This window comes from Pan paniscus, chromosome 21 (assembly GCF_029289425.2).
Source record: "Pan paniscus chromosome 21, NHGRI_mPanPan1-v2.0_pri, whole genome shotgun sequence".
In the NCBI taxonomy this organism is placed as follows: Eukaryota; Metazoa; Chordata; class Mammalia; order Primates; family Hominidae; genus Pan; species Pan paniscus.
In genome coordinates, this window is record NC_073270.2 from 27,396,434 (window position 1) to 27,540,612 (window position 144,179).

Consider the following 144,179-nt stretch of genomic DNA (forward strand, 5'->3'; position numbering starts at 1 on the left):
TGGTGCGCTCTGAAGCCTTTGGTGAGAAAGGAATTATTTCCCATAAAAACTAGATAGAATCAATCTCAGAAACTTGTTTATGATGTATCTACTCAACTAACAGAGTTGAACCTTTCTTTTGATAGAGCAGTTTTGAAACACTCTTTGTGTAGAATCTGCAAGTGGATATTTGGCTAGGTTTCAGGATTTCGCTGAAAACGGGAATGCATATAAAATGCAGACTGCAGCGTTCTGAGAAACGTCTTTGAGATGTTTGCATTCAAGTCACAGAGTTGAAAATTGCCTTTCATAGAGCAGGTTTGAAACACTCCTTTTGTAGTATCTGGAACTGGACATTTCGAGTGCTATTAGGCCTATGTTGAAAAAGGAAATATCTTCCCATAAAAACTAGACAGAAGCATTCTCAGAAACTTATTTGTGATGTTTGCCCTCAACTAACAGAGCTGAACCTTTCTTTTGATAGAGCAGATTTGAAACACTCTTTTTGTAGAATCCGCAAGTGGATATTTGGATAGCTATGAAAATTTCGTTGGAAACGCGAATGTCTTCATAGAAAATCTAGACAGAAGGATTCACAGAAACTTCTTTGTGATGTTTGCATTCAAGTCACAGAGTTGATCATTCCCTTTCATAGAGCAGGTTTGAAACACACTTTTTGTAGTTTCTGGAAGTGGACATTTGGAGCGCTTTCAGACCTAAGGTGAAAAAGGAAATATCCTAACATAAAAAATAGACAGAAGCATTATCAGAAACTAATTCGTGATGTGTGTCCTCAACTAACAGAGTTGAACCCTTCTTTTGATGGAGCAGTTTTGAAAAACTCTTTTTGTAGAATCTGCAAGTGGATATTTGGATAGCTTTAAGGGTTTCCTTGGAAACGGGAATGTCTTCATAGAAAATCTAGACAGAAGGATTCACAGAAACTTCTTTGTGATGTTTGCATTCAAGTCACAGAGTTGAACATTCCCTTTCATAGAGCAGGTTTCAAACACTCTTTTAGTGGTATCTGGAAGTGGACATTTGAGCGCTTTCAGGCCTATGGTGAAAAAGGAAATATCTTCCAACAAAAACTAGATAGAAGCAATCTCAGAAACTTTTTATGATATATGTACTCATCTAATAGAGCTGAACCTTTGTTTTGAGAGGGCAGTTTTGAAACACTCTTTTTGTGGAATCTGCAAGTGGATATTTCGCTTGCTTCGAGTATTTCGTTGGAAACGGGAATACATATAAAAATCAGACGGCAGCATTCTCAGAAACTTCTTTGTGATGCTTGCATTCAAGTCACAGTGTTGAACATTCCCTTTCATAGAGCAGGTTTGAAACACACTTTTTGTAGTATCTGGAAGTGGACATTTGGAGCGCTTTCAGGCCTTTGGTGAAAACGGAAGTATCTCCCCATAAAAACTAGACAGAATCATTCACAGGAACTTCTTTGTGACGAGTGTACTCAACTAACAGAGTTGAGCCTTTCTTTTGACAGAGCAGTTTTGAAACACTCGTTTTGTAGAATCTGTAAGTGGATATTTGGCTGGATTTGAGGATGTCGTTGGAAACGGGAATACATATAGAAAGTAGACAGCAGCATTGTCAGAAATTTCTTTGTGATGTTTGCACTCCAATCACAAAGTTTAACATTCCCTTTCATAGAACAAGTTTGAAACACTATTTTTGCAGTATCTGGAAGTGGACATTTGGTGCGCTCTGAAGCCTTTGGTGAGAAAGGAATTATTTCCCATAAAAACTAGATAGAATCAATCTCAGAAACTTGTTTATGATGTATCTACTCAACTAACAGAGTTGAACCTTTCTTTTGATAGAGCAGTTTTGAAGCACTCTTTGTGTAGAATCTGCAAGTGGATATTTGGCTAGGTTTCAGGATTTCGCTGAAAACGGGAATGCATATAAAATGCAGACTGCAGCGTTCTGAGAAACGTCTTTGAGATGTTTGCATTCAAGTCACAGAGTTGAAAATTGCCTTTCATAGAGCAGGTTTGAAACACTCCTTTTGTAGTATCTGGAACTGGACATTTCGAGTGCTATTAGGCCTATGTTGAAAAAGGAAATATCTTCCCATAAAAACTAGACAGAAGCATTCTCAGAAACTTATTTGTGATGTTTGCCCTCAACTAACAGAGCTGAACCTTTCTTTTGATAGAGCAGATTTGAAACACTCTTTTTGTAGAATCCGCAAGTGGATATTTGGATAGCTATGAAAATTTCGTTGGAAACGCGAATGTCTTCATAGAAAATCTAGACAGAAGGATTCACAGAAACTTCTTTGTGATGTTTGCATTCAAGTCACAGAGTTGATCATTCCCTTTCATAGAGCAGGTTTGAAACACACTTTTTGTAGTTTCTGGAAGTGGACATTTGGAGCGCTTTCAGACCTAAGGTGAAAAAGGAAATATCCTAACATAAAAAATAGACAGAAGCATTATCAGAAACTAATTCGTGATGTGTGTCCTCAACTAACAGAGTTGAACCTTTCTTTTGATGGAGCAGTTTTGAAAAACTCTTTTTGTAGAATCTGCAAGTGGATATTTGGATAGCTTTAAGGGTTTCCTTGGAAACGGGAATGTCTTCATAGAAAATCTAGACAGAAGGATTCACAGAAACTTCTTTGTGATGTTTGCATTCAAGTCACAGAGTTGAACATTCCCTTTCATAGAGCAGGTTTCAAACACTCTTTGAGTAGTATCTGGAAGTGGACATTTGAGCGCTTTCAGGCCTATGGTGAAAAAGGAAATGTCTTCCAACACAAACTAGATAGAAGCAATCTTAGAATCTTTTTATGATATATGTACTCATCTAACAGAGCTGAGCCTTTGTTTTGAGAGGGCAGTTTTGAAACACTCTTTTTGTGGAATCTGCAAGTGGATATTTCACTTGTTTCGAGGATTTCACTGGTAACGGGAATACATATAAAAATCAGACGGCAGCATTCTCAGAAACTTCTTTGTGATGTTTGCATTCAAGTCACAGTGTTGAACATTCCCTTTCATAGAGCAGGTTTGAAACACACTTTTTGTAGTATCTGAAAGTGGACATTTGGAGCGCTTTCAGGCCTTTGGTGAAAAAGGAAATCTCTTCCCATAAAAACTAGACAGAATCATTCACAGGAACTTCTTTGTGACGAGTGTACTCAACTAACAGAGTTGAACCTTTCTTTTGACAGAGCAGTTTTGAAACACTCGTTTTGTAGAATCTGCAAGTGGATATTTGGCTGGATTTGAGGATGTCGCTGGAAACGGGAATACATATAGAAAGTAGACAGCAGCATTGTTAGCAACTTCTTTGTGATGTTTGCACTCAAATCACAAAGTTTAGCATTCCCTTTCATAGAACAAGTTTGATACACTATTTTTGCAGTATCTGGAAGTGGACATTTGGTGCGCTCTGAAGCCTTTGGTGAGAAAGGAATTATTTCCCATAAAAACTAGATAGAATCAATCTCAGAAACTTGTTTATGATGTATCTACTCAACTAACAGAGTTGAACCTTTCTTTGGATAGAGCAGTTTTGAAACACTCTTTGTGTAGAATCTGCAAGTGGATATTTGGCTAGGTTTCAGGATTTCGCTGAAAACGGGAATGCATATAAAATGCAGACTGCAGCGTTCTGAGAAACGTCTTTGAGATGTTTGCATTCAAGTCACAGAGTTGAAAATTGCCTTTCATAGAGCAGGTTTGAAACACTCCTTTTGTAGTATCTGGAACTGGACATTTCGAGTGCTATTAGGCCTATGTTGAAAAAGGAAATATCTTCCCATAAAAACTAGACAGAAGCATTCTCAGAAACTTATTTGTGATGTTTGCCCTCAACTAACAGAGCTGAACCTTTCTTTTGATAGAGCAGATTTGAAACACTCTTTTTGTAGAATCCGCAAGTGGATATTTGGATAGCTATGAAAATTTCGTTGGAAACGCGAATGTCTTCATAGAAAATCTAGACAGAAGGATTCACAGAAACTTCTTTGTGATGTTTGCATTCAAGTCACAGAGTTGATCATTCCCTTTCATAGAGCAGGTTTGAAACACACTTTTTGTAGTTTCTGGAAGTGGACATTTGGAGCGCTTTCAGACCTAAGGTGAAAAAGGAAATATCCTAACATAAAAAATAGACAGAAGCATTATCAGAAACTAATTCGTGATGTGTGTCCTCAACTAACAGAGTTGAACCTTTCTTTTGATGGAGCAGTTTTGAAAAACTCTTTTTGTAGAATCTGCAAGTGGATATTTGGATAGCTTTAAGGGTTTCCTTGGAAACGGGAATGTCTTCATAGAAAATCTAGACAGAAGGATTCACAGAAACTTCTTTGTGATGTTTGCATTCAAGTCACAGAGTTGAACATTCCCTTTCATAGAGCAGGTTTCAAACACTCTTTGAGTAGTATCTGGAAGTGGACATTTGAGCGCTTTCAGGCCTATGGTGAAAAAGGAAATGTCTTCCAACACAAACTAGATAGAAGCAATCTTAGAATCTTTTTATGATATATGTACTCAGCTAACAGAGCTGAGCCTTTGTTTTGAGAGGGCAGTTTTGAAACACTCTTTTTGTGGAATCTGCAAGTGGATATTTCACTTGTTTCGAGGATTTCACTGGTAACGGGAATACATATAAAAATCAGACGGCAGCATTCTCAGAAACTTCTTTGTGATGTTTGCATTCAAGTCACAGTGTTGAACATTCCCTTTCATAGAGCAGGTTTGAAACACACTTTTTGTAGTATCTGAAAGTGGACATTTGGAGCGCTTTCAGGCCTTTGGTGAAAAAGGAAATCTCTTCCCATAAAAACTAGACAGAATCATTCACAGGAACTTCTTTGTGACGAGTGTACTCAACTAACAGAGTTGAACCTTTCTTTTGACAGAGCAGTTTTGAAACACTCGTTTTGTAGAATCTGCAAGTGGATATTTGGCTGGATTTGAGGATGTCGCTGGAAACGGGAATACATATAGAAAGTAGACAGCAGCATTGTTAGCAACTTCTTTGTGATGTTTGCACTCAAATCACAAAGTTTAGCATTCCCTTTCATAGAACAAGTTTGATACACTATTTTTGCAGTATCTGGAAGTGGACATTTGGTGCGCTCTGAAGCCTTTGGTGAGAAAGGAATTATTTCCCATAAAAACTAGATGTAATCAATCTCAGAAATTGTTTATGATGTATCTACTCAACTAACAGAGTTGAACCTTTCTTTTGATAGAGCAGTTTTGAAACACTCTTTTTGTGGAATCTGCAAGTGGATATTGGGCTAGGTTTCAGGATTTCGTTGGAAACGGGAATACATATAAAATGCAGACTGCAGCGTTCTGAGAAACATCTTTGAGATGTTTGCATTCAAGTCACAGAGTTCAAAACTGCCTTTCATTGAGCAGGTTTGAAACACTCCGTTTGTAGTATCTGGAAGTGGACATTTGGAGAGCTACTGGCCAAAGTTGAAAAAGGAAATATCTTCCCATAAAAACTAGACAGAAGCATTCTCAGAAACTTATTTGTGATGTGTGCCCTCAACTAACAGTGTTGAACCTTTCTTTTGATAGAGCAGATTTGAAACACTCTTTTTGTAGAATCAGCAGGTAGATATTTGGATAGCTTTGAAAATTTCGTTGGAAACGGGAATGTCTTCATAGAAAATCTAGACAGAAGGGTTCACAGAAACTTCTTTGTGATGTTTGCATTCAAGTCACAGAGTTGATCATTCCCTTTCATAGAGCAGGTTTGAAACACACTTTTTGTAGTTTCTGGAAGTGGATATTTGGAACGCTTTCATGCCTAAGGTGAAAAAGGAAATATCCTAACATAAAAACTAGACAGAAGCATTATCAGAAACTACTTCGTGATGTGTGTCCTCAACTAACAGAGTTGAACCCTTCTTTTGATGGAGCAGCTTTGAAACACTGTTTTTGTAGATTGTGCAAGTGGATATTTGGATAGCTTTAAGGGTTTTGTTGGAAACGGGAATGTCTTCGTAGAAAATGTAGACAGAAGGATTCACAGAAACTTCTTTGTGATGTTTGCATTCAAGTCACAGAGTTGAACATTCCCTTTCATAGAGCAGGTTTCAAACACTCTTTTAGTGGTATCTGGAAGTGGACATTTGAGCGCTTTCAGGCCTATGGTGAAAAAGGAAATATCTTCCAACAAAAACTAGATAGAAGCAATCTCAGAAACTTTTTATGATATATGTACTCATCTAACAGAGCTGAACCTTTGTTTTGAGAGGGCAGTTTTGAAACACTCTTTTTGTGGAATCTGCAAGTGGATATTTCGCTTGCTTCGAGTATTTCGTTGGAAACGGGAATACATATAAAAATCAGACGGCAGCATTCTCAGAAACTTCTTTGTGATGCTTGCATTCAAGTCACAGTGTTGAACATTCCCTTTCATAGAGCAGGTTTGAAACACACTTTTTGTAGTATCTGGAAGTGGACATTTGGAGCGCTTTCAGGCCTTTGGTGAAAACGGAAGTATCTCCCCATAAAAACTAGACAGAATCATTCACAGGAACTTCTTTGTGACGAGTGTACTCAACTAACAGAGTTGAACCTTTCTTTTGACAGAGCAGTTTTGAAACACTCGTTTTGTAGAATCTGCAAGTGGATATTTGGCTGGATTTGAGGATGTCGTTGGAAACGGGAATACATATAGAAAGTAGACAGCAGCATTGTTAGCAACTTCTTTGTGATGTTTGCACTCAAATCACAAAGTTTAGCATTCCCTTTCATAGAACAAGTTTGATACACTATTTTTGCAGTATCTGGAAGTGGACATTTGGTGCGCTCTGAAGCCTTTGGTGAGAAAGGAATTATTTCCCATAAAAACTAGATAGAATCAATCTCAGAAACTTGTTTATGATGTATCTACTCAACTAACAGAGTTGAACCTTTCTTTTGATAGAGCAGTTTTGAAACACTCTTTGTGTAGAATCTGCAAGTGGATATTTGGCTAGGTTTCAGGATTTCGCTGAAAACGGGAATGCATATAAAATGCAGACTGCAGCGTTCTGAGAAACGTCTTTGAGATGTTTGCATTCAAGTCACAGAGTTGAAAATTGCCTTTCATAGAGCAGGTTTGAAACACTCCTTTTGTAGTATCTGGAACTGGACATTTCGAGTGCTATTAGGCCTATGTTGAAAAAGGAAATATCTTCCCATAAAAACTAGACAGAAGCATTCTCAGAAACTTATTTGTGATGTTTGCCCTCAACTAACAGAGCTGAACCTTTCTTTTGATAGAGCAGATTTGAAACACTCTTTTTGTAGAATCCGCAAGTGGATATTTGGATAGCTATGAAAATTTCGTTGGAAACGCGAATGTCTTCATAGAAAATCTAGACAGAAGGATTCACAGAAACTTCTTTGTGATGTTTGCATTCAAGTCACAGAGTTGATCATTCCCTTTCATAGAGCAGGTTTGAAACACACTTTTTGTAGTTTCTGGAAGTGGACATTTGGAGCGCTTTCAGACCTAAGGTGAAAAAGGAAATATCCTAACATAAAAAATAGACAGAAGCATTATCAGAAACTAATTCGTGATGTGTGTCCTCAACTAACAGAGTTGAACCCTTCTTTTGATGGAGCAGTTTTGAAAAACTCTTTTTGTAGAATCTGCAAGTGGATATTTGGATAGCTTTAAGGGTTTCCTTGGAAACGGGAATGTCTTCATAGAAAATCTAGACAGAAGGATTCACAGAAACTTCTTTGTGATGTTTGCATTCAAGTCACAGAGTTGAACATTCCCTTTCATAGAGCAGGTTTCAAACACTCTTTTAGTGGTATCTGGAAGTGGACATTTGAGCGCTTTCAGGCCTATGGTGAAAAAGGAAATATCTTCCAACAAAAACTAGATAGAAGCAATCTCAGAAACTTTTTATGATATATGTACTCATCTAACAGAGCTGAACCTTTGTTTTGAGAGGGCAGTTTTGAAACACTCTTTTTGTGGAATCTGCAAGTGGATATTTCGCTTGCTTCGAGTATTTCGTTGGAAACGGGAATACATATAAAAATCAGACGGCAGCATTCTCAGAAACTTCTTTGTGATGCTTGCATTCAAGTCACAGTGTTGAACATTCCCTTTCATAGAGCAGGTTTGAAACACACTTTTTGTAGTATCTGGAAGTGGACATTTGGAGCGCTTTCAGGCCTTTGGTGAAAACGGAAGTATCTCCCCATAAAAACTAGACAGAATCATTCACAGGAACTTCTTTGTGACGAGTGTACTCAACTAACAGAGTTGAGCCTTTCTTTTGACAGAGCAGTTTTGAAACACTCGTTTTGTAGAATCTGTAAGTGGATATTTGGCTGGATTTGAGGATGTCGTTGGAAACGGGAATACATATAGAAAGTAGACAGCAGCATTGTCAGAAATTTCTTTGTGATGTTTGCACTCCAATCACAAAGTTTAACATTCCCTTTCATAGAACAAGTTTGAAACACTATTTTTGCAGTATCTGGAAGTGGACATTTGGTGCGCTCTGAAGCCTTTGTTGAGAAAGGAATTATTTCCCATAAAAACTAGATAGAATCAATCTCAGAAACTTGTTTATGATGTATCTACTCAACTAACAGAGTTGAACCTTTCTTTTGATAGAGCAGTTTTGAAACACTCTTTGTGTAGAATCTGCAAGTGGATATTTGGCTAGGTTTCAGGATTTCGCTGAAAACGGGAATGCATATAAAATGCAGACTGCAGCGTTCTGAGAAACGTCTTTGAGATGTTTGCATTCAAGTCACAGAGTTGAAAATTGCCTTTCATAGAGCAGGTTTGAAACACTCCTTTTGTAGTATCTGGAACTGGACATTTCGAGTGCTATTAGGCCTATGTTGAAAAAGGAAATATCTTCCCATAAAAACTAGACAGAAGCATTCTCAGAAACTTATTTGTGATGTTTGCCCTCAACTAACAGAGCTGAACCTTTCTTTTGATAGAGCAGATTTGAAACACTCTTTTTGTAGAATCCGCAAGTGGATATTTGGATAGCTATGAAAATTTCGTTGGAAACGCGAATGTCTTCATAGAAAATCTAGACAGAAGGATTCACAGAAACTTCTTTGTGATGTTTGCATTCAAGTCACAGAGTTGATCATTCCCTTTCATAGAGCAGGTTTGAAACACACTTTTTGTAGTTTCTGGAAGTGGACATTTGGAGCGCTTTCAGACCTAAGGTGAAAAAGGAAATATCCTAACATAAAAAATAGACAGAAGCATTATCAGAAACTAATTCGTGATGTGTGTCCTCAACTAACAGAGTTGAACCCTTCTTTTGATGGAGCAGTTTTGAAAAACTCTTTTTGTAGAATCTGCAAGTGGATATTTGGATAGCTTTAAGGGTTTCCTTGGAAACGGGAATGTCTTCATAGAAAATCTAGACAGAAGGATTCACAGAAACTTCTTTGTGATGTTTGCATTCAAGTCACAGAGTTGAACATTCCCTTTCATAGAGCAGGTTTCAAACACTCTTTGAGTAGTATCTGGAAGTGGACATTTGAGCGCTTTCAGGCCTATGGTGAAAAAGGAAATGTCTTCCAACACAAACTAGATAGAAGCAATCTTAGAATCTTTTTATGATATATGTACTCAGCTAACAGAGCTGAGCCTTTGTTTTGAGAGGGCAGTTTTGAAACACTCTTTTTGTGGAATCTGCAAGTGGATATTTCACTTGTTTCGAGGATTTCACTGGTAACGGGAATACATATAAAAATCAGACGGCAGCATTCTCAGAAACTTCTTTGTGATGTTTGCATTCAAGTCACAGTGTTGAACATTCCCTTTCATAGAGCAGGTTTGAAACACACTTTTTGTAGTATCTGAAAGTGGACATTTGGAGCGCTTTCAGGCCTTTGGTGAAAAAGGAAATCTCTTCCCATAAAAACTAGACAGAATCATTCACAGGAACTTCTTTGTGACGAGTGTACTCAACTAACAGAGTTGAACCTTTCTTTTGACAGAGCAGTTTTGAAACACTCGTTTTGTAGAATCTGCAAGTGGATATTTGGCTGGATTTGAGGATGTCGCTGGAAACGGGAATACATATAGAAAGTAGACAGCAGCATTGTTAGCAACTTCTTTGTGATGTTTGCACTCAAATCACAAAGTTTAGCATTCCCTTTCATAGAACAAGTTTGATACACTATTTTTGCAGTATCTGGAAGTGGACATTTGGTGCGCTCTGAAGCCTTTGGTGAGAAAGGAATTATTTCCCATAAAAACTAGATAGAATCAATCTCAGAAACTTGTTTATGATGTATCTACTCAACTAACAGAGTTGAACCTTTCTTTTGATAGAGCAGTTTTGAAACACTCTTTGTGTAGAATCTGCAAGTGGATATTTGGCTAGGTTTCAGGATTTCGCTGAAAACGGGAATGCATATAAAATGCAGACTGCAGCGTTCTGAGAAACGTCTTTGAGATGTTTGCATTCAAGTCACAGAGTTGAAAATTGCCTTTCATAGAGCAGGTTTGAAACACTCCTTTTGTAGTATCTGGAACTGGACATTTCGAGTGCTATTAGGCCTATGTTGAAAAAGGAAATATCTTCCCATAAAAACTAGACAGAAGCATTCTCAGAAACTTATTTGTGATGTTTGCCCTCAACTAACAGAGCTGAACCTTTCTTTTGATAGAGCAGATTTGAAACACTCTTTTTGTAGAATCCGCAAGTGGATATTTGGATAGCTATGAAAATTTCGTTGGAAACGCGAATGTCTTCATAGAAAATCTAGACAGAAGGATTCACAGAAACTTCTTTGTGATGTTTGCATTCAAGTCACAGAGTTGATCATTCCCTTTCATAGAGCAGGTTTGAAACACACTTTTTGTAGTTTCTGGAAGTGGACATTTGGAGCGCTTTCAGACCTAAGGTGAAAAAGGAAATATCCTAACATAAAAAATAGACAGAAGCATTATCAGAAACTAATTCGTGATGTGTGTCCTCAACTAACAGAGTTGAACCTTTCTTTTGATGGAGCAGTTTTGAAAAACTCTTTTTGTAGAATCTGCAAGTGGATATTTGGATAGCTTTAAGGGTTTCCTTGGAAACGGGAATGTCTTCATAGAAAATCTAGACAGAAGGATTCACAGAAACTACTTTGTGATGTTTGCATTCAAGTCACAGAGTTGAACATTCCCTTTCATAGAGCAGGTTTCAAACACTCTTTGAGTAGTATCTGGAAGTGGACATTTGAGCGCTTTCAGGCCTATGGTGAAAAAGGAAATGTCTTCCAACACAAACTAGATAGAAGCAATCTTAGAATCTTTTTATGATATATGTACTCAGCTAACAGAGCTGAGCCTTTGTTTTGAGAGGGCAGTTTTGAAACACTCTTTTTGTGGAATCTGCAAGTGGATATTTCACTTGTTTCGAGGATTTCACTGGTAACGGGAATACATATAAAAATCAGACGGCAGCATTCTCAGAAACTTCTTTGTGATGTTTGCATTCAAGTCACAGTGTTGAACATTCCCTTTCATAGAGCAGGTTTGAAACACACTTTTTGTAGTATCTGAAAGTGGACATTTGGAGCACTTTCAGGCCTTTGGCGAAAAAGGAAATCTCTTCCCATAAAAACTAGACAGAATCATTCACAGGAACTTCTTTGTGACGAGTGTACTCAACTAACAGAGTTGAACCTTTCTTTTGACAGAGCAGTTTTGAAACACTCGTTTTGTAGAATCTGCAAGTGGATATTTGGCTGGATTTGAGGATGTCGCTGGAAACGGGAATACATATAGAAAGTAGACAGCAGCATTGTTAGCAACTTCTTTGTGATGTTTGCACTCAAATCACAAAGTTTAGCATTCCCTTTCATAGAACAAGTTTGATACACTATTTTTGCAGTATCTGGAAGTGGACATTTGGTGCGCTCTGAAGCCTTTGGTGAGAAAGGAATTATTTCCCATAAAAACTAGATGTAATCAATCTCAGAAACTTGTTTATGATGTATCTACTCAACTAACAGAGTTGAACCTTTCTTTTGATAGAGCAGTTTTGAAACACTCTTTGTGTAGAATCTGCAAGTGGATATTTGGCTAGGTTTCAGGATTTCGCTGAAAACGGGAATGCATATAAAATGCAGACTGCAGCGTTCTGAGAAACGTCTTTGAGATGTTTGCATTCAAGTCACAGAGTTGAAAATTGCCTTTCATAGAGCAGGTTTGAAACACTCCTTTTGTAGTATCTGGAACTGGACATTTCGAGTGCTATTAGGCCTATGTTGAAAAAGGAAATATCTTCCCATAAAAACTAGACAGAAGCATTCTCAGAAACTTATTTGTGATGTTTGCCCTCAACTAACAGAGCTGAACCTTTCTTTTGATAGAGCAGATTTGAAACACTCTTTTTGTAGAATCCGCAAGTGGATATTTGGATAGCTATGAAAATTTCGTTGGAAACGCGAATGTCTTCATAGAAAATCTAGACAGAAGGATTCACAGAAACTTCTTTGTGATGTTTGCATTCAAGTCACAGAGTTGATCATTCCCTTTCATAGAGCAGGTTTGAAACACACTTTTTGTAGTTTCTGGAAGTGGACATTTGGAGCGCTTTCAGACCTAAGGTGAAAAAGGAAATATCCTAACATAAAAAATAGACAGAAGCATTATCAGAAACTAATTCGTGATGTGTGTCCTCAACTAACAGAGTTGAACCTTTCTTTTGATGGAGCAGTTTTGAAAAACTCTTTTCGTAGAATCTGCAAGTGGATATTTGGATAGCTTTAAGGGTTTCCTTGGAAACGGGAATGCCTTCATAGAAAATCTAGACAGAAGGATTCACAGAAACTTCTTTGTGATGTTTGCATTCAAGTCACAGAGTTGAACATTCCCTTTCATAGAGCAGGTTTCAAACACTCTTTGAGTAGTATCTGGAAGTGGACATTTGAGCGCTTTCAGGCCTATGGTGAAAAAGGAAATGTCTTCCAACACAAACTAGATAGAAGCAATCTTAGAATCTTTTTATGATATATGTACTCATCTAACAGAGCTGAGCCTTTGTTTTGAGAGGGCAGTTTTGAAACACTCTTTTTGTGGAATCTGCAAGTGGATATTTCGCTTGCTTCGAGTATTTCGTTGGAAACGGGAATACATATAAAAATCAGACGGCAGCATTCTCAGAAACTTCTTTGTGATGTTTGCATACAAGTCACAGTGTTGAACATTCCCTTTCATAGAGCAGGTTTGAAACACACTTTTTGTAGTATCTGGAAGTGGACATTTGGAGCGCTTTCAGGCCTTTGGTGAAAACGGAAGTATCTCCCCATAAAAACTAGACAGAATCATTCACAGGAACTTCTTTGTGACGAGTGTACTCAACTAACAGAGTTGAGCCTTTCTTTTGACAGAGCAGTTTTGAAACACTCGTTTTGTAGAATCTGTAAGTGGATATTTGGCTGGATTTGAGGATGTCGTTGGAAACGGGAATACATATAGAAAGTAGACAGCAGCATTGTCAGAAATTTCTTTGTGATGTTTGCACTCCAATCACAAAGTTTAACATTCCCTTTCATAGAACAAGTTTGAAACACTATTTTTGCAGTATCTGGAAGTGGACATTTGGTGCGCTCTGAAGCCTTTGGTGAGAAAGGAATTATTTCCCATAAAAACTAGATAGAATCAATCTCAGAAACTTGTTTATGATGTATCTACTCAACTAACAGAGTTGAACCTTTCTTTGGATAGAGCAGTTTTGAAACACTCTTTGTGTAGAATCTGCAAGTGGATATTTGGCTAGGTTTCAGGATTTCGCTGAAAACGGGAATGCATATAAAATGCAGACTGCAGCGTTCTGAGAAACGTCTTTGAGATGTTTGCATTCAAGTCACAGAGTTGAAAATTGCCTTTCATAGAGCAGGTTTGAAACACTCCTTTTGTAGTATCTGGAACTGGACATTTCGAGTGCTATTAGGCCTATGTTGAAAAAGGAAATATCTTCCCATAAAAACTAGACAGAAGCATTCTCAGAAACTTATTTGTGATGTTTGCCCTCAACTAACAGAGCTGAACCTTTCTTTTGATAGAGCAGATTTGAAACACTCTTTTTGTAGAATCCGCAAGTGGATATTTGGATAGCTATGAAAATTTCGTTGGAAACGCGAATGTCTTCATAGAAAATCTAGACAGAAGGATTCACAGAAACTTCTTTGTGATGTTTGCATTCAAGTCACAGAGTTGATCATTCCCTTTCATAGAGCAGGTTTGAAACACACTTTTTGTAGTTTCTGGAAGTGGACATTTGGAGCGCTTTCAGACCTAAGGTGAAAAAGGAAATATCCTAACATAAAAAATAGACAGAAGCATTATCAGAAACTAATTCGTGATGTGTGTCCTCAACTAACAGAGTTGAACCTTTCTTTTGATGGAGCAGTTTTGAAAAACTCTTTTTGTAGAATCTGCAAGTGGATATTTGGATAGCTTTAAGGGTTTCCTTGGAAACGGGAATGTCTTCATAGAAAATCTAGACAGAAGGATTCACAGAAACTTCTTTGTGATGTTTGCATTCAAGTCACAGAGTTGAACATTCCCTTTCATAGAGCAGGTTTCAAACACTCTTTGAGTAGTATCTGGAAGTGGACATTTGAGCGCTTTCAGGCCTATGGTGAAAAAGGAAATGTCTTCCAACACAAACTAGATAGAAGCAATCTTAGAATCTTTTTATGATATATGTACTCAGCTAACAGAGCTGAGCCTTTGTTTTGAGAGGGCAGTTTTGAAACACTCTTTTTGTGGAATCTGCAAGTGGATATTTCACTTGTTTCGAGGATTTCAGTGGTAACGGGAATACATATAAAAATCAGACGGCAGCATTCTCAGAAACTTCTTTGTGATGTTTGCATTCAAGTCACAGTGTTGAACATTCCCTTTCATAGAGCAGGTTTGAAACACACTTTTTGTAGTATCTGAAAGTGGACATTTGGAGCGCTTTCAGGCCTTTGGTGAAAAAGGAAATCTCTTCCCATAAAAACTAGACAGAATCATTCACAGGAACTTCTTTGTGACGAGTGTACTCAACTAACAGAGTTGAACCTTTCTTTTGACAGAGCAGTTTTGAAACACTCGTTTTGTAGAATCTGCAAGTGGATATTTGGCTGGATTTGAGGATGTCGCTGGAAACGGGAATACATATAGAAAGTAGACAGCAGCATTGTTAGCAACTTCTTTGTGATGTTTGCACTCAAATCACAAAGTTTAGCATTCCCTTTCATAGAACAAGTTTGATACACTATTTTTGCAGTATCTGGAAGTGGACATTTGGTGCGCTCTGAAGCCTTTGGTGAGAAAGGAATTATTTCCCATAAAAACTAGATGTAATCAATCTCAGAAATTGTTTATGATGTATCTACTCAACTAACAGAGTTGAACCTTTCTTTTGATAGAGCAGTTTTGAAACACTCTTTTTGTGGAATCTGCAAGTGGATATTGGGCTAGGTTTCAGGATTTCGTTGGAAACGGGAATACATATAAAATGCAGACTGCAGCGTTCTGAGAAACATCTTTGAGATGTTTGCATTCAAGTCACAGAGTTCAAAACTGCCTTTCATTGATCAGGTTTGAAACACTCCGTTTGTAGTATCTGGAAGTGGACATTTGGAGAGTTACTGGCCAAAGTTGAAAATGGAAATATCTTCCCATAAAAACTAGACAGAAGCATTCTCAGAAACTTATTTGTGATGTGTGCCCTCAACTAACCGTGTTGAACCTTTCTTTTGATAGAGCAGATTTGAAACACTCTTTTTGTAGAATCAGCAGGTAGATATTTGGATAGCTTTGAAAATTTCGTTGGAAACGGGAATGTCTTCATAGAAAATCTAGACAGAAGGGTTCACAGAAACTTCTTTGTGATGTTTGCATTCAAGTCACAGAGTTGATCATTCCCTTTCATAGAGCAGGTTTGAAACACACTTTTTGTAGTTTCTGGAAGTGGATATTTGGAACGCTTTCATGCCTAAGGTGAAAAAGGAAATATCCTAACATAAAAACTAGACAGAAGCATTATCAGAAACTAATTCGTGATGTGTGTCCTCAACTAACAGAGTTGAACCCTTCTTTTGATGGAGCAGCTTTGAAACACTGTTTTTGTAGATTGTGCAAGTGGATATTTGGATAGCTTTAAGGGTTTTGTTGGAAACGGGAATGTCTTCGTAGAAAATGTAGACAGAAGGATTCACAGAAACTTCTTTGTGATGTTTGCATTCAAGTCACAGAGTTGAACATTCCCTTTCATAGAGCAGGTTTCAAACACTCTTTTAGTGGTATCTGGAAGTGGACATTTGAGCGCTTTCAGGCCTATGGTGAAAAAGGAAATATCTTCCAACAAAAACTAGATAGAAGCAATCTCAGAAACTTTTTATGATATATGTACTCATCTAACAGAGCTGAACCTTTGTTTTGAGAGGGCAGTTTTGAAACACTCTTTTTGTGGAATCTGCAAGTGGATATTTCGCTTGCTTCGAGTATTTCGTTGGAAACGGGAATACATATAAAAATCAGACGGCAGCATTCTCAGAAACTTCTTTGTGATGCTTGCATTCAAGTCACAGTGTTGAACATTCCCTTTCATAGAGCAGGTTTGAAACACACTTTTTGTAGTATCTGGAAGTGGACATTTGGAGCGCTTTCAGGCCTTTGGTGAAAACGGAAGTATCTCCCCATAAAAACTAGACAGAATCATTCACAGGAACTTCTTTGTGACGAGTGTACTCAACTAACAGAGTTGAGCCTTTCTTTTGACAGAGCAGTTTTGAAACACTCGTTTTGTAGAATCTGTAAGTGGATATTTGGCTGGATTTGAGGATGTCGTTGGAAACGGGAATACATATAGAAAGTAGACAGCAGCATTGTCAGAAATTTCTTTGTGATGTTTGCACTCCAATCACAAAGTTTAACATTCCCTTTCATAGAACAAGTTTGAAACACTATTTTTGCAGTATCTGGAAGTGGACATTTGGTGCGCTCTGAAGCCTTTGGTGAGAAAGGAATTATTTCCCATAAAAACTAGATAGAATCAATCTCAGAAACTTGTTTATGATGTATCTACTCAACTAACAGAGTTGAACCTTTCTTTTGATAGAGCAGTTTTGAAACACTCTTTGTGTAGAATCTGCAAGTGGATATTTGGCTAGGTTTCAGGATTTCGCTGAAAACGGGAATGCATATAAAATGCAGACTGCAGCGTTCTGAGAAACGTCTTTGAGATGTTTGCATTCAAGTCACAGAGTTGAAAATTGCCTTTCATAGAGCAGGTTTGAAACACTCCTTTTGTAGTATCTGGAACTGGACATTTCGAGTGCTATTAGGCCTATGTTGAAAAAGGAAATATCTTCCCATAAAAACTAGACAGAAGCATTCTCAGAAACTTATTTGTGATGTTTGCCCTCAACTAACAGAGCTGAACCTTTCTTTTGATAGAGCAGATTTGAAACACTCTTTTTGTAGAATCCGCAAGTGGATATTTGGATAGCTATGAAAATTTCGTTGGAAACGCGAATGTCTTCATAGAAAATCTAGACAGAAGGATTCACAGAAACTTCTTTGTGATGTTTGCATTCAAGTCACAGAGTTGATCATTCCCTTTCATAGAGCAGGTTTGAAACACACTTTTTGTAGTTTCTGGAAGTGGACATTTGGAGCGCTTTCAGACCTAAGGTGAAAAAGGAAATATCCTAACATAAAAAATAGACAGAAGCATTATCAGAAACTACTTCGTGATGTGTGTCCTCAACTAACAGAGTTGAACCCTTCTTTTGATGGAGCAGCTTTGAAACACTGTTTTTGTAGATTGTGCAAGTGGATATTTGGATAGCTTTAAGGGTTTTGTTGGAAACGGGAATGTCTTCGTAGAAAATGTAGACAGAAGGATTCACAGAAACTTCTTTGTGATGTTTGCATTCAAGTCACAGAGTTGAACATTCCCTTTCATAGAGCAGGTTTCAAACACTCTTTTAGTGGTATCTGGAAGTGGACATTTGAGCGCTTTCAGGCCTATGGTGAAAAAGGAAATATCTTCCAACAAAAACTAGATAGAAGCAATCTCAGAAACTTTTTATGATATATGTACTCATCTAACAGAGCTGAACCTTTGTTTTGAGAGGGCAGTTTTGAAACACTCTTTTTGTGGAATCTGCAAGTGGATATTTCGCTTGCTTCGAGTATTTCGTTGGAAACGGGAATACATATAAAAATCAGACGGCAGCATTCTCAGAAACTTCTTTGTGATGCTTGCATTCAAGTCACAGTGTTGAACATTCCCTTTCATAGAGCAGGTTTGAAACACACTTTTTGTAGTATCTGGAAGTGGACATTTGGAGCGCTTTCAGGCCTTTGGTGAAAACGGAAGTATCTCCCCATAAAAACTAGACAGAATCATTCACAGGAACTTCTTTGTGACGAGTGTACTCAACTAACAGAGTTGAACCTTTCTTTTGACAGAGCAGTTTTGAAACACTCGTTTTGTAGAATCTGCAAGTGGATATTTGGCTGGATTTGAGGATGTCGTTGGAAACGGGAATACATATAGAAAGTAGACAGCAGCATTGTTAGCAACTTCTTTGTGATGTTTGCACTCAAATCACAAAGTTTAGCATTCCCTTTCATAGAACAAGTTTGATACACTATTTTTGCAGTATCTGGAAGTGGACATTTGGTGCGCTCTGAAGCCTTTGGTGAGAAAGGAATTATTTCCCATAAAAACTAGATAGAATCAATCTCAGAAACTTGTTTATGATGTATCTACTCAACTAACAGAGTTGAACCTTTCTTTTGATAGAGCAGTTTTGAAACACTCTTTGTGTAGAATCTGCAAGTGGATATTTGGCTAGGTTTCAGGATTTCGCTGAAAACGGGAATGCATATAAAATGCAGACTGCAGCGTTCTGAGAAACGTCTTTGAGATGTTTGCATTCAAGTCACAGAGTTGAAAATTGCCTTTCATAGAGCAGGTTTGAAACACTCCTTTTGTAGTATCTGGAACTGGACATTTCGAGTGCTATTAGGCCTATGTTGAAAAAGGAAATATCTTCCCATAAAAACTAGACAGAAGCATTCTCAGAAACTTATTTGTGATGTTTGCCCTCAACTAACAGAGCTGAACTTTTCTTTTGATAGAGCAGATTTGAAACACTCTTTTTGTAGAATCCGCAAGTGGATATTTGGATAGCTATGAAAATTTCGTTGGAAACGCGAATGTCTTCATAGAAAATCTAGACAGAAGGATTCACAGAAACTTCTTTGTGATGTTTGCATTCAAGTCACAGAGTTGATCATTCCCTTTCATAGAGCAGGTTTGAAACACACTTTTTGTAGTTTCTGGAAGTGGACATTTGGAGCGCTTTCAGACCTAAGGTGAAAAAGGAAATATCCTAACATAAAAAATAGACAGAAGCATTATCAGAAACTAATTCGTGATGTGTGTCCTCAACTAACAGAGTTGAACCCTTCTTTTGATGGAGCAGTTTTGAAAAACTCTTTTTGTAGAATCTGCAAGTGGATATTTGGATAGCTTTAAGGGTTTCCTTGGAAACGGGAATGTCTTCATAGAAAATCTAGACAGAAGGATTCACAGAAACTTCTTTGTGATGTTTGCATTCAAGTCACAGAGTTGAACATTCCCTTTCATAGAGCAGGTTTCAAACACTCTTTTAGTGGTATCTGGAAGTGGACATTTGAGCGCTTTCAGGCCTATGGTGAAAAAGGAAATATCTTCCAACAAAAACTAGATAGAAGCAATCTCAGAAACTTTTTATGATATATGTACTCATCTAACAGAGCTGAACCTTTGTTTTGAGAGGGCAGTTTTGAAACACTCTTTTTGTGGAATCTGCAAGTGGATATTTCGCTTGCTTCGAGTATTTCGTTGGAAACGGGAATACATATAAAAATCAGACGGCAGCATTCTCAGAAACTTCTTTGTGATGCTTGCATTCAAGTCACAGTGTTGAACATTCCCTTTCATAGAGCAGGTTTGAAACACACTTTTTGTAGTATCTGGAAGTGGACATTTGGAGCGCTTTCAGGCCTTTGGTGAAAACGGAAGTATCTCCCCATAAAAACTAGACAGAATCATTCACAGGAACTTCTTTGTGACGAGTGTACTCAACTAACAGAGTTGAGCCTTTCTTTTGACAGAGCAGTTTTGAAACACTCGTTTTGTAGAATCTGTAAGTGGATATTTGGCTGGATTTGAGGATGTCGTTGGAAACGGGAATACATATAGAAAGTAGACAGCAGCATTGTCAGAAATTTCTTTGTGATGTTTGCACTCCAATCACAAAGTTTAACATTCCCTTTCATAGAACAAGTTTGAAACACTATTTTTGCAGTATCTGGAAGTGGACATTTGGTGCGCTCTGAAGCCTTTGGTGAGAAAGGAATTATTTCCCATAAAAACTAGATAGAATCAATCTCAGAAACTTGTTTATGATGTGTCTACTCAACTAACAGAGTTGAACCTTTCTTTTGATAGAGCAGTTTTGAAACACTCTTTGTGTAGAATCTGCAAGTGGATATTTGGCTAGGTTTCAGGATTTCGCTGAAAACGGGAATGCATATAAAATGCAGACTGCAGCGTTCTGAGAAACGTCTTTGAGATGTTTGCATTCAAGTCACAGAGTTGAAAATTGCCTTTCATAGAGCAGATTTGAAACACTCCTTTTGTAGTATCTGGAACTGGACATTTCGAGTGCTATTAGGCCTATGTTGAAAAAGGAAATATCTTCCCATAAAAACTAGACAGAAGCATTCTCAGAAACTTATTTGTGATGTTTGCCCTCAACTAACAGAGCTGAACCTTTCTTTTGATAGAGCAGATTTGAAACACTCTTTTTGTAGAATCCGCAAGTGGATATTTGGATAGCTATGAAAATTTCGTTGGAAACGCGAATGTCTTCATAGAAAATCTAGACAGAAGGATTCACAGAAACTTCTTTGTGATGTTTGCATTCAAGTCACAGAGTTGATCATTCCCTTTCATAGAGCAGGTTTGAAACACACTTTTTGTAGTTTCTGGAAGTGGACATTTGGAGCGCTTTCAGACCTAAGGTGAAAAAGGAAATATCCTAACATAAAAAATAGACAGAAGCATTATCAGAAACTAATTCGTGATGTGTGTCCTCAACTAACAGAGTTGAACCCTTCTTTTGATGGAGCAGTTTTGAAAAACTCTTTTTGTAGAATCTGCAAGTGGATATTTGGATAGCTTTAAGGGTTTCCTTGGAAACGGGAATGTCTTCATAGAAAATCTAGACAGAAGGATTCACAGAAACTTCTTTGTGATGTTTGCATTCAAGTCACAGAGTTGAACATTCCCTTTCATAGAGCAGGTTTCAAACACTCTTTGAGTAGTATCTGGAAGTGGACATTTGAGCGCTTTCAGGCCTATGGTGAAAAAGGAAATGTCTTCCAACACAAACTAGATAGAAGCAATCTTAGAATCTTTTTATGATATATGTACTCAGCTAACAGAGCTGAGCCTTTGTTTTGAGAGGGCAGTTTTGAAACACTCTTTTTGTGGAATCTGCAAGTGGATATTTCACTTGTTTCGAGGATTTCACTGGTAACGGGAATACATATAAAAATCAGACGGCAGCATTCTCAGAAACTTCTTTGTGATGTTTGCATTCAAGTCACAGTGTTGAACATTCCCTTTCATAGAGCAGGTTTGAAACACACTTTTTGTAGTATCTGAAAGTGGACATTTGGAGCGCTTTCAGGCCTTTGGTGAAAAAGGAAATCTCTTCCCATAAAAACTAGACAGAATCATTCACAGGAACTTCTTTGTGACGAGTGTACTCAACTAACAGAGTTGAACCTTTCTTTTGACAGAGCAGTTTTGAAACACTCGTTTTGTAGAATCTGCAAGTGGATATTTGGCTGGATTTGAGGATGTCGCTGGAAACGGGAATACATATAGAAAGTAGACAGCAGCATTGTTAGCAACTTCTTTGTGATGTTTGCACTCAAATCACAAAGTTTAGCATTCCCTTTCATAGAACAAGTTTGATACACTATTTTTGCAGTATCTGGAAGTGGACATTTGGTGCGCTCTGAAGCCTTTGGTGAGAAAGGAATTATTTCCCATAAAAACTAGATAGAATCAATCTCAGAAACTTGTTTATGATGTATCTACTCAACTAACAGAGTTGAACCTTTCTTTTGATAGAGCAGTTTTGAAACACTCTTTGTGTAGAATCTGCAAGTGGATATTTGGCTAGGTTTCAGGATTTCGCTGAAAACGGGAATGCATATAAAATGCAGACTGCAGCGTTCTGAGAAACGTCTTTGAGATGTTTGCATTCAAGTCACAGAGTTGAAAATTGCCTTTCATAGAGCAGGTTTGAAACACTCCTTTTGTAGTATCTGGAACTGGACATTTCGAGTGCTATTAGGCCTATGTTGAAAAAGGAAATATCTTCCCATAAAAACTAGACAGAAGCATTCTCAGAAACTTATTTGTGATGTTTGCCCTCAACTAACAGAGCTGAACCTTTCTTTTGATAGAGCAGATTTGAAACACTCTTTTTGTAGAATCCGCAAGTGGATATTTGGATAGCTATGAAAATTTCGTTGGAAACGCGAATGTCTTCATAGAAAATCTAGACAGAAGGATTCACAGAAACTTCTTTGTGATGTTTGCATTCAAGTCACAGAGTTGATCATTCCCTTTCATAGAGCAGGTTTGAAACACACTTTTTGTAGTTTCTGGAAGTGGACATTTGGAGCGCTTTCAGACCTAAGGTGAAAAAGGAAATATCCTAACATAAAAAATAGACAGAAGCATTATCAGAAACTAATTCGTGATGTGTGTCCTCAACTAACAGAGTTGAACCTTTCTTTTGATGGAGCAGTTTTGAAAAACTCTTTTTGTAGAATCTGCAAGTGGATATTTGGATAGCTTTAAGGGTTTCCTTGGAAACGGGAATGTCTTCATAGAAAATCTAGACAGAAGGATTCACAGAAACTACTTTGTGATGTTTGCATTCAAGTCACAGAGTTGAACATTCCCTTTCATAGAGCAGGTTTCAAACACTCTTTGAGTAGTATCTGGAAGTGGACATTTGAGCGCTTTCAGGCCTATGGTGAAAAAGGAAATGTCTTCCAACACAAACTAGATAGAAGCAATCTTAGAATCTTTTTATGATATATGTACTCAGCTAACAGAGCTGAGCCTTTGTTTTGAGAGGGCAGTTTTGAAACACTCTTTTTGTGGAATCTGCAAGTGGATATTTCACTTGTTTCGAGGATTTCACTGGTAACGGGAATACATATAAAAATCAGACGGCAGCATTCTCAGAAACTTCTTTGTGATGTTTGCATTCAAGTCACAGTGTTGAACATTCCCTTTCATAGAGCAGGTTTGAAACACACTTTTTGTAGTATCTGAAAGTGGACATTTGGAGCACTTTCAGGCCTTTGGCGAAAAAGGAAATCTCTTCCCATAAAAACTAGACAGAATCATTCACAGGAACTTCTTTGTGACGAGTGTACTCAACTAACAGAGTTGAACCTTTCTTTTGACAGAGCAGTTTTGAAACACTCGTTTTGTAGAATCTGCAAGTGGATATTTGGCTGGATTTGAGGATGTCGCTGGAAACGGGAATACATATAGAAAGTAGACAGCAGCATTGTTAGCAACTTCTTTGTGATGTTTGCACTCAAATCACAAAGTTTAGCATTCCCTTTCATAGAACAAGTTTGATACACTATTTTTGCAGTATCTGGAAGTGGACATTTGGTGCGCTCTGAAGCCTTTGGTGAGAAAGGAATTATTTCCCATAAAAACTAGATGTAATCAATCTCAGAAACTTGTTTATGATGTATCTACTCAACTAACAGAGTTGAACCTTTCTTTTGATAGAGCAGTTTTGAAACACTCTTTGTGTAGAATCTGCAAGTGGATATTTGGCTAGGTTTCAGGATTTCGCTGAAAACGGGAATGCATATAAAATGCAGACTGCAGCGTTCTGAGAAACGTCTTTGAGATGTTTGCATTCAAGTCACAGAGTTGAAAATTGCCTTTCATAGAGCAGGTTTGAAACACTCCTTTTGTAGTATCTGGAACTGGACATTTCGAGTGCTATTAGGCCTATGTTGAAAAAGGAAATATCTTCCCATAAAAACTAGACAGAAGCATTCTCAGAAACTTATTTGTGATGTTTGCCCTCAACTAACAGAGCTGAACCTTTCTTTTGATAGAGCAGGTTTGAAACACTCTTTTTGTAGAATCCGCAAGTGGATATTTGGATAGCTATGAAAATTTCGTTGGAAACGCGAATGTCTTCATAGAAAATCTAGACAGAAGGATTCACAGAAACTTCTTTGTGATGTTTGCATTCAAGTCACAGAGTTGATCATTCCCTTTCATAGAGCAGGTTTGAAACACACTTTTTGTAGTTTCTGGAAGTGGACATTTGGAGCGCTTTCAGACCTAAGGTGAAAAAGGAAATATCCTAACATAAAAAATAGACAGAAGCATTATCAGAAACTAATTCGTGATGTGTGTCCTCAACTAACAGAGTTGAACCTTTCTTTTGATGGAGCAGTTTTAAAAAACTCTTTTTGTAGAATCTGCAAGTGGATATTTGGATAGCTTTAAGGGTTTCCTTGGAAACGGGAATGTCTTCATAGAAAATCTAGACAGAAGGATTCACAGAAACTTCTTTGTGATGTTTGCATTCAAGTCACAGAGTTGAACATTCCCTTTCATAGAGCAGGTTTCAAACACTCTTTGAGTAGTATCTGGAAGTGGACATTTGAGCGCTTTCAGGCCTATGGTGAAAAAGGAAATGTCTTCCAACACAAACTAGATAGAAGCAATCTTAGAATCTTTTTATGATATATGTACTCAGCTAACAGAGCTGAGCCTTTGTTTTGAGAGGGCAGTTTTGAAACACTCTTTTTGTGGAATCTGCAAGTGGATATTTCACTTGTTTCGAGGATTTCACTGGTAACGGGAATACATATAAAAATCAGACGGCAGCATTCTCAGAAACTTCTTTGTGATGTTTGCATTCAAGTCACAGTGTTGAACATTCCCTTTCATAGAGCAGGTTTGAAACACACTTTTTGTAGTATCTGAAAGTGGACATTTGGAGCGCTTTCAGGCCTTTGGTGAAAAAGGAAATCTCTTCCCATAAAAACTAGACAGAATCATTCACAGGAACTTCTTTGTGACGAGTGTACTCAACTAACAGAGTTGAACCTTTCTTTTGACAGAGCAGTTTTGAAACACTCGTTTTGTAGAATCTGCAAGTGGATATTTGGCTGGATTTGAGGATGTCGCTGGAAACGGGAATACATATAGAAAGTAGACAGCAGCATTGTTAGCAACTTCTTTGTGATGTTTGCACTCAAATCACAAAGTTTAGCATTCCCTTTCATAGAACAAGTTTGATACACTATTTTTGCAGTATCTGGAAGTGGACATTTGGTGCGCTCTGAAGCCTTTGGTGAGAAAGGAATTATTTCCCATAAAAACTAGATGTAATCAATCTCAGAAATTGTTTATGATGTATCTACTCAACTAACAGAGTTGAACCTTTCTTTTGATAGAGCAGTTTTGAAACACTCTTTTTGTGGAATCTGCAAGTGGATATTGGGCTAGGTTTCAGGATTTCGTTGGAAACGGGAATACATATAAAATGCAGACTGCAGCGTTCTGAGAAACATCTTTGAGATGTTTGCATTCAAGTCACAGAGTTCAAAACTGCCTTTCATTGAGCAGGTTTGAAACACTCCGTTTGTAGTATCTGGAAGTGGACATTTGGAGAGTTACTGGCCAAAGTTGAAAAAGGAAATATCTTCCCATAAAAACTAGACAGAAGCATTCTCAGAAACTTATTTGTGATGTGTGCCCTCAACTAACCGTGTTGAACCTTTCTTTTGATAGAGCAGATTTGAAACACTCTTTTTGTAGAATCAGCAGGTAGATATTTGGATAGCTTTGAAAATTTCGTTGGAAACGGGAATGTCTTCATAGAAAATCTAGACAGAAGGGTTCACAGAAACTTCTTTGTGATGTTTGCATTCAAGTCACAGAGTTGATCATTCCCTTTCATAGAGCAGGTTTGAAACACACTTTTTGTAGTTTCTGGAAGTGGATATTTGGAACGCTTTCATGCCTAAGGTGAAAAAGGAAATATCCTAACATAAAAGCTAGACAGAAGCATTATCAGAAACTAATTCGTGATGTGTGTCCTCAACTAACAGAGTTGAACCCTTCTTTTGATGGAGCAGCTTTGAAACACTGTTTTTGTAGATTGTGCAAGTGGATATTTGGATAGCTTTAAGGGTTTTGTTGGAAACGGGAATGTCTTCGTAGAAAATGTAGACAGAAGGATTCACAGAAACTTCTTTGTGATGTTTGCATTCAAGTCACAGAGTTGAACATTCCCTTTCATAGAGCAGGTTTCAAACACTCTTTTAGTGGTATCTGGAAGTGGACATTTGAGCGCTTTCAGGCCTATGGTGAAAAAGGAAATATCTTCCAACAAAAACTAGATAGAAGCAATCTCAGAAACTTTTTATGATATATGTACTCATCTAACAGAGCTGAACCTTTGTTTTGAGAGGGCAGTTTTGAAACACTCTTTTTGTGGAATCTGCAAGTGGATATTTCGCTTGCTTCGAGTATTTCGTTGGAAACGGTAATACATATAAAAATCAGACGGCAGCATTCTCAGAAACTTCTTTGTGATGCTTGCATTCAAGTCACAGTGTTGAACATTCCCTTTCATAGAGCAGGTTTGAAACACACTTTTTGTAGTATCTGGAAGTGGACATTTGGAGCGCTTTCAGGCCTTTGGTGAAAACGGAAGTATCTCCCCATAAAAACTAGACAGAATCATTCACAGGAACTTCTTTGTGACGAGTGTACTCAACTAACAGAGTTGAGCCTTTCTTTTGACAGAGCAGTTTTGAAACACTCGTTTTGTAGAATCTGTAAGTGGATATTTGGCTGGATTTGAGGATGTCGTTGGAAACGGGAATACATATAGAAAGTAGACAGCAGCATTGTCAGAAATTTCTTTGTGATGTTTGCACTCCAATCACAAAGTTTAACATTCCCTTTCATAGAACAAGTTTGAAACACTATTTTTGCAGTATCTGGAAGTGGACATTTGGTGCGCTCTGAAGCCTTTGGTGAGAAAGGAATTATTTCCCATAAAAACTAGATAGAATCAATCTCAGAAACTTGTTTATGATGTGTCTACTCAACTAACAGAGTTGAACCTTTCTTTTGATAGAGCAGTTTTGAAACACTCTTTGTGTAGAATCTGCAAGTGGATATTTGGCTAGGTTTCAGGATTTCGCTGAAAACGGGAATGCATATAAAATGCAGACTGCAGCGTTCTGAGAAACGTCTTTGAGATGTTTGCATTCAAGTCACAGAGTTGAAAATTGCCTTTCATAGAGCAGGTTTGAAACACTCCTTTTGTAGTATCTGGAACTGGACATTTCGAGTGCTATTAGGCCTATGTTGAAAAAGGAAATATCTTCCCATAAAAACTAGACAGAAGCATTCTCAGAAACTTATTTGTGATGTTTGCCCTCAACTAACAGAGCTGAACCTTTCTTTTGATAGAGCAGATTTGAAACACTCTTTTTGTAGAATCCGCAAGTGGATATTTGGATAGCTATGAAAATTTCGTTGGAAACGCGAATGTCTTCATAGAAAATCTAGACAGAAGGATTCACAGAAACTTCTTTGTGATGTTTGCATTCAAGTCACAGAGTTGATCATTCCCTTTCATAGAGCAGGTTTGAAACACACTTTTTGTAGTTTCTGGAAGTGGACATTTGGAGCGCTTTCAGACCTAAGGTGAAAAAGGAAATATCCTAACATAAAAAATAGACAGAAGCATTATCAGAAACTAATTCGTGATGTGTGTCCTCAACTAACAGAGTTGAACCCTTCTTTTGATGGAGCAGTTTTGAAAAACTCTTTTTGTAGAATCTGCAAGTGGATATTTGGATAGCTTTAAGGGTTTCCTTGGAAACGGGAATGTCTTCATAGAAAATCTAGACAGAAGGATTCACAGAAACTTCTTTGTGATGTTTGCATTCAAGTCACAGAGTTGAACATTCCCTTTCATAGAGCAGGTTTCAAACACTCTTTGAGTAGTATCTGGAAGTGGACATTTGAGCGCTTTCAGGCCTATGGTGAAAAAGGAAATGTCTTCCAACACAAACTAGATAGAAGCAATCTTAGAATCTTTTTATGATATATGTACTCAGCAAACAGAGCTGAGCCTTTGTTTTGAGAGGGCAGTTTTGAAACACTCTTTTTGTGGAATCTGCAAGTGGATATTTCACTTGTTTCGAGGATTTCACTGGTAACGGGAATACATATAAAAATCAGACGGCAGCATTCTCAGAAACTTCTTTGTGATGTTTGCATTCAAGTCACAGTGTTGAACATTCCCTTTCATAGAGCAGGTTTGAAACACACTTTTTGTAGTATCTGAAAGTGGACATTTGGAGCGCTTTCAGGCCTTTGGTGAAAAAGGAAATCTCTTCCCATAAAAACTAGACAGAATCATTCACAGGAACTTCTTTGTGACGAGTGTACTCAACTAACAGAGTTGAACCTTTCTTTTGACAGAGCAGTTTTGAAACACTCGTTTTGTAGAATCTGCAAGTGGATATTTGGCTGGATTTGAGGATGTCGCTGGAAACGGGAATACATATAGAAAGTAGACAGCAGCATTGTTAGCAACTTCTTTGTGATGTTTGCACTCAAATCACAAAGTTTAGCATTCCCTTTCATAGAACAAGTTTGATACACTATTTTTGCAGTATCTGGAAGTGGACATTTGGTGCGCTCTGAAGCCTTTGGTGAGAAAGGAATTATTTCCCATAAAAACTAGATAGAATCAATCTCAGAAACTTGTTTATGATGTATCTACTCAACTAACAGAGTTGAACCTTTCTTTGGATAGAGCAGTTTTGAAACACTCTTTGTGTAGAATCTGCAAGTGGATATTTGGCTAGGTTTCAGGATTTCGCTGAAAACGGGAATGCATATAAAATGCAGACTGCAGCGTTCTGAGAAACGTCTTTGAGATGTTTGCATTCAAGTCACAGAGTTGAAAATTGCCTTTCATAGAGCAGGTTTGAAACACTCCTTTTGTAGTATCTGGAACTGGACATTTCGAGTGCTATTAGGCCTATGTTGAAAAAGGAAATATCTTCCCATAAAAACTAGACAGAAGCATTCTCAGAAACTTATTTGTGATGTTTGCCCTCAACTAACAGAGCTGAACCTTTCTTTTGATAGAGCAGATTTGAAACACTCTTTTTGTAGAATCCGCAAGTGGATATTTGGATAGCTATGAAAATTTCGTTGGAAACGCGAATGTCTTCATAGAAAATCTAGACAGAAGGATTCACAGAAACTTCTTTGTGATGTTTGCATTCAAGTCACAGAGTTGATCATTCCCTTTCATAGAGCAGGTTTGAAACACACTTTTTGTAGTTTCTGGAAGTGGACATTTGGAGCGCTTTCAGACCTAAGGTGAAAAAGGAAATATCCTAACATAAAAAATAGACAGAAGCATTATCAGAAACTAATTCGTGATGTGTGTCCTCAACTAACAGAGTTGAACCTTTCTTTTGATGGAGCAGTTTTGAAAAACTCTTTTTGTAGAATCTGCAAGTGGATATTTGGATAGCTTTAAGGGTTTCCTTGGAAACGGGAATGTCTTCATAGAAAATCTAGACAGAAGGATTCACAGAAACTTCTTTGTGATGTTTGCATTCAAGTCACAGAGTTGAACATTCCCTTTCATAGAGCAGGTTTCAAACACTCTTTGAGTAGTATCTGGAAGTGGACATTTGAGCGCTTTCAGGCCTATGGTGAAAAAGGAAATGTCTTCCAACACAAACTAGATAGAAGCAATCTTAGAATCTTTTTATGATATATGTACTCAGCTAACAGAGCTGAGCCTTTGTTTTGAGAGGGCAGTTTTGAAACACTCTTTTTGTGGAATCTGCAAGTGGATATTTCACTTGTTTCGAGGATTTCACTGGTAACGGGAATACATATAAAAATCAGACGGCAGCATTCTCAGAAACTTCTTTGTGATGTTTGCATTCAAGTCACAGTGTTGAACATTCCCTTTCATAGAGCAGGTTTGAAACACACTTTTTGTAGTATCTGAAAGTGGACATTTGGAGCGCTTTCAGGCCTTTGGTGAAAAAGGAAATCTCTTCCCATAAAAACTAGACAGAATCATTCACAGGAACTTCTTTGTGACGAGTGTACTCAACTAACAGAGTTGAACCTTTCTTTTGACAGAGCAGTTTTGAAACACTCGTTTTGTAGAATCTGCAAGTGGATATTTGGCTGGATTTGAGGATGTCGCTGGAAACGGGAATACATATAGAAAGTAGACAGCAGCATTGTTAGCAACTTCTTTGTGATGTTTGCACTCAAATCACAAAGTTTAGCATTCCCTTTCATAGAACAAGTTTGATACACTATTTTTGCAGTATCTGGAAGTGGACATTTGGTGCGCTCTGAAGCCTTTGGTGAGAAAGGAATTATTTCCCATAAAAACTAGATAGAATCAATCTCAGAAACTTGTTTATGATGTATCTACTCAACTAACAGAGTTGAACCTTTCTTTTGATAGAGCAGTTTTGAAACACTCTTTGTGTAGAATCTGCAAGTGGATATTTGGCTAGGTTTCAGGATTTCGCTGAAAACGGGAATGCATATAAAATGCAGACTGCAGCGTTCTGAGAAACGTCTTTGAGATGTTTGCATTCAAGTCACAGAGTTGAAAATTGCCTTTCATAGAGCAGGTTTGAAACACTCCTTTTGTAGTATCTGGAACTGGACATTTCGAGTGCTATTAGGCCTATGTTGAAAAAGGAAATATCTTCCCATAAAAACTAGACAGAAGCATTCTCAGAAACTTATTTGTGATGTTTGCCCTCAACTAACAGAGCTGAACCTTTCTTTTGATAGAGCAGATTTGAAACACTCTTTTTGTAGAATCCGCAAGTGGATATTTGGATAGCTATGAAAATTTCGTTGGAAACGCGAATGTCTTCATAGAAAATCTAGACAGAAGGATTCACAGAAACTTCTTTGTGATGTTTGCATTCAAGTCACAGAGTTGATCATTCCCTTTCATAGAGCAGGTTTGAAACACACTTTTTGTAGTTTCTGGAAGTGGACATTTGGAGCGCTTTCAGACCTAAGGTGAAAAAGGAAATATCCTAACATAAAAAATAGACAGAAGCATTATCAGAAACTAATTCGTGATGTGTGTCCTCAACTAACAGAGTTGAACCTTTCTTTTGATGGAGCAGTTTTGAAAAACTCTTTTTGTAGAATCTGCAAGTGGATATTTGGATAGCTTTAAGGGTTTCCTTGGAAACGGGAATGTCTTCATAGAAAATCTAGACAGAAGGATTCACAGAAACTACTTTGTGATGTTTGCATTCAAGTCACAGAGTTGAACATTCCCTTTCATAGAGCAGGTTTCAAACACTCTTTGAGTAGTATCTGGAAGTGGACATTTGAGCGCTTTCAGGCCTATGGTGAAAAAGGAAATGTCTTCCAACACAAACTAGATAGAAGCAATCTTAGAATCTTTTTATGATATATGTACTCAGCTAACAGAGCTGAGCCTTTGTTTTGAGAGGGCAGTTTTGAAACACTCTTTTTGTGGAATCTGCAAGTGGATATTTCACTTGTTTCGAGGATTTCACTGGTAACGGGAATACATATAAAAATCAGACGGCAGCATTCTCAGAAACTTCTTTGTGATGTTTGCATTCAAGTCACAGTGTTGAACATTCCCTTTCATAGAGCAGGTTTGAAACACACTTTTTGTAGTATCTGAAAGTGGACATTTGGAGCACTTTCAGGCCTTTGGCGAAAAAGGAAATCTCTTCCCATAAAAACTAGACAGAATCATTCACAGGAACTTCTTTGTGACGAGTGTACTCAACTAACAGAGTTGAACCTTTCTTTTGACAGAGCAGTTTTGAAACACTCGTTTTGTAGAATCTGCAAGTGGATATTTGGCTGGATTTGAGGATGTCGCTGGAAACGGGAATACATATAGAAAGTAGACAGCAGCATTGTTAGCAACTTCTTTGTGATGTTTGCACTCAAATCACAAAGTTTAGCATTCCCTTTCATAGAACAAGTTTGATACACTATTTTTGCAGTATCTGGAAGTGGACATTTGGTGCGCTCTGAAGCCTTTGGTGAGAAAGGAATTATTTCCCATAAAAACTAGATGTAATCAATCTCAGAAACTTGTTTATGATGTATCTACTCAACTAACAGAGTTGAACCTTTCTTTTGATAGAGCAGTTTTGAAACACTCTTTGTGTAGAATCTGCAAGTGGATATTTGGCTAGGTTTCAGGATTTCGCTGAAAACGGGAATGCATATAAAATGCAGACTGCAGCATTCTGAGAAACGTCTTTGAGATGTTTGCATTCAAGTCACAGAGTTGAAAATTGCCTTTCATAGAGCAGGTTTGAAACACTCCTTTTGTAGTATCTGGAACTGGACATTTCGAGTGCTATTAGGCCTATGTTGAAAAAGGAAATATCTTCCCATAAAAACTAGACAGAAGCATTCTCAGAAACTTATTTGTGATGTTTGCCCTCAACTAACAGAGCTGAACCTTTCTTTTGATAGAGCAGATTTGAAACACTCTTTTTGTAGAATCCGCAAGTGGATATTTGGATAGCTATGAAAATTTCGTTGGAAACGCGAATGTCTTCATAGAAAATCTAGACAGAAGGATTCACAGAAACTTCTTTGTGATGTTTGCATTCAAGTCACAGAGTTGATCATTCCCTTTCATAGAGCAGGTTTGAAACACACTTTTTGTAGTTTCTGGAAGTGGACATTTGGAGCGCTTTCAGACCTAAGGTGAAAAAGGAAATATCCTAACATAAAAAATAGACAGAAGCATTATCAGAAACTAATTCGTGATGTGTGTCCTCAACTAACAGAGTTGAACCTTTCTTTTGATGGAGCAGTTTTGAAAAACTCTTTTTGTAGAATCTGCAAGTGGATATTTGGATAGCTTTAAGGGTTTCCTTGGAAACGGGAATGTCTTCATAGAAAATCTAGACAGAAGGATTCACAGAAACTTCTTTGTGATGTTTGCATTCAAGTCACAGAGTTGAACATTCCCTTTCATAGAGCAGGTTTCAAACACTCTTTGAGTAGTATCTGGAAGTGGACATTTGAGCGCTTTCAGGCCTATGGTGAAAAAGGAAATGTCTTCCAACACAAACTAGATAGAAGCAATCTTAGAATCTTTTTATGATATATGTACTCAGCTAACAGAGCTGAGCCTTTGTTTTGAGAGGGCAGTTTTGAAACACTCTTTTTGTGGAATCTGCAAGTGGATATTTCACTTGTTTCGAGGATTTCACTGGTAACGGGAATACATATAAAAATCAGACGGCAGCATTCTCAGAAACTTCTTTGTGATGTTTGCATTCAAGTCACAGTGTTGAACATTCCCTTTCATAGAGCAGGTTTGAAACACACTTTTTGTAGTATCTGAAAGTGGACATTTGGAGCGCTTTCAGGCCTTTGGTGAAAAAGGAAATCTCTTCCCATAAAAACTAGACAGAATCATTCACAGGAACTTCTTTGTGACGAGTGTACTCAACTAACAGAGTTGAACCTTTCTTTTGACAGAGCAGTTTTGAAACACTCGTTTTGTAGAATCTGCAAGTGGATATTTGGCTGGATTTGAGGATGTCGCTGGAAACGGGAATACATATAGAAAGTAGACAGCAGCATTGTTAGCAACTTCTTTGTGATGTTTGCACTCAAATCACAAAGTTTAGCATTCCCTTTCATAGAACAAGTTTGATACACTATTTTTGCAGTATCTGGAAGTGGACATTTGGTGCGCTCTGAAGCCTTTGGTGAGAAAGGAATTATTTCCCATAAAAACTAGATGTAATCAATCTCAGAAATTGTTTATGATGTATCTACTCAACTAACAGAGTTGAACCTTTCTTTTGATAGAGCAGTTTTGAAACACTCTTTTTGTGGAATCTGCAAGTGGATATTGGGCTAGGTTTCAGGATTTCGTTGGAAACGGGAATACATATAAAATGCAGACTGCAGCGTTCTGAGAAACATCTTTGAGATGTTTGCATTCAAGTCACAGAGTTCAAAACTGCCTTTCATTGAGCAGGTTTGAAACACTCCGTTTGTAGTATCTGGAAGTGGACATTTGGAGAGTTACTGGCCAAAGTTGAAAAAGGAAATATCTTCCCATAAAAACTAGACAGAAGCATTCTCAGAAACTTATTTGTGATGTGTGCCCTCAACTAACCGTGTTGAACCTTTCTTTTGATAGAGCAGATTTGAAACACTCTTTTTGTAGAATCAGCAGGTAGATATTTGGATAGCTTTGAAAATTTCGTTGGAAACGGGAATGTCTTCATAGAAAATCTAGACAGAAGGGTTCACAGAAACTTCTTTGTGATGTTTGCATTCAAGTCACAGAGTTGATCATTCCCTTTCATAGAGCAGGTTTGAAACACACTTTTTGTAGTTTCTGGAAGTGGATATTTGGAACGCTTTCATGCCTAAGGTGAAAAAGGAAATATCCTAACATAAAAACTAGACAGAAGCATTATCAGAAACTAATTCGTGATGTGTGTCCTCAACTAACAGAGTTGAACCCTTCTTTTGATGGAGCAGCTTTGAAACACTGTTTTTGTAGATTGTGCAAGTGGATATTTGGATAGCTTTAAGGGTTTTGTTGGAAACGGGAATGTCTTCGTAGAAAATGTAGACAGAAGGATTCACAGAAACTTCTTTGTGATGTTTGCATTCAAGTCACAGAGTTGAACATTCCCTTTCATAGAGCAGGTTTCAAACACTCTTTTAGTGGTATCTGGAAGTGGACATTTGAGCGCTTTCAGGCCTATGGTGAAAAAGGAAATATCTTCCAACAAAAACTAGATAGAAGCAATCTCAGAAACTTTTTATGATATATGTACTCATCTAACAGAGCTGAACCTTTGTTTTGAGAGGGCAGTTTTGAAACACTCTTTTTGTGGAATCTGCAAGTGGATATTTCGCTTGCTTCGAGTATTTCGTTGGAAACGGGAATACATATAAAAATCAGACGGCAGCATTCTCAGAAACTTCTTTGTGATGCTTGCATTCAAGTCACAGTGTTGAACATTCCCTTTCATAGAGCACGTTTGAAACACACTTTTTGTAGTATCTGGAAGTGGACATTTGGAGCGCTTTCAGGCCTTTGGTGAAAACGGAAGTATCTCCCCATAAAAACTAGACAGAATCATTCACAGGAACTTCTTTGTGACGAGTGTACTCAACTAACAGAGTTGAGCCTTTCTTTTGACAGAGCAGTTTTGAAACACTCGTTTTGTAGAATCTGTAAGTGGATATTTGGCTGGATTTGAGGATGTCGTTGGAAACGGGAATACATATAGAAAGTAGACAGCAGCATTGTCAGAAATTTCTTTGTGATGTTTGCACTCCAATCACAAAGTTTAACATTCCCTTTCATAGAACAAGTTTGAAACACTATTTTTGCAGTATCTGGAAGTGGACATTTGGTGCGCTCTGAAGCCTTTGGTGAGAAAGGAATTATTTCCCATAAAAACTAGATAGAATCAATCTCAGAAACTTGTTTATGATGTGTCTACTCAACTAACAGAGTTGAACCTTTCTTTTGATAGAGCAGTTTTGAAACACTCTTTGTGTAGAATCTGCAAGTGGATATTTGGCTAGGTTTCAGGATTTCGCTGAAAACGGGAATGCATATAAAATGCAGACTGCAGCGTTCTGAGAAACGTCTTTGAGATGTTTGCATTCAAGTCACAGAGTTGAAAATTGCCTTTCATAGAGCAGGTTTGAAACACTCCTTTTGTAGTATCTGGAACTGGACATTTCGAGTGCTATTAGGCCTATGTTGAAAAAGGAAATATCTTCCCATAAAAACTAGACAGAAGCATTCTCAGAAACTTATTTGTGATGTTTGCCCTCAACTAACAGAGCTGAACCTTTCTTTTGATAGAGCAGATTTGAAACACTCTTTTTGTAGAATCCGCAAGTGGATATTTGGATAGCTATGAAAATTTCGTTGGAAACGCGAATGTCTTCATAGAAAATCTAGACAGAAGGATTCACAGAAACTTCTTTGTGATGTTTGCATTCAAGTCACAGAGTTGATCATTCCCTTTCATAGAGCAGGTTTGAAACACACTTTTTGTAGTTTCTGGAAGTGGACATTTGGAGCGCTTTCAGACCTAAGGTGAAAAAGGAAATATCCTAACATAAAAAATAGACAGAAGCATTATCAGAAACTAATTCGTGATGTGTGTCCTCAACTAACAGAGTTGAACCTTTCTTTTGATGGAGCAGTTTTGAAAAACTCTTTTTGTAGAATCTGCAAGTGGATATTTGGATAGCTTTAAGGGTTTCCTTGGAAACGGGAATGTCTTCATAGAAAATCTAGACAGAAGGATTCACAGAAACTTCTTTGTGATGTTTGCATTCAAGTCACAGAGTTGAACATTCCCTTTCATAGAGCAGGTTTCAAACACTCTTTGAGTAGTATCTGGAAGTGGACATTTGAGCGCTTTCAGGCCTATGGTGAAAAAGGAAATGTCTTCCAACACAAACTAGATAGAAGCAATCTTAGAATCTTTTTATGATATATGTACTCAGCTAACAGAGCTGAGCCTTTGTTTTGAGAGGGCAGTTTTGAAACACTCTTTTTGTGGAATCTGCAAGTGGATATTTCACTTGTTTCGAGGATTTCACTGGTAACGGGAATACATATAAAAATCAGACGGCAGCATTCTCAGAAACTTCTTTGTGATGTTTGCATTCAAGTCACAGTGTTGAACATTCCCTTTCATAGAGCAGGTTTGAAACACACTTTTTGTAGTATCTGAAAGTGGACATTTGGAGCGCTTTCAGGCCTTTGGTGAAAAAGGAAATCTCTTCCCATAAAAACTAGACAGAATCATTCACAGGAACTTCTTTGTGACGAGTGTACTCAACTAACAGAGTTGAACCTTTCTTTTGACAGAGCAGTTTTGAAACACTCGTTTTGTAGAATCTGCAAGTGGATATTTGGCTGGATTTGAGGATGTCGCTGGAAACGGGAATACATATAGAAAGTAGACAGCAGCATTGTTAGCAACTTCTTTGTGATGTTTGCACTCAAATCACAAAGTTTAGCATTCCCTTTCATAGAACAAGTTTGATACACTATTTTTGCAGTATCTGGAAGTGGACATTTGGTGCGCTCTGAAGCCTTTGGTGAGAAAGGAATTATTTCCCATAAAAACTAGATGTAATCAATCTCAGAAATTGTTTATGATGTATCTACTCAACTAACAGAGTTGAACCTTTCTTTTGATAGAGCAGTTTTGAAACACTCTTTTTGTGGAATCTGCAAGTGGATATTGGGCTAGGTTTCAGGATTTCGTTGGAAACGGGAATACATATAAAATGCAGACTGCAGCGTTCTGAGAAACATCTTTGAGATGTTTGCATTCAAGTCACAGAGTTCAAAACTGCCTTTCATTGAGCAGGTTTGAAACACTCCGTTTGTAGTATCTGGAAGTGGACATTTGGAGAGTTACTGGCCAAAGTTGAAAAAGGAAATATCTTCCCATAAAAACTAGACAGAAGCATTCTCAGAAACTTATTTGTGATGTGTGCCCTCAACTAACCGTGTTGAACCTTTCTTTTGATAGAGCAGATTTGAAACACTCTTTTTGTAGAATCAGCAGGTAGATATTTGGATAGCTTTGAAAATTTCGTTGGAAACGGGAATGTCTTCATAGAAAATCTAGACAGAAGGGTTCACAGAAACTTCTTTGTGATGTTTGCATTCAAGTCACAGAGTTGATCATTCCCTTTCATAGAGCAGGTTTGAAACACACTTTTTGTAGTTTCTGGAAGTGGATATTTGGAACGCTTTCATGCCTAAGGTGAAAAAGGAAATATCCTAACATAAAAACTAGACAGAAGCATTATCAGAAACTAATTCGTGATGTGTGTCCTCAACTAACAGAGTTGAACCCTTCTTTTGATGGAGCAGCTTTGAAACACTGTTTTTGTAGATTGTGCAAGTGGATATTTGGATAGCTTTAAGGGTTTTGTTGGAAACGGGAATGTCTTCGTAGAAAATGTAGACAGAAGGATTCACAGAAACTTCTTTGTGATGTTTGCATTCAAGTCACAGAGTTGAACATTCCCTTTCATAGAGCAGGTTTCAAACACTCTTTTAGTGGTATCTGGAAGTGGACATTTGAGCGCTTTCAGGCCTATGGTGAAAAAGGAAATATCTTCCAACAAAAACTAGATAGAAGCAATCTCAGAAACTTTTTATGATATATGTACTCATCTAACAGAGCTGAACCTTTGTTTTGAGAGGGCAGTTTTGAAACACTCTTTTTGTGGAATCTGCAAGTGGATATTTCGCTTGCTTCGAGTATTTCGTTGGAAACGGGAATACATATAAAAATCAGACGGCAGCATTCTCAGAAACTTCTTTGTGATGCTTGCATTCAAGTCACAGTGTTGAACATTCCCTTTCATAGAGCACGTTTGAAACACACTTTTTGTAGTATCTGGAAGTGGACATTTGGAGCGCTTTCAGGCCTTTGGTGAAAACGGAAGTATCTCCCCATAAAAACTAGACAGAATCATTCACAGGAACTTCTTTGTGACGAGTGTACTCAACTAACAGAGTTGAGCCTTTCTTTTGACAGAGCAGTTTCGAAACACTCGTTTTGTAGAATCTGTAAGTGGATATTTGGCTGGATTTGAGGATGTCGTTGGAAACGGGAATACATATAGAAAGTAGACAGCAGCATTGTCAGAAATTTCTTTGTGATGTTTGCACTCCAATCACAAAGTTTAACATTCCCTTTCATAGAACAAGTTTGAAACACTATTTTTGCAGTATCTGGAAGTGGACATTTGGTGCGCTCTGAAGCCTTTGGTGAGAAAGGATTTATTTCCCATAAAAACTAGATAGAATCAATCTCAGAAACTTGTTTATGATGTGTCTACTCAACTAACAGAGTTGAACCTTTCTTTTGATAGAGCAGTTTTGAAACACTCTTTGTGTAGAATCTGCAAGTGGATATTTGGCTAGGTTTCAGGATTTCGCTGAAAACGGGAATGCATATAAAATGCAGACTGCAGCGTTCTGAGAAACGTCTTTGAGATGTTTGCATTCAAGTCACAGAGTTGAAAATTGCCTTTCATAGAGCAGGTTTGAAACACTCCTTTTGTAGTATCTGGAACTGGACATTTCGAGTGCTATTAGGCCTATGTTGAAAAAGGAAATATCTTCCCATAAAAACTAGACAGAAGCATTCTCAGAAACTTATTTGTGATGTTTGCCCTCAACTAACAGAGCTGAACCTTTCTTTTGATAGAGCAGATTTGAAACACTCTTTTTGTAGAATCCGCAAGTGGATATTTGGATAGCTATGAAAATTTCGTTGGAAACGCGAATGTCTTCATAGAAAATCTAGACAGAAGGATTCACAGAAACTTCTTTGTGATGTTTGCATTCAAGTCACAGAGTTGATCATTCCCTTTCATAGAGCAGGTTTGAAACACACTTTTTGTAGTTTCTGGAAGTGGACATTTGGAGCGCTTTCAGACCTAAGGTGAAAAAGGAAATATCCTAACATAAAAAATAGACAGAAGCATTATCAGAAACTAATTCGTGATGTGTGTCCTCAACTAACAGAGTTGAACCTTTCTTTTGATGGAGCAGTTTTAAAAAACTCTTTTTGTAGAATCTGCAAGTGGATATTTGGATAGCTTTAAGGGTTTCCTTGGAAACGGGAATGTCTTCATAGAAAATCTAGACAGAAGGATTCACAGAAACTTCTTTGTGATGTTTGCATTCAAGTCACAGAGTTGAACATTCCCTTTCATAGAGCAGGTTTCAAACACTCTTTGAGTAGTATCTGGAAGTGGACATTTGAGCGCTTTCAGGCCTATGGTGAAAAAGGAAATGTCTTCCAACACAAACTAGATAGAAGCAATCTTAGAATCTTTTTATGATATATGTACTCAGCTAACAGAGCTGAGCCTTTGTTTTGAGAGGGCAGTTTTGAAACACTCTTTTTGTGGAATCTGCAAGTGGATATTTCGCTTGCTTCGAGTATTTCGTTGGAAACGGGAATACATATAAAAATCAGACGGCAGCATTCTCAGAAACTTCTTTGTGATGTTTGCATTCAAGTCACAGTGTTGAACATTCCCTTTCATAGAGCAGGTTTGAAACACACTTTTTGTAGTATCTGGAAGTGGACATTTGGAGCGCTTTCAGGCCTTTGGTGAAAACGGAAGTATCTCCCCATAAAAACTAGACAGAATCATTCACAGGAACTTCTTTGTGACGAGTGTACTCAACTAACAGAGTTGAGCCTTTCTTTTGACAGAGCAGTTTTGAAACACTCGTTTTGTAGAATCTGTAAGTGGATATTTGGCTGGATTTGAGGATGTCGTTGGAAACGGGAATACATATAGAAAGTAGACAGCAGCATTGTCAGAAATTTCTTTGTGATGTTTGCACTCCAATCACAAAGTTTAACATTCCCTTTCATAGAACAAGTTTGAAACACTATTTTTGCAGTATCTGGAAGTGGACATTTGGTGCGCTCTGAAGCCTTTGGTGAGAAAGGAATTATTTCCCATAAAAACTAGATAGAATCAATCTCAGAAACTTGTTTATGATGTATCTACTCAACTAACAGAGTTGAACCTTTCTTTGGATAGAGCAGTTTTGAAACACTCTTTGTGTAGAATCTGCAAGTGGATATTTGGCTAGGTTTCAGGATTTCGCTGAAAACGGGAATGCATATAAAATGCAGACTGCAGCGTTCTGAGAAACGTCTTTGAGATGTTTGCATTCAAGTCACAGAGTTGAAAATTGCCTTTCATAGAGCAGGTTTGAAACACTCCTTTTGTAGTATCTGGAACTGGACATTTCGAGTGCTATTAGGCCTATGTTGAAAAAGGAAATATCTTCCCATAAAAACTAGACAGAAGCATTCTCAGAAACTTATTTGTGATGTTTGCCCTCAACTAACAGAGCTGAACCTTTCTTTTGATAGAGCAGATTTGAAACACTCTTTTTGTAGAATCCGCAAGTGGATATTTGGATAGCTATGAAAATTTCGTTGGAAACGCGAATGTCTTCATAGAAAATCTAGACAGAAGGATTCACAGAAACTTCTTTGTGATGTTTGCATTCAAGTCACAGAGTTGATCATTCCCTTTCATAGAGCAGGTTTGAAACACACTTTTTGTAGTTTCTGGAAGTGGACATTTGGAGCGCTTTCAGACCTAAGGTGAAAAAGGAAATATCCTAACATAAAAAATAGACAGAAGCATTATCAGAAACTAATTCGTGATGTGTGTCCTCAACTAACAGAGTTGAACCTTTCTTTTGATGGAGCAGTTTTGAAAAACTCTTTTTGTAGAATCTGCAAGTAGATATTTGGATAGCTTTAAGGGTTTCCTTGGAAACGGGAATGTCTTCATAGAAAATCTAGACAGAAGGATTCACAGAAACTTCTTTGTGATGTTTGCATTCAAGTCACAGAGTTGAACATTCCCTTTCATAGAGCAGGTTTCAAACACTCTTTGAGTAGTATCTGGAAGTGGACATTTGAGCGCTTTCAGGCCTATGGTGAAAAAGGAAATGTCTTCCAACACAAACTAGATAGAAGCAATCTTAGAATCTTTTTATGATATATGTACTCAGCTAACAGAGCTGAGCCTTTGTTTTGAGAGGGCAGTTTTGAAACACTCTTTTTGTGGAATCTGCAAGTGGATATTTCACTTGTTTCGAGGATTTCAGTGGTAACGGGAATACATATAAAAATCAGACGGCAGCATTCTCAGAAACTTCTTTGTGATGTTTGCATTCAAGTCACAGTGTTGAACATTCCCTTTCATAGAGCAGGTTTGAAACACACTTTTTGTAGTATCTGAAAGTGGACATTTGGAGCGCTTTCAGGCCTTTGGTGAAAAAGGAAATCTCTTCCCATAAAAACTAGACAGAATCATTCACAGGAACTTCTTTGTGACGAGTGTACTCAACTAACAGAGTTGAACCTTTCTTTTGACAGAGCAGTTTTGAAACACTCGTTTTGTAGAATCTGCAAGTGGATATTTGGCTGGATTTGAGGATGTCGCTGGAAACGGGAATACATATAGAAAGTAGACAGCAGCATTGTTAGCAACTTCTTTGTGATGTTTGCACTCAAATCACAAAGTTTAGCATTCCCTTTCATAGAACAAGTTTGATACACTATTTTTGCAGTATCTGGAAGTGGACATTTGGTGCGCTCTGAAGCCTTTGGTGAGAAAGGAATTATTTCCCATAAAAACTAGATGTAATCAATCTCAGAAATTGTTTATGATGTATCTACTCAACTAACAGAGTTGAACCTTTCTTTTGATAGAGCAGTTTTGAAACACTCTTTTTGTGGAATCTGCAAGTGGATATTGGGCTAGGTTTCAGGATTTCGTTGGAAACGGGAATACATATAAAATGCAGACTGCAGCGTTCTGAGAAACATCTTTGAGATGTTTGCATTCAAGTCACAGAGTTCAAAACTGCCTTTCATTGAGCAGGTTTGAAACACTCCGTTTGTAGTATCTGGAAGTGGACATTTGGAGAGTTACTGGCCAAAGTTGAAAAAGGAAATATCTTCCCATAAAAACTAGACAGAAGCATTCTCAGAAACTTATTTGTGATGTGTGCCCTCAACTAACCGTGTTGAACCTTTCTTTTGATAGAGCAGATTTGAAACACTCTTTTTGTAGAATCAGCAGGTAGATATTTGGATAGCTTTGAAAATTTCGTTGGAAACGGGAATGTCTTCATAGAAAATCTAGACAGAAGGGTTCACAGAAACTTCTTTGTGATGTTTGCATTCAAGTCACAGAGTTGATCATTCCCTTTCATAGAGCAGGTTTGAAACACACTTTTTGTAGTTTCTGGAAGTGGATATTTGGAACGCTTTCATGCCTAAGGTGAAAAAGGAAATATCCTAACATAAAAACTAGACAGAAGCATTATCAGAAACTACTTCGTGATGTGTGTCCTCAACTAACAGAGTTGAACCCTTCTTTTGATGGAGCAGCTTTGAAACACTGTTTTTGTAGATTGTGCAAGTGGATATTTGGATAGCTTTAAGGGTTTTGTTGGAAACGGGAATGTCTTCGTAGAAAATGTAGACAGAAGGATTCACAGAAACTTCTTTGTGATGTTTGCATTCAAGTCACAGAGTTGAACATTCCCTTTCATAGAGCAGGTTTCAAACACTCTTTTAGTGGTATCTGGAAGTGGACATTTGAGCGCTTTCAGGCCTATGGTGAAAAAGGAAATATCTTCCAACAAAAACTAGATAGAAGCAATCTCAGAAACTTTTTATGATATATGTACTCATCTAACAGAGCTGAACCTTTGTTTTGAGAGGGCAGTTTTGAAACACTCTTTTTGTGGAATCTGCAAGTGGATATTTCGCTTGCTTCGAGTATTTCGTTGGAAACGGGAATACATATAAAAATCAGACGGCAGCATTCTCAGAAACTTCTTTGTGATGCTTGCATTCAAGTCACAGTGTTGAACATTCCCTTTCATAGAGCACGTTTGAAACACACTTTTTGTAGTATCTGGAAGTGGACATTTGGAGCGCTTTCAGGCCTTTGGTGAAAACGGAAGTATCTCCCCATAAAAACTAGACAGAATCATTCACAGGAACTTCTTTGTGACGAGTGTACTCAACTAACAGAGTTGAGCCTTTCTTTTGACAGAGCAGTTTTGAAACACTCGTTTTGTAGAATCTGTAAGTGGATATTTGGCTGGATTTGAGGATGTCGTTGGAAACGGGAATACATATAGAAAGTAGACAGCAGCATTGTCAGAAATTTCTTTGTGATGTTTGCACTCCAATCACAAAGTTTAACATTCCCTTTCATAGAACAAGTTTGAAACACTATTTTTGCAGTATCTGGAAGTGGACATTTGGTGCGCTCTGAAGCCTTTGGTGAGAAAGGAATTATTTCCCATAAAAACTAGATAGAATCAATCTCAGAAACTTGTTTATGATGTGTCTACTCAACTAACAGAGTTGAACCTTTCTTTTGATAGAGCAGTTTTGAAACACTCTGTGTAGAATCTGCAAGTGGATATTTGGCTAGGTTTCAGGATTTCGCTGAAAACGGGAATGCATATAAAATGCAGACTGCAGCGTTCTGAGAAACGTCTTTGAGATGTTTGCATTCAAGTCACAGAGTTGAAAATTGCCTTTCATAGAGCAGGTTTGAAACACTCCTTTTGTAGTATCTGGAACTGGACATTTCGAGTGCTATTAGGCCTATGTTGAAAAAGGAAATATCTTCCCATAAAAACTAGACAGAAGCATTCTCAGAAACTTATTTGTGATGTTTGCCCTCAACTAACAGAGCTGAACCTTTCTTTTGATAGAGCAGATTTGAAACACTCTTTTTGTAGAATCCGCAAGTGGATATTTGGATAGCTATGAAAATTTCGTTGGAAACGCGAATGTCTTCATAGAAAATCTAGACAGAAGGATTCACAGAAACTTCTTTGTGATGTTTGCATTCAAGTCACAGAGTTGATCATTCCCTTTCATAGAGCAGGTTTGAAACACACTTTTTGTAGTTTCTGGAAGTGGACATTTGGAGCGCTTTCAGACCTAAGGTGAAAAAGGAAATATCCTAACATAAAAAATAGACAGAAGCATTATCAGAAACTAATTCGTGATGTGTGTCCTCAACTAACAGAGTTGAACCCTTCTTTTGATGGAGCAGTTTTGAAAAACTCTTTTTGTAGAATCTGCAAGTGGATATTTGGATAGCTTTAAGGGTTTCCTTGGAAACGGGAATGTCTTCATAGAAAATCTAGACAGAAGGATTCACAGAAACTTCTTTGTGATGTTTGCATTCAAGTCACAGAGTTGAACATTCCCTTTCATAGAGCAGGTTTCAAACACTCTTTGAGTAGTATCTGGAAGTGGACATTTGAGCGCTTTCAGGCCTATGGTGAAAAAGGAAATGTCTTCCAACACAAACTAGATAGAAGCAATCTTAGAATCTTTTTATGATATATGTACTCAGCAAACAGAGCTGAGCCTTTGTTTTGAGAGGGCAGTTTTGAAACACTCTTTTTGTGGAATCTGCAAGTGGATATTTCACTTGTTTCGAGGATTTCACTGGTAACGGGAATACATATAAAAATCAGACGGCAGCATTCTCAGAAACTTCTTTGTGATGTTTGCATTCAAGTCACAGTGTTGAACATTCCCTTTCATAGAGCAGGTTTGAAACACACTTTTTGTAGTATCTGAAAGTGGACATTTGGAGCGCTTTCAGGCCTTTGGTGAAAAAGGAAATCTCTTCCCATAAAAACTAGACAGAATCATTCACAGGAACTTCTTTGTGACGAGTGTACTCAACTAACAGAGTTGAACCTTTCTTTTGACAGAGCAGTTTTGAAACACTCGTTTTGTAGAATCTGCAAGTGGATATTTGGCTGGATTTGAGGATGTCGCTGGAAACGGGAATACATATAGAAAGTAGACAGCAGCATTGTTAGCAACTTCTTTGTGATGTTTGCACTCAAATCACAAAGTTTAGCATTCCCTTTCATAGAACAAGTTTGATACACTATTTTTGCAGTATCTGGAAGTGGACATTTGGTGCGCTCTGAAGCCTTTGGTGAGAAAGGAATTATTTCCCATAAAAACTAGATAGAATCAATCTCAGAAACTTGTTTATGATGTATCTACTCAACTAACAGAGTTGAACCTTTCTTTTGATAGAGCAGTTTTGAAACACTCTTTGTGTAGAATCTGCAAGTGGATATTTGGCTAGGTTTCAGGATTTCGCTGAAAACGGGAATGCATATAAAATGCAGACTGCAGCGTTCTGAGAAACGTCTTTGAGATGTTTGCATTCAAGTCACAGAGTTGAAAATTGCCTTTCATAGAGCAGGTTTGAAACACTCCTTTTGTAGTATCTGGAACTGGACATTTCGAGTGCTATTAGGCCTATGTTGAAAAAGGAAATATCTTCCCATAAAAACTAGACAGAAGCATTCTCAGAAACTTATTTGTGATGTTTGCCCTCAACTAACAGAGCTGAACCTTTCTTTTGATAGAGCAGATTTGAAACACTCTTTTTGTAGAATCCGCAAGTGGATATTTGGATAGCTATGAAAATTTCGTTGGAAACGCGAATGTCTTCATAGAAAATCTAGACAGAAGGATTCACAGAAACTTCTTTGTGATGTTTGCATTCAAGTCACAGAGTTGATCATTCCCTTTCATAGAGCAGGTTTGAAACACACTTTTTGTAGTTTCTGGAAGTGGACATTTGGAGCGCTTTCAGACCTAAGGTGAAAAAGGAAATATCCTAACATAAAAAATAGACAGAAGCATTATCAGAAACTAATTCGTGATGTGTGTCCTCAACTAACAGAGTTGAACCTTTCTTTTGATGGAGCAGTTTTGAAAAACTCTTTTCGTAGAATCTGCAAGTGGATATTTGGATAGCTTTAAGGGTTTCCTTGGAAACGGGAATGTCTTCATAGAAAATCTAGACAGAAGGATTCACAGAAACTTCTTTGTGATGTTTGCATTCAAGTCACAGAGTTGAACATTCCCTTTCATAGAGCAGGTTTCAAACACTCTTTGAGTAGTATCTGGAAGTGGACATTTGAGCGCTTTCAGGCCTATGGTGAAAAAGGAAATGTCTTCCAACACAAACTAGATAGAAGCAATCTTAGAATCTTTTTATGATATATGTACTCAGCTAACAGAGCTGAGCCTTTGTTTTGAGAGGGCAGTTTTGAAACACTCTTTTTGTGGAATCTGCAAGTGGATATTTCACTTGTTTCGAGGATTTCACTGGTAACGGGAATACATATAAAAATCAGACGGCAGCATTCTCAGAAACTTCTTTGTGATGTTTGCATTCAAGTCACAGTGTTGAACATTCCCTTTCATAGAGCAGGTTTGAAACACACTTTTTGTAGTATCTGAAAGTGGACATTTGGAGCGCTTTCAGGCCTTTGGTGAAAAAGGAAATCTCTTCCCATAAAAACTAGACAGAATCATTCACAGGAACTTCTTTGTGACGAGTGTACTCAACTAACAGAGTTGAACCTTTCTTTTGACAGAGCAGTTTTGAAACACTCGTTTTGTAGAATCTGCAAGTGGATATTTGGCTGGATTTGAGGATGTCGCTGGAAACGGGAATACATATAGAAAGTAGACAGCAGCATTGTTAGCAACTTCTTTGTGATGTTTGCACTCAAATCACAAAGTTTAGCATTCCCTTTCATAGAACAAGTTTGATACACTATTTTTGCAGTATCTGGAAGTGGACATTTGGTGCGCTCTGAAGCCTTTGGTGAGAAAGGAATTATTTCCCATAAAAACTAGATGTAATCAATCTCAGAAATTGTTTATGATGTATCTACTCAACTAACAGAGTTGAACCTTTCTTTTGATAGAGCAGTTTTGAAACACTCTTTTTGTGGAATCTGCAAGTGGATATTGGGCTAGGTTTCAGGATTTCGTTGGAAACGGGAATACATATAAAATGCAGACTGCAGCGTTCTGAGAAACATCTTTGAGATGTTTGCATTCAAGTCACAGAGTTCAAAACTGCCTTTCATTGAGCAGGTTTGAAACACTCCGTTTGTAGTATCTGGAAGTGGACATTTGGAGAGCTACTGGCCAAAGTTGAAAAAGGAAATATCTTCCCATAAAAACTAGACAGAAGCATTCTCAGAAACTTATTTGTGATGTGTGCCCTCAACTAACAGTGTTGAACCTTTCTTTTGATAGAGCAGATTTGAAACACTCTTTTTGTAGAATCAGCAGGTAGATATTTGGATAGCTTTGAAAATTTCGTTGGAAACGGGAATGTCTTCATAGAAAATCTAGACAGAAGGGTTCACAGAAACTTCTTTGTGATGTTTGCATTCAAGTCACAGAGTTGATCATTCCCTTTCATAGAGCAGGTTTGAAACACACTTTTTGTAGTTTCTGGAAGTGGATATTTGGAACGCTTTCATGCCTAAGGTGAAAAAGGAAATATCCTAACATAAAAACTAGACAGAAGCATTATCAGAAACTAATTCGTGATGTGTGTCCTCAACTAACAGAGTTGAACCCTTCTTTTGATGGAGCAGCTTTGAAACACTGTTTTTGTAGATTGTGCAAGTGGATATTTGGATAGCTTTAAGGGTTTTGTTGGAAACGGGAATGTCTTCGTAGAAAATGTAGACAGAAGGATTCACAGAAACTTCTTTGTGATGTTTGCATTCAAGTCACAGAGTTGAACATTCCCTTTCATAGAGCAGGTTTCAAACACTCTTTTAGTGGTATCTGGAAGTGGACATTTGAGCGCTTTCAGGCCTATGGTGAAAAAGGAAATATCTTCCAACAAAAACTAGATAGAAGCAATCTCAGAAACTTTTTATGATATATGTACTCATCTAACAGAGCTGAACCTTTGTTTTGAGAGGGCAGTTTTGAAACACTCTTTTTGTGGAATCTGCAAGTGGATATTTCGCTTGCTTCGAGTATTTCGTTGGAAACGGGAATACATATAAAAATCAGACGGCAGCATTCTCAGAAACTTCTTTGTGATGCTTGCATTCAAGTCACAGTGTTGAACATTCCCTTTCATAGAGCAGGTTTGAAACACACTTTTTGTAGTATCTGGAAGTGGACATTTGGAGCGCTTTCAGGCCTTTGGTGAAAACGGAAGTATCTCCCCATAAAAACTAGACAGAATCATTCACAGGAACTTCTTTGTGACGAGTGTACTCAACTAACAGAGTTGAACCTTTCTTTTGACAGAGCAGTTTTGAAACACTCGTTTTGTAGAATCTGCAAGTGGATATTTGGCTGGATTTGAGGATGTCGCTGGAAACGGGAATACATATAGAAAGTAGACAGCAGCATTGTTAGCAACTTCTTTGTGATGTTTGCACTCAAATCACAAAGTTTAGCATTCCCTTTCATAGAACAAGTTTGATACACTATTTTTGCAGTATCTGGAAGTGGACATTTGGTGCGCTCTGAAGCCTTTGGTGAGAAAGGAATTATTTCCCATAAAAACTAGATAGAATCAATCTCAGAAACTTGTTTATGATGTATCTACTCAACTAACAGAGTTGAACCTTTCTTTTGATAGAGCAGTTTTGAAACACTCTTTGTGTAGAATCTGCAAGTGGATATTTGGCTAGGTTTCAGGATTTCGCTGAAAACGGGAATGCATATAAAATGCAGACTGCAGCGTTCTGAGAAACGTCTTTGAGATGTTTGCATTCAAGTCACAGAGTTGAAAATTGCCTTTCATAGAGCAGGTTTGAAACACTCCTTTTGTAGTATCTGGAACTGGACATTTCGAGTGCTATTAGGCCTATGTTGAAAAAGGAAATATCTTCCCATAAAAACTAGACAGAAGCATTCTCAGAAACTTATTTGTGATGTTTGCCCTCAACTAACAGAGCTGAACCTTTCTTTTGATAGAGCAGATTTGAAACACTCTTTTTGTAGAATCCGCAAGTGGATATTTGGATAGCTATGAAAATTTCGTTGGAAACGCGAATGTCTTCATAGAAAATCTAGACAGAAGGATTCACAGAAACTTCTTTGTGATGTTTGCATTCAAGTCACAGAGTTGATCATTCCCTTTCATAGAGCAGGTTTGAAACACACTTTTTGTAGTTTCTGGAAGTGGACATTTGGAGCGCTTTCAGACCTAAGGTGAAAAAGGAAATATCCTAACATAAAAAATAGACAGAAGCATTATCAGAAACTAATTCGTGATGTGTGTCCTCAACTAACAGAGTTGAACCCTTCTTTTGATGGAGCAGTTTTGAAAAACTCTTTTTGTAGAATCTGCAAGTGGATATTTGGATAGCTTTAAGGGTTTCCTTGGAAACGGGAATGTCTTCATAGAAAATCTAGACAGAAGGATTCACAGAAACTTCTTTGTGATGTTTGCATTCAAGTCACAGAGTTGAACATTCCCTTTCATAGAGCAGGTTTCAAACACTCTTTTAGTGGTATCTGGAAGTGGACATTTGAGCGCTTTCAGGCCTATGGTGAAAAAGGAAATATCTTCCAACAAAAACTAGATAGAAGCAATCTCAGAAACTTTTTATGATATATGTACTCATCTAACAGAGCTGAACCTTTGTTTTGAGAGGGCAGTTTTGAAACACTCTTTTTGTGGAATCTGCAAGTGGATATTTCGCTTGCTTCGAGTATTTCGTTGGAAACGGGAATACATATAAAAATCAGACGGCAGCATTCTCAGAAACTTCTTTGTGATGCTTGCATTCAAGTCACAGTGTTGAACATTCCCTTTCATAGAGCAGGTTTGAAACACACTTTTTGTAGTATCTGGAAGTGGACATTTGGAGCGCTTTCAGGCCTTTGGTGAAAACGGAAGTATCTCCCCATAAAAACTAGACAGAATCATTCACAGGAACTTCTTTGTGACGAGTGTACTCAACTAACAGAGTTGAGCCTTTCTTTTGACAGAGCAGTTTTGAAACACTCGTTTTGTAGAATCTGTAAGTGGATATTTGGCTGGATTTGAGGATGTCGTTGGAAACGGGAATACATATAGAAAGTAGACAGCAGCATTGTCAGAAATTTCTTTGTGATGTTTGCACTCCAATCACAAAGTTTAACATTCCCTTTCATAGAACAAGTTTGAAACACTATTTTTGCAGTATCTGGAAGTGGACATTTGGTGCGCTCTGAAGCCTTTGGTGAGAAAGGAATTATTTCCCATAAAAACTAGATAGAATCAATCTCAGAAACTTGTTTATGATGTATCTACTCAACTAACAGAGTTGAACCTTTCTTTTGATAGAGCAGTTTTGAAACACTCTTTGTGTAGAATCTGCAAGTGGATATTTGGCTAGGTTTCAGGATTTCGCTGAAAACGGGAATGCATATAAAATGCAGACTGCAGCGTTCTGAGAAACGTCTTTGAGATGTTTGCATTCAAGTCACAGAGTTGAAAATTGCCTTTCATAGAGCAGGTTTGAAACACTCCTTTTGTAGTATCTGGAACTGGACATTTCGAGTGCTATTAGGCCTATGTTGAAAAAGGAAATATCTTCCCATAAAAACTAGACAGAAGCATTCTCAGAAACTTATTTGTGATGTTTGCCCTCAACTAACAGAGCTGAACCTTTCTTTTGATAGAGCAGATTTGAAACACTCTTTTTGTAGAATCCGCAAGTGGATATTTGGATAGCTATGAAAATTTCGTTGGAAACGCGAATGTCTTCATAGAAAATCTAGACAGAAGGATTCACAGAAACTTCTTTGTGATGTTTGCATTCAAGTCACAGAGTTGATCATTCCCTTTCATAGAGCAGGTTTGAAACACACTTTTTGTAGTTTCTGGAAGTGGACATTTGGAGCGCTTTCAGACCTAAGGTGAAAAAGGAAATATCCTAACATAAAAAATAGACAGAAGCATTATCAGAAACTAATTCGTGATGTGTGTCCTCAACTAACAGAGTTGAACCCTTCTTTTGATGGAGCAGTTTTGAAAAACTCTTTTTGTAGAATCTGCAAGTGGATATTTGGATAGCTTTAAGGGTTTCCTTGGAAACGGGAATGTCTTCATAGAAAATCTAGACAGAAGGATTCACAGAAACTTCTTTGTGATGTTTGCATTCAAGTCACAGAGTTGAACATTCCCTTTCATAGAGCAGGTTTCAAACACTCTTTGAGTAGTATCTGGAAGTGGACATTTGAGCGCTTTCAGGCCTATGGTGAAAAAGGAAATGTCTTCCAACACAAACTAGATAGAAGCAATCTTAGAATCTTTTTATGATATATGTACTCAGCTAACAGAGCTGAGCCTTTGTTTTGAGAGGGCAGTTTTGAAACACTCTTTTTGTGGAATCTGCAAGTGGATATTTCACTTGTTTCGAGGATTTCACTGGTAACGGGAATACATATAAAAATCAGACGGCAGCATTCTCAGAAACTTCTTTGTGATGTTTGCATTCAAGTCACAGTGTTGAACATTCCCTTTCATAGAGCAGGTTTGAAACACACTTTTTGTAGTATCTGAAAGTGGACATTTGGAGCGCTTTCAGGCCTTTGGTGAAAAAGGAAATCTCTTCCCATAAAAACTAGACAGAATCATTCACAGGAACTTCTTTGTGACGAGTGTACTCAACTAACAGAGTTGAACCTTTCTTTTGACAGAGCAGTTTTGAAACACTCGTTTTGTAGAATCTGCAAGTGGATATTTGGCTGGATTTGAGGATGTCGCTGGAAACGGGAATACATATAGAAAGTAGACAGCAGCATTGTTAGCAACTTCTTTGTGATGTTTGCACTCAAATCACAAAGTTTAGCATTCCCTTTCATAGAACAAGTTTGATACACTATTTTTGCAGTATCTGGAAGTGGACATTTGGTGCGCTCTGAAGCCTTTGGTGAGAAAGGAATTATTTCCCATAAAAACTAGATGTAATCAATCTCAGAAATTGTTTATGATGTATCTACTCAACTAACAGAGTTGAACCTTTCTTTTGATAGAGCAGTTTTGAAACACTCTTTTTGTGGAATCTGCAAGTGGATATTGGGCTAGGTTTCAGGATTTCGTTGGAAACGGGAATACATATAAAATGCAGACTGCAGCGTTCTGAGAAACATCTTTGAGATGTTTGCATTCAAGTCACAGAGTTCAAAACTGCCTTTCATTGAGCAGGTTTGAAACACTCCGTTTGTAGTATCTGGAAGTGGACATTTGGAGAGCTACTGGCCAAAGTTGAAAAAGGAAATATCTTCCCATAAAAACTAGACAGAAGCATTCTCAGAAACTTATTTGTGATGTGTGCCCTCAACTAACAGTGTTGAACCTTTCTTTTGATAGAGCAGATTTGAAACACTCTTTTTGTAGAATCAGCAGGTAGATATTTGGATAGCTTTGAAAACTTCGTTGGAAACGGGAATGTCTTCATAGAAAATCTAGACAGAAGGGTTCACAGAAACTTCTTTGTGATGTTTGCATTCAAGTCACAGAGTTGATCATTCCCTTTCATAGAGCAGGTTTGAAACACACTTTTTGTAGTTTCTGGAAGTGGATATTTGGAACGCTTTCATGCCTAAGGTGAAAAAGGAAATATCCTAACATAAAAACTAGACAGAAGCATTATCAGAAACTACTTCGTGATGTGTGTCCTCAACTAACAGAGTTGAACCCTTCTTTTGATGGAGCAGCTTTGAAACACTGTTTTTGTAGATTGTGCAAGTGGATATTTGGATAGCTTTAAGGGTTTTGTTGGAAACGGGAATGTCTTCGTAGAAAATGTAGACAGAAGGATTCACAGAAACTTCTTTGTGATGTTTGCATTCAAGTCACAGAGTTGAACATTCCCTTTCATAGAGCAGGTTTCAAACACTCTTTTAGTGGTATCTGGAAGTGGACATTTGAGCGCTTTCAGGCCTATGGTGAAAAAGGAAATATCTTCCAACAAAAACTAGATAGAAGCAATCTCAGAAACTTTTTATGATATATGTACTCATCTAACAGAGCTGAACCTTTGTTTTGAGAGGGCAGTTTTGAAACACTCTTTTTGTGGAATCTGCAAGTGGATATTTCGCTTGCTTCGAGTATTTCGTTGGAAACGGGAATACATATAAAAATCAGACGGCAGCATTCTCAGAAACTTCTTTGTGATGCTTGCATTCAAGTCACAGTGTTGAACATTCCCTTTCATAGAGCAGGTTTGAAACACACTTTTTGTAGTATCTGGAAGTGGACATTTGGAGCGCTTTCAGGCCTTTGGTGAAAACGGAAGTATCTCCCCATAAAAACTAGACAGAATCATTCACAGGAACTTCTTTGTGACGAGTGTACTCAACTAACAGAGTTGAACCTTTCTTTTGACAGAGCAGTTTTGAAACACTCGTTTTGTAGAATCTGCAAGTGGATATTTGGCTGGATTTGAGGATGTCGCTGGAAACGGGAATACATATAGAAAGTAGACAGCAGCATTGTTAGCAACTTCTTTGTGATGTTTGCACTCAAATCACAAAGTTTAGCATTCCCTTTCATAGAACAAGTTTGATACACTATTTTTGCAGTATCTGGAAGTGGACATTTGGTGCGCTCTGAAGCCTTTGGTGAGAAAGGAATTATTTCCCATAAAAACTAGATAGAATCAATCTCAGAAACTTGTTTATGATGTATCTACTCAACTAACAGAGTTGAACCTTTCTTTTGATAGAGCAGTTTTGAAACACTCTTTGTGTAGAATCTGCAAGTGGATATTTGGCTAGGTTTCAGGATTTCGCTGAAAACGGGAATGCATATAAAATGCAGACTGCAGCGTTCTGAGAAACGTCTTTGAGATGTTTGCATTCAAGTCACAGAGTTGAAAATTGCCTTTCATAGAGCAGGTTTGAAACACTCCTTTTGTAGTATCTGGAACTGGACATTTCGAGTGCTATTAGGCCTATGTTGAAAAAGGAAATATCTTCCCATAAAAACTAGACAGAAGCATTCTCAGAAACTTATTTGTGATGTTTGCCCTCAACTAACAGAGCTGAACCTTTCTTTTGATAGAGCAGATTTGAAACACTCTTTTTGTAGAATCCGCAAGTGGATATTTGGATAGCTATGAAAATTTCGTTGGAAACGCGAATGTCTTCATAGAAAATCTAGACAGAAGGATTCACAGAAACTTCTTTGTGATGTTTGCATTCAAGTCACAGAGTTGATCATTCCCTTTCATAGAGCAGGTTTGAAACACACTTTTTGTAGTTTCTGGAAGTGGACATTTGGAGCGCTTTCAGACCTAAGGTGAAAAAGGAAATATCCTAACATAAAAAATAGACAGAAGCATTATCAGAAACTAATTCGTGATGTGTGTCCTCAACTAACAGAGTTGAACCCTTCTTTTGATGGAGCAGTTTTGAAAAACTCTTTTTGTAGAATCTGCAAGTGGATATTTGGATAGCTTTAAGGGTTTCCTTGGAAACGGGAATGTCTTCATAGAAAATCTAGACAGAAGGATTCACAGAAACTTCTTTGTGATGTTTGCATTCAAGTCACAGAGTTGAACATTCCCTTTCATAGAGCAGGTTTCAAACACTCTTTTAGTGGTATCTGGAAGTGGACATTTGAGCGCTTTCAGGCCTATGGTGAAAAAGGAAATATCTTCCAACAAAAACTAGATAGAAGCAATCTCAGAAACTTTTTATGATATATGTACTCATCTAACAGAGCTGAACCTTTGTTTTGAGAGGGCAGTTTTGAAACACTCTTTTTGTGGAATCTGCAAGTGGATATTTCGCTTGCTTCGAGTATTTCGTTGGAAACGGGAATACATATAAAAATCAGACGGCAGCATTCTCAGAAACTTCTTTGTGATGCTTGCATTCAAGTCACAGTGTTGAACATTCCCTTTCATAGAGCAGGTTTGAAACACACTTTTTGTAGTATCTGGAAGTGGACATTTGGAGCGCTTTCAGGCCTTTGGTGAAAACGGAAGTATCTCCCCATAAAAACTAGACAGAATCATTCACAGGAACTTCTTTGTGACGAGTGTACTCAACTAACAGAGTTGAGCCTTTCTTTTGACAGAGCAGTTTTGAAACACTCGTTTTGTAGAATCTGTAAGTGGATATTTGGCTGGATTTGAGGATGTCGTTGGAAACGGGAATACATATAGAAAGTAGACAGCAGCATTGTCAGAAATTTCTTTGTGATGTTTGCACTCCAATCACAAAGTTTAACATTCCCTTTCATAGAACAAGTTTGAAACACTATTTTTGCAGTATCTGGAAGTGGACATTTGGTGCGCTCTGAAGCCTTTGGTGAGAAAGGAATTATTTCCCATAAAAACTAGATAGAATCAATCTCAGAAACTTGTTTATGATGTATCTACTCAACTAACAGAGTTGAACCTTTCTTTTGATAGAGCAGTTTTGAAACACTCTTTGTGTAGAATCTGCAAGTGGATATTTGGCTAGGTTTCAGGATTTCGCTGAAAACGGGAATGCATATAAAATGCAGACTGCAGCGTTCTGAGAAACGTCTTTGAGATGTTTGCATTCAAGTCACAGAGTTGAAAATTGCCTTTCATAGAGCAGGTTTGAAACACTCCTTTTGTAGTATCTGGAACTGGACATTTCGAGTGCTATTAGGCCTATGTTGAAAAAGGAAATATCTTCCCATAAAAACTAGACAGAAGCATTCTCAGAAACTTATTTGTGATGTTTGCCCTCAACTAACAGAGCTGAACCTTTCTTTTGATAGAGCAGATTTGAAACACTCTTTTTGTAGAATCCGCAAGTGGATATTTGGATAGCTATGAAAATTTCGTTGGAAACGCGAATGTCTTCATAGAAAATCTAGACAGAAGGATTCACAGAAACTTCTTTGTGATGTTTGCATTCAAGTCACAGAGTTGATCATTCCCTTTCATAGAGCAGGTTTGAAACACACTTTTTGTAGTTTCTGGAAGTGGACATTTGGAGCGCTTTCAGACCTAAGGTGAAAAAGGAAATATCCTAACATAAAAAATAGACAGAAGCATTATCAGAAACTAATTCGTGATGTGTGTCCTCAACTAACAGAGTTGAACCCTTCTTTTGATGGAGCAGTTTTGAAAAACTCTTTTTGTAGAATCTGCAAGTGGATATTTGGATAGCTTTAAGGGTTTCCTTGGAAACGGGAATGTCTTCATAGAAAATCTAGACAGAAGGATTCACAGAAACTTCTTTGTGATGTTTGCATTCAAGTCACAGAGTTGAACATTCCCTTTCATAGAGCAGGTTTCAAACACTCTTTGAGTAGTATCTGGAAGTGGACATTTGAGCGCTTTCAGGCCTATGGTGAAAAAGGAAATGTCTTCCAACACAAACTAGATAGAAGCAATCTTAGAATCTTTTTATGATATATGTACTCAGCTAACAGAGCTGAGCCTTTGTTTTGAGAGGGCAGTTTTGAAACACTCTTTTTGTGGAATCTGCAAGTGGATATTTCACTTGTTTCGAGGATTTCACTGGTAACGGGAATACATATAAAAATCAGACGGCAGCATTCTCAGAAACTTCTTTGTGATGTTTGCATTCAAGTCACAGTGTTGAACATTCCCTTTCATAGAGCAGGTTTGAAACACACTTTTTGTAGTATCTGAAAGTGGACATTTGGAGCGCTTTCAGGCCTTTGGTGAAAAAGGAAATCTCTTCCCATAAAAACTAGACAGAATCATTCACAGGAACTTCTTTGTGACGAGTGTACTCAACTAACAGAGTTGAACCTTTCTTTTGACAGAGCAGTTTTGAAACACTCGTTTTGTAGAATCTGCAAGTGGATATTTGGCTGGATTTGAGGATGTCGCTGGAAACGGGAATACATATAGAAAGTAGACAGCAGCATTGTTAGCAACTTCTTTGTGATGTTTGCACTCAAATCACAAAGTTTAGCATTCCCTTTCATAGAACAAGTTTGATACACTATTTTTGCAGTATCTGGAAGTGGACATTTGGTGCGCTCTGAAGCCTTTGGTGAGAAAGGAATTATTTCCCATAAAAACTAGATAGAATCAATCTCAGAAACTTGTTTATGATGTATCTACTCAACTAACAGAGTTGAACCTTTCTTTTGATAGAGCAGTTTTGAAACACTCTTTGTGTAGAATCTGCAAGTGGATATTTGGCTAGGTTTCAGGATTTCGCTGAAAACGGGAATGCATATAAAATGCAGACTGCAGCGTTCTGAGAAACGTCTTTGAGATGTTTGCATTCAAGTCACAGAGTTGAAAATTGCCTTTCATAGAGCAGGTTTGAAACACTCCTTTTGTAGTATCTGGAACTGGACATTTCGAGTGCTATTAGGCCTATGTTGAAAAAGGAAATATCTTCCCATAAAAACTAGACAGAAGCATTCTCAGAAACTTATTTGTGATGTTTGCCCTCAACTAACAGAGCTGAACCTTTCTTTTGATAGAGCAGATTTGAAACACTCTTTTTGTAGAATCCGCAAGTGGATATTTGGATAGCTATGAAAATTTCGTTGGAAACGCGAATGTCTTCATAGAAAATCTAGACAGAAGGATTCACAGAAACTTCTTTGTGATGTTTGCATTCAAGTCACAGAGTTGATCATTCCCTTTCATAGAGCAGGTTTGAAACACACTTTTTGTAGTTTCTGGAAGTGGACATTTGGAGCGCTTTCAGACCTAAGGTGAAAAAGGAAATATCCTAACATAAAAAATAGACAGAAGCATTATCAGAAACTAATTCGTGATGTGTGTCCTCAACTAACAGAGTTGAACCTTTCTTTTGATGGAGCAGTTTTGAAAAACTCTTTTTGTAGAATCTGCAAGTGGATATTTGGATAGCTTTAAGGGTTTCCTTGGAAACGGGAATGTCTTCATAGAAAATCTAGACAGAAGGATTCACAGAAACTTCTTTGTGATGTTTGCATTCAAGTCACAGAGTTGAACATTCCCTTTCATAGAGCAGGTTTCAAACACTCTTTGAGTAGTATCTGGAAGTGGACATTTGAGCGCTTTCAGGCCTATGGTGAAAAAGGAAATGTCTTCCAACACAAACTAGATAGAAGCAATCTTAGAATCTTTTTATGATATATGTACTCAGCTAACAGAGCTGAGCCTTTGTTTTGAGAGGGCAGTTTTGAAACACTCTTTTTGTGGAATCTGCAAGTGGATATTTCACTTGTTTCGAGGATTTCACTGGTAACGGGAATACATATAAAAATCAGACGGCAGCATTCTCAGAAACTTCTTTGTGATGTTTGCATTCAAGTCACAGTGTTGAACATTCCCTTTCATAGAGCAGGTTTGAAACACACTTTTTGTAGTATCTGAAAGTGGACATTTGGAGCGCTTTCAGGCCTTTGGTGAAAAAGGAAATCTCTTCCCATAAAAACTAGACAGAATCATTCACAGGAACTTCTTTGTGACGAGTGTACTCAACTAACAGAGTTGAACCTTTCTTTTGACAGAGCAGTTTTGAAACACTCGTTTTGTAGAATCTGCAAGTGGATATTTGGCTGGATTTGAGGATGTCGCTGGAAACGGGAATACATATAGAAAGTAGACAGCAGCATTGTTAGCAACTTCTTTGTGATGTTTGCACTCAAATCACAAAGTTTAGCATTCCCTTTCATAGAACAAGTTTGATACACTATTTTTGCAGTATCTGGAAGTGGACATTTGGTGCGCTCTGAAGCCTTTGGTGAGAAAGGAATTATTTCCCATAAAAACTAGATGTAATCAATCTCAGAAATTGTTTATGATGTATCTACTCAACTAACAGAGTTGAACCTTTCTTTTGATAGAGCAGTTTTGAAACACTCTTTTTGTGGAATCTGCAAGTGGATATTGGGCTAGGTTTCAGGATTTCGTTGGAAACGGGAATACATATAAAATGCAGACTGCAGCGTTCTGAGAAACATCTTTGAGATGTTTGCATTCAAGTCACAGAGTTCAAAACTGCCTTTCATTGAGCAGGTTTGAAACACTCCGTTTGTAGTATCTGGAAGTGGACATTTGGAGAGCTACTGGCCAAAGTTGAAAAAGGAAATATCTTCCCATAAAAACTAGACAGAAGCATTCTCAGAAACTTATTTGTGATGTGTGCCCTCAACTAACAGTGTTGAACCTTTCTTTTGATAGAGCAGATTTGAAACACTCTTTTTGTAGAATCAGCAGGTAGATATTTGGATAGCTTTGAAAATTTCGTTGGAAACGGGAATGTCTTCATAGAAAATCTAGACAGAAGGGTTCACAGAAACTTCTTTGTGATGTTTGCATTCAAGTCACAGAGTTGATCATTCCCTTTCATAGAGCAGGTTTGAAACACACTTTTTGTAGTTTCTGGAAGTGGATATTTGGAACGCTTTCATGCCTAAGGTGAAAAAGGAAATATCCTAACATAAAAACTAGACAGAAGCATTATCAGAAACTACTTCGTGATGTGTGTCCTCAACTAACAGAGTTGAACCCTTCTTTTGATGGAGCAGCTTTGAAACACTGTTTTTGTAGATTGTGCAAGTGGATATTTGGATAGCTTTAAGGGTTTTGTTGGAAACGGGAATGTCTTCGTAGAAAATGTAGACAGAAGGATTCACAGAAACTTCTTTGTGATGTTTGCATTCAAGTCACAGAGTTGAACATTCCCTTTCATAGAGCAGGTTTCAAACACTCTTTTAGTGGTATCTGGAAGTGGACATTTGAGCGCTTTCAGGCCTATGGTGAAAAAGGAAATATCTTCCAACAAAAACTAGATAGAAGCAATCTCAGAAACTTTTTATGATATATGTACTCATCTAACAGAGCTGAACCTTTGTTTTGAGAGGGCAGTTTTGAAACACTCTTTTTGTGGAATCTGCAAGTGGATATTTCGCTTGCTTCGAGTATTTCGTTGGAAACGGGAATACATATAAAAATCAGACGGCAGCATTCTCAGAAACTTCTTTGTGATGCTTGCATTCAAGTCACAGTGTTGAACATTCCCTTTCATAGAGCAGGTTTGAAACACACTTTTTGTAGTATCTGGAAGTGGACATTTGGAGCGCTTTCAGGCCTTTGGTGAAAACGGAAGTATCTCCCCATAAAAACTAGACAGAATCATTCACAGGAACTTCTTTGTGACGAGTGTACTCAACTAACAGAGTTGAACCTTTCTTTTGACAGAGCAGTTTTGAAACACTCGTTTTGTAGAATCTGCAAGTGGATATTTGGCTGGATTTGAGGATGTCGCTGGAAACGGGAATACATATAGAAAGTAGACAGCAGCATTGTTAGCAACTTCTTTGTGATGTTTGCACTCAAATCACAAAGTTTAGCATTCCCTTTCATAGAACAAGTTTGATACACTATTTTTGCAGTATCTGGAAGTGGACATTTGGTGCGCTCTGAAGCCTTTGGTGAGAAAGGAATTATTTCCCATAAAAACTAGATAGAATCAATCTCAGAAACTTGTTTATGATGTATCTACTCAACTAACAGAGTTGAACCTTTCTTTTGATAGAGCAGTTTTGAAACACTCTTTGTGTAGAATCTGCAAGTGGATATTTGGCTAGGTTTCAGGATTTCGCTGAAAACGGGAATGCATATAAAATGCAGACTGCAGCGTTCTGAGAAACGTCTTTGAGATGTTTGCATTCAAGTCACAGAGTTGAAAATTGCCTTTCATAGAGCAGGTTTGAAACACTCCTTTTGTAGTATCTGGAACTGGACATTTCGAGTGCTATTAGGCCTATGTTGAAAAAGGAAATATCTTCCCATAAAAACTAGACAGAAGCATTCTCAGAAACTTATTTGTGATGTTTGCCCTCAACTAACAGAGCTGAACCTTTCTTTTGATAGAGCAGATTTGAAACACTCTTTTTGTAGAATCCGCAAGTGGATATTTGGATAGCTATGAAAATTTCGTTGGAAACGCGAATGTCTTCATAGAAAATCTAGACAGAAGGATTCACAGAAACTTCTTTGTGATGTTTGCATTCAAGTCACAGAGTTGATCATTCCCTTTCATAGAGCAGGTTTGAAACACACTTTTTGTAGTTTCTGGAAGTGGACATTTGGAGCGCTTTCAGACCTAAGGTGAAAAAGGAAATATCCTAACATAAAAAATAGACAGAAGCATTATCAGAAACTAATTTGTGATGTGTGTCCTCAACTAACAGAGTTGAACCTTTCTTTTGATGGAGCAGTTTTGAAAAACTCTTTTTGTAGAATCTGCAAGTGGATATTTGGATAGCTTTAAGGGTTTCCTTGGAAACGGGAATGTCTTCATAGAAAATCTAGACAGAAGGATTCACAGAAACTTCTTTGTGATGTTTGCATTCAAGTCACAGAGTTGAACATTCCCTTTCATAGAGCAGGTTTCAAACACTCTTTGAGTAGTATCTGGAAGTGGACATTTGAGCGCTTTCAGGCCTATGGTGAAAAAGGAAATGTCTTCCAACACAAACTAGATAGAAGCAATCTTAGAATCTTTTTATGATATATGTACTCAGCTAACAGAGCTGAGCCTTTGTTTTGAGAGGGCAGTTTTGAAACACTCTTTTTGTGGAATCTGCAAGTGGATATTTCACTTGTTTCGAGGATTTCACTGGTAACGGGAATACATATAAAAATCAGACGGCAGCATTCTCAGAAACTTCTTTGTGATGTTTGCATTCAAGTCACAGTGTTGAACATTCCCTTTCATAGAGCAGGTTTGAAACACACTTTTTGTAGTATCTGAAAGTGGACATTTGGAGCGCTTTCAGGCCTTTGGTGAAAAAGGAAATCTCTTCCCATAAAAACTAGACAGAATCATTCACAGGAACTTCTTTGTGACGAGTGTACTCAACTAACAGAGTTGAACCTTTCTTTTGACAGAGCAGTTTTGAAACACTCGTTTTGTAGAATCTGCAAGTGGATATTTGGCTGGATTTGAGGATGTCGCTGGAAACGGGAATACATATAGAAAGTAGACAGCAGCATTGTTAGCAACTTCTTTGTGATGTTTGCACTCAAATCACAAAGTTTAGCATTCCCTTTCATAGAACAAGTTTGATACACTATTTTTGCAGTATCTGGAAGTGGACATTTGGTGCGCTCTGAAGCCTTTGGTGAGAAAGGAATTATTTCCCATAAAAACTAGATGTAATCAATCTCAGAAATTGTTTATGATGTATCTACTCAACTAACAGAGTTGAACCTTTCTTTTGATAGAGCAGTTTTGAAACACTCTTTTTGTGGAATCTGCAAGTGGATATTGGGCTAGGTTTCAGGATTTCGTTGGAAACGGGAATACATATAAAATGCAGACTGCAGCGTTCTGAGAAACATCTTTGAGATGTTTGCATTCAAGTCACAGAGTTCAAAACTGCCTTTCATTGAGCAGGTTTGAAACACTCCGTTTGTAGTATCTGGAAGTGGACATTTGGAGAGCTACTGGCCAAAGTTGAAAAAGGAAATATCTTCCCATAAAAACTAGACAGAAGCATTCTCAGAAACTTATTTGTGATGTGTGCCCTCAACTAACAGTGTTGAACCTTTCTTTTGATAGAGCAGATTTGAAACACTCTTTTTGTAGAATCAGCAGGTAGATATTTGGATAGCTTTGAAAATTTCGTTGGAAACGGGAATGTCTTCATAGAAAATCTAGACAGAAGGGTTCACAGAAACTTCTTTGTGATGTTTGCATTCAAGTCACAGAGTTGATCATTCCCTTTCATAGAGCAGGTTTGAAACACACTTTTTGTAGTTTCTGGAAGTGGATATTTGGAACGCTTTCATGCCTAAGGTGAAAAAGGAAATATCCTAACATAAAAACTAGACAGAAGCATTATCAGAAACTACTTCGTGATGTGTGTCCTCAACTAACAGAGTTGAACCCTTCTTTTGATGGAGCAGCTTTGAAACACTGTTTTTGTAGATTGTGCAAGTGGATATTTGGATAGCTTTAAGGGTTTTGTTGGAAACGGGAATGTCTTCGTAGAAAATGTAGACAGAAGGATTCACAGAAACTTCTTTGTGATGTTTGCATTCAAGTCACAGAGTTGAACATTCCCTTTCATAGAGCAGGTTTCAAACACTCTTTTAGTGGTATCTGGAAGTGGACATTTGAGCGCTTTCAGGCCTATGGTGAAAAAGGAAATATCTTCCAACAAAAACTAGATAGAAGCAATCTCAGAAACTTTTTATGATATATGTACTCATCTAACAGAGCTGAACCTTTGTTTTGAGAGGGCAGTTTTGAAACACTCTTTTTGTGGAATCTGCAAGTGGATATTTCGCTTGCTTCGAGTATTTCGTTGGAAACGGGAATACATATAAAAATCAGACGGCAGCATTCTCAGAAACTTCTTTGTGATGCTTGCATTCAAGTCACAGTGTTGAACATTCCCTTTCATAGAGCAGGTTTGAAACACACTTTTTGTAGTATCTGGAAGTGGACATTTGGAGCGCTTTCAGGCCTTTGGTGAAAACGGAAGTATCTCCCCATAAAAACTAGACAGAATCATTCACAGGAACTTCTTTGTGACGAGTGTACTCAACTAACAGAGTTGAACCTTTCTTTTGACAGAGCAGTTTTGAAACACTCGTTTTGTAGAATCTGCAAGTGGATATTTGGCTGGATTTGAGGATGTCGCTGGAAACGGGAATACATATAGAAAGTAGACAGCAGCATTGTTAGCAACTTCTTTGTGATGTTTGCACTCAAATCACAAAGTTTAGCATTCCCTTTCATAGAACAAGTTTGATACACTATTTTTGCAGTATCTGGAAGTGGACATTTGGTGCGCTCTGAAGCCTTTGGTGAGAAAGGAATTATTTCCCATAAAAACTAGATAGAATCAATCTCAGAAACTTGTTTATGATGTATCTACTCAACTAACAGAGTTGAACCTTTCTTTTGATAGAGCAGTTTTGAAACACTCTTTGTGTAGAATCTGCAAGTGGATATTTGGCTAGGTTTCAGGATTTCGCTGAAAACGGGAATGCATATAAAATGCAGACTGCAGCGTTCTGAGAAACGTCTTTGAGATGTTTGCATTCAAGTCACAGAGTTGAAAATTGCCTTTCATAGAGCAGGTTTGAAACACTCCTTTTGTAGTATCTGGAACTGGACATTTCGAGTGCTATTAGGCCTATGTTGAAAAAGGAAATATCTTCCCATAAAAACTAGACAGAAGCATTCTCAGAAACTTATTTGTGATGTTTGCCCTCAACTAACAGAGCTGAACCTTTCTTTTGATAGAGCAGATTTGAAACACTCTTTTTGTAGAATCCGCAAGTGGATATTTGGATAGCTATGAAAATTTCGTTGGAAACGCGAATGTCTTCATAGAAAATCTAGACAGAAGGATTCACAGAAACTTCTTTGTGATGTTTGCATTCAAGTCACAGAGTTGATCATTCCCTTTCATAGAGCAGGTTTGAAACACACTTTTTGTAGTTTCTGGAAGTGGACATTTGGAGCGCTTTCAGACCTAAGGTGAAAAAGGAAATATCCTAACATAAAAAATAGACAGAAGCATTATCAGAAACTAATTTGTGATGTGTGTCCTCAACTAACAGAGTTGAACCTTTCTTTTGATGGAGCAGTTTTGAAAAACTCTTTTTGTAGAATCTGCAAGTGGATATTTGGATAGCTTTAAGGGTTTCCTTGGAAACGGGAATGTCTTCATAGAAAATCTAGACAGATGGATTCACAGAATCTTCTTTGTGATGTTTGCATTCAAGTCACAGAGTTGAACATTCCCTTTCATAGAGCAGGTTTCAAACACTCTTTGAGTAGTATCTGGAAGTGGACATTTGAGCGCTTTCAGGCCTATGGTGAAAAAGGAAATGTCTTCCAACACAAACTAGATAGAAGCAATCTTAGAATCTTTTTATGATATATGTACTCAGCTAACAGAGCTGAGCCTTTGTTTTGAGAGGGCAGTTTTGAAACACTCTTTTTGTGGAATCTGCAAGTGGATATTTCACTTGTTTCGAGGATTTCACTGGTAACGGGAATACATATAAAAATCAGACGGCAGCATTCTCAGAAACTTCTTTGTGATGTTTGCATTCAAGTCACAGTGTTGAACATTCCCTTTCATAGAGCAGGTTTGAAACACACTTTTTGTAGTATCTGAAAGTGGACATTTGGAGCGCTTTCAGGCCTTTGGTGAAAAAGGAAATCTCTTCCCATAAAAACTAGACAGAATCATTCACAGGAACTTCTTTGTGACGACTGTACTCAACTAACAGAGTTGAACCTTTCTTTTGACAGAGCAGTTTTGAAACACTCGTTTTGTAGAATCTGCAAGTGGATATTTGGCTGGATTTGAGGATGTCGCTGGAAACGGGAATACATATAGAAAGTAGACAGCAGCATTGTTAGCAACTTCTTTGTGATGTTTGCACTCAAATCACAAAGTTTAGCATTCCCTTTCATAGAACAAGTTTGATACACTATTTTTGCAGTATCTGGAAGTGGACATTTGGTGCGCTCTGAAGCCTTTGGTGAGAAAGGAATTATTTCCCATAAAAACTAGATGTAATCAATCTCAGAAATTGTTTATGATGTATCTACTCAACTAACAGAGTTGAACCTTTCTTTTGATAGAGCAGTTTTGAAACACTCTTTTTGTGGAATCTGCAAGTGGATATTGGGCTAGGTTTCAGGATTTCGTTGGAAACGGGAATACATATAAAATGCAGACTGCAGCGTTCTGAGAAACATCTTTGAGATGTTTGCATTCAAGTCACAGAGTTCAAAACTGCCTTTCATTGAGCAGGTTTGAAACACTCCGTTTGTAGTATCTGGAAGTGGACATTTGGAGAGTTACTGGCCAAAGTTGAAAAAGGAAATATCTTCCCATAAAAACTAGACAGAAGCATTCTCAGAAACTTATTTGTGATGTGTGCCCTCAACTAACAGTGTTGAACCTTTCTTTTGATAGAGCAGATTTGAAACACTCTTTTTGTAGAATCAGCAGGTAGATATTTGGATAGCTTTGAAAATTTCGTTGGAAACGGGAATGTCTTCATAGAAAATCTAGACAGAAGGGTTCACAGAAACTTCTTTGTGATGTTTGCATTCAAGTCACAGAGTTGATCATTCCCTTTCATAGAGCAGGTTTGAAACACACTTTTTGTAGTTTCTGGAAGTGGATATTTGGAACGCTTTCATGCCTAAGGTGAAAAAGGAAATATCCTAACATAAAAACTAGACAGAAGCATTATCAGAAACTACTTCGTGATGTGTGTCCTCAACTAACAGAGTTGAACCCTTCTTTTGATGGAGCAGCTTTGAAACACTGTTTTTGTAGATTGTGCAAGTGGATATTTGGATAGCTTTAAGGGTTTTGTTGGAAACGGGAATGTCTTCGTAGAAAATGTAGACAGAAGGATTCACAGAAACTTCTTTGTGATGTTTGCATTCAAGTCACAGAGTTGAACATTCCCTTTCATAGAGCAGGTTTCAAACACTCTTTTAGTGGTATCTGGAAGTGGACATTTGAGCGCTTTCAGGCCTATGGTGAAAAAGGAAATATCTTCCAACAAAAACTAGATAGAAGCAATCTCAGAAACTTTTTATGATATATGTACTCATCTAACAGAGCTGAACCTTTGTTTTGAGAGGGCAGTTTTGAAACACTCTTTTTGTGGAATCTGCAAGTGGATATTTCGCTTGCTTCGAGTATTTCGTTGGAAACGGGAATACATATAAAAATCAGACGGCAGCATTCTCAGAAACATCTTTGTGATGCTTGCATTCAAGTCACAGTGTTGAACATTCCCTTTCATAGAGCAGGTTTGAAACACACTTTTTGTAGTATCTGGAAGTGGACATTTGGAGCGCTTTCAGGCCTTTGGTGAAAACGGAAGTATCTCCCCATAAAAACTAGACAGAATCATTCACAGGAACTTCTTTGTGACGAGTGTACTCAACTAACAGAGTTGAGCCTTTCTTTTGACAGAGCAGTTTTGAGACACTCGTTTTGTAGAATCTGTAAGTGGATATTTGGCTGGATTTGAGGATGTCGTTGGAAACGGGAATACATATAGAAAGTAGACAGCAGCATTGTCAGAAATTTCTTTGTGATGTTTGCACTCCAATCACAAAGTTTAACATTCCCTTTCATAGAACAAGTTTGAAACACTATTTTTGCAGTATCTGGAAGTGGACATTTGGTGCGCTCTGAAGCCTTTGGTGAGAAAGGAATTATTTCCCATAAAAACTAGATAGAATCAATCTCAGAAACTTGTTTATGATGTGTCTACTCAACTAACAGAGTTGAACCTTTCTTTTGATAGAGCAGTTTTGAAACACTCTTTGTGTAGAATCTGCAAGTGGATATTTGGCTAGGTTTCAGGATTTCGCTGAAAACGGGAATGCATATAAAATGCAGACTGCAGCGTTCTGAGAAACGTCTTTGAGATGTTTGCATTCAAGTCACAGAGTTGAAAATTGCCTTTCATAGAGCAGGTTTGAAACACTCCTTTTGTAGTATCTGGAACTGGACATTTCGAGTGCTATTAGGCCTATGTTGAAAAAGGAAATATCTTCCCATAAAAACTAGACAGAAGCATTCTCAGAAACTTATTTGTGATGTTTGCCCTCAACTAACAGAGCTGAACCTTTCTTTTGATAGAGCAGATTTGAAACACTCTTTTTGTAGAATCCGCAAGTGGATATTTGGTTAGCTATGAAAATTTCGTTGGAAACGCGAATGTCTTCATAGAAAATCTAGACAGAAGGATTCACAGAAACTTCTTTGTGATGTTTGCATTCAAGTCACAGAGTTGATCATTCCCTTTCATAGAGCAGGTTTGAAACACACTTTTTGTAGTTTCTGGAAGTGGACATTTGGAGCGCTTTCAGACCTAAGGTGAAAAAGGAAATATCCTAACATAAAAAATAGACAGAAGCATTATCAGAAACTAATTCGTGATGTGTGTCCTCAACTAACAGAGTTGAACCTTTCTTTTGATGGAGCAGTTTTGAAAAACTCTTTTTGTAGAATCTGCAAGTGGATATTTGGATAGCTTTAAGGGTTTCCTTGGAAACGGGAATGTCTTCATAGAAAATCTAGACAGAAGGATTCACAGAAACTTCTTCGTGATGTTTGCATTCAAGTCACAGAGTTGAACATTCCCTTTCATAGAGCAGGTTTCAAACACTCTTTGAGTAGTATCTGGAAGTGGACATTTGAGCGCTTTCAGGCCTATGGTGAAAAAGGAAATGTCTTCCAACACAAACTAGATAGAAGCAATCTTAGAATCTTTTTATGATATATGTACTCAGCTAACAGAGCTGAGCCTTTGTTTTGAGAGGGCAGTTTTGAAACACTCTTTTTGTGGAATCTGCAAGTGGATATTTCACTTGTTTCGAGGATTTCACTGGTAACGGGAATACATATAAAAATCAGACGGCAGCATTCTCAGAAACTTCTTTGTGATGTTTGCATTCAAGTCACAGTGTTGAACATTCCCTTTCATAGAGCAGGTTTGAAACACACTTTTTGTAGTATCTGAAAGTGGACATTTGGAGCGCTTTCAGGCCTTTGGTGAAAAAGGAAATCTCTTCCCATAAAAACTAGACAGAATCATTCACAGGAACTTCTTTGTGACGAGTGTACTCAACTAACAGAGTTGAACCTTTCTTTTGACAGAGCAGTTTTGAAACACTCGTTTTGTAGAATCTGCAAGTGGATATTTGGCTGGATTTGAGGATGTCGCTGGAAACGGGAATACATATAGAAAGTAGACAGCAGCATTGTTAGCAACTTCTTTGTGATGTTTGCACTCAAATCACAAAGTTTAGCATTCCCTTTCATAGAACAAGTTTGATACACTATTTTTGCAGTATCTGGAAGTGGACATTTGGTGCGCTCTGAAGCCTTTGGTGAGAAAGGAATTATTTCCCATAAAAACTAGATGTAATCAATCTCAGAAATTGTTTATGATGTATCTACTCAACTAACAGAGTTGAACCTTTCTTTTGATAGAGCAGTTTTGAAACACTCTTTTTGTGGAATCTGCAAGTGGATATTGGGCTAGGTTTCAGGATTTCGTTGGAAACGGGAATACATATAAAATGCAGACTGCAGCGTTCTGAGAAACATCTTTGAGATGTTTGCATTCAAGTCACAGAGTTCAAAACTGCCTTTCATTGAGCAGGTTTGAAACACTCCGTTTGTAGTATCTGGAAGTGGACATTTGGAGAGCTACTGGCCAAAGTTGAAAAAGGAAATATCTTCCCATAAAAACTAGACAGAAGCATTCTCAGAAACTTATTTGTGATGTGTGCCCTCAACTAACAGTGTTGAACCTTTCTTTTGATAGAGCAGATTTGAAACACTCTTTTTGTAGAATCAGCAGGTAGATATTTGGATAGCTTTGAAAATTTCGTTGGAAACGGGAATGTCTTCATAGAAAATCTAGACAGAAGGGTTCACAGAAACTTCTTTGTGATGTTTGCATTCAAGTCACAGAGTTGATCATTCCCTTTCATAGAGCAGGTTTGAAACACACTTTTTGTAGTTTCTGGAAGTGGATATTTGGAACGCTTTCATGCCTAAGGTGAAAAAGGAAATATCCTAACATAAAAATTAGACAGAAGCATTATCAGAAACTAATTCGTGATGTGTGTCCTCAACTAACAGAGTTGAACCCTTCTTTTGATGGAGCAGCTTTGAAACACTGTTTTTGTAGATTGTGCAAGTGGATATTTGGATAGCTTTAAGGGTTTTGTTGGAAACGGGAATGTCTTCGTAGAAAATGTAGACAGAAGGATTCACAGAAACTTCTTTGTGATGTTTGCATTCAAGTCACAGAGTTGAACATTCCCTTTCATAGAGCAGGTTTCAAACACTCTTTTAGTGGTATCTGGAAGTGGACATTTGAGCGCTTTCAGGCCTATGGTGAAAAAGGAAATATCTTCCAACAAAAACTAGATAGAAGCAATCTCAGAAACTTTTTATGATATATGTACTCATCTAACAGAGCTGAACCTTTGTTTTGAGAGGGCAGTTTTGAAACACTCTTTTTGTGGAATCTGCAAGTGGATATTTCGCTTGCTTCGAGTATTTCGTTGGAAACGGGAATACATATAAAAATCAGACGGCAGCATTCTCAGAAACTTCTTTGTGATGCTTGCATTCAAGTCACAGTGTTGAACATTCCCTTTCATAGAGCAGGTTTGAAACACACTTTTTGTAGTATCTGGAAGTGGACATTTGGAGCGCTTTCAGGCCTTTGGTGAAAACGGAAGTATCTCCCCATAAAAACTAGACAGAATCATTCACAGGAACTTCTTTGTGACGAGTGTACTCAACTAACAGAGTTGAGCCTTTCTTTTGACAGAGCAGTTTTGAAACACTCGTTTTGTAGAATCTGTAAGTGGATATTTGGCTGGATTTGAGGATGTCGTTGGAAACGGGAATACATATAGAAAGTAGACAGCAGCATTGTCAGAAATTTCTTTGTGATGTTTGCACTCCAATCACAAAGTTTAACATTCCCTTTCATAGAACAAGTTTGAAACACTATTTTTGCAGTATCTGGAAGTGGACATTTGGTGCGCTCTGAAGCCTTTGGTGAGAAAGGAATTATTTCCCATAAAAACTAGATAGAATCAATCTCAGAAACTTGTTTATGATGTGTCTACTCAACTAACAGAGTTGAACCTTTCTTTTGATAGAGCAGTTTTGAAACACTCTTTGTGTAGAATCTGCAAGTGGATATTTGGCTAGGTTTCAGGATTTCGCTGAAAACGGGAATGCATATAAAATGCAGACTGCAGCGTTCTGAGAAACGTCTTTGAGATGTTTGCATTCAAGTCACAGAGTTGAAAATTGCCTTTCATAGAGCAGGTTTGAAACACTCCTTTTGTAGTATCTGGAACTGGACATTTCGAGTGCTATTAGGCCTATGTTGAAAAAGGAAATATCTTCCCATAAAAACTAGACAGAAGCATTCTCAGAAACTTATTTGTGATGTTTGCCCTCAACTAACAGAGCTGAACCTTTCTTTTGATAGAGCAGATTTGAAACACTCTTTTTGTAGAATCCGCAAGTGGATATTTGGATAGCTATGAAAATTTCGTTGGAAACGCGAATGTCTTCATAGAAAATCTAGACAGAAGGATTCACAGAAACTTCTTTGTGATGTTTGCATTCAAGTCACAGAGTTGATCATTCCCTTTCATAGAGCAGGTTTGAAACACACTTTTTGTAGTTTCTGGAAGTGGACATTTGGAGCGCTTTCAGACCTAAGGTGAAAAAGGAAATATCCTAACATAAAAAATAGACAGAAGCATTATCAGAAACTAATTCGTGATGTGTGTCCTCAACTAACAGAGTTGAACCCTTCTTTTGATGGAGCAGTTTTGAAAAACTCTTTTTGTAGAATCTGCAAGTGGATATTTGGATAGCTTTAAGGGTTTCCTTGGAAACGGGAATGTCTTCATAGAAAATCTAGACAGAAGGATTCACAGAAACTTCTTTGTGATGTTTGCATTCAAGTCACAGAGTTGAACATTCCCTTTCATAGAGCAGGTTTCAAACACTCTTTGAGTAGTATCTGGAAGTGGACATTTGAGCGCTTTCAGGCCTATGGTGAAAAAGGAAATGTCTTCCAACACAAACTAGATAGAAGCAATCTTAGAATCTTTTTATGATATATGTACTCAGCTAACAGAGCTGAGCCTTTGTTTTGAGAGGGCAGTTTTGAAACACTCTTTTTGTGGAATCTGCAAGTGGATATTTCACTTGTTTCGAGGATTTCACTGGTAACGGGAATACATATAAAAATCAGACGGCAGCATTCTCAGAAACTTCTTTGTGATGTTTGCATTCAAGTCACAGTGTTGAACATTCCCTTTCATAGAGCAGGTTTGAAACACACTTTTTGTAGTATCTGAAAGTGGACATTTGGAGCGCTTTCAGGCCTTTGGTGAAAAAGGAAATCTCTTCCCATAAAAACTAGACAGAATCATTCACAGGAACTTCTTTGTGACGAGTGTACTCAACTAACAGAGTTGAACCTTTCTTTTGACAGAGCAGTTTTGAAACACTCGTTTTGTAGAATCTGCAAGTGGATATTTGGCTGGATTTGAGGATGTCGCTGGAAACGGGAATACATATAGAAAGTAGACAGCAGCATTGTTAGCAACTTCTTTGTGATGTTTGCACTCAAATCACAAAGTTTAGCATTCCCTTTCATAGAACAAGTTTGATACACTATTTTTGCAGTATCTGGAAGTGGACATTTGGTGCGCTCTGAAGCCTTTGGTGAGAAAGGAATTATTTCCCATAAAAACTAGATGTAATCAATCTCAGAAATTGTTTATGATGTATCTACTCAACTAACAGAGTTGAACCTTTCTTTTGATAGAGCAGTTTTGAAACACTCTTTTTGTGGAATCTGCAAGTGGATATTGGGCTAGGTTTCAGGATTTCGTTGGAAACGGGAATACATATAAAATGCAGACTGCAGCGTTCTGAGAAACATCTTTGAGATGTTTGCATTCAAGTCACAGAGTTCAAAACTGCCTTTCATTGAGCAGGTTTGAAACACTCCGTTTGTAGTATCTGGAAGTGGACATTTGGAGAGCTACTGGCCAAAGTTGAAAAAGGAAATATCTTCCCATAAAAACTAGACAGAAGCATTCTCAGAAACTTATTTGTGATGTGTGCCCTCAACTAACAGTGTTGAACCTTTCTTTTGATAGAGCAGATTTGAAACACTCTTTTTGTAGAATCAGCAGGTAGATATTTGGATAGCTTTGAAAATTTCGTTGGAAACGGGAATGTCTTCATAGAAAATCTAGACAGAAGGGTTCACAGAAACTTCTTTGTGATGTTTGCATTCAAGTCACAGAGTTGATCATTCCCTTTCATAGAGCAGGTTTGAAACACACTTTTTGTAGTTTCTGGAAGTGGATATTTGGAACGCTTTCATGCCTAAGGTGAAAAAGGAAATATCCTAACATAAAAACTAGACAGAAGCATTATCAGAAACTACTTCGTGATGTGTGTCCTCAACTAACAGAGTTGAACCCTTCTTTTGATGGAGCAGCTTTGAAACACTGTTTTTGTAGATTGTGCAAGTGGATATTTGGATAGCTTTAAGGGTTTTGTTGGAAACGGGAATGTCTTCGTAGAAAATGTAGACAGAAGGATTCACAGAAACTTCTTTGTGATGTTTGCATTCAAGTCACAGAGTTGAACATTCCCTTTCATAGAGCAGGTTTCAAACACTCTTTTAGTGGTATCTGGAAGTGGACATTTGAGCGCTTTCAGGCCTATGGTGAAAAAGGAAATATCTTCCAACAAAAACTAGATAGAAGCAATCTCAGAAACTTTTTATGATATATGTACTCATCTAACAGAGCTGAACCTTTGTTTTGAGAGGGCAGTTTTGAAACACTCTTTTTGTGGAATCTGCAAGTGGATATTTCGCTTGCTTCGAGTATTTCGTTGGAAACGGGAATACATATAAAAATCAGACGGCAGCATTCTCAGAAACTTCTTTGTGATGCTTGCATTCAAGTCACAGTGTTGAACATTCCCTTTCATAGAGCAGGTTTGAAACACACTTTTTGTAGTATCTGGAAGTGGACATTTGGAGCGCTTTCAGGCCTTTGGTGAAAACGGAAGTATCTCCCCATAAAAACTAGACAGAATCATTCACAGGAACTTCTTTGTGACGAGTGTACTCAACTAACAGAGTTGAACCTTTCTTTTGACAGAGCAGTTTTGAAACACTCGTTTTGTAGAATCTGCAAGTGGATATTTGGCTGGATTTGAGGATGTCGCTGGAAACGGGAATACATATAGAAAGTAGACAGCAGCATTGTTAGCAACTTCTTTGTGATGTTTGCACTCAAATCACAAAGTTTAGCATTCCCTTTCATAGAACAAGTTTGATACACTATTTTTGCAGTATCTGGAAGTGGACATTTGGTGCGCTCTGAAGCCTTTGGTGAGAAAGGAATTATTTCCCATAAAAACTAGATAGAATCAATCTCAGAAACTTGTTTATGATGTATCTACTCAACTAACAGAGTTGAACCTTTCTTTTGATAGAGCAGTTTTGAAACACTCTTTGTGTAGAATCTGCAAGTGGATATTTGGCTAGGTTTCAGGATTTCGCTGAAAACGGGAATGCATATAAAATGCAGACTGCAGCGTTCTGAGAAACGTCTTTGAGATGTTTGCATTCAAGTCACAGAGTTGAAAATTGCCTTTCATAGAGCAGGTTTGAAACACTCCTTTTGTAGTATCTGGAACTGGACATTTCGAGTGCTATTAGGCCTATGTTGAAAAAGGAAATATCTTCCCATAAAAACTAGACAGAAGCATTCTCAGAAACTTATTTGTGATGTTTGCCCTCAACTAACAGAGCTGAACCTTTCTTTTGATAGAGCAGATTTGAAACACTCTTTTTGTAGAATCCGCAAGTGGATATTTGGATAGCTATGAAAATTTCGTTGGAAACGCGAATGTCTTCATAGAAAATCTAGACAGAAGGATTCACAGAAACTTCTTTGTGATGTTTGCATTCAAGTCACAGAGTTGATCATTCCCTTTCATAGAGCAGGTTTGAAACACACTTTTTGTAGTTTCTGGAAGTGGACATTTGGAGCGCTTTCAGACCTAAGGTGAAAAAGGAAATATCCTAACATAAAAAATAGACAGAAGCATTATCAGAAACTAATTTGTGATGTGTGTCCTCAACTAACAGAGTTGAACCTTTCTTTTGATGGAGCAGTTTTGAAAAACTCTTTTTGTAGAATCTGCAAGTGGATATTTGGATAGCTTTAAGGGTTTCCTTGGAAACGGGAATGTCTTCATAGAAAATCTAGACAGAAGGATTCACAGAAACTTCTTTGTGATGTTTGCATTCAAGTCACAGAGTTGAACATTCCCTTTCATAGAGCAGGTTTCAAACACTCTTTGAGTAGTATCTGGAAGTGGACATTTGAGCGCTTTCAGGCCTATGGTGAAAAAGGAAATGTCTTCCAACACAAACTAGATAGAAGCAATCTTAGAATCTTTTTATGATATATGTACTCAGCTAACAGAGCTGAGCCTTTGTTTTGAGAGGGCAGTTTTGAAACACTCTTTTTGTGGAATCTGCAAGTGGATATTTCACTTGTTTCGAGGATTTCACTGGTAACGGGAATACATATAAAAATCAGACGGCAGCATTCTCAGAAACTTCTTTGTGATGTTTGCATTCAAGTCACAGTGTTGAACATTCCCTTTCATAGAGCAGGTTTGAAACACACTTTTTGTAGTATCTGAAAGTGGACATTTGGAGCGCTTTCAGGCCTTTGGTGAAAAAGGAAATCTCTTCCCATAAAAACTAGACAGAATCATTCACAGGAACTTCTTTGTGACGAGTGTACTCAACTAACAGAGTTGAACCTTTCTTTTGACAGAGCAGTTTTGAAACACTCGTTTTGTAGAATCTGCAAGTGGATATTTGGCTGGATTTGAGGATGTCGCTGGAAACGGGAATACATATAGAAAGTAGACAGCAGCATTGTTAGCAACTTCTTTGTGATGTTTGCACTCAAATCACAAAGTTTAGCATTCCCTTTCATAGAACAAGTTTGATACACTATTTTTGCAGTATCTGGAAGTGGACATTTGGTGCGCTCTGAAGCCTTTGGTGAGAAAGGAATTATTTCCCATAAAAACTAGATGTAATCAATCTCAGAAATTGTTTATGATGTATCTACTCAACTAACAGAGTTGAACCTTTCTTTTGATAGAGCAGTTTTGAAACACTCTTTTTGTGGAATCTGCAAGGGGATATTGGGCTAGGTTTCAGGATTTCGTTGGAAACGGGAATACATATAAAATGCAGACTGCAGCGTTCTGAGAAACATCTTTGAGATGTTTGCATTCAAGTCACAGAGTTCAAAACTGCCTTTCATTGAGCAGGTTTGAAACACTCCGTTTGTAGTATCTGGAAGTGGACATTTGGAGAGCTACTGGCCAAAGTTGAAAAAGGAAATATCTTCCCATAAAAACTAGACAGAAGCATTCTCAGAAACTTATTTGTGATGTGTGCCCTCAACTAACAGTGTTGAACCTTTCTTTTGATAGAGCAGATTTGAAACACTCTTTTTGTAGAATCAGCAGGTAGATATTTGGATAGCTTTGAAAATTTCGTTGGAAACGGGAATGTCTTCATAGAAAATCTAGACAGAAGGGTTCACAGAAACTTCTTTGTGATGTTTGCATTCAAGTCACAGAGTTGATCATTCCCTTTCATAGAGCAGGTTTGAAACACACTTTTTGTAGTTTCTGGAAGTGGATATTTGGAACGCTTTCATGCCTAAGGTGAAAAAGGAAATATCCTAACATAAAAACTAGACAGAAGCATTATCAGAAACTACTTCGTGATGTGTGTCCTCAACTAACAGAGTTGAACCCTTCTTTTGATGGAGCAGCTTTGAAACACTGTTTTTGTAGATTGTGCAAGTGGATATTTGGATAGCTTTAAGGGTTTTGTTGGAAACGGGAATGTCTTCGTAGAAAATGTAGACAGAAGGATTCACAGAAACTTCTTTGTGATGTTTGCATTCAAGTCACAGAGTTGAACATTCCCTTTCATAGAGCAGGTTTCAAACACTCTTTTAGTGGTATCTGGAAGTGGACATTTGAGCGCTTTCAGGCCTATGGTGAAAAAGGAAATATCTTCCAACAAAAACTAGATAGAAGCAATCTCAGAAACTTTTTATGATATATGTACTCATCTAACAGAGCTGAACCTTTGTTTTGAGAGGGCAGTTTTGAAACACTCTTTTTGTGGAATCTGCAAGTGGATATTTCGCTTGCTTCGAGTATTTCGTTGGAAACGGGAATACATATAAAAATCAGACGGCAGCATTCTCAGAAACTTCTTTGTGATGCTTGCATTCAAGTCACAGTGTTGAACATTCCCTTTCATAGAGCAGGTTTGAAACACACTTTTTGTAGTATCTGGAAGTGGACATTTGGAGCGCTTTCAGGCCTTTGGTGAAAACGGAAGTATCTCCCCATAAAAACTAGACAGAATCATTCACAGGAACTTCTTTGTGACGAGTGTACTCAACTAACAGAGTTGAACCTTTCTTTTGACAGAGCAGTTTTGAAACACTCGTTTTGTAGAATCTGCAAGTGGATATTTGGCTGGATTTGAGGATGTCGCTGGAAACGGGAATACATATAGAAAGTAGACAGCAGCATTGTTAGCAACTTCTTTGTGATGTTTGCACTCAAATCACAAAGTTTAGCATTCCCTTTCATAGAACAAGTTTGATACACTATTTTTGCAGTATCTGGAAGTGGACATTTGGTGCGCTCTGAAGCCTTTGGTGAGAAAGGAATTATTTCCCATAAAAACTAGATAGAATCAATCTCAGAAACTTGTTTATGATGTATCTACTCAACTAACAGAGTTGAACCTTTCTTTTGATAGAGCAGTTTTGAAACACTCTTTGTGTAGAATCTGCAAGTGGATATTTGGCTAGGTTTCAGGATTTCGCTGAAAACGGGAATGCATATAAAATGCAGACTGCAGCGTTCTGAGAAACGTCTTTGAGATGTTTGCATTCAAGTCACAGAGTTGAAAATTGCCTTTCATAGAGCAGGTTTGAAACACTCCTTTTGTAGTATCTGGAACTGGACATTTCGAGTGCTATTAGGCCTATGTTGAAAAAGGAAATATCTTCCCATAAAAACTAGACAGAAGCATTCTCAGAAACTTATTTGTGATGTTTGCCCTCAACTAACAGAGCTGAACCTTTCTTTTGATAGAGCAGATTTGAAACACTCTTTTTGTAGAATCCGCAAGTGGATATTTGGATAGCTATGAAAATTTCGTTGGAAACGCGAATGTCTTCATAGAAAATCTAGACAGAAGGATTCACAGAAACTTCTTTGTGATGTTTGCATTCAAGTCACAGAGTTGATCATTCCCTTTCATAGAGCAGGTTTGAAACACACTTTTTGTAGTTTCTGGAAGTGGACATTTGGAGCGCTTTCAGACCTAAGGTGAAAAAGGAAATATCCTAACATAAAAAATAGACAGAAGCATTATCAGAAACTAATTTGTGATGTGTGTCCTCAACTAACAGAGTTGAACCTTTCTTTTGATGGAGCAGTTTTGAAAAACTCTTTTTGTAGAATCTGCAAGTGGATATTTGGATAGCTTTAAGGGTTTCCTTGGAAACGGGAATGTCTTCATAGAAAATCTAGACAGATGGATTCACAGAATCTTCTTTGTGATGTTTGCATTCAAGTCACAGAGTTGAACATTCCCTTTCATAGAGCAGGTTTCAAACACTCTTTGAGTAGTATCTGGAAGTGGACATTTGAGCGCTTTCAGGCCTATGGTGAAAAAGGAAATGTCTTCCAACACAAACTAGATAGAAGCAATCTTAGAATCTTTTTATGATATATGTACTCAGCTAACAGAGCTGAGCCTTTGTTTTGAGAGGGCAGTTTTGAAACACTCTTTTTGTGGAATCTGCAAGTGGATATTTCACTTGTTTCGAGGATTTCACTGGTAACGGGAATACATATAAAAATCAGACGGCAGCATTCTCAGAAACTTCTTTGTGATGTTTGCATTCAAGTCACAGTGTTGAACATTCCCTTTCATAGAGCAGGTTTGAAACACACTTTTTGTAGTATCTGAAAGTGGACATTTGGAGCGCTTTCAGGCCTTTGGTGAAAAAGGAAATCTCTTCCCATAAAAACTAGACAGAATCATTCACAGGAACTTCTTTGTGACGACTGTACTCAACTAACAGAGTTGAACCTTTCTTTTGACAGAGCAGTTTTGAAACACTCGTTTTGTAGAATCTGCAAGTGGATATTTGGCTGGATTTGAGGATGTCGCTGGAAACGGGAATACATATAGAAAGTAGACAGCAGCATTGTTAGCAACTTCTTTGTGATGTTTGCACTCAAATCACAAAGTTTAGCATTCCCTTTCATAGAACAAGTTTGATACACTATTTTTGCAGTATCTGGAAGTGGACATTTGGTGCGCTCTGAAGCCTTTGGTGAGAAAGGAATTATTTCCCATAAAAACTAGATGTAATCAATCTCAGAAATTGTTTATGATGTATCTACTCAACTAACAGAGTTGAACCTTTCTTTTGATAGAGCAGTTTTGAAACACTCTTTTTGTGGAATCTGCAAGTGGATATTGGGCTAGGTTTCAGGATTTCGTTGGAAACGGGAATACATATAAAATGCAGACTGCAGCGTTCTGAGAAACATCTTTGAGATGTTTGCATTCAAGTCACAGAGTTCAAAACTGCCTTTCATTGAGCAGGTTTGAAACACTCCGTTTGTAGTATCTGGAAGTGGACATTTGGAGAGCTACTGGCCAAAGTTGAAAAAGGAAATATCTTCCCATAAAAACTAGACAGAAGCATTCTCAGAAACTTATTTGTGATGTGTGCCCTCAACTAACAGTGTTGAACCTTTCTTTTGATAGAGCAGATTTGAAACACTCTTTTTGTAGAATCAGCAGGTAGATATTTGGATAGCTTTGAAAATTTCGTTGGAAACGGGAATGTCTTCATAGAAAATCTAGACAGAAGGGTTCACAGAAACTTCTTTGTGATGTTTGCATTCAAGTCACAGAGTTGATCATTCCCTTTCATAGAGCAGGTTTGAAACACACTTTTTGTAGTTTCTGGAAGTGGATATTTGGAACGCTTTCATGCCTAAGGTGAAAAAGGAAATATCCTAACATAAAAACTAGACAGAAGCATTATCAGAAACTACTTCGTGATGTGTGTCCTCAACTAACAGAGTTGAACCCTTCTTTTGATGGAGCAGCTTTGAAACACTGTTTTTGTAGATTGTGCAAGTGGATATTTGGATAGCTTTAAGGGTTTTGTTGGAAACGGGAATGTCTTCGTAGAAAATGTAGACAGAAGGATTCACAGAAACTTCTTTGTGATGTTTGCATTCAAGTCACAGAGTTGAACATTCCCTTTCATAGAGCAGGTTTCAAACACTCTTTTAGTGGTATCTGGAAGTGGACATTTGAGCGCTTTCAGGCCTATGGTGAAAAAGGAAATATCTTCCAACAAAAACTAGATAGAAGCAATCTCAGAAACTTTTTATGATATATGTACTCATCTAACAGAGCTGAACCTTTGTTTTGAGAGGGCAGTTTTGAAACACTCTTTTTGTGGAATCTGCAAGTGGATATTTCGCTTGCTTCGAGTATTTCGTTGGAAACGGGAATACATATAAAAATCAGACGGCAGCATTCTCAGAAACTTCTTTGTGATGCTTGCATTCAAGTCACAGTGTTGAACATTCCCTTTCATAGAGCAGGTTTGAAACACACTTTTTGTAGTATCTGGAAGTGGACATTTGGAGCGCTTTCAGGCCTTTGGTGAAAACGGAAGTATCTCCCCATAAAAACTAGACAGAATCATTCACAGGAACTTCTTTGTGACGAGTGTACTCAACTAACAGAGTTGAACCTTTCTTTTGACAGAGCAGTTTTGAAACACTCGTTTTGTAGAATCTGCAAGTGGATATTTGGCTGGATTTGAGGATGTCGCTGGAAACGGGAATACATATAGAAAGTAGACAGCAGCATTGTTAGCAACTTCTTTGTGATGTTTGCACTCAAATCACAAAGTTTAGCATTCCCTTTCATAGAACAAGTTTGATACACTATTTTTGCAGTATCTGGAAGTGGACATTTGGTGCGCTCTGAAGCCTTTGGTGAGAAAGGAATTATTTCCCATAAAAACTAGATAGAATCAATCTCAGAAACTTGTTTATGATGTATCTACTCAACTAACAGAGTTGAACCTTTCTTTTGATAGAGCAGTTTTGAAACACTCTTTGTGTAGAATCTGCAAGTGGATATTTGGCTAGGTTTCAGGATTTCGCTGAAAACGGGAATGCATATAAAATGCAGACTGCAGCGTTCTGAGAAACGTCTTTGAGATGTTTGCATTCAAGTCACAGAGTTGAAAATTGCCTTTCATAGAGCAGGTTTGAAACACTCCTTTTGTAGTATCTGGAACTGGACATTTCGAGTGCTATTAGGCCTATGTTGAAAAAGGAAATATCTTCCCATAAAAACTAGACAGAAGCATTCTCAGAAACTTATTTGTGATGTTTGCCCTCAACTAACAGAGCTGAACCTTTCTTTTGATAGAGCAGATTTGAAACACTCTTTTTGTAGAATCCGCAAGTGGATATTTGGATAGCTATGAAAATTTCGTTGGAAACGCGAATGTCTTCATAGAAAATCTAGACAGAAGGATTCACAGAAACTTCTTTGTGATGTTTGCATTCAAGTCACAGAGTTGATCATTCCCTTTCATAGAGCAGGTTTGAAACACACTTTTTGTAGTTTCTGGAAGTGGACATTTGGAGCGCTTTCAGACCTAAGGTGAAAAAGGAAATATCCTAACATAAAAAATAGACAGAAGCATTATCAGAAACTAATTTGTGATGTGTGTCCTCAACTAACAGAGTTGAACCTTTCTTTTGATGGAGCAGTTTTGAAAAACTCTTTTTGTAGAATCTGCAAGTGGATATTTGGATAGCTTTAAGGGTTTCCTTGGAAACGGGAATGTCTTCATAGAAAATCTAGACAGAAGGATTCACAGAAACTTCTTTGTGATGTTTGCATTCAAGTCACAGAGTTGAACATTCCCTTTCATAGAGCAGGTTTCAAACACTCTTTGAGTAGTATCTGGAAGTGGACATTTGAGCGCTTTCAGGCCTATGGTGAAAAAGGAAATGTCTTCCAACACAAACTAGATAGAAGCAATCTTAGAATCTTTTTATGATATATGTACTCAGCTAACAGAGCTGAGCCTTTGTTTTGAGAGGGCAGTTTTGAAACACTCTTTTTGTGGAATCTGCAAGTGGATATTTCACTTGTTTCGAGGATTTCACTGGTAACGGGAATACATATAAAAATCAGACGGCAGCATTCTCAGAAACTTCTTTGTGATGTTTGCATTCAAGTCACAGTGTTGAACATTCCCTTTCATAGAGCAGGTTTGAAACACACTTTTTGTAGTATCTGAAAGTGGACATTTGGAGCGCTTTCAGGCCTTTGGTGAAAAAGGAAATCTCTTCCCATAAAAACTAGACAGAATCATTCACAGGAACTTCTTTGTGACGAGTGTACTCAACTAACAGAGTTGAACCTTTCTTTTGACAGAGCAGTTTTGAAACACTCGTTTTGTAGAATCTGCAAGTGGATATTTGGCTGGATTTGAGGATGTCGCTGGAAACGGGAATACATATAGAAAGTAGACAGCAGCATTGTTAGCAACTTCTTTGTGATGTTTGCACTCAAATCACAAAGTTTAGCATTCCCTTTCATAGAACAAGTTTGATACACTATTTTTGCAGTATCTGGAAGTGGACATTTGGTGCGCTCTGAAGCCTTTGGTGAGAAAGGAATTATTTCCCATAAAAACTAGATGTAATCAATCTCAGAAATTGTTTATGATGTATCTACTCAACTAACAGAGTTGAACCTTTCTTTTGATAGAGCAGTTTTGAAACACTCTTTTTGTGGAATCTGCAAGTGGATATTGGGCTAGGTTTCAGGATTTCGTTGGAAACGGGAATACATATAAAATGCAGACTGCAGCGTTCTGAGAAACATCTTTGAGATGTTTGCATTCAAGTCACAGAGTTCAAAACTGCCTTTCATTGAGCAGGTTTGAAACACTCCGTTTGTAGTATCTGGAAGTGGACATTTGGAGAGCTACTGGCCAAAGTTGAAAAAGGAAATATCTTCCCATAAAAACTAGACAGAAGCATTCTCAGAAACTTATTTGTGATGTGTGCCCTCAACTAACAGTGTTGAACCTTTCTTTTGATAGAGCAGATTTGAAACACTCTTTTTGTAGAATCAGCAGGTAGATATTTGGATAGCTTTGAAAATTTCGTTGGAAACGGGAATGTCTTCATAGAAAATCTAGACAGAAGGGTTCACAGAAACTTCTTTGTGATGTTTGCATTCAAGTCACAGAGTTGATCATTCCCTTTCATAGAGCAGGTTTGAAACACACTTTTTGTAGTTTCTGGAAGTGGATATTTGGAACGCTTTCATGCCTAAGGTGAAAAAGGAAATATCCTAACATAAAAACTAGACAGAAGCATTATCAGAAACTACTTCGTGATGTGTGTCCTCAACTAACAGAGTTGAACCCTTCTTTTGATGGAGCAGCTTTGAAACACTGTTTTTGTAGATTGTGCAAGTGGATATTTGGATAGCTTTAAGGGTTTTGTTGGAAACGGGAATGTCTTCGTAGAAAATGTAGACAGAAGGATTCACAGAAACTTCTTTGTGATGTTTGCATTCAAGTCACAGAGTTGAACATTCCCTTTCATAGAGCAGGTTTCAAACACTCTTTTAGTGGTATCTGGAAGTGGACATTTGAGCGCTTTCAGGCCTATGGTGAAAAAGGAAATATCTTCCAACAAAAACTAGATAGAAGCAATCTCAGAAACTTTTTATGATATATGTACTCATCTAACAGAGCTGAACCTTTGTTTTGAGAGGGCAGTTTTGAAACACTCTTTTTGTGGAATCTGCAAGTGGATATTTCGCTTGCTTCGAGTATTTCGTTGGAAACGGGAATACATATAAAAATCAGACGGCAGCATTCTCAGAAACTTCTTTGTGATGCTTGCATTCAAGTCACAGTGTTGAACATTCCCTTTCATAGAGCAGGTTTGAAACACACTTTTTGTAGTATCTGGAAGTGGACATTTGGAGCGCTTTCAGGCCTTTGGTGAAAACGGAAGTATCTCCCCATAAAAACTAGACAGAATCATTCACAGGAACTTCTTTGTGACGAGTGTACTCAACTAACAGAGTTGAACCTTTCTTTTGACAGAGCAGTTTTGAAACACTCGTTTTGTAGAATCTGCAAGTGGATATTTGGCTGGATTTGAGGATGTCGCTGGAAACGGGAATACATATAGAAAGTAGACAGCAGCATTGTTAGCAACTTCTTTGTGATGTTTGCACTCAAATCACAAAGTTTAGCATTCCCTTTCATAGAACAAGTTTGATACACTATTTTTGCAGTATCTGGAAGTGGACATTTGGTGCGCTCTGAAGCCTTTGGTGAGAAAGGAATTATTTCCCATAAAAACTAGATAGAATCAATCTCAGAAACTTGTTTATGATGTATCTACTCAACTAACAGAGTTGAACCTTTCTTTTGATAGAGCAGTTTTGAAACACTCTTTGTGTAGAATCTGCAAGTGGATATTTGGCTAGGTTTCAGGATTTCGCTGAAAACGGGAATGCATATAAAATGCAGACTGCAGCGTTCTGAGAAACGTCTTTGAGATGTTTGCATTCAAGTCACAGAGTTGAAAATTGCCTTTCATAGAGCAGGTTTGAAACACTCCTTTTGTAGTATCTGGAACTGGACATTTCGAGTGCTATTAGGCCTATGTTGAAAAAGGAAATATCTTCCCATAAAAACTAGACAGAAGCATTCTCAGAAACTTATTTGTGATGTTTGCCCTCAACTAACAGAGCTGAACCTTTCTTTTGATAGAGCAGATTTGAAACACTCTTTTTGTAGAATCCGCAAGTGGATATTTGGATAGCTATGAAAATTTCGTTGGAAACGCGAATGTCTTCATAGAAAATCTAGACAGAAGGATTCACAGAAACTTCTTTGTGATGTTTGCATTCAAGTCACAGAGTTGATCATTCCCTTTCATAGAGCAGGTTTGAAACACACTTTTTGTAGTTTCTGGAAGTGGACATTTGGAGCGCTTTCAGACCTAAGGTGAAAAAGGAAATATCCTAACATAAAAAATAGACAGAAGCATTATCAGAAACTAATTTGTGATGTGTGTCCTCAACTAACAGAGTTGAACCTTTCTTTTGATGGAGCAGTTTTGAAAAACTCTTTTTGTAGAATCTGCAAGTGGATATTTGGATAGCTTTAAGGGTTTCCTTGGAAACGGGAATGTCTTCATAGAAAATCTAGACAGATGGATTCACAGAATCTTCTTTGTGATGTTTGCATTCAAGTCACAGAGTTGAACATTCCCTTTCATAGAGCAGGTTTCAAACACTCTTTGAGTAGTATCTGGAAGTGGACATTTGAGCGCTTTCAGGCCTATGGTGAAAAAGGAAATGTCTTCCAACACAAACTAGATAGAAGCAATCTTAGAATCTTTTTATGATATATGTACTCAGCTAACAGAGCTGAGCCTTTGTTTTGAGAGGGCAGTTTTGAAACACTCTTTTTGTGGAATCTGCAAGTGGATATTTCACTTGTTTCGAGGATTTCACTGGTAACGGGAATACATATAAAAATCAGACGGCAGCATTCTCAGAAACTTCTTTGTGATGTTTGCATTCAAGTCACAGTGTTGAACATTCCCTTTCATAGAGCAGGTTTGAAACACACTTTTTGTAGTATCTGAAAGTGGACATTTGGAGCGCTTTCAGGCCTTTGGTGAAAAAGGAAATCTCTTCCCATAAAAACTAGACAGAATCATTCACAGGAACTTCTTTGTGACGACTGTACTCAACTAACAGAGTTGAACCTTTCTTTTGACAGAGCAGTTTTGAAACACTCGTTTTGTAGAATCTGCAAGTGGATATTTGGCTGGATTTGAGGATGTCGCTGGAAACGGGAATACATATAGAAAGTAGACAGCAGCATTGTTAGCAACTTCTTTGTGATGTTTGCACTCAAATCACAAAGTTTAGCATTCCCTTTCATAGAACAAGTTTGATACACTATTTTTGCAGTATCTGGAAGTGGACATTTGGTGCGCTCTGAAGCCTTTGGTGAGAAAGGAATTATTTCCCATAAAAACTAGATGTAATCAATCTCAGAAATTGTTTATGATGTATCTACTCAACTAACAGAGTTGAACCTTTCTTTTGATAGAGCAGTTTTGAAACACTCTTTTTGTGGAATCTGCAAGTGGATATTGGGCTAGGTTTCAGGATTTCGTTGGAAACGGGAATACATATAAAATGCAGACTGCAGCGTTCTGAGAAACATCTTTGAGATGTTTGCATTCAAGTCACAGAGTTCAAAACTGCCTTTCATTGAGCAGGTTTGAAACACTCCGTTTGTAGTATCTGGAAGTGGACATTTGGAGAGTTACTGGCCAAAGTTGAAAAAGGAAATATCTTCCCATAAAAACTAGACAGAAGCATTCTCAGAAACTTATTTGTGATGTGTGCCCTCAACTAACAGTGTTGAACCTTTCTTTTGATAGAGCAGATTTGAAACACTCTTTTTGTAGAATCAGCAGGTAGATATTTGGATAGCTTTGAAAATTTCGTTGGAAACGGGAATGTCTTCATAGAAAATCTAGACAGAAGGGTTCACAGAAACTTCTTTGTGATGTTTGCATTCAAGTCACAGAGTTGATCATTCCCTTTCATAGAGCAGGTTTGAAACACACTTTTTGTAGTTTCTGGAAGTGGATATTTGGAACGCTTTCATGCCTAAGGTGAAAAAGGAAATATCCTAACATAAAAACTAGACAGAAGCATTATCAGAAACTACTTCGTGATGTGTGTCCTCAACTAACAGAGTTGAACCCTTCTTTTGATGGAGCAGCTTTGAAACACTGTTTTTGTAGATTGTGCAAGTGGATATTTGGATAGCTTTAAGGGTTTTGTTGGAAACGGGAATGTCTTCGTAGAAAATGTAGACAGAAGGATTCACAGAAACTTCTTTGTGATGTTTGCATTCAAGTCACAGAGTTGAACATTCCCTTTCATAGAGCAGGTTTCAAACACTCTTTTAGTGGTATCTGGAAGTGGACATTTGAGCGCTTTCAGGCCTATGGTGAAAAAGGAAATATCTTCCAACAAAAACTAGATAGAAGCAATCTCAGAAACTTTTTATGATATATGTACTCATCTAACAGAGCTGAACCTTTGTTTTGAGAGGGCAGTTTTGAAACACTCTTTTTGTGGAATCTGCAAGTGGATATTTCGCTTGCTTCGAGTATTTCGTTGGAAACGGGAATACATATAAAAATCAGACGGCAGCATTCTCAGAAACATCTTTGTGATGCTTGCATTCAAGTCACAGTGTTGAACATTCCCTTTCATAGAGCAGGTTTGAAACACACTTTTTGTAGTATCTGGAAGTGGACATTTGGAGCGCTTTCAGGCCTTTGGTGAAAACGGAAGTATCTCCCCATAAAAACTAGACAGAATCATTCACAGGAACTTCTTTGTGACGAGTGTACTCAACTAACAGAGTTGAGCCTTTCTTTTGACAGAGCAGTTTTGAGACACTCGTTTTGTAGAATCTGTAAGTGGATATTTGGCTGGATTTGAGGATGTCGTTGGAAACGGGAATACATATAGAAAGTAGACAGCAGCATTGTCAGAAATTTCTTTGTGATGTTTGCACTCCAATCACAAAGTTTAACATTCCCTTTCATAGAACAAGTTTGAAACACTATTTTTGCAGTATCTGGAAGTGGACATTTGGTGCGCTCTGAAGCCTTTGGTGAGAAAGGAATTATTTCCCATAAAAACTAGATAGAATCAATCTCAGAAACTTGTTTATGATGTGTCTACTCAACTAACAGAGTTGAACCTTTCTTTTGATAGAGCAGTTTTGAAACACTCTTTGTGTAGAATCTGCAAGTGGATATTTGGCTAGGTTTCAGGATTTCGCTGAAAACGGGAATGCATATAAAATGCAGACTGCAGCGTTCTGAGAAACGTCTTTGAGATGTTTGCATTCAAGTCACAGAGTTGAAAATTGCCTTTCATAGAGCAGGTTTGAAACACTCCTTTTGTAGTATCTGGAACTGGACATTTCGAGTGCTATTAGGCCTATGTTGAAAAAGGAAATATCTTCCCATAAAAACTAGACAGAAGCATTCTCAGAAACTTATTTGTGATGTTTGCCCTCAACTAACAGAGCTGAACCTTTCTTTTGATAGAGCAGATTTGAAACACTCTTTTTGTAGAATCCGCAAGTGGATATTTGGTTAGCTATGAAAATTTCGTTGGAAACGCGAATGTCTTCATAGAAAATCTAGACAGAAGGATTCACAGAAACTTCTTTGTGATGTTTGCATTCAAGTCACAGAGTTGATCATTCCCTTTCATAGAGCAGGTTTGAAACACACTTTTTGTAGTTTCTGGAAGTGGACATTTGGAGCGCTTTCAGACCTAAGGTGAAAAAGGAAATATCCTAACATAAAAAATAGACAGAAGCATTATCAGAAACTAATTCGTGATGTGTGTCCTCAACTAACAGAGTTGAACCTTTCTTTTGATGGAGCAGTTTTGAAAAACTCTTTTTGTAGAATCTGCAAGTGGATATTTGGATAGCTTTAAGGGTTTCCTTGGAAACGGGAATGTCTTCATAGAAAATCTAGACAGAAGGATTCACAGAAACTTCTTTGTGATGTTTGCATTCAAGTCACAGAGTTGAACATTCCCTTTCATAGAGCAGGTTTCAAACACTCTTTGAGTAGTATCTGGAAGTGGACATTTGAGCGCTTTCAGGCCTATGGTGAAAAAGGAAATGTCTTCCAACACAAACTAGATAGAAGCAATCTTAGAATCTTTTTATGATATATGTACTCAGCTAACAGAGCTGAGCCTTTGTTTTGAGAGGGCAGTTTTGAAACACTCTTTTTGTGGAATCTGCAAGTGGATATTTCACTTGTTTCGAGGATTTCACTGGTAACGGGAATACATATAAAAATCAGACGGCAGCATTCTCAGAAACTTCTTTGTGATGTTTGCATTCAAGTCACAGTGTTGAACATTCCCTTTCATAGAGCAGGTTTGAAACACACTTTTTGTAGTATCTGAAAGTGGACATTTGGAGCGCTTTCAGGCCTTTGGTGAAAAAGGAAATCTCTTCCCATAAAAACTAGACAGAATCATTCACAGGAACTTCTTTGTGACGAGTGTACTCAACTAACAGAGTTGAACCTTTCTTTTGACAGAGCAGTTTTGAAACACTCGTTTTGTAGAATCTGCAAGTGGATATTTGGCTGGATTTGAGGATGTCGCTGGAAACGGGAATACATATAGAAAGTAGACAGCAGCATTGTTAGCAACTTCTTTGTGATGTTTGCACTCAAATCACAAAGTTTAGCATTCCCTTTCATAGAACAAGTTTGATACACTATTTTTGCAGTATCTGGAAGTGGACATTTGGTGCGCTCTGAAGCCTTTGGTGAGAAAGGAATTATTTCCCATAAAAACTAGATGTAATCAATCTCAGAAATTGTTTATGATGTATCTACTCAACTAACAGAGTTGAACCTTTCTTTTGATAGAGCAGTTTTGAAACACTCTTTTTGTGGAATCTGCAAGTGGATATTGGGCTAGGTTTCAGGATTTCGTTGGAAACGGGAATACATATAAAATGCAGACTGCAGCGTTCTGAGAAACATCTTTGAGATGTTTGCATTCAAGTCACAGAGTTCAAAACTGCCTTTCATTGAGCAGGTTTGAAACACTCCGTTTGTAGTATCTGGAAGTGGACATTTGGAGAGCTACTGGCCAAAGTTGAAAAAGGAAATATCTTCCCATAAAAACTAGACAGAAGCATTCTCAGAAACTTATTTGTGATGTGTGCCCTCAACTAACAGTGTTGAACCTTTCTTTTGATAGAGCAGATTTGAAACACTCTTTTTGTAGAATCAGCAGGTAGATATTTGGATAGCTTTGAAAATTTCGTTGGAAACGGGAATGTCTTCATAGAAAATCTAGACAGAAGGGTTCACAGAAACTTCTTTGTGATGTTTGCATTCAAGTCACAGAGTTGATCATTCCCTTTCATAGAGCAGGTTTGAAACACACTTTTTGTAGTTTCTGGAAGTGGATATTTGGAACGCTTTCATGCCTAAGGTGAAAAAGGAAATATCCTAACATAAAAATTAGACAGAAGCATTATCAGAAACTAATTCGTGATGTGTGTCCTCAACTAACAGAGTTGAACCCTTCTTTTGATGGAGCAGCTTTGAAACACTGTTTTTGTAGATTGTGCAAGTGGATATTTGGATAGCTTTAAGGGTTTTGTTGGAAACGGGAATGTCTTCGTAGAAAATGTAGACAGAAGGATTCACAGAAACTTCTTTGTGATGTTTGCATTCAAGTCACAGAGTTGAACATTCCCTTTCATAGAGCAGGTTTCAAACACTCTTTTAGTGGTATCTGGAAGTGGACATTTGAGCGCTTTCAGGCCTATGGTGAAAAAGGAAATATCTTCCAACAAAAACTAGATAGAAGCAATCTCAGAAACTTTTTATGATATATGTACTCATCTAACAGAGCTGAACCTTTGTTTTGAGAGGGCAGTTTTGAAACACTCTTTTTGTGGAATCTGCAAGTGGATATTTCGCTTGCTTCGAGTATTTCGTTGGAAACGGGAATACATATAAAAATCAGACGGCAGCATTCTCAGAAACTTCTTTGTGATGCTTGCATTCAAGTCACAGTGTTGAACATTCCCTTTCATAGAGCAGGTTTGAAACACACTTTTTGTAGTATCTGGAAGTGGACATTTGGAGCGCTTTCAGGCCTTTGGTGAAAACGGAAGTATCTCCCCATAAAAACTAGACAGAATCATTCACAGGAACTTCTTTGTGACGAGTGTACTCAACTAACAGAGTTGAGCCTTTCTTTTGACAGAGCAGTTTTGAAACACTCGTTTTGTAGAATCTGTAAGTGGATATTTGGCTGGATTTGAGGATGTCGTTGGAAACGGGAATACATATAGAAAGTAGACAGCAGCATTGTCAGAAATTTCTTTGTGATGTTTGCACTCCAATCACAAAGTTTAACATTCCCTTTCATAGAACAAGTTTGAAACACTATTTTTGCAGTATCTGGAAGTGGACATTTGGTGCGCTCTGAAGCCTTTGGTGAGAAAGGAATTATTTCCCATAAAAACTAGATAGAATCAATCTCAGAAACTTGTTTATGATGTATCTACTCAACTAACAGAGTTGAACCTTTCTTTTGATAGAGCAGTTTTGAAACACTCTTTGTGTAGAATCTGCAAGTGGATATTTGGCTAGGTTTCAGGATTTCGCTGAAAACGGGAATGCATATAAAATGCAGACTGCAGCGTTCTGAGAAACGTCTTTGAGATGTTTGCATTCAAGTCACAGAGTTGAAAATTGCCTTTCATAGAGCAGGTTTGAAACACTCCTTTTGTAGTATCTGGAACTGGACATTTCGAGTGCTATTAGGCCTATGTTGAAAAAGGAAATATCTTCCCATAAAAACTAGACAGAAGCATTCTCAGAAACTTATTTGTGATGTTTGCCCTCAACTAACAGAGCTGAACCTTTCTTTTGATAGAGCAGATTTGAAACACTCTTTTTGTAGAATCCGCAAGTGGATATTTGGATAGCTATGAAAATTTCGTTGGAAACGCGAATGTCTTCATAGAAAATCTAGACAGAAGGATTCACAGAAACTTCTTTGTGATGTTTGCATTCAAGTCACAGAGTTGATCATTCCCTTTCATAGAGCAGGTTTGAAACACACTTTTTGTAGTTTCTGGAAGTGGACATTTGGAGCGCTTTCAGACCTAAGGTGAAAAAGGAAATATCCTAACATAAAAAATAGACAGAAGCATTATCAGAAACTAATTCGTGATGTGTGTCCTCAGCTAACAGAGTTGAACCCTTCTTTTGATGGAGCAGTTTTGAAAAACTCTTTTTGTAGAATCTGCAAGTGGATATTTGGATAGCTTTAAGGGTTTCCTTGGAAACGGGAATGTCTTCATAGAAAATCTAGACAGAAGGATTCACAGAAACTTCTTTGTGATGTTTGCATTCAAGTCACAGAGTTGAACATTCCCTTTCATAGAGCAGGTTTCAAACACTCTTTGAGTAGTATCTGGAAGTGGACATTTGAGCGCTTTCAGGCCTATGGTGAAAAAGGAAATGTCTTCCAACACAAACTAGATAGAAGCAATCTTAGAATCTTTTTATGATATATGTACTCAGCTAACAGAGCTGAGCCTTTGTTTTGAGAGGGCAGTTTTGAAACACTCTTTTTGTGGAATCTGCAAGTGGATATTTCACTTGTTTCGAGGATTTCACTGGTAACGGGAATACATATAAAAATCAGACGGCAGCATTCTCAGAAACTTCTTTGTGATGTTTGCATTCAAGTCACAGTGTTGAACATTCCCTTTCATAGAGCAGGTTTGAAACACACTTTTTGTAGTATCTGAAAGTGGACATTTGGAGCGCTTTCAGGCCTTTGGTGAAAAAGGAAATCTCTTCCCATAAAAACTAGACAGAATCATTCACAGGAACTTCTTTGTGACGAGTGTACTCAACTAACAGAGTTGAACCTTTCTTTTGACAGAGCAGTTTTGAAACACTCGTTTTGTAGAATCTGCAAGTGGATATTTGGCTGGATTTGAGGATGTCGCTGGAAACGGGAATACATATAGAAAGTAGACAGCAGCATTGTTAGCAACTTCTTTGTGATGTTTGCACTCAAATCACAAAGTTTAGCATTCCCTTTCATAGAACAAGTTTGAAACACTATTTTTGCAGTATCTGGAAGTGGACATTTGGTGCGCTCTGAAGCCTTTGGTGAGAAAGGAATTATTTCCCATAAAAACTAGATGTAATCAATCTCAGAAATTGTTTATGATGTATCTACTCAACTAACAGAGTTGAACCTTTCTTTTGATAGAGCAGTTTTGAAACACTCTTTTTGTGGAATCTGCAAGTGGATATTGGGCTAGGTTTCAGGATTTCGTTGGAAACGGGAATACATATAAAATGCAGACTGCAGCGTTCTGAGAAACATCTTTGAGATGTTTGCACTCGAATCACAAAGTTTAACATTCCCTTTCATAGAACAAGTTTGAAACACTATTTTTGCAGTATCTGGAAGTGGACATTTGGTGCGCTCTGAAGCCTTTGGTGAGAAAGGAATTATTTCCCATAAAAACTAGATAGAATCAATCTCAGAAACTTGTTTATGATGTGTCTACTCAACTAACAGAGTTGAACCTTTCTTTTGATAGAGCAGTTTTGAAACACTCTTTGTGTAGAATCTGCAAGTGGATATTTGGCTAGGTTTCAGGATTTCGCTGAAAACGGGAATGCATATAAAATGCAGACTGCAGCGTTCTGAGAAACGTCTTTGAGATGTTTGCATTCAAGTCACAGAGTTGAAAATTGCCTTTCATAGAGCAGGTTTGAAACACTCCTTTTGTAGTATCTGGAACTGGACATTTCGAGTGCTATTAGGCCTATGTTGAAAAAGGAAATATCTTCCCATAAAAACTAGACAGAAGCATTCTCAGAAACTTATTTGTGATGTTTGCCCTCAACTAACAGAGCTGAACCTTTCTTTTGATAGAGCAGATTTGAAACACTCTTTTTGTAGAATCCGCAAGTGGATATTTGGATAGCTATGAAAATTTCGTTGGAAACGCGAATGTCTTCATAGAAAATCTAGACAGAAGGATTTACAGAAACTTCTTTGTGATGTTTGCATTCAAGTCACAGAGTTGATCATTCCCTTTCATAGAGCAGGTTTGAAACACACTTTTTGTAGTTTCTGGAAGTGGACATTTGGAGCGCTTTCAGACCTAAGGTGAAAAAGGAAATATCCTAACATAAAAAATAGACAGAAGCATTATCAGAAACTAATTCGTGATGTGTGTCCTCAACTAACAGAGTTGAACCCTTCTTTTGATGGAGCAGTTTTGAAAAACTCTTTTTGTAGAATCTGCAAGTGGATATTTGGATAGCTTTAAGGGTTTCCTTGGAAACGGGAATGTCTTCATAGAAAATCTAGACAGAAGGATTCACAGAAACTTCTTTGTGATGTTTGCATTCAAGTCACAGAGTTGAACATTCCCTTTCATAGAGCAGGTTTCAAACACTCTTTGAGTAGTATCTGGAAGTGGACATTTGAGCGCTTTCAGGCCTATGGTGAAAAAGGAAATGTCTTCCAACACAAACTAGATAGAAGCAATCTTAGAATCTTTTTATGATATATGTACTCAGCTAACAGAGCTGAGCCTTTGTTTTGAGAGGGCAGTTTTGAAACACTCTTTTTGTGGAATCTGCAAGTGGATATTTCACTTGTTTCGAGGATTTCACTGGTAACGGGAATACATATAAAAATCAGACGGCAGCATTCTCAGAAACTTCTTTGTGATGTTTGCATTCAAGTCACAGTGTTGAACATTCCCTTTCATAGAGCAGGTTTGAAACACACTTTTTGTAGTATCTGAAAGTGGACATTTGGAGCGCTTTCAGGCCTTTGGTGAAAAAGGAAATCTCTTCCCATAAAAACTAGACAGAATCATTCACAGGAACTTCTTTGTGACGAGTGTACTCAACTAACAGAGTTGAACCTTTCTTTTGACAGAGCAGTTTTGAAACACTCGTTTTGTAGAATCTGCAAGTGGATATTTGGCTGGATTTGAGGATGTCGCTGGAAACGGGAATACATATAGAAAGTAGACAGCAGCATTGTTAGCAACTTCTTTGTGATGTTTGCACTCAAATCACAAAGTTTAGCATTCCCTTTCATAGAACAAGTTTGATACACTATTTTTGCAGTATCTGGAAGTGGACATTTGGTGCGCTCTGAAGCCTTTGGTGAGAAAGGAATTATTTCCCATAAAAACTAGATGTAATCAATCTCAGAAATTGTTTATGATGTATCTACTCAACTAACAGAGTTGAACCTTTCTTTTGATAGAGCAGTTTTGAAACACTCTTTTTGTGGAATCTGCAAGTGGATATTGGGCTAGGTTTCAGGATTTCGTTGGAAACGGGAATACATATAAAATGCAGACTGCAGCGTTCTGAGAAACATCTTTGAGATGTTTGCATTCAAGTCACAGAGTTCAAAACTGCCTTTCATTGAGCAGGTTTGAAACACTCCGTTTGTAGTATCTGGAAGTGGACATTTGGAGAGCTACTGGCCAAAGTTGAAAAAGGAAATATCTTCCCATAAAAACTAGACAGAAGCATTCTCAGAAACTTATTTGTGATGTGTGCCCTCAACTAACAGTGTTGAACCTTTCTTTTGATAGAGCAGATTTGAAACACTCTTTTTGTAGAATCAGCAGGTAGATATTTGGATAGCTTTGAAAACTTCGTTGGAAACGGGAATGTCTTCATAGAAAATCTAGACAGAAGGGTTCACAGAAACTTCTTTGTGATGTTTGCATTCAAGTCACAGAGTTGATCATTCCCTTTCATAGAGCAGGTTTGAAACACACTTTTTGTAGTTTCTGGAAGTGGATATTTGGAACGCTTTCATGCCTAAGGTGAAAAAGGAAATATCCTAACATAAAAACTAGACAGAAGCATTATCAGAAACTAATTCGTGATGTGTGTCCTCAACTAACAGAGTTGAACCCTTCTTTTGATGGAGCAGCTTTGAAACACTGTTTTTGTAGATTGTGCAAGTGGATATTTGGATAGCTTTAAGGGTTTTGTTGGAAACGGGAATGTCTTCGTAGAAAATGTAGACAGAAGGATTCACAGAAACTTCTTTGTGATGTTTGCATTCAAGTCACAGAGTTGAACATTCCCTTTCATAGAGCAGGTTTCAAACACTCTTTTAGTGGTATCTGGAAGTGGACATTTGAGCGCTTTCAGGCCTATGGTGAAAAAGGAAATATCTTCCAACAAAAACTAGATAGAAGCAATCTCAGAAACTTTTTATGATATATGTACTCATCTAACAGAGCTGAACCTTTGTTTTGAGAGGGCAGTTTTGAAACACTCTTTTTGTGGAATCTGCAAGTGGATATTTCGCTTGCTTCGAGTATTTCGTTGGAAACGGGAATACATATAAAAATCAGACGGCAGCATTCTCAGAAACTTCTTTGTGATGCTTGCATTCAAGTCACAGTGTTGAACATTCCCTTTCATAGAGCAGGTTTGAAACACACTTTTTGTAGTATCTGGAAGTGGACATTTGGAGCGCTTTCAGGCCTTTGGTGAAAACGGAAGTATCTCCCCATAAAAACTAGACAGAATCATTCACAGGAACTTCTTTGTGACGAGTGTACTCAACTAACAGAGTTGAGCCTTTCTTTTGACAGAGCAGTTTTGAAACACTCGTTTTGTAGAATCTGTAAGTGGATATTTGGCTGGATTTGAGGATGTCGTTGGAAACGGGAATACATATAGAAAGTAGACAGCAGCATTGTCAGAAATTTCTTTGTGATGTTTGCACTCCAATCACAAAGTTTAACATTCCCTTTCATAGAACAAGTTTGAAACACTATTTTTGCAGTATCTGGAAGTGGACATTTGGTGCGCTCTGAAGCCTTTGGTGAGAAAGGAATTATTTCCCATAAAAACTAGATAGAATCAATCTCAGAAACTTGTTTATGATGTGTCTACTCAACTAACAGAGTTGAACCTTTCTTTTGATAGAGCAGTTTTGAAACACTCTTTGTGTAGAATCTGCAAGTGGATATTTGGCTAGGTTTCAGGATTTCGCTGAAAACGGGAATGCATATAAAATGCAGACTGCAGCGTTCTGAGAAACGTCTTTGAGATGTTTGCATTCAAGTCACAGAGTTGAAAATTGCCTTTCATAGAGCAGGTTTGAAACACTCCTTTTGTAGTATCTGGAACTGGACATTTCGAGTGCTATTAGGCCTATGTTGAAAAAGGAAATATCTTCCCATAAAAACTAGACAGAAGCATTCTCAGAAACTTATTTGTGATGTTTGCCCTCAACTAACAGAGCTGAACCTTTCTTTTGATAGAGCAGATTTGAAACACTCTTTTTGTAGAATCCGCAAGTGGATATTTGGATAGCTATGAAAATTTCGTTGGAAACGCGAATGTCTTCATAGAAAATCTAGACAGAAGGATTCACAGAAACTTCTTTGTGATGTTTGCATTCAAGTCACAGAGTTGATCATTCCCTTTCATAGAGCAGGTTTGAAACACACTTTTTGTAGTTTCTGGAAGTGGACATTTGGAGCGCTTTCAGACCTAAGGTGAAAAAGGAAATATCCTAACATAAAAAATAGACAGAAGCATTATCAGAAACTAATTCGTGATGTGTGTCCTCAACTAACAGAGTTGAACCCTTCTTTTGATGGAGCAGTTTTGAAAAACTCTTTTTGTAGAATCTGCAAGTGGATATTTGGATAGCTTTAAGGGTTTCCTTGGAAACGGGAATGTCTTCATAGAAAATCTAGACAGAAGGATTCACAGAAACTTCTTTGTGATGTTTGCATTCAAGTCACAGAGTTGAACATTCCCTTTCATAGAGCAGGTTTCAAACACTCTTTGAGTAGTATCTGGAAGTGGACATTTGAGCGCTTTCAGGCCTATGGTGAAAAAGGAAATGTCTTCCAACACAAACTAGATAGAAGCAATCTTAGAATCTTTTTATGATATATGTACTCAGCTAACAGAGCTGAGCCTTTGTTTTGAGAGGGCAGTTTTGAAACACTCTTTTTGTGGAATCTGCAAGTGGATATTTCACTTGTTTCGAGGATTTCACTGGTAACGGGAATACATATAAAAATCAGACGGCAGCATTCTCAGAAACTTCTTTGTGATGTTTGCATTCAAGTCACAGTGTTGAACATTCCCTTTCATAGAGCAGGTTTGAAACACACTTTTTGTAGTATCTGAAAGTGGACATTTGGAGCGCTTTCAGGCCTTTGGTGAAAAAGGAAATCTCTTCCCATAAAAACTAGACAGAATCATTCACAGGAACTTCTTTGTGACGAGTGTACTCAACTAACAGAGTTGAACCTTTCTTTTGACAGAGCAGTTTTGAAACACTCGTTTTGTAGAATCTGCAAGTGGATATTTGGCTGGATTTGAGGATGTCGCTGGAAACGGGAATACATATAGAAAGTAGACAGCAGCATTGTTAGCAACTTCTTTGTGATGTTTGCACTCAAATCACAAAGTTTAGCATTCCCTTTCATAGAACAAGTTTGATACACTATTTTTGCAGTATCTGGAAGTGGACATTTGGTGCGCTCTGAAGCCTTTGGTGAGAAAGGAATTATTTCCCATAAAAACTAGATGTAATCAATCTCAGAAATTGTTTATGATGTATCTACTCAACTAACAGAGTTGAACCTTTCTTTTGATAGAGCAGTTTTGAAACACTCTTTTTGTGGAATCTGCAAGTGGATATTGGGCTAGGTTTCAGGATTTCGTTGGAAACGGGAATACATATAAAATGCAGACTGCAGCGTTCTGAGAAACATCTTTGAGATGTTTGCATTCAAGTCACAGAGTTCAAAACTGCCTTTCATTGAGCAGGTTTGAAACACTCCGTTTGTAGTATCTGGAAGTGGACATTTGGAGAGCTACTGGCTAAAGTTGAAAAAGGAAATATCTTCCCATAAAAACTAGACAGAAGCATTCTCAGAAACTTATTTGTGATGTGTGCCCTCAACTAACAGTGTTGAACCTTTCTTTTGATAGAGCAGATTTGAAACACTCTTTTTGTAGAATCAGCAGGTAGATATTTGGATAGCTTTGAAAACTTCGTTGGAAACGGGAATGTCTTCATAGAAAATCTAGACAGAAGGGTTCACAGAAACTTCTTTGTGATGTTTGCATTCAAGTCACAGAGTTGATCATTCCCTTTCATAGAGCAGGTTTGAAACACACTTTTTGTAGTTTCTGGAAGTGGATATTTGGAACGCTTTCATGCCTAAGGTGAAAAAGGAAATATCCTAACATACAAACTAGACAGAAGCATTATCAGAAACTAATTCGTGATGTGTGTCCTCAACTAACAGAGTTGAACCCTTCTTTTGATGGAGCAGCTTTGAAACACTGTTTTTGTAGATTGTGCAAGTGGATATTTGGATAGCTTTAAGGGTTTTGTTGGAAACGGGAATGTCTTCGTAGAAAATGTAGACAGAAGGATTCACAGAAACTTCTTTGTGATGTTTGCATTCAAGTCACAGAGTTGAACATTCCCTTTCATAGAGCAGGTTTCAAACACTCTTTTAGTGGTATCTGGAAGTGGACATTTGAGCGCTTTCAGGCCTATGGTGAAAAAGGAAATATCTTCCAACAAAAACTAGATAGAAGCAATCTCAGAAACTTTTTATGATATATGTACTCATCTAACAGAGCTGAACCTTTGTTTTGAGAGGGCAGTTTTGAAACACTCTTTTTGTGGAATCTGCAAGTGGATATTTCGCTTGCTTCGAGTATTTCGTTGGAAACGGGAATACATATAAAAATCAGACGGCAGCATTCTCAGAAACTTCTTTGTGATGCTTGCATTCAAGTCACAGTGTTGAACATTCCCTTTCATAGAGCAGGTTTGAAACACACTTTTTGTAGTATCTGGAAGTGGACATTTGGAGCGCTTTCAGGCCTTTGGTGAAAACGGAAGTATCTCCCCATAAAAACTAGACAGAATCATTCACAGGAACTTCTTTGTGACGAGTGTACTCAACTAACAGAGTTGAGCCTTTCTTTTGACAGAGCAGTTTTGAAACACTCGTTTTGTAGAATCTGTAAGTGGATATTTGGCTGGATTTGAGGATGTCGTTGGAAACGGGAATACATATAGAAAGTAGACAGCAGCATTGTCAGAAATTTCTTTGTGATGTTTGCACTCCAATCACAAAGTTTAACATTCCCTTTCATAGAACAAGTTTGAAACACTATTTTTGCAGTATCTGGAAGTGGACATTTGGTGCGCTCTGAAGCCTTTGGTGAGAAAGGAATTATTTCCCATAAAAACTAGATAGAATCAATCTCAGAAACTTGTTTATGATGTGTCTACTCAACTAACAGAGTTGAACCTTTCTTTTGATAGAGCAGTTTTGAAACACTCTTTGTGTAGAATCTGCAAGTGGATATTTGGCTAGGTTTCAGGATTTCGCTGAAAACGGGAATGCATATAAAATGCAGACTGCAGCGTTCTGAGAAACGTCTTTGAGATGTTTGCATTCAAGTCACAGAGTTGAAAATTGCCTTTCATAGAGCAGGTTTGAAACACTCCTTTTGTAGTATCTGGAACTGGACATTTCGAGTGCTATTAGGCCTATGTTGAAAAAGGAAATATCTTCCCATAAAAACTAGACAGAAGCATTCTCAGAAACTTATTTGTGATGTTTGCCCTCAACTAACAGAGCTGAACCTTTCTTTTGATAGAGCAGATTTGAAACACTCTTTTTGTAGAATCCGCAAGTGGATATTTGGATAGCTATGAAAATTTCGTTGGAAACGCGAATGTCTTCATAGAAAATCTAGACAGAAGGATTCACAGAAACTTCTTTGTGATGTTTGCATTCAAGTCACAGAGTTGATCATTCCCTTTCATAGAGCAGGTTTGAAACACACTTTTTGTAGTTTCTGGAAGTGGACATTTGGAGCGCTTTCAGACCTAAGGTGAAAAAGGAAATATCCTAACATAAAAAATAGACAGAAGCATTATCAGAAACTAATTCGTGATGTGTGTCCTCAACTAACAGAGTTGAACCCTTCTTTTGATGGAGCAGTTTTGAAAAACTCTTTTTGTAGAATCTGCAAGTGGATATTTGGATAGCTTTAAGGGTTTCCTTGGAAACGGGAATGTCTTCATAGAAAATCTAGACAGAAGGATTCACAGAAACTTCTTTGTGATGTTTGCATTCAAGTCACAGAGTTGAACATTCCCTTTCATAGAGCAGGTTTCAAACACTCTTTGAGTAGTATCTGGAAGTGGACATTTGAGCGCTTTCAGGCCTATGGTGAAAAAGGAAATGTCTTCCAACACAAACTAGATAGAAGCAATCTTAGAATCTTTTTATGATATATGTACTCAGCTAACAGAGCTGAGCCTTTGTTTTGAGAGGGCAGTTTTGAAACACTCTTTTTGTGGAATCTGCAAGTGGATATTTCACTTGTTTCGAGGATTTCACTGGTAACGGGAATACATATAAAAATCAGACGGCAGCATTCTCAGAAACTTCTTTGTGATGTTTGCATTCAAGTCACAGTGTTGAACATTCCCTTTCATAGAGCAGGTTTGAAACACACTTTTTGTAGTATCTGAAAGTGGACATTTGGAGCGCTTTCAGGCCTTTGGTGAAAAAGGAAATCTCTTCCCATAAAAACTAGACAGAATCATTCACAGGAACTTCTTTGTGACGAGTGTACTCAACTAACAGAGTTGAACCTTTCTTTTGACAGAGCAGTTTTGAAACACTCGTTTTGTAGAATCTGCAAGTGGATATTTGGCTGGATTTGAGGATGTCGCTGGAAACGGGAATACATATAGAAAGTAGACAGCAGCATTGTTAGCAACTTCTTTGTGATGTTTGCACTCAAATCACAAAGTTTAGCATTCCCTTTCATAGAACAAGTTTGATACACTATTTTTGCAGTATCTGGAAGTGGACATTTGGTGCGCTCTGAAGCCTTTGGTGAGAAAGGAATTATTTCCCATAAAAACTAGATGTAATCAATCTCAGAAATTGTTTATGATGTATCTACTCAACTAACAGAGTTGAACCTTTCTTTTGATAGAGCAGTTTTGAAACACTCTTTTTGTGGAATCTGCAAGTGGATATTGGGCTAGGTTTCAGGATTTCGTTGGAAACGGGAATACATATAAAATGCAGACTGCAGCGTTCTGAGAAACATCTTTGAGATGTTTGCATTCAAGTCACAGAGTTCAAAACTGCCTTTCATTGAGCAGGTTTGAAACACTCCGTTTGTAGTATCTGGAAGTGGACATTTGGAGAGCTACTGGCCAAAGTTGAAAAAGGAAATATCTTCCCATAAAAACTAGACAGAAGCATTCTCAGAAACTTATTTGTGATGTGTGCCCTCAACTAACAGTGTTGAACCTTTCTTTTGATAGAGCAGATTTGAAACACTCTTTTTGTAGAATCAGCAGGTAGATATTTGGATAGCTTTGAAAACTTCGTTGGAAACGGGAATGTCTTCATAGAAAATCTAGACAGAAGGGTTCACAGAAACTTCTTTGTGATGTTTGCATTCAAGTCACAGAGTTGATCATTCCCTTTCATAGAGCAGGTTTGAAACACACTTTTTGTAGTTTCTGGAAGTGGATATTTGGAACGCTTTCATGCCTAAGGTGAAAAAGGAAATATCCTAACATAAAAACTAGACAGAAGCATTATCAGAAACTAATTCGTGATGTGTGTCCTCAACTAACAGAGTTGAACCCTTCTTTTGATGGAGCAGCTTTGAAACACTGTTTTTGTAGATTGTGCAAGTGGATATTTGGATAGCTTTAAGGGTTTTGTTGGAAACGGGAATGTCTTCGTAGAAAATGTAGACAGAAGGATTCACAGAAACTTCTTTGTGATGTTTGCATTCAAGTCACAGAGTTGAACATTCCCTTTCATAGAGCAGGTTTCAAACACTCTTTTAGTGGTATCTGGAAGTGGACATTTGAGCGCTTTCAGGCCTATGGTGAAAAAGGAAATATCTTCCAACAAAAACTAGATAGAAGCAATCTCAGAAACTTTTTATGATATATGTACTCATCTAACAGAGCTGAACCTTTGTTTTGAGAGGGCAGTTTTGAAACACTCTTTTTGTGGAATCTGCAAGTGGATATTTCGCTTGCTTCGAGTATTTCGTTGGAAACGGGAATACATATAAAAATCAGACGGCAGCATTCTCAGAAACTTCTTTGTGATGCTTGCATTCAAGTCACAGTGTTGAACATTCCCTTTCATAGAGCAGGTTTGAAACACACTTTTTGTAGTATCTGGAAGTGGACATTTGGAGCGCTTTCAGGCCTTTGGTGAAAACGGAAGTATCTCCCCATAAAAACTAGACAGAATCATTCACAGGAACTTCTTTGTGACGAGTGTACTCAACTAACAGAGTTGAGCCTTTCTTTTGACAGAGCAGTTTTGAAACACTCGTTTTGTAGAATCTGTAAGTGGATATTTGGCTGGATTTGAGGATGTCGTTGGAAACGGGAATACATATAGAAAGTAGACAGCAGCATTGTCAGAAATTTCTTTGTGATGTTTGCACTCCAATCACAAAGTTTAACATTCCCTTTCATAGAACAAGTTTGAAACACTATTTTTGCAGTATCTGGAAGTGGACATTTGGTGCGCTCTGAAGCCTTTGGTGAGAAAGGAATTATTTCCCATAAAAACTAGATAGAATCAATCTCAGAAACTTGTTTATGATGTGTCTACTCAACTAACAGAGTTGAACCTTTCTTTTGATAGAGCAGTTTTGAAACACTCTTTGTGTAGAATCTGCAAGTGGATATTTGGCTAGGTTTCAGGATTTCGCTGAAAACGGGAATGCATATAAAATGCAGACTGCAGCGTTCTGAGAAACGTCTTTGAGATGTTTGCATTCAAGTCACAGAGTTGAAAATTGCCTTTCATAGAGCAGGTTTGAAACACTCCTTTTGTAGTATCTGGAACTGGACATTTCGAGTGCTATTAGGCCTATGTTGAAAAAGGAAATATCTTCCCATAAAAACTAGACAGAAGCATTCTCAGAAACTTATTTGTGATGTTTGCCCTCAACTAACAGAGCTGAACCTTTCTTTTGATAGAGCAGATTTGAAACACTCTTTTTGTAGAATCCGCAAGTGGATATTTGGATAGCTATGAAAATTTCGTTGGAAACGCGAATGTCTTCATAGAAAATCTAGACAGAAGGATTCACAGAAACTTCTTTGTGATGTTTGCATTCAAGTCACAGAGTTGATCATTCCCTTTCATAGAGCAGGTTTGAAACACACTTTTTGTAGTTTCTGGAAGTGGACATTTGGAGCGCTTTCAGACCTAAGGTGAAAAAGGAAATATCCTAACATAAAAAATAGACAGAAGCATTATCAGAAACTAATTCGTGATGTGTGTCCTCAGCTAACAGAGTTGAACCCTTCTTTTGATGGAGCAGTTTTGAAAAACTCTTTTTGTAGAATCTGCAAGTGGATATTTGGATAGCTTTAAGGGTTTCCTTGGAAACGGGAATGTCTTCATAGAAAATCTAGACAGAAGGATTCACAGAAACTTCTTTGTGATGTTTGCATTCAAGTCACAGAGTTGAACATTCCCTTTCATAGAGCAGGTTTCAAACACTCTTTGAGTAGTATCTGGAAGTGGACATTTGAGCGCTTTCAGGCCTATGGTGAAAAAGGAAATGTCTTCCAACACAAACTAGATAGAAGCAATCTTAGAATCTTTTTATGATATATGTACTCAGCTAACAGAGCTGAGCCTTTGTTTTGAGAGGGCAGTTTTGAAACACTCTTTTTGTGGAATCTGCAAGTGGATATTTCACTTGTTTCGAGGATTTCACTGGTAACGGGAATACATATAAAAATCAGACGGCAGCATTCTCAGAAACTTCTTTGTGATGTTTGCATTCAAGTCACAGTGTTGAACATTCCCTTTCATAGAGCAGGTTTGAAACACACTTTTTGTAGTATCTGAAAGTGGACATTTGGAGCGCTTTCAGGCCTTTGGTGAAAAAGGAAATCTCTTCCCATAAAAACTAGACAGAATCATTCACAGGAACTTCTTTGTGACGAGTGTACTCAACTAACAGAGTTGAACCTTTCTTTTGACAGAGCAGTTTTGAAACACTCGTTTTGTAGAATCTGCAAGTGGATATTTGGCTGGATTTGAGGATGTCGCTGGAAACGGGAATACATATAGAAAGTAGACAGCAGCATTGTTAGCAACTTCTTTGTGATGTTTGCACTCAAATCACAAAGTTTAGCATTCCCTTTCATAGAACAAGTTTGAAACACTATTTTTGCAGTATCTGGAAGTGGACATTTGGTGCGCTCTGAAGCCTTTGGTGAGAAAGGAATTATTTCCCATAAAAACTAGATGTAATCAATCTCAGAAATTGTTTATGATGTATCTACTCAACTAACAGAGTTGAACCTTTCTTTTGATAGAGCAGTTTTGAAACACTCTTTTTGTGGAATCTGCAAGTGGATATTGGGCTAGGTTTCAGGATTTCGTTGGAAACGGGAATACATATAAAATGCAGACTGCAGCGTTCTGAGAAACATCTTTGAGATGTTTGCACTCGAATCACAAAGTTTAACATTCCCTTTCATAGAACAAGTTTGAAACACTATTTTTGCAGTATCTGGAAGTGGACATTTGGTGCGCTCTGAAGCCTTTGGTGAGAAAGGAATTATTTCCCATAAAAACTAGATAGAATCAATCTCAGAAACTTGTTTATGATGTGTCTACTCAACTAACAGAGTTGAACCTTTCTTTTGATAGAGCAGTTTTGAAACACTCTTTGTGTAGAATCTGCAAGTGGATATTTGGCTAGGTTTCAGGATTTCGCTGAAAACGGGAATGCATATAAAATGCAGACTGCAGCGTTCTGAGAAACGTCTTTGAGATGTTTGCATTCAAGTCACAGAGTTGAAAATTGCCTTTCATAGAGCAGGTTTGAAACACTCCTTTTGTAGTATCTGGAACTGGACATTTCGAGTGCTATTAGGCCTATGTTGAAAAAGGAAATATCTTCCCATAAAAACTAGACAGAAGCATTCTCAGAAACTTATTTGTGATGTTTGCCCTCAACTAACAGAGCTGAACCTTTCTTTTGATAGAGCAGATTTGAAACACTCTTTTTGTAGAATCCGCAAGTGGATATTTGGATAGCTATGAAAATTTCGTTGGAAACGCGAATGTCTTCATAGAAAATCTAGACAGAAGGATTCACAGAAACTTCTTTGTGATGTTTGCATTCAAGTCACAGAGTTGATCATTCCCTTTCATAGAGCAGGTTTGAAACACACTTTTTGTAGTTTCTGGAAGTGGACATTTGGAGCGCTTTCAGACCTAAGGTGAAAAAGGAAATATCCTAACATAAAAAATAGACAGAAGCATTATCAGAAACTAATTCGTGATGTGTGTCCTCAACTAACAGAGTTGAACCCTTCTTTTGATGGAGCAGTTTTGAAAAACTCTTTTTGTAGAATCTGCAAGTGGATATTTGGATAGCTTTAAGGGTTTCCTTGGAAACGGGAATGTCTTCATAGAAAATCTAGACAGAAGGATTCACAGAAACTTCTTTGTGATGTTTGCATTCAAGTCACAGAGTTGAACATTCCCTTTCATAGAGCAGGTTTCAAACACTCTTTGAGTAGTATCTGGAAGTGGACATTTGAGCGCTTTCAGGCCTATGGTGAAAAAGGAAATGTCTTCCAACACAAACTAGATAGAAGCAATCTTAGAATCTTTTTATGATATATGTACTCAGCTAACAGAGCTGAGCCTTTGTTTTGAGAGGGCAGTTTTGAAACACTCTTTTTGTGGAATCTGCAAGTGGATATTTCACTTGTTTCGAGGATTTCACTGGTAACGGGAATACATATAAAAATCAGACGGCAGCATTCTCAGAAACTTCTTTGTGATGTTTGCATTCAAGTCACAGTGTTGAACATTCCCTTTCATAGAGCAGGTTTGAAACACACTTTTTGTAGTATCTGAAAGTGGACATTTGGAGCGCTTTCAGGCCTTTGGTGAAAAAGGAAATCTCTTCCCATAAAAACTAGACAGAATCATTCACAGGAACTTCTTTGTGACGAGTGTACTCAACTAACAGAGTTGAACCTTTCTTTTGACAGAGCAGTTTTGAAACACTCGTTTTGTAGAATCTGCAAGTGGATATTTGGCTGGATTTGAGGATGTCGCTGGAAACGGGAATACATATAGAAAGTAGACAGCAGCATTGTTAGCAACTTCTTTGTGATGTTTGCACTCAAATCACAAAGTTTAGCATTCCCTTTCATAGAACAAGTTTGATACACTATTTTTGCAGTATCTGGAAGTGGACATTTGGTGCGCTCTGAAGCCTTTGGTGAGAAAGGAATTATTTCCCATAAAAACTAGATGTAATCAATCTCAGAAATTGTTTATGATGTATCTACTCAACTAACAGAGTTGAACCTTTCTTTTGATAGAGCAGTTTTGAAACACTCTTTTTGTGGAATCTGCAAGTGGATATTGGGCTAGGTTTCAGGATTTCGTTGGAAACGGGAATACATATAAAATGCAGACTGCAGCGTTCTGAGAAACATCTTTGAGATGTTTGCATTCAAGTCACAGAGTTCAAAACTGCCTTTCATTGAGCAGGTTTGAAACACTCCGTTTGTAGTATCTGGAAGTGGACATTTGGAGAGCTACTGGCCAAAGTTGAAAAAGGAAATATCTTCCCATAAAAACTAGACAGAAGCATTCTCAGAAACTTATTTGTGATGTGTGCCCTCAACTAACAGTGTTGAACCTTTCTTTTGATAGAGCAGATTTGAAACACTCTTTTTGTAGAATCAGCAGGTAGATATTTGGATAGCTTTGAAAACTTCGTTGGAAACGGGAATGTCTTCATAGAAAATCTAGACAGAAGGGTTCACAGAAACTTCTTTGTGATGTTTGCATTCAAGTCACAGAGTTGATCATTCCCTTTCATAGAGCAGGTTTGAAACACACTTTTTGTAGTTTCTGGAAGTGGATATTTGGAACGCTTTCATGCCTAAGGTGAAAAAGGAAATATCCTAACATAAAAACTAGACAGAAGCATTATCAGAAACTAATTCGTGATGTGTGTCCTCAACTAACAGAGTTGAACCCTTCTTTTGATGGAGCAGCTTTGAAACACTGTTTTTGTAGATTGTGCAAGTGGATATTTGGATAGCTTTAAGGGTTTTGTTGGAAACGGGAATGTCTTCGTAGAAAATGTAGACAGAAGGATTCACAGAAACTTCTTTGTGATGTTTGCATTCAAGTCACAGAGTTGAACATTCCCTTTCATAGAGCAGGTTTCAAACACTCTTTTAGTGGTATCTGGAAGTGGACATTTGAGCGCTTTCAGGCCTATGGTGAAAAAGGAAATATCTTCCAACAAAAACTAGATAGAAGCAATCTCAGAAACTTTTTATGATATATGTACTCATCTAACAGAGCTGAACCTTTGTTTTGAGAGGGCAGTTTTGAAACACTCTTTTTGTGGAATCTGCAAGTGGATATTTCGCTTGCTTCGAGTATTTCGTTGGAAACGGGAATACATATAAAAATCAGACGGCAGCATTCTCAGAAACTTCTTTGTGATGCTTGCATTCAAGTCACAGTGTTGAACATTCCCTTTCATAGAGCAGGTTTGAAACACACTTTTTGTAGTATCTGGAAGTGGACATTTGGAGCGCTTTCAGGCCTTTGGTGAAAACGGAAGTATCTCCCCATAAAAACTAGACAGAATCATTCACAGGAACTTCTTTGTGACGAGTGTACTCAACTAACAGAGTTGAGCCTTTCTTTTGACAGAGCAGTTTTGAAACACTCGTTTTGTAGAATCTGTAAGTGGATATTTGGCTGGATTTGAGGATGTCGTTGGAAACGGGAATACATATAGAAAGTAGACAGCAGCATTGTCAGAAATTTCTTTGTGATGTTTGCACTCCAATCACAAAGTTTAACATTCCCTTTCATAGAACAAGTTTGAAACACTATTTTTGCAGTATCTGGAAGTGGACATTTGGTGCGCTCTGAAGCCTTTGGTGAGAAAGGAATTATTTCCCATAAAAACTAGATAGAATCAATCTCAGAAACTTGTTTATGATGTGTCTACTCAACTAACAGAGTTGAACCTTTCTTTTGATAGAGCAGTTTTGAAACACTCTTTGTGTAGAATCTGCAAGTGGATATTTGGCTAGGTTTCAGGATTTCGCTGAAAACGGGAATGCATATAAAATGCAGACTGCAGCGTTCTGAGAAACGTCTTTGAGATGTTTGCATTCAAGTCACAGAGTTGAAAATTGCCTTTCATAGAGCAGGTTTGAAACACTCCTTTTGTAGTATCTGGAACTGGACATTTCGAGTGCTATTAGGCCTATGTTGAAAAAGGAAATATCTTCCCATAAAAACTAGACAGAAGCATTCTCAGAAACTTATTTGTGATGTTTGCCCTCAACTAACAGAGCTGAACCTTTCTTTTGATAGAGCAGATTTGAAACACTCTTTTTGTAGAATCCGCAAGTGGATATTTGGATAGCTATGAAAATTTCGTTGGAAACGCGAATGTCTTCATAGAAAATCTAGACAGAAGGATTCACAGAAACTTCTTTGTGATGTTTGCATTCAAGTCACAGAGTTGATCATTCCCTTTCATAGAGCAGGTTTGAAACACACTTTTTGTAGTTTCTGGAAGTGGACATTTGGAGCGCTTTCAGACCTAAGGTGAAAAAGGAAATATCCTAACATAAAAAATAGACAGAAGCATTATCAGAAACTAATTCGTGATGTGTGTCCTCAACTAACAGAGTTGAACCCTTCTTTTGATGGAGCAGTTTTGAAAAACTCTTTTTGTAGAATCTGCAAGTGGATATTTGGATAGCTTTAAGGGTTTCCTTGGAAACGGGAATGTCTTCATAGAAAATCTAGACAGAAGGATTCACAGAAACTTCTTTGTGATGTTTGCATTCAAGTCACAGAGTTGAACATTCCCTTTCATAGAGCAGGTTTCAAACACTCTTTGAGTAGTATCTGGAAGTGGACATTTGAGCGCTTTCAGGCCTATGGTGAAAAAGGAAATGTCTTCCAACACAAACTAGATAGAAGCAATCTTAGAATCTTTTTATGATATATGTACTCAGCTAACAGAGCTGAGCCTTTGTTTTGAGAGGGCAGTTTTGAAACACTCTTTTTGTGGAATCTGCAAGTGGATATTTCACTTGTTTCGAGGATTTCACTGGTAACGGGAATACATATAAAAATCAGACGGCAGCATTCTCAGAAACTTCTTTGTGATGTTTGCATTCAAGTCACAGTGTTGAACATTCCCTTTCATAGAGCAGGTTTGAAACACACTTTTTGTAGTATCTGAAAGTGGACATTTGGAGCGCTTTCAGGCCTTTGGTGAAAAAGGAAATCTCTTCCCATAAAAACTAGACAGAATCATTCACAGGAACTTCTTTGTGACGAGTGTACTCAACTAACAGAGTTGAACCTTTCTTTTGACAGAGCAGTTTTGAAACACTCGTTTTGTAGAATCTGCAAGTGGATATTTGGCTGGATTTGAGGATGTCGCTGGAAACGGGAATACATATAGAAAGTAGACAGCAGCATTGTTAGCAACTTCTTTGTGATGTTTGCACTCAAATCACAAAGTTTAGCATTCCCTTTCATAGAACAAGTTTGATACACTATTTTTGCAGTATCTGGAAGTGGACATTTGGTGCGCTCTGAAGCCTTTGGTGAGAAAGGAATTATTTCCCATAAAAACTAGATGTAATCAATCTCAGAAATTGTTTATGATGTATCTACTCAACTAACAGAGTTGAACCTTTCTTTTGATAGAGCAGTTTTGAAACACTCTTTTTGTGGAATCTGCAAGTGGATATTGGGCTAGGTTTCAGGATTTCGTTGGAAACGGGAATACATATAAAATGCAGACTGCAGCGTTCTGAGAAACATCTTTGAGATGTTTGCATTCAAGTCACAGAGTTCAAAACTGCCTTTCATTGAGCAGGTTTGAAACACTCCGTTTGTAGTATCTGGAAGTGGACATTTGGAGAGCTACTGGCCAAAGTTGAAAAAGGAAATATCTTCCCATAAAAACTAGACAGAAGCATTCTCAGAAACTTATTTGTGATGTGTGCCCTCAACTAACAGTGTTGAACCTTTCTTTTGATAGAGCAGATTTGAAACACTCTTTTTGTAGAATCAGCAGGTAGATATTTGGATAGCTTTGAAAACTTCGTTGGAAACGGGAATGTCTTCATAGAAAATCTAGACAGAAGGGTTCACAGAAACTTCTTTGTGATGTTTGCATTCAAGTCACAGAGTTGATCATTCCCTTTCATAGAGCAGGTTTGAAACACACTTTTTGTAGTTTCTGGAAGTGGATATTTGGAACGCTTTCATGCCTAAGGTGAAAAAGGAAATATCCTAACATACAAACTAGACAGAAGCATTATCAGAAACTAATTCGTGATGTGTGTCCTCAACTAACAGAGTTGAACCCTTCTTTTGATGGAGCAGCTTTGAAACACTGTTTTTGTAGATTGTGCAAGTGGATATTTGGATAGCTTTAAGGGTTTTGTTGGAAACGGGAATGTCTTCGTAGAAAATGTAGACAGAAGGATTCACAGAAACTTCTTTGTGATGTTTGCATTCAAGTCACAGAGTTGAACATTCCCTTTCATAGAGCAGGTTTCAAACACTCTTTTAGTGGTATCTGGAAGTGGACATTTGAGCGCTTTCAGGCCTATGGTGAAAAAGGAAATATCTTCCAACAAAAACTAGATAGAAGCAATCTCAGAAACTTTTTATGATATATGTACTCATCTAACAGAGCTGAACCTTTGTTTTGAGAGGGCAGTTTTGAAACACTCTTTTTGTGGAATCTGCAAGTGGATATTTCGCTTGCTTCGAGTATTTCGTTGGAAACGGGAATACATATAAAAATCAGACGGCAGCATTCTCAGAAACTTCTTTGTGATGCTTGCATTCAAGTCACAGTGTTGAACATTCCCTTTCATAGAGCAGGTTTGAAACACACTTTTTGTAGTATCTGGAAGTGGACATTTGGAGCGCTTTCAGGCCTTTGGTGAAAACGGAAGTATCTCCCCATAAAAACTAGACAGAATCATTCACAGGAACTTCTTTGTGACGAGTGTACTCAACTAACAGAGTTGAGCCTTTCTTTTGACAGAGCAGTTTTGAAACACTCGTTTTGTAGAATCTGTAAGTGGATATTTGGCTGGATTTGAGGATGTCGTTGGAAACGGGAATACATATAGAAAGTAGACAGCAGCATTGTCAGAAATTTCTTTGTGATGTTTGCACTCCAATCACAAAGTTTAACATTCCCTTTCATAGAACAAGTTTGAAACACTATTTTTGCAGTATCTGGAAGTGGACATTTGGTGCGCTCTGAAGCCTTTGGTGAGAAAGGAATTATTTCCCATAAAAACTAGATAGAATCAATCTCAGAAACTTGTTTATGATGTGTCTACTCAACTAACAGAGTTGAACCTTTCTTTTGATAGAGCAGTTTTGAAACACTCTTTGTGTAGAATCTGCAAGTGGATATTTGGCTAGGTTTCAGGATTTCGCTGAAAACGGGAATGCATATAAAATGCAGACTGCAGCGTTCTGAGAAACGTCTTTGAGATGTTTGCATTCAAGTCACAGAGTTGAAAATTGCCTTTCATAGAGCAGGTTTGAAACACTCCTTTTGTAGTATCTGGAACTGGACATTTCGAGTGCTATTAGGCCTATGTTGAAAAAGGAAATATCTTCCCATAAAAACTAGACAGAAGCATTCTCAGAAACTTATTTGTGATGTTTGCCCTCAACTAACAGAGCTGAACCTTTCTTTTGATAGAGCAGATTTGAAACACTCTTTTTGTAGAATCCGCAAGTGGATATTTGGATAGCTATGAAAATTTCGTTGGAAACGCGAATGTCTTCATAGAAAATCTAGACAGAAGGATTCACAGAAACTTCTTTGTGATGTTTGCATTCAAGTCACAGAGTTGATCATTCCCTTTCATAGAGCAGGTTTGAAACACACTTTTTGTAGTTTCTGGAAGTGGACATTTGGAGCGCTTTCAGACCTAAGGTGAAAAAGGAAATATCCTAACATAAAAAATAGACAGAAGCATTATCAGAAACTAATTCGTGATGTGTGTCCTCAACTAACAGAGTTGAACCCTTCTTTTGATGGAGCAGTTTTGAAAAACTCTTTTTGTAGAATCTGCAAGTGGATATTTGGATAGCTTTAAGGGTTTCCTTGGAAACGGGAATGTCTTCATAGAAAATCTAGACAGAAGGATTCACAGAAACTTCTTTGTGATGTTTGCATTCAAGTCACAGAGTTGAACATTCCCTTTCATAGAGCAGGTTTCAAACACTCTTTGAGTAGTATCTGGAAGTGGACATTTGAGCGCTTTCAGGCCTATGGTGAAAAAGGAAATGTCTTCCAACACAAACTAGATAGAAGCAATCTTAGAATCTTTTTATGATATATGTACTCAGCTAACAGAGCTGAGCCTTTGTTTTGAGAGGGCAGTTTTGAAACACTCTTTTTGTGGAATCTGCAAGTGGATATTTCACTTGTTTCGAGGATTTCACTGGTAACGGGAATACATATAAAAATCAGACGGCAGCATTCTCAGAAACTTCTTTGTGATGTTTGCATTCAAGTCACAGTGTTGAACATTCCCTTTCATAGAGCAGGTTTGAAACACACTTTTTGTAGTATCTGAAAGTGGACATTTGGAGCGCTTTCAGGCCTTTGGTGAAAAAGGAAATCTCTTCCCATAAAAACTAGACAGAATCATTCACAGGAACTTCTTTGTGACGAGTGTACTCAACTAACAGAGTTGAACCTTTCTTTTGACAGAGCAGTTTTGAAACACTCGTTTTGTAGAATCTGCAAGTGGATATTTGGCTGGATTTGAGGATGTCGCTGGAAACGGGAATACATATAGAAAGTAGACAGCAGCATTGTTAGCAACTTCTTTGTGATGTTTGCACTCAAATCACAAAGTTTAGCATTCCCTTTCATAGAACAAGTTTGATACACTATTTTTGCAGTATCTGGAAGTGGACATTTGGTGCGCTCTGAAGCCTTTGGTGAGAAAGGAATTATTTCCCATAAAAACTAGATGTAATCAATCTCAGAAATTGTTTATGATGTATCTACTCAACTAACAGAGTTGAACCTTTCTTTTGATAGAGCAGTTTTGAAACACTCTTTTTGTGGAATCTGCAAGTGGATATTGGGCTAGGTTTCAGGATTTCGTTGGAAACGGGAATACATATAAAATGCAGACTGCAGCGTTCTGAGAAACATCTTTGAGATGTTTGCATTCAAGTCACAGAGTTCAAAACTGCCTTTCATTGAGCAGGTTTGAAACACTCCGTTTGTAGTATCTGGAAGTGGACATTTGGAGAGCTACTGGCCAAAGTTGAAAAAGGAAATATCTTCCCATAAAAACTAGACAGAAGCATTCTCAGAAACTTATTTGTGATGTGTGCCCTCAACTAACAGTGTTGAACCTTTCTTTTGATAGAGCAGATTTGAAACACTCTTTTTGTAGAATCAGCAGGTAGATATTTGGATAGCTTTGAAAACTTCGTTGGAAACGGGAATGTCTTCATAGAAAATCTAGACAGAAGGGTTCACAGAAACTTCTTTGTGATGTTTGCATTCAAGTCACAGAGTTGATCATTCCCTTTCATAGAGCAGGTTTGAAACACACTTTTTGTAGTTTCTGGAAGTGGATATTTGGAACGCTTTCATGCCTAAGGTGAAAAAGGAAATATCCTAACATACAAACTAGACAGAAGCATTATCAGAAACTAATTCGTGATGTGTGTCCTCAACTAACAGAGTTGAACCCTTCTTTTGATGGAGCAGCTTTGAAACACTGTTTTTGTAGATTGTGCAAGTGGATATTTGGATAGCTTTAAGGGTTTTGTTGGAAACGGGAATGTCTTCGTAGAAAATGTAGACAGAAGGATTCACAGAAACTTCTTTGTGATGTTTGCATTCAAGTCACAGAGTTGAACATTCCCTTTCATAGAGCAGGTTTCAAACACTCTTTTAGTGGTATCTGGAAGTGGACATTTGAGCGCTTTCAGGCCTATGGTGAAAAAGGAAATATCTTCCAACAAAAACTAGATAGAAGCAATCTCAGAAACTTTTTATGATATATGTACTCATCTAACAGAGCTGAACCTTTGTTTTGAGAGGGCAGTTTTGAAACACTCTTTTTGTGGAATCTGCAAGTGGATATTTCGCTTGCTTCGAGTATTTCGTTGGAAACGGGAATACATATAAAAATCAGACGGCAGCATTCTCAGAAACTTCTTTGTGATGCTTGCATTCAAGTCACAGTGTTGAACATTCCCTTTCATAGAGCAGGTTTGAAACACACTTTTTGTAGTATCTGGAAGTGGACATTTGGAGCGCTTTCAGGCCTTTGGTGAAAACGGAAGTATCTCCCCATAAAAACTAGACAGAATCATTCACAGGAACTTCTTTGTGACGAGTGTACTCAACTAACAGAGTTGAGCCTTTCTTTTGACAGAGCAGTTTTGAAACACTCGTTTTGTAGAATCTGTAAGTGGATATTTGGCTGGATTTGAGGATGTCGTTGGAAACGGGAATACATATAGAAAGTAGACAGCAGCATTGTCAGAAATTTCTTTGTGATGTTTGCACTCCAATCACAAAGTTTAACATTCCCTTTCATAGAACAAGTTTGAAACACTATTTTTGCAGTATCTGGAAGTGGACATTTGGTGCGCTCTGAAGCCTTTGGTGAGAAAGGAATTATTTCCCATAAAAACTAGATAGAATCAATCTCAGAAACTTGTTTATGATGTGTCTACTCAACTAACAGAGTTGAACCTTTCTTTTGATAGAGCAGTTTTGAAACACTCTTTGTGTAGAATCTGCAAGTGGATATTTGGCTAGGTTTCAGGATTTCGCTGAAAACGGGAATGCATATAAAATGCAGACTGCAGCGTTCTGAGAAACGTCTTTGAGATGTTTGCATTCAAGTCACAGAGTTGAAAATTGCCTTTCATAGAGCAGGTTTGAAACACTCCTTTTGTAGTATCTGGAACTGGACATTTCGAGTGCTATTAGGCCTATGTTGAAAAAGGAAATATCTTCCCATAAAAACTAGACAGAAGCATTCTCAGAAACTTATTTGTGATGTTTGCCCTCAACTAACAGAGCTGAACCTTTCTTTTGATAGAGCAGATTTGAAACACTCTTTTTGTAGAATCCGCAAGTGGATATTTGGATAGCTATGAAAATTTCGTTGGAAACGCGAATGTCTTCATAGAAAATCTAGACAGAAGGATTCACAGAAACTTCTTTGTGATGTTTGCATTCAAGTCACAGAGTTGATCATTCCCTTTCATAGAGCAGGTTTGAAACACACTTTTTGTAGTTTCTGGAAGTGGACATTTGGAGCGCTTTCAGACCTAAGGTGAAAAAGGAAATATCCTAACATAAAAAATAGACAGAAGCATTATCAGAAACTAATTCGTGATGTGTGTCCTCAACTAACAGAGTTGAACCCTTCTTTTGATGGAGCAGTTTTGAAAAACTCTTTTTGTAGAATCTGCAAGTGGATATTTGGATAGCTTTAAGGGTTTCCTTGGAAACGGGAATGTCTTCATAGAAAATCTAGACAGAAGGATTCACAGAAACTTCTTTGTGATGTTTGCATTCAAGTCACAGAGTTGAACATTCCCTTTCATAGAGCAGGTTTCAAACACTCTTTGAGTAGTATCTGGAAGTGGACATTTGAGCGCTTTCAGGCCTATGGTGAAAAAGGAAATGTCTTCCAACACAAACTAGATAGAAGCAATCTTAGAATCTTTTTATGATATATGTACTCAGCTAACAGAGCTGAGCCTTTGTTTTGAGAGGGCAGTTTTGAAACACTCTTTTTGTGGAATCTGCAAGTGGATATTTCACTTGTTTCGAGGATTTCACTGGTAACGGGAATACATATAAAAATCAGACGGCAGCATTCTCAGAAACTTCTTTGTGATGTTTGCATTCAAGTCACAGTGTTGAACATTCCCTTTCATAGAGCAGGTTTGAAACACACTTTTTGTAGTATCTGAAAGTGGACATTTGGAGCGCTTTCAGGCCTTTGGTGAAAAAGGAAATCTCTTCCCATAAAAACTAGACAGAATCATTCACAGGAACTTCTTTGTGACGAGTGTACTCAACTAACAGAGTTGAACCTTTCTTTTGACAGAGCAGTTTTGAAACACTCGTTTTGTAGAATCTGCAAGTGGATATTTGGCTGGATTTGAGGATGTCGCTGGAAACGGGAATACATATAGAAAGTAGACAGCAGCATTGTTAGCAACTTCTTTGTGATGTTTGCACTCAAATCACAAAGTTTAGCATTCCCTTTCATAGAACAAGTTTGATACACTATTTTTGCAGTATCTGGAAGTGGACATTTGGTGCGCTCTGAAGCCTTTGGTGAGAAAGGAATTATTTCCCATAAAAACTAGATGTAATCAATCTCAGAAATTGTTTATGATGTATCTACTCAACTAACAGAGTTGAACCTTTCTTTTGATAGAGCAGTTTTGAAACACTCTTTTTGTGGAATCTGCAAGTGGATATTGGGCTAGGTTTCAGGATTTCGTTGGAAACGGGAATACATATAAAATGCAGACTGCAGCGTTCTGAGAAACATCTTTGAGATGTTTGCATTCAAGTCACAGAGTTCAAAACTGCCTTTCATTGAGCAGGTTTGAAACACTCCGTTTGTAGTATCTGGAAGTGGACATTTGGAGAGCTACTGGCCAAAGTTGAAAAAGGAAATATCTTCCCATAAAAACTAGACAGAAGCATTCTCAGAAACTTATTTGTGATGTGTGCCCTCAACTAACAGTGTTGAACCTTTCTTTTGATAGAGCAGATTTGAAACACTCTTTTTGTAGAATCAGCAGGTAGATATTTGGATAGCTTTGAAAACTTCGTTGGAAACGGGAATGTCTTCATAGAAAATCTAGACAGAAGGGTTCACAGAAACTTCTTTGTGATGTTTGCATTCAAGTCACAGAGTTGATCATTCCCTTTCATAGAGCAGGTTTGAAACACACTTTTTGTAGTTTCTGGAAGTGGATATTTGGAACGCTTTCATGCCTAAGGTGAAAAAGGAAATATCCTAACATAAAAACTAGACAGAAGCATTATCAGAAACTAATTCGTGATGTGTGTCCTCAACTAACAGAGTTGAACCCTTCTTTTGATGGAGCAGCTTTGAAACACTGTTTTTGTAGATTGTGCAAGTGGATATTTGGATAGCTTTAAGGGTTTTGTTGGAAACGGGAATGTCTTCGTAGAAAATGTAGACAGAAGGATTCACAGAAACTTCTTTGTGATGTTTGCATTCAAGTCACAGAGTTGAACATTCCCTTTCATAGAGCAGGTTTCAAACACTCTTTTAGTGGTATCTGGAAGTGGACATTTGAGCGCTTTCAGGCCTATGGTGAAAAAGGAAATATCTTCCAACAAAAACTAGATAGAAGCAATCTCAGAAACTTTTTATGATATATGTACTCATCTAACAGAGCTGAACCTTTGTTTTGAGAGGGCAGTTTTGAAACACTCTTTTTGTGGAATCTGCAAGTGGATATTTCGCTTGCTTCGAGTATTTCGTTGGAAACGGGAATACATATAAAAATCAGACGGCAGCATTCTCAGAAACTTCTTTGTGATGCTTGCATTCAAGTCACAGTGTTGAACATTCCCTTTCATAGAGCAGGTTTGAAACACACTTTTTGTAGTATCTGGAAGTGGACATTTGGAGCGCTTTCAGGCCTTTGGTGAAAACGGAAGTATCTCCCCATAAAAACTAGACAGAATCATTCACAGGAACTTCTTTGTGACGAGTGTACTCAACTAACAGAGTTGAGCCTTTCTTTTGACAGAGCAGTTTTGAAACACTCGTTTTGTAGAATCTGTAAGTGGATATTTGGCTGGATTTGAGGATGTCGTTGGAAACGGGAATACATATAGAAAGTAGACAGCAGCATTGTCAGAAATTTCTTTGTGATGTTTGCACTCCAATCACAAAGTTTAACATTCCCTTTCATAGAACAAGTTTGAAACACTATTTTTGCAGTATCTGGAAGTGGACATTTGGTGCGCTCTGAAGCCTTTGGTGAGAAAGGAATTATTTCCCATAAAAACTAGATAGAATCAATCTCAGAAACTTGTTTATGATGTGTCTACTCAACTAACAGAGTTGAACCTTTCTTTTGATAGAGCAGTTTTGAAACACTCTTTGTGTAGAATCTGCAAGTGGATATTTGGCTAGGTTTCAGGATTTCGCTGAAAACGGGAATGCATATAAAATGCAGACTGCAGCGTTCTGAGAAACGTCTTTGAGATGTTTGCATTCAAGTCACAGAGTTGAAAATTGCCTTTCATAGAGCAGGTTTGAAACACTCCTTTTGTAGTATCTGGAACTGGACATTTCGAGTGCTATTAGGCCTATGTTGAAAAAGGAAATATCTTCCCATAAAAACTAGACAGAAGCATTCTCAGAAACTTATTTGTGATGTTTGCCCTCAACTAACAGAGCTGAACCTTTCTTTTGATAGAGCAGATTTGAAACACTCTTTTTGTAGAATCCGCAAGTGGATATTTGGATAGCTATGAAAATTTCGTTGGAAACGCGAATGTCTTCATAGAAAATCTAGACAGAAGGATTCACAGAAACTTCTTTGTGATGTTTGCATTCAAGTCACAGAGTTGATCATTCCCTTTCATAGAGCAGGTTTGAAACACACTTTTTGTAGTTTCTGGAAGTGGACATTTGGAGCGCTTTCAGACCTAAGGTGAAAAAGGAAATATCCTAACATAAAAAATAGACAGAAGCATTATCAGAAACTAATTCGTGATGTGTGTCCTCAACTAACAGAGTTGAACCTTTCTTTTGATGGAGCAGTTTTGAAAAACTCTTTTCGTAGAATCTGCAAGTGGATATTTGGATAGCTTTAAGGGTTTCCTTGGAAACGGGAATGTCTTCATAGAAAATCTAGACAGAAGGATTCACAGAAACTTCTTTGTGATGTTTGCATTCAAGTCACAGAGTTGAACATTCCCTTTCATAGAGCAGGTTTCAAACACTCTTTGAGTAGTATCTGGAAGTGGACATTTGAGCGCTTTCAGGCCTATGGTGAAAAAGGAAATGTCTTCCAACACAAACTAGATAGAAGCAATCTTAGAATCTTTTTATGATATATGTACTCAGCTAACAGAGCTGAGCCTTTGTTTTGAGAGGGCAGTTTTGAAACACTCTTTTTGTGGAATCTGCAAGTGGATATTTCACTTGTTTCGAGGATTTCACTGGTAACGGGAATACATATAAAAATCAGACGGCAGCATTCTCAGAAACTTCTTTGTGATGTTTGCATTCAAGTCACAGTGTTGAACATTCCCTTTCATAGAGCAGGTTTGAAACACACTTTTTGTAGTATCTGAAAGTGGACATTTGGAGCGCTTTCAGGCCTTTGGTGAAAAAGGAAATCTCTTCCCATAAAAACTAGACAGAATCATTCACAGGAACTTCTTTGTGACGAGTGTACTCAACTAACAGAGTTGAACCTTTCTTTTGACAGAGCAGTTTTGAAACACTCGTTTTGTAGAATCTGCAAGTGGATATTTGGCTGGATTTGAGGATGTCGCTGGAAACGGGAATACATATAGAAAGTAGACAGCAGCATTGTTAGCAACTTCTTTGTGATGTTTGCACTCAAATCACAAAGTTTAGCATTCCCTTTCATAGAACAAGTTTGATACACTATTTTTGCAGTATCTGGAAGTGGACATTTGGTGCGCTCTGAAGCCTTTGGTGAGAAAGGAATTATTTCCCATAAAAACTAGATGTAATCAATCTCAGAAATTGTTTATGATGTATCTACTCAACTAACAGAGTTGAACCTTTCTTTTGATAGAGCAGTTTTGAAACACTCTTTTTGTGGAATCTGCAAGTGGATATTGGGCTAGGTTTCAGGATTTCGTTGGAAACGGGAATACATATAAAATGCAGACTGCAGCGTTCTGAGAAACATCTCTGAGATGTTTGCATTCAAGTCACAGAGTTCAAAACTGCCTTTCATTGAGCAGGTTTGAAACACTCCGTTTGTAGTATCTGGAAGTGGACATTTGGAGAGCTACTGGCCAAAGTTGAAAAAGGAAATATCTTCCCATAAAAACTAGACAGAAGCATTCTCAGAAACTTATTTGTGATGTGTGCCCTCAACTAACAGTGTTGAACCTTTCTTTTGATAGAGCAGATTTGAAACACTCTTTTTGTAGAATCAGCAGGTAGATATTTGGATAGCTTTGAAAACTTCGTTGGAAACGGGAATGTCTTCATAGAAAATCTAGACAGAAGGGTTCACAGAAACTTCTTTGTGATGTTTGCATTCAAGTCACAGAGTTGATCATTCCCTTTCATAGAGCAGGTTTGAAACACACTTTTTGTAGTTTCTGGAAGTGGATATTTGGAACGCTTTCATGCCTAAGGTGAAAAAGGAAATATCCTAACATAAAAACTAGACAGAAGCATTATCAGAAACTAATTCGTGATGTGTGTCCTCAACTAACAGAGTTGAACCCTTCTTTTGATGGAGCAGCTTTGAAACACTGTTTTTGTAGATTGTGCAAGTGGATATTTGGATAGCTTTAAGGGTTTTGTTGGAAACGGGAATGTCTTCGTAGAAAATGTAGACAGAAGGATTCACAGAAACTTCTTTGTGATGTTTGCATTCAAGTCACAGAGTTGAACATTCCCTTTCATAGAGCAGGTTTCAAACACTCTTTTAGTGGTATCTGGAAGTGGACATTTGAGCGCTTTCAGGCCTATGGTGAAAAAGGAAATATCTTCCAACAAAAACTAGATAGAAGCAATCTCAGAAACTTTTTATGATATATGTACTCATCTAACAGAGCTGAACCTTTGTTTTGAGAGGGCAGTTTTGAAACACTCTTTTTGTGGAATCTGCAAGTGGATATTTCGCTTGCTTCGAGTATTTCGTTGGAAACGGGAATACATATAAAAATCAGACGGCAGCATTCTCAGAAACTTCTTTGTGATGCTTGCATTCAAGTCACAGTGTTGAACATTCCCTTTCATAGAGCAGGTTTGAAACACACTTTTTGTAGTATCTGGAAGTGGACATTTGGAGCGCTTTCAGGCCTTTGGTGAAAACGGAAGTATCTCCCCATAAAAACTAGACAGAATCATTCACAGGAACTTCTTTGTGACGAGTGTACTCAACTAACAGAGTTGAGCCTTTCTTTTGACAGAGCAGTTTTGAAACACTCGTTTTGTAGAATCTGTAAGTGGATATTTGGCTGGATTTGAGGATGTCGTTGGAAACGGGAATACATATAGAAAGTAGACAGCAGCATTGTCAGAAATTTCTTTGTGATGTTTGCACTCCAATCACAAAGTTTAACATTCCCTTTCATAGAACAAGTTTGAAACACTATTTTTGCAGTATCTGGAAGTGGACATTTGGTGCGCTCTGAAGCCTTTGGTGAGAAAGGAATTATTTCCCATAAAAACTAGATAGAATCAATCTCAGAAACTTGTTTATGATGTGTCTACTCAACTAACAGAGTTGAACCTTTCTTTTGATAGAGCAGTTTTGAAACACTCTTTGTGTAGAATCTGCAAGTGGATATTTGGCTAGGTTTCAGGATTTCGCTGAAAACGGGAATGCATATAAAATGCAGACTGCAGCGTTCTGAGAAACGTCTTTGAGATGTTTGCATTCAAGTCACAGAGTTGAAAATTGCCTTTCATAGAGCAGGTTTGAAACACTCCTTTTGTAGTATCTGGAACTGGACATTTCGAGTGCTATTAGGCCTATGTTGAAAAAGGAAATATCTTCCCATAAAAACTAGACAGAAGCATTCTCAGAAACTTATTTGTGATGTTTGCCCTCAACTAACAGAGCTGAACCTTTCTTTTGATAGAGCAGATTTGAAACACTCTTTTTGTAGAATCCGCAAGTGGATATTTGGATAGCTATGAAAATTTCGTTGGAAACGCGAATGTCTTCATAGAAAATCTAGACAGAAGGATTCACAGAAACTTCTTTGTGATGTTTGCATTCAAGTCACAGAGTTGATCATTCCCTTTCATAGAGCAGGTTTGAAACACACTTTTTGTAGTTTCTGGAAGTGGACATTTGGAGCGCTTTCAGACCTAAGGTGAAAAAGGAAATATCCTAACATAAAAAATAGACAGAAGCATTATCAGAAACTAATTCGTGATGTGTGTCCTCAACTAACAGAGTTGAACCTTTCTTTTGATGGAGCAGTTTTGAAAAACTCTTTTCGTAGAATCTGCAAGTGGATATTTGGATAGCTTTAAGGGTTTCCTTGGAAACGGGAATGTCTTCATAGAAAATCTAGACAGAAGGATTCACAGAAACTTCTTTGTGATGTTTGCATTCAAGTCACAGAGTTGAACATTCCCTTTCATAGAGCAGGTTTCAAACACTCTTTGAGTAGTATCTGGAAGTGGACATTTGAGCGCTTTCAGGCCTATGGTGAAAAAGGAAATGTCTTCCAACACAAACTAGATAGAAGCAATCTTAGAATCTTTTTATGATATATGTACTCAGCTAACAGAGCTGAGCCTTTGTTTTGAGAGGGCAGTTTTGAAACACTCTTTTTGTGGAATCTGCAAGTGGATATTTCACTTGTTTCGAGGATTTCACTGGTAACGGGAATACATATAAAAATCAGACGGCAGCATTCTCAGAAACTTCTTTGTGATGTTTGCATTCAAGTCACAGTGTTGAACATTCCCTTTCATAGAGCAGGTTTGAAACACACTTTTTGTAGTATCTGAAAGTGGACATTTGGAGCGCTTTCAGGCCTTTGGTGAAAAAGGAAATCTCTTCCCATAAAAACTAGACAGAATCATTCACAGGAACTTCTTTGTGACGAGTGTACTCAACTAACAGAGTTGAACCTTTCTTTTGACAGAGCAGTTTTGAAACACTCGTTTTGTAGAATCTGCAAGTGGATATTTGGCTGGATTTGAGGATGTCGCTGGAAACGGGAATACATATAGAAAGTAGACAGCAGCATTGTTAGCAACTTCTTTGTGATGTTTGCACTCAAATCACAAAGTTTAGCATTCCCTTTCATAGAACAAGTTTGATACACTATTTTTGCAGTATCTGGAAGTGGACATTTGGTGCGCTCTGAAGCCTTTGGTGAGAAAGGAATTATTTCCCATAAAAACTAGATGTAATCAATCTCAGAAATTGTTTATGATGTATCTACTCAACTAACAGAGTTGAACCTTTCTTTTGATAGAGCAGTTTTGAAACACTCTTTTTGTGGAATCTGCAAGTGGATATTGGGCTAGGTTTCAGGATTTCGTTGGAAACGGGAATACATATAAAATGCAGACTGCAGCGTTCTGAGAAACATCTCTGAGATGTTTGCATTCAAGTCACAGAGTTCAAAACTGCCTTTCATTGAGCAGGTTTGAAACACTCCGTTTGTAGTATCTGGAAGTGGACATTTGGAGAGCTACTGGCCAAAGTTGAAAAAGGAAATATCTTCCCATAAAAACTAGACAGAAGCATTCTCAGAAACTTATTTGTGATGTGTGCCCTCAACTAACAGTGTTGAACCTTTCTTTTGATAGAGCAGATTTGAAACACTCTTTTTGTAGAATCAGCAGGTAGATATTTGGATAGCTTTGAAAACTTCGTTGGAAACGGGAATGTCTTCATAGAAAATCTAGACAGAAGGGTTCACAGAAACTTCTTTGTGATGTTTGCATTCAAGTCACAGAGTTGATCATTCCCTTTCATAGAGCAGGTTTGAAACACACTTTTTGTAGTTTCTGGAAGTGGATATTTGGAACGCTTTCATGCCTAAGGTGAAAAAGGAAATATCCTAACATAAAAACTAGACAGAAGCATTATCAGAAACTAATTCGTGATGTGTGTCCTCAACTAACAGAGTTGAACCCTTCTTTTGATGGAGCAGCTTTGAAACACTGTTTTTGTAGATTGTGCAAGTGGATATTTGGATAGCTTTAAGGGTTTTGTTGGAAACGGGAATGTCTTCGTAGAAAATGTAGACAGAAGGATTCACAGAAACTTCTTTGTGATGTTTGCATTCAAGTCACAGAGTTGAACATTCCCTTTCATAGAGCAGGTTTCAAACACTCTTTTAGTGGTATCTGGAAGTGGACATTTGAGCGCTTTCAGGCCTATGGTGAAAAAGGAAATATCTTCCAACAAAAACTAGATAGAAGCAATCTCAGAAACTTTTTATGATATATGTACTCATCTAACAGAGCTGAACCTTTGTTTTGAGAGGGCAGTTTTGAAACACTCTTTTTGTGGAATCTGCAAGTGGATATTTCGCTTGCTTCGAGTATTTCGTTGGAAACGGGAATACATATAAAAATCAGACGGCAGCATTCTCAGAAACTTCTTTGTGATGCTTGCATTCAAGTCACAGTGTTGAACATTCCCTTTCATAGAGCAGGTTTGAAACACACTTTTTGTAGTATCTGGAAGTGGACATTTGGAGCGCTTTCAGGCCTTTGGTGAAAACGGAAGTATCTCCCCATAAAAACTAGACAGAATCATTCACAGGAACTTCTTTGTGACGAGTGTACTCAACTAACAGAGTTGAGCCTTTCTTTTGACAGAGCAGTTTTGAAACACTCGTTTTGTAGAATCTGTAAGTGGATATTTGGCTGGATTTGAGGATGTCGTTGGAAACGGGAATACATATAGAAAGTAGACAGCAGCATTGTCAGAAATTTCTTTGTGATGTTTGCACTCCAATCACAAAGTTTAACATTCCCTTTCATAGAACAAGTTTGAAACACTATTTTTGCAGTATCTGGAAGTGGACATTTGGTGCGCTCTGAAGCCTTTGGTGAGAAAGGAATTATTTCCCATAAAAACTAGATAGAATCAATCTCAGAAACTTGTTTATGATGTGTCTACTCAACTAACAGAGTTGAACCTTTCTTTTGATAGAGCAGTTTTGAAACACTCTTTGTGTAGAATCTGCAAGTGGATATTTGGCTAGGTTTCAGGATTTCGCTGAAAACGGGAATGCATATAAAATGCAGACTGCAGCGTTCTGAGAAACGTCTTTGAGATGTTTGCATTCAAGTCACAGAGTTGAAAATTGCCTTTCATAGAGCAGGTTTGAAACACTCCTTTTGTAGTATCTGGAACTGGACATTTCGAGTGCTATTAGGCCTATGTTGAAAAAGGAAATATCTTCCCATAAAAACTAGACAGAAGCATTCTCAGAAACTTATTTGTGATGTTTGCCCTCAACTAACAGAGCTGAACCTTTCTTTTGATAGAGCAGATTTGAAACACTCTTTTTGTAGAATCCGCAAGTGGATATTTGGATAGCTATGAAAATTTCGTTGGAAACGCGAATGTCTTCATAGAAAATCTAGACAGAAGGATTCACAGAAACTTCTTTGTGATGTTTGCATTCAAGTCACAGAGTTGATCATTCCCTTTCATAGAGCAGGTTTGAAACACACTTTTTGTAGTTTCTGGAAGTGGACATTTGGAGCGCTTTCAGACCTAAGGTGAAAAAGGAAATATCCTAACATAAAAAATAGACAGAAGCATTATCAGAAACTAATTCGTGATGTGTGTCCTCAACTAACAGAGTTGAACCTTTCTTTTGATGGAGCAGTTTTGAAAAACTCTTTTCGTAGAATCTGCAAGTGGATATTTGGATAGCTTTAAGGGTTTCCTTGGAAACGGGAATGTCTTCATAGAAAATCTAGACAGAAGGATTCACAGAAACTTCTTTGTGATGTTTGCATTCAAGTCACAGAGTTGAACATTCCCTTTCATAGAGCAGGTTTCAAACACTCTTTGAGTAGTATCTGGAAGTGGACATTTGAGCGCTTTCAGGCCTATGGTGAAAAAGGAAATGTCTTCCAACACAAACTAGATAGAAGCAATCTTAGAATCTTTTTATGATATATGTACTCAGCTAACAGAGCTGAGCCTTTGTTTTGAGAGGGCAGTTTTGAAACACTCTTTTTGTGGAATCTGCAAGTGGATATTTCACTTGTTTCGAGGATTTCACTGGTAACGGGAATACATATAAAAATCAGACGGCAGCATTCTCAGAAACTTCTTTGTGATGTTTGCATTCAAGTCACAGTGTTGAACATTCCCTTTCATAGAGCAGGTTTGAAACACACTTTTTGTAGTATCTGAAAGTGGACATTTGGAGCGCTTTCAGGCCTTTGGTGAAAAAGGAAATCTCTTCCCATAAAAACTAGACAGAATCATTCACAGGAACTTCTTTGTGACGAGTGTACTCAACTAACAGAGTTGAACCTTTCTTTTGACAGAGCAGTTTTGAAACACTCGTTTTGTAGAATCTGCAAGTGGATATTTGGCTGGATTTGAGGATGTCGCTGGAAACGGGAATACATATAGAAAGTAGACAGCAGCATTGTTAGCAACTTCTTTGTGATGTTTGCACTCAAATCACAAAGTTTAGCATTCCCTTTCATAGAACAAGTTTGATACACTATTTTTGCAGTATCTGGAAGTGGACATTTGGTGCGCTCTGAAGCCTTTGGTGAGAAAGGAATTATTTCCCATAAAAACTAGATGTAATCAATCTCAGAAATTGTTTATGATGTATCTACTCAACTAACAGAGTTGAACCTTTCTTTTGATAGAGCAGTTTTGAAACACTCTTTTTGTGGAATCTGCAAGTGGATATTGGGCTAGGTTTCAGGATTTCGTTGGAAACGGGAATACATATAAAATGCAGACTGCAGCGTTCTGAGAAACATCTTTGAGATGTTTGCATTCAAGTCACAGAGTTCAAAACTGCCTTTCATTGAGCAGGTTTGAAACACTCCGTTTGTAGTATCTGGAAGTGGACATTTGGAGAGCTACTGGCCAAAGTTGAAAAAGGAAATATCTTCCCATAAAAACTAGACAGAAGCATTCTCAGAAACTTATTTGTGATGTGTGCCCTCAACTAACAGTGTTGAACCTTTCTTTTGATAGAGCAGATTTGAAACACTCTTTTTGTAGAATCAGCAGGTAGATATTTGGATAGCTTTGAAAACTTCGTTGGAAACGGGAATGTCTTCATAGAAAATCTAGACAGAAGGGTTCACAGAAACTTCTTTGTGATGTTTGCATTCAAGTCACAGAGTTGATCATTCCCTTTCATAGAGCAGGTTTGAAACACACTTTTTGTAGTTTCTGGAAGTGGATATTTGGAACGCTTTCATGCCTAAGGTGAAAAAGGAAATATCCTAACATAAAAACTAGACAGAAGCATTATCAGAAACTAATTCGTGATGTGTGTCCTCAACTAACAGAGTTGAACCCTTCTTTTGATGGAGCAGCTTTGAAACACTGTTTTTGTAGATTGTGCAAGTGGATATTTGGATAGCTTTAAGGGTTTTGTTGGAAACGGGAATGTCTTCGTAGAAAATGTAGACAGAAGGATTCACAGAAACTTCTTTGTGATGTTTGCATTCAAGTCACAGAGTTGAACATTCCCTTTCATAGAGCAGGTTTCAAACACTCTTTTAGTGGTATCTGGAAGTGGACATTTGAGCGCTTTCAGGCCTATGGTGAAAAAGGAAATATCTTCCAACAAAAACTAGATAGAAGCAATCTCAGAAACTTTTTATGATATATGTACTCATCTAACAGAGCTGAACCTTTGTTTTGAGAGGGCAGTTTTGAAACACTCTTTTTGTGGAATCTGCAAGTGGATATTTCGCTTGCTTCGAGTATTTCGTTGGAAACGGGAATACATATAAAAATCAGACGGCAGCATTCTCAGAAACTTCTTTGTGATGCTTGCATTCAAGTCACAGTGTTGAACATTCCCTTTCATAGAGCAGGTTTGAAACACACTTTTTGTAGTATCTGGAAGTGGACATTTGGAGCGCTTTCAGGCCTTTGGTGAGAACGGAAGTATCTCCCCATAAAAACTAGACAGAATCATTCACAGGAACTTCTTTGTGACGAGTGTACTCAACTAACAGAGTTGAGCCTTTCTTTTGACAGAGCAGTTTTGAAACACTCGTTTTGTAGAATCTGTAAGTGGATATTTGGCTGGATTTGAGGATGTCGTTGGAAACGGGAATACATATAGAAAGTAGACAGCAGCATTGTCAGAAATTTCTTTGTGATGTTTGCACTCCAATCACAAAGTTTAACATTCCCTTTCATAGAACAAGTTTGAAACACTATTTTTGCAGTATCTGGAAGTGGACATTTGGTGCGCTCTGAAGCCTTTGGTGAGAAAGGAATTATTTCCCATAAAAACTAGATAGAATCAATCTCAGAAACTTGTTTATGATGTATCTACTCAACTAACAGAGTTGAACCTTTCTTTTGATAGAGCAGTTTTGAAACACTCTTTGTGTAGAATCTGCAAGTGGATATTTGGCTAGGTTTCAGGATTTCGCTGAAAACGGGAATGCATATAAAATGCAGACTGCAGCGTTCTGAGAAACGTCTTTGAGATGTTTGCATTCAAGTCACAGAGTTGAAAATTGCCTTTCATAGAGCAGGTTTGAAACACTCCTTTTGTAGTATCTGGAACTGGACATTTCGAGTGCTATTAGGCCTATGTTGAAAAAGGAAATATCTTCCCATAAAAACTAGACAGAAGCATTCTCAGAAACTTATTTGTGATGTTTGCCCTCAACTAACAGAGCTGAACCTTTCTTTTGATAGAGCAGATTTGAAACACTCTTTTTGTAGAATCCGCAAGTGGATATTTGGATAGCTATGAAAATTTCGTTGGAAACGCGAATGTCTTCATAGAAAATCTAGACAGAAGGATTCACAGAAACTTCTTTGTGATGTTTGCATTCAAGTCACAGAGTTGATCATTCCCTTTCATAGAGCAGGTTTGAAACACACTTTTTGTAGTTTCTGGAAGTGGACATTTGGAGCGCTTTCAGACCTAAGGTGAAAAAGGAAATATCCTAACATAAAAAATAGACAGAAGCATTATCAGAAACTAATTCGTGATGTGTGTCCTCAACTAACAGAGTTGAACCCTTCTTTTGATGGAGCAGTTTTGAAAAACTCTTTTTGTAGAATCTGCAAGTGGATATTTGGATAGCTTTAAGGGTTTCCTTGGAAACGGGAATGTCTTCATAGAAAATCTAGACAGAAGGATTCACAGAAACTTCTTTGTGATGTTTGCATTCAAGTCACAGAGTTGAACATTCCCTTTCATAGAGCAGGTTTCAAACACTCTTTGAGTAGTATCTGGAAGTGGACATTTGAGCGCTTTCAGGCCTATGGTGAAAAAGGAAATGTCTTCCAACACAAACTAGATAGAAGCAATCTTAGAATCTTTTTATGATATATGTACTCAGCTAACAGAGCTGAGCCTTTGTTTTGAGAGGGCAGTTTTGAAACACTCTTTTTGTGGAATCTGCAAGTGGATATTTCACTTGTTTCGAGGATTTCACTGGTAACGGGAATACATATAAAAATCAGACGGCAGCATTCTCAGAAACTTCTTTGTGATGTTTGCATTCAAGTCACAGTGTTGAACATTCCCTTTCATAGAGCAGGTTTGAAACACACTTTTTGTAGTATCTGAAAGTGGACATTTGGAGCGCTTTCAGGCCTTTGGTGAAAAAGGAAATCTCTTCCCATAAAAACTAGACAGAATCATTCACAGGAACTTCTTTGTGACGAGTGTACTCAACTAACAGAGTTGAACCTTTCTTTTGACAGAGCAGTTTTGAAACACTCGTTTTGTAGAATCTGCAAGTGGATATTTGGCTGGATTTGAGGATGTCGCTGGAAACGGGAATACATATAGAAAGTAGACAGCAGCATTGTTAGCAACTTCTTTGTGATGTTTGCACTCAAATCACAAAGTTTAGCATTCCCTTTCATAGAACAAGTTTGATACACTATTTTTGCAGTATCTGGAAGTGGACATTTGGTGCGCTCTGAAGCCTTTGGTGAGAAAGGAATTATTTCCCATAAAAACTAGATGTAATCAATCTCAGAAATTGTTTATGATGTATCTACTCAACTAACAGAGTTGAACCTTTCTTTTGATAGAGCAGTTTTGAAACACTCTTTTTGTGGAATCTGCAAGTGGATATTGGGCTAGGTTTCAGGATTTCGTTGGAAACGGGAATACATATAAAATGCAGACTGCAGCGTTCTGAGAAACATCTTTGAGATGTTTGCATTCAAGTCACAGAGTTCAAAACTGCCTTTCATTGAGCAGGTTTGAAACACTCCGTTTGTAGTATCTGGAAGTGGACATTTGGAGAGCTACTGGCCAAAGTTGAAAAAGGAAATATCTTCCCATAAAAACTAGACAGAAGCATTCTCAGAAACTTATTTGTGATGTGTGCCCTCAACTAACAGTGTTGAACCTTTCTTTTGATAGAGCAGATTTGAAACACTCTTTTTGTAGAATCAGCAGGTAGATATTTGGATAGCTTTGAAAACTTCGTTGGAAACGGGAATGTCTTCATAGAAAATCTAGACAGAAGGGTTCACAGAAACTTCTTTGTGATGTTTGCATTCAAGTCACAGAGTTGATCATTCCCTTTCATAGAGCAGGTTTGAAACACACTTTTTGTAGTTTCTGGAAGTGGATATTTGGAACGCTTTCATGCCTAAGGTGAAAAAGGAAATATCCTAACATAAAAACTAGACAGAAGCATTATCAGAAACTAATTCGTGATGTGTGTCCTCAACTAACAGAGTTGAACCCTTCTTTTGATGGAGCAGCTTTGAAACACTGTTTTTGTAGATTGTGCAAGTGGATATTTGGATAGCTTTAAGGGTTTTGTTGGAAACGGGAATGTCTTCGTAGAAAATGTAGACAGAAGGATTCACAGAAACTTCTTTGTGATGTTTGCATTCAAGTCACAGAGTTGAACATTCCCTTTCATAGAGCAGGTTTCAAACACTCTTTTAGTGGTATCTGGAAGTGGACATTTGAGCGCTTTCAGGCCTATGGTGAAAAAGGAAATATCTTCCAACAAAAACTAGATAGAAGCAATCTCAGAAACTTTTTATGATATATGTACTCATCTAACAGAGCTGAACCTTTGTTTTGAGAGGGCAGTTTTGAAACACTCTTTTTGTGGAATCTGCAAGTGGATATTTCGCTTGCTTCGAGTATTTCGTTGGAAACGGGAATACATATAAAAATCAGACGGCAGCATTCTCAGAAACTTCTTTGTGATGCTTGCATTCAAGTCACAGTGTTGAACATTCCCTTTCATAGAGCAGGTTTGAAACACACTTTTTGTAGTATCTGGAAGTGGACATTTGGAGCGCTTTCAGGCCTTTGGTGAAAACGGAAGTATCTCCCCATAAAAACTAGACAGAATCATTCACAGGAACTTCTTTGTGACGAGTGTACTCAACTAACAGAGTTGAGCCTTTCTTTTGACAGAGCAGTTTTGAAACACTCGTTTTGTAGAATCTGTAAGTGGATATTTGGCTGGATTTGAGGATGTCGTTGGAAACGGGAATACATATAGAAAGTAGACAGCAGCATTGTCAGAAATTTCTTTGTGATGTTTGCACTCCAATCACAAAGTTTAACATTCCCTTTCATAGAACAAGTTTGAAACACTATTTTTGCAGTATCTGGAAGTGGACATTTGGTGCGCTCTGAAGCCTTTGGTGAGAAAGGAATTATTTCCCATAAAAACTAGATAGAATCAATCTCAGAAACTTGTTTATGATGTGTCTACTCAACTAACAGAGTTGAACCTTTCTTTTGATAGAGCAGTTTTGAAACACTCTTTGTGTAGAATCTGCAAGTGGATATTTGGCTAGGTTTCAGGATTTCGCTGAAAACGGGAATGCATATAAAATGCAGACTGCAGCGTTCTGAGAAACGTCTTTGAGATGTTTGCATTCAAGTCACAGAGTTGAAAATTGCCTTTCATAGAGCAGGTTTGAAACACTCCTTTTGTAGTATCTGGAACTGGACATTTCGAGTGCTATTAGGCCTATGTTGAAAAAGGAAATATCTTCCCATAAAAACTAGACAGAAGCATTCTCAGAAACTTATTTGTGATGTTTGCCCTCAACTAACAGAGCTGAACCTTTCTTTTGATAGAGCAGATTTGAAACACTCTTTTTGTAGAATCCGCAAGTGGATATTTGGATAGCTATGAAAATTTCGTTGGAAACGCGAATGTCTTCATAGAAAATCTAGACAGAAGGATTCACAGAAACTTCTTTGTGATGTTTGCATTCAAGTCACAGAGTTGATCATTCCCTTTCATAGAGCAGGTTTGAAACACACTTTTTGTAGTTTCTGGAAGTGGACATTTGGAGCGCTTTCAGACCTAAGGTGAAAAAGGAAATATCCTAACATAAAAAATAGACAGAAGCATTATCAGAAACTAATTCGTGATGTGTGTCCTCAACTAACAGAGTTGAACCTTTCTTTTGATGGAGCAGTTTTGAAAAACTCTTTTCGTAGAATCTGCAAGTGGATATTTGGATAGCTTTAAGGGTTTCCTTGGAAACGGGAATGTCTTCATAGAAAATCTAGACAGAAGGATTCACAGAAACTTCTTTGTGATGTTTGCATTCAAGTCACAGAGTTGAACATTCCCTTTCATAGAGCAGGTTTCAAACACTCTTTGAGTAGTATCTGGAAGTGGACATTTGAGCGCTTTCAGGCCTATGGTGAAAAAGGAAATGTCTTCCAACACAAACTAGATAGAAGCAATCTTAGAATCTTTTTATGATATATGTACTCAGCTAACAGAGCTGAGCCTTTGTTTTGAGAGGGCAGTTTTGAAACACTCTTTTTGTGGAATCTGCAAGTGGATATTTCACTTGTTTCGAGGATTTCACTGGTAACGGGAATACATATAAAAATCAGACGGCAGCATTCTCAGAAACTTCTTTGTGATGTTTGCATTCAAGTCACAGTGTTGAACATTCCCTTTCATAGAGCAGGTTTGAAACACACTTTTTGTAGTATCTGAAAGTGGACATTTGGAGCGCTTTCAGGCCTTTGGTGAAAAAGGAAATCTCTTCCCATAAAAACTAGACAGAATCATTCACAGGAACTTCTTTGTGACGAGTGTACTCAACTAACAGAGTTGAACCTTTCTTTTGACAGAGCAGTTTTGAAACACTCGTTTTGTAGAATCTGCAAGTGGATATTTGGCTGGATTTGAGGATGTCGCTGGAAACGGGAATACATATAGAAAGTAGACAGCAGCATTGTTAGCAACTTCTTTGTGATGTTTGCACTCAAATCACAAAGTTTAGCATTCCCTTTCATAGAACAAGTTTGATACACTATTTTTGCAGTATCTGGAAGTGGACATTTGGTGCGCTCTGAAGCCTTTGGTGAGAAAGGAATTATTTCCCATAAAAACTAGATGTAATCAATCTCAGAAATTGTTTATGATGTATCTACTCAACTAACAGAGTTGAACCTTTCTTTTGATAGAGCAGTTTTGAAACACTCTTTTTGTGGAATCTGCAAGTGGATATTGGGCTAGGTTTCAGGATTTCGTTGGAAACGGGAATACATATAAAATGCAGACTGCAGCGTTCTGAGAAACATCTTTGAGATGTTTGCATTCAAGTCACAGAGTTCAAAACTGCCTTTCATTGAGCAGGTTTGAAACACTCCGTTTGTAGTATCTGGAAGTGGACATTTGGAGAGCTACTGGCCAAAGTTGAAAAAGGAAATATCTTCCCATAAAAACTAGACAGAAGCATTCTCAGAAACTTATTTGTGATGTGTGCCCTCAACTAACAGTGTTGAACCTTTCTTTTGATAGAGCAGATTTGAAACACTCTTTTTGTAGAATCAGCAGGTAGATATTTGGATAGCTTTGAAAACTTCGTTGGAAACGGGAATGTCTTCATAGAAAATCTAGACAGAAGGGTTCACAGAAACTTCTTTGTGATGTTTGCATTCAAGTCACAGAGTTGATCATTCCCTTTCATAGAGCAGGTTTGAAACACACTTTTTGTAGTTTCTGGAAGTGGATATTTGGAACGCTTTCATGCCTAAGGTGAAAAAGGAAATATCCTAACATAAAAACTAGACAGAAGCATTATCAGAAACTAATTCGTGATGTGTGTCCTCAACTAACAGAGTTGAACCCTTCTTTTGATGGAGCAGCTTTGAAACACTGTTTTTGTAGATTGTGCAAGTGGATATTTGGATAGCTTTAAGGGTTTTGTTGGAAACGGGAATGTCTTCGTAGAAAATGTAGACAGAAGGATTCACAGAAACTTCTTTGTGATGTTTGCATTCAAGTCACAGAGTTGAACATTCCCTTTCATAGAGCAGGTTTCAAACACTCTTTTAGTGGTATCTGGAAGTGGACATTTGAGCGCTTTCAGGCCTATGGTGAAAAAGGAAATATCTTCCAACAAAAACTAGATAGAAGCAATCTCAGAAACTTTTTATGATATATGTACTCATCTAACAGAGCTGAACCTTTGTTTTGAGAGGGCAGTTTTGAAACACTCTTTTTGTGGAATCTGCAAGTGGATATTTCGCTTGCTTCGAGTATTTCGTTGGAAACGGGAATACATATAAAAATCAGACGGCAGCATTCTCAGAAACTTCTTTGTGATGCTTGCATTCAAGTCACAGTGTTGAACATTCCCTTTCATAGAGCAGGTTTGAAACACACTTTTTGTAGTATCTGGAAGTGGACATTTGGAGCGCTTTCAGGCCTTTGGTGAAAACGGAAGTATCTCCCCATAAAAACTAGACAGAATCATTCACAGGAACTTCTTTGTGACGAGTGTACTCAACTAACAGAGTTGAGCCTTTCTTTTGACAGAGCAGTTTTGAAACACTCGTTTTGTAGAATCTGTAAGTGGATATTTGGCTGGATTTGAGGATGTCGTTGGAAACGGGAATACATATAAAAATCAGACGGCAGCATTCTCAGAAACTTCTTTGTGATGCTTGCATTCAAGTCACAGTGTTGAACATTCCCTTTCATAGAGCAGGTTTGAAACACACTTTTTGTAGTATCTGGAAGTGGACATTTGGAGCGCTTTCAGGCCTTTGGTGAAAACGGAAGTATCTCCCCATAAAAACTAGACAGAATCATTCACAGGAACTTCTTTGTGACGAGTGTACTCAACTAACAGAGTTGAGCCTTTCTTTTGACAGAGCAGTTTTGAAACACTCGTTTTGTAGAATCTGTAAGTGGATATTTGGCTGGATTTGAGGATGTCGTTGGAAACGGGAATACATATAGAAAGTAGACAGCAGCATTGTCAGAAATTTCTTTGTGATGTTTGCACTCCAATCACAAAGTTTAACATTCCCTTTCATAGAACAAGTTTGAAACACTATTTTTGCAGTATCTGGAAGTGGACATTTGGTGCGCTCTGAAGCCTTTGGTGAGAAAGGAATTATTTCCCATAAAAACTAGATAGAATCAATCTCAGAAACTTGTTTATGATGTATCTACTCAACTAACAGAGTTGAACCTTTCTTTTGATAGAGCAGTTTTGAAACACTCTTTGTGTAGAATCTGCAAGTGGATATTTGGCTAGGTTTCAGGATTTCGCTGAAAACGGGAATGCATATAAAATGCAGACTGCAGCGTTCTGAGAAACGTCTTTGAGATGTTTGCATTCAAGTCACAGAGTTGAAAATTGCCTTTCATAGAGCAGGTTTGAAACACTCCTTTTGTAGTATCTGGAACTGGACATTTCGAGTGCTATTAGGCCTATGTTGAAAAAGGAAATATCTTCCCATAAAAACTAGACAGAAGCATTCTCAGAAACTTATTTGTGATGTTTGCCCTCAACTAACAGAGCTGAACCTTTCTTTTGATAGAGCAGATTTGAAACACTCTTTTTGTAGAATCCGCAAGTGGATATTTGGATAGCTATGAAAATTTCGTTGGAAACGCGAATGTCTTCATAGAAAATCTAGACAGAAGGATTCACAGAAACTTCTTTGTGATGTTTGCATTCAAGTCACAGAGTTGATCATTCCCTTTCATAGAGCAGGTTTGAAACACACTTTTTGTAGTTTCTGGAAGTGGACATTTGGAGCGCTTTCAGACCTAAGGTGAAAAAGGAAATATCCTAACATAAAAAATAGACAGAAGCATTATCAGAAACTAATTCGTGATGTGTGTCCTCAACTAACAGAGTTGAACCCTTCTTTTGATGGAGCAGTTTTGAAAAACTCTTTTCGTAGAATCTGCAAGTGGATATTTGGATAGCTTTAAGGGTTTCCTTGGAAACGGGAATGTCTTCATAGAAAATCTAGACAGAAGGATTCACAGAAACTTCTTTGTGATGTTTGCATTCAAGTCACAGAGTTGAACATTCCCTTTCATAGAGCAGGTTTCAAACACTCTTTGAGTAGTATCTGGAAGTGGACATTTGAGCGCTTTCAGGCCTATGGTGAAAAAGGAAATGTCTTCCAACACAAACTAGATAGAAGCAATCTTAGAATCTTTTTATGATATATGTACTCAGCTAACAGAGCTGAGCCTTTGTTTTGAGAGGGCAGTTTTGAAACACTCTTTTTGTGGAATCTGCAAGTGGATATTTCACTTGTTTCGAGGATTTCACTGGTAACGGGAATACATATAAAAATCAGACGGCAGCATTCTCAGAAACTTCTTTGTGATGTTTGCATTCAAGTCACAGTGTTGAACATTCCCTTTCATAGAGCAGGTTTGAAACACACTTTTTGTAGTATCTGGAAGTGGACATTTGGAGCGCTTTCAGGCCTTTGGTGAAAAAGGAAATCTCTTCCCATAAAAACTAGACAGAATCATTCACAGGAACTTCTTTGTGACGAGTGTACTCAACTAACAGAGTTGAACCTTTCTTTTGACAGAGCAGTTTTGAAACACTCGTTTTGTAGAATCTGCAAGTGGATATTTGGCTGGATTTGAGGATGTCGCTGGAAACGGGAATACATATAGAAAGTAGACAGCAGCATTGTTAGCAACTTCTTTGTGATGTTTGCACTCAAATCACAAAGTTTAGCATTCCCTTTCATAGAACAAGTTTGATACACTATTTTTGCAGTATCTGGAAGTGGACATTTGGTGCGCTCTGAAGCCTTTGGTGAGAAAGGAATTATTTCCCATAAAAACTAGATGTAATCAATCTCAGAAATTGTTTATGATGTATCTACTCAACTAACAGAGTTGAACCTTTCTTTTGATAGAGCAGTTTTGAAACACTCTTTTTGTGGAATCTGCAAGTGGATATTGGGCTAGGTTTCAGGATTTCGTTGGAAACGGGAATACATATAAAATGCAGACTGCAGCGTTCTGAGAAACATCTTTGAGATGTTTGCATTCAAGTCACAGAGTTCAAAACTGCCTTTCATTGAGCAGGTTTGAAACACTCCGTTTGTAGTATCTGGAAGTGGACATTTGGAGAGCTACTGGCCAAAGTTGAAAAAGGAAATATCTTCCCATAAAAACTAGACAGAAGTATTCTCAGAAACTTATTTTTGATGTGTGCCCTCAACTAACAGTGTTGAACCTTTCTTTTGATAGAGCAGATTTGAAACACTCTTTTTGTAGAATCAGCAGGTAGATATTTGGATAGCTTTGAAAATTTCGTTGGAAACGGGAATGTCTTCATAGAAAATCTAGACAGAAGGGTTCACAGAAACTTCTTTGTGATGTTTGCATTCAAGTCACAGAGTTGATCATTCCCTTTCATAGAGCAGGTTTGAAACACACTTTTTGTAGTTTCTGGAAGTGGATATTTGGAACGCTTTCATGCCTAAGGTGAAAAAGGAAATATCCTAACATAAAAATTAGACAGAAGCATTATCAGAAACTAATTCGTGATGTGTGTCCTCAACTAACAGAGTTGAACCCTTCTTTTGATGGAGCAGCTTTGAAACACTGTTTTTGTAGATTGTGCAAGTGGATATTTGGATAGCTTTAAGGGTTTTGTTGGAAACGGGAATGTCTTCGTAGAAAATGTAGACAGAAGGATTCACAGAAACTTCTTTGTGATGTTTGCATTCAAGTCACAGAGTTGAACATTCCCTTTCATAGAGCAGGTTTCAAACACTCTTTTAGTGGTATCTGGAAGTGGACATTTGAGCGCTTTCAGGCCTATGGTGAAAAAGGAAATATCTTCCAACAAAAACTAGATAGAAGCAATCTCAGAAACTTTTTATGATATATGTACTCATCTAACAGAGCTGAACCTTTGTTTTGAGAGGGCAGTTTTGAAACACTCTTTTTGTGGAATCTGCAAGTGGATATTTCGCTTGCTTCGAGTATTTCGTTGGAAACGGGAATACATATAAAAATCAGACGGCAGCATTCTCAGAAACTTCTTTGTGATGCTTGCATTCAAGTCACAGTGTTGAACATTCCCTTTCATAGAGCAGGTTTGAAACACACTTTTTGTAGTATCTGGAAGTGGACATTTGGAGCGCTTTCAGGCCTTTGGTGAAAACGGAAGTATCTCCCCATAAAAACTAGACAGAATCATTCACAGGAACTTCTTTGTGACGAGTGTACTCAACTAACAGAGTTGAGCCTTTCTTTTGACAGAGCAGTTTTGAAACACTCGTTTTGTAGAATCTGTAAGTGGATATTTGGCTGGATTTGAGGATGTCGTTGGAAACGGGAATACATATAGAAAGTAGACAGCAGCATTGTCAGAAATTTCTTTGTGATGTTTGCACTCCAATCACAAAGTTTAACATTCCCTTTCATAGAACAAGTTTGAAACACTATTTTTGCAGTATCTGGAAGTGGACATTTGGTGCGCTCTGAAGCCTTTGGTGAGAAAGGAATTATTTCCCATAAAAACTAGATAGAATCAATCTCAGAAACTTGTTTATGATGTATCTACTCAACTAACAGAGTTGAACCTTTCTTTTGATAGAGCAGTTTTGAAACACTCTTTGTGTAGAATCTGCAAGTGGATATTTGGCTAGGTTTCAGGATTTCGCTGAAAACGGGAATGCATATAAAATGCAGACTGCAGCGTTCTGAGAAACGTCTTTGAGATGTTTGCATTCAAGTCACAGAGTTGAAAATTGCCTTTCATAGAGCAGGTTTGAAACACTCCTTTTGTAGTATCTGGAACTGGACATTTCGAGTGCTATTAGGCCTATGTTGAAAAAGGAAATATCTTCCCATAAAAACTAGACAGAAGCATTCTCAGAAACTTATTTGTGATGTTTGCCCTCAACTAACAGAGCTGAACCTTTCTTTTGATAGAGCAGATTTGAAACACTCTTTTTGTAGAATCCGCAAGTGGATATTTGGATAGCTATGAAAATTTCGTTGGAAACGCGAATGTCTTCATAGAAAATCTAGACAGAAGGATTCACAGAAACTTCTTTGTGATGTTTGCATTCAAGTCACAGAGTTGATCATTCCCTTTCATAGAGCAGGTTTGAAACACACTTTTTGTAGTTTCTGGAAGTGGACATTTGGAGCGCTTTCAGACCTAAGGTGAAAAAGGAAATATCCTAACATAAAAAATAGACAGAAGCATTATCAGAAACTAATTCGTGATGTGTGTCCTCAACTAACAGAGTTGAACCCTTCTTTTGATGGAGCAGTTTTGAAAAACTCTTTTTGTAGAATCTGCAAGTGGATATTTGGATAGCTTTAAGGGTTTCCTTGGAAACGGGAATGTCTTCATAGAAAATCTAGACAGAAGGATTCACAGAAACTTCTTTGTGATGTTTGCATTCAAGTCACAGAGTTGAACATTCCCTTTCATAGAGCAGGTTTCAAACACTCTTTGAGTAGTATCTGGAAGTGGACATTTGAGCGCTTTCAGGCCTATGGTGAAAAAGGAAATGTCTTCCAACACAAACTAGATAGAAGCAATCTTAGAATCTTTTTATGATATATGTACTCAGCTAACAGAGCTGAGCCTTTGTTTTGAGAGGGCAGTTTTGAAACACTCTTTTTGTGGAATCTGCAAGTGGATATTTCACTTGTTTCGAGGATTTCACTGGTAACGGGAATACATATAAAAATCAGACGGCAGCATTCTCAGAAACTTCTTTGTGATGTTTGCATTCAAGTCACAGTGTTGAACATTCCCTTTCATAGAGCAGGTTTGAAACACACTTTTTGTAGTATCTGAAAGTGGACATTTGGAGCGCTTTCAGGCCTTTGGTGAAAAAGGAAATCTCTTCCCATAAAAACTAGACAGAATCATTCACAGGAACTTCTTTGTGACGAGTGTACTCAACTAACAGAGTTGAACCTTTCTTTTGACAGAGCAGTTTTGAAACACTCGTTTTGTAGAATCTGCAAGTGGATATTTGGCTGGATTTGAGGATGTCGCTGGAAACGGGAATACATATAGAAAGTAGACAGCAGCATTGTTAGCAACTTCTTTGTGATGTTTGCACTCAAATCACAAAGTTTAGCATTCCCTTTCATAGAACAAGTTTGATACACTATTTTTGCAGTATCTGGAAGTGGACATTTGGTGCGCTCTGAAGCCTTTGGTGAGAAAGGAATTATTTCCCATAAAAACTAGATGTAATCAATCTCAGAAATTGTTTATGATGTATCTACTCAACTAACAGAGTTGAACCTTTCTTTTGATAGAGCAGTTTTGAAACACTCTTTTTGTGGAATCTGCAAGTGGATATTGGGCTAGGTTTCAGGATTTCGTTGGAAACGGGAATACATATAAAATGCAGACTGCAGCGTTCTGAGAAACATCTTTGAGATGTTTGCATTCAAGTCACAGAGTTCAAAACTGCCTTTCATTGAGCAGGTTTGAAACACTCCGTTTGTAGTATCTGGAAGTGGACATTTGGAGAGCTACTGGCCAAAGTTGAAAAAGGAAATATCTTCCCATAAAAACTAGACAGAAGCATTCTCAGAAACTTATTTGTGATGTGTGCCCTCAACTAACAGTGTTGAACCTTTCTTTTGATAGAGGAGATTTGAAACACTCTTTTTGTAGAATCAGCAGGTAGATATTTGGATAGCTTTGAAAATTTCGTTGGAAACGGGAATGTCTTCATAGAAAATCTAGACAGAAGGGTTCACAGAAACTTCTTTGTGATGTTTGCATTCAAGTCACAGAGTTGATCATTCCCTTTCATAGAGCAGGTTTGAAACACACTTTTTGTAGTTTCTGGAAGTGGATATTTGGAACGCTTTCATGCCTAAGGTGAAAAAGGAAATATCCTAACATAAAAATTAGACAGAAGCATTATCAGAAACTAATTCGTGATGTGTGTCCTCAACTAACAGAGTTGAACCCTTCTTTTGATGGAGCAGCTTTGAAACACTGTTTTTGTAGATTGTGCAAGTGGATATTTGGATAGCTTTAAGGGTTTTGTTGGAAACGGGAATGTCTTCGTAGAAAATGTAGACAGAAGGATTCACAGAAACTTCTTTGTGATGTTTGCATTCAAGTCACAGAGTTGAACATTCCCTTTCATAGAGCAGGTTTCAAACACTCTTTTAGTGGTATCTGGAAGTGGACATTTGAGCGCTTTCAGGCCTATGGTGAAAAAGGAAATATCTTCCAACAAAAACTAGATAGAAGCAATCTCAGAAACTTTTTATGATATATGTACTCATCTAACAGAGCTGAACCTTTGTTTTGAGAGGGCAGTTTTGAAACACTCTTTTTGTGGAATCTGCAAGTGGATATTTCGCTTGCTTCGAGTATTTCGTTGGAAACGGGAATACATATAAAAATCAGACGGCAGCATTCTCAGAAACTTCTTTGTGATGCTTGCATTCAAGTCACAGTGTTGAACATTCCCTTTCATAGAGCAGGTTTGAAACACACTTTTTGTAGTATCTGGAAGTGGACATTTGGAGCGCTTTCAGGCCTTTGGTGAAAACGGAAGTATCTCCCCATAAAAACTAGACAGAATCATTCACAGGAACTTCTTTGTGACGAGTGTACTCAACTAACAGAGTTGAGCCTTTCTTTTGACAGAGCAGTTTTGAAACACTCGTTTTGTAGAATCTGTAAGTGGATATTTGGCTGGATTTGAGGATGTCGTTGGAAACGGGAATACATATAGAAAGTAGACAGCAGCATTGTCAGAAATTTCTTTGTGATGTTTGCACTCCAATCACAAAGTTTAACATTCCCTTTCATAGAACAAGTTTGAAACACTATTTTTGCAGTATCTGGAAGTGGACATTTGGTGCGCTCTGAAGCCTTTGGTGAGAAAGGAATTATTTCCCATAAAAACTAGATAGAATCAATCTCAGAAACTTGTTTATGATGTATCTACTCAACTAACAGAGTTGAACCTTTCTTTTGATAGAGCAGTTTTGAAACACTCTTTGTGTAGAATCTGCAAGTGGATATTTGGCTAGGTTTCAGGATTTCGCTGAAAACGGGAATGCATATAAAATGCAGACTGCAGCGTTCTGAGAAACGTCTTTGAGATGTTTGCATTCAAGTCACAGAGTTGAAAATTGCCTTTCATAGAGCAGGTTTGAAACACTCCTTTTGTAGTATCTGGAACTGGACATTTCGAGTGCTATTAGGCCTATGTTGAAAAAGGAAATATCTTCCCATAAAAACTAGACAGAAGCATTCTCAGAAACTTATTTGTGATGTTTGCCCTCAACTAACAGAGCTGAACCTTTCTTTTGATAGAGCAGATTTGAAACACTCTTTTTGTAGAATCCGCAAGTGGATATTTGGATAGCTATGAAAATTTCGTTGGAAACGCGAATGTCTTCATAGAAAATCTAGACAGAAGGATTCACAGAAACTTCTTTGTGATGTTTGCATTCAAGTCACAGAGTTGATCATTCCCTTTCATAGAGCAGGTTTGAAACACACTTTTTGTAGTTTCTGGAAGTGGACATTTGGAGCGCTTTCAGACCTAAGGTGAAAAAGGAAATATCCTAACATAAAAAATAGACAGAAGCATTATCAGAAACTAATTCGTGATGTGTGTCCTCAACTAACAGAGTTGAACCCTTCTTTTGATGGAGCAGTTTTGAAAAACTCTTTTTGTAGAATCTGCAAGTGGATATTTGGAT